General features: G+C 41.4%; 1 protein-coding gene and 2 pseudogenes across 1 annotated transcript; all 3 read right to left on the reverse strand.

The window, feature by feature from the left end:
• Nucleotides 1-6,760: 6,760 nt before the first annotated feature.
• Nucleotides 6,761-11,231, reverse strand: LOC144459373 (uncharacterized; annotated as a pseudogene).
• A 5,374-nt stretch (nucleotides 11,232-16,605) lies between these two features.
• On the reverse strand, nucleotides 16,606-88,842 carry LOC117251154 (uncharacterized). Its single transcript, XM_078163362.1, has 2 exons — nucleotides 88,701-88,842; nucleotides 16,606-17,522 (listed from the first exon to the last, which is right to left on the reverse strand). Exon 2 carries the CDS (start codon nucleotides 17,486-17,488, stop codon nucleotides 17,030-17,032), a length of 459 nt encoding a protein of 152 aa, XP_078019488.1. The 5' UTR covers nucleotides 17,489-17,522; nucleotides 88,701-88,842; the 3' UTR covers nucleotides 16,606-17,029.
• Nucleotides 88,843-135,192: 46,350 nt separating this feature from the next.
• Nucleotides 135,193-142,739, reverse strand: LOC144459375 (uncharacterized; annotated as a pseudogene).
• Nucleotides 142,740-144,179: the final 1,440 nt, after the last annotated feature.

Genomic DNA, 144,179 nt, shown 5'->3' on the forward strand with positions numbered 1-144,179 from the left:
ACGCCGTCTTGTCCTTAAGTATACATAACTCTGTGCCTTAATAAAATGTAAACAACTGAGTTATATAAAAACCAACCCCGCTGAAATGAGCTGTAGAGACTGCTGTAAAGTAGAGCATTTTAACATGGGGGTCTATAGGAACTGACTTGCTTGTGCAGCCAGCCTCAAGTGGCCATTAGACGAACTGCAGGTTTTGGCACTTCCGTGTGGGCTTCATTTTTCAGCCCCAGAAGTTGCTGCTTGATCTCAGCAAACAAACTGATGATTAAAATGTTATCATGACCCATTGAAATAATAGCTAAAACTATAAAGATAAGACCCAAGCTGTTAAAACATAAAAATTTATGTTTATATTTATGTTAATTTTGGATCCACTGGATCTGAAGGCTTGGCAGGAGAGCCACGGCTGTTCATCAGTACTGCCTCAGTCATGTCATCAACTTGATGACTTGGTAAATGGAGGCAGGCCAAAAGGATAAAAAAAAGACAGCACTGACATCCCTCGCTGTACACAAAATGCCTGTTTGTGTGTTCGAACATGAGTCAAAGGAGAGAGTCAGAAACATGCAGGTGTGTGTGTCTACGTGGACATGTAAGTGCTGCCATGAGTGAGCAAAGGGATGTAGGCAAGCGCATTTATGTGTGTTGCCTAAGAGGATCAGGTAAGTACGTTTTTTCAAGCACATTAGCCAGTCAGTAATTTAGGTTGATTTCAAGTATGAGCTATTTAGTGTCAATCAATTCAACTAAGAGCTTTTCACCTCTTCCTGCAAGAGTAGTGTATGTGTGTGCGTGCGTGCATGTGTGAGAGAGAGAGAGAGAGAGAAAGAGAGAGGAAGGGATATTTATACTTGAATTTAAATTATGTTATTGCTTTTGCTATAAATCAAAATTCTCTAATAGAAATCCTACCTAATGTGATTTCTGGATACCTGCACATTCAGTATTTACATTTGTGGACATGAAATCCCCTGAAAATGGAGGCTCAGAAGAATCTAGTCCCCTCTAATATAAAATGATTGAGGCAACTGACTGTTGAATTATAAAAGTGCAATTTTACCAGCTCGCTCAGCTTCCTCCTCTCCAATCATGACTTCATTTAATGAGCTCTCACTTTGCAACAAGATGCTCAGTGGACAAGAAGACCAGGAGCAGGCGGCCAGTCTGCGAAATCTGTGACATTTTGCAACAGCTCTGATTATTAACTGTGAAGGGCTGAAAGGCAGAAAATGAAAAAAACATTTCCAGTCATTTGGAAAGTTTTCTTCCACAGCCAACAGTAATCGTGTACATTAAGTGCATTTTATTTATAAACCTTTTTTGTGAGCATTAAAGCTGCAGTAAGTAGAAAGCCTGAAAACGGTTGATTTTTGAGTCTCATCTGAGTTAGGTTTCATTTGTCTCCGCCCTGAGCCCCTCCTACCAGACGAGCATGCGCACACAGCATTTTGACGACAGAGTCGCTATCGAGCCGCTATACCGGTCCACTAAGCACAATTTTGAGTAATGTCCGAGTCACAGGTAAGAAAAAGTTATTTCACAATCCACAAAAAGCTAATGTGAATAACTCTGAGCATATGAACGACCAGCAAATTCTATTTATGCTCGTGTAAAATACTGATTGACTGAGGAATACAAAAGCTAAAGTAGCGTTAGCGACAGCAGTCGCTCAATATAAATAAGAAATAGCCTGCTAATTTTAGTGTCTCGTTTAGTGTGTGATTGGCATAGACACACATTTGAAATTCTGTAAGGCTGCGCCGATGTTTATCGTAATCTGAAAATGTTTTACCTCACACTTGTTACATTTATTACTAACAGAGCAGCGTGGATTCTGGGGATGTTTATGTCCCAGAGCAGCAGTCAGAGTCCAGTGGATGGGGCAGAGGGAGGGGGCGAGCCAGGGGCTGTGGACGGGGACGTGGTCGTGGCAGGGGGTCTGGCCGGGGCAGAGGACAGCCTCAGACTGAGGCCCCTCTGGGAGATGATGACATGAGAAGAGTCTAGGACATTAGAGCTCGCCAGCTGGTGACTGAACAGGTATCTGAATATGTAACATGACTTTATATCACAAAGTTATCATTATGTAGGTCTAACAATAAATAATCATTTCCCTTGTCTACTGTCTTTCCAGGCCAGAATTCAATCACTGACCATGCAGCAATGTCAGGACCTTCTCCGCAGGTGTCTCTTGAGGGACCCCAGCCTCATTTTTGACATACAGGCCAGCATTCCTCCTCCAGGTTCTCCGGGCCAGGGCCCCACCCAACTTGAGTGGTGTGTCTGTATGAGGTGCAGGGAAATGCCCAGTAACGTTGAAAAGAAGTGCTACGGTCAGTTACCACAACACTGCATTTCCCTGTTACCTCATATGGACCTTTACATTCTCGATGAGGGTGTCCTTCGCCTGGCCCGGAGAATCTGGAATGATGTCCGGGCTCGGGAAGACCCTCAAGTCCCAGGAGAGGACAATAAGCAATTCCGTTATGCTGCTTACCGACAGTTTGTTGTGTGGCAGTATGGCGCCCTGGGACGAGGGAATAGAATAGTTATTCCAAGCTGTTGTGTCTGGCGGATACGTGACACCTACCCTGACCCCCATCACCAATATGTGGGCTTCATCCCATGAAGGCTTTGACCCACCCCCTCGCCCCCTTGGCCATTACATAGTCAGAAACAGAACTGTAAATAGTTTACATGTGTAAATGTTTAAAATTTAGTTACGTGTGGTTCTTTACTAATTTATTATTATTATTTATTACATTTTATTTTGTTGTTTACTGGTCGATGCCATTGTTTTTTTAAATGAATCCACTGAAGGATGAACAATTGCTTCTTTTGTTCACATAGCAGAGTATCACTACAATGCTGTAAAGAAATCCACAGCTGACTTGGGTCACACTTTCATTGCATTCAAAAATAACATTATTACACAAACATATTTACAAGTATGAGAACAATATTTACAATAAAAACAAAAACACAATCATTGTTAGGGTCAGAGCCTGCTGAATATGTCCAACCTCTGGTCAGTATTTTTCCAGCATTGTTGGTTGTCCTTGACCTTGCAAATGAAAAAAGAACAGCATGTTAGAGTTTTGCATTTAATTGTGAACTCAAAACTACTACATGATTCCTAACACAAATCCCCTAAGCTACAATGTTTTGCACTTTTTCATTTTTTTTTAAAGTTGCCATCATGTAATGTATGAATTAGTAAGGATGAATTTTACTTCACACGAAGCCCGATCATTCTAAGTAAAACAGTAGTGCCCTGAATGGACTGTCATGGGCTGACAGCAATTTCTTTAAATACAACTCTGCTGGTCTTTTTTGGTTGATAGAAATTACGTAACTTCTTCTCTTGTATAGTACCACGATCAGTCCATGCAGTGTCTATATCATTTCTAGGAGCAAGTGTCAATATGGTTGTTATTACTGTTGGGATTCACAGGACCACAGATGTTTTGTCATTTGGTAAAATATCTAAACTGGAGATTTAAAGGCTTTTTCCTCTGCATGCTCTTTGTTCTCCAAACAAAGAGAGCTAGGTGACACCCATCTCCAGGAGGTCTCACCTCACACCTCAGTGAGACACAAGTTTCACAACTTGGATTGGACAGTGATGTTACAGTGACATGCCCCTCTGTGATGTCACCAAACTCTAAGCTAAGTCCTGCTCCTTTCAACCCTTCTCCTCTTTTGCCCTGGAGCTTCAACAGCTCACACCCTATCCGGCTGGACCTGGAACAGCACAGAGGCCCAGACCCTTGCTCCATAGACCAAACCACTAAAAGGAGGGCAATTGATCACAGACTCTCTTGCAAACACAAGGTTTGCAACTAGCTTTCCAGCAACAAGGAACTAAGTGAGTTAGCACCCAGCGTCTAACTCCACTAAACCCTGAGCGACCAGCTTCCTCGGAGTTTCACCTTTGGCACAAAGGACCCAAAAAAGACTGCACCTGGAACCATCTTCCCAGCCTTCTTCTGCCGGCTAACAAAGCAGCACACCACCAAGTGACTCTTTCTCCCATCCTCTCAAGGATCGGTAATGTAACAACTGGGCATAGCTTATCACAGCTTTACAGGCTAAGCAAGACTGTTTAACTTGTTGTATGGCTTCTTCTCCGGAGCCTTTGTGCTCCACTGTCTCTCAGAATAACTCATATCACAGCGGTGCCTGGACAGCGTGACGTGTGTGGTTGTGCTGCTGCCGTGGTCCTGCCAGATGCCTCCTGCTGCTGCTGCCATCATTAGTCATTAGTCATACTTCTACTGTTATTATACACATATGACTATTGTCACACAAGTATACTGCCAGATATTAATACATACTTTCAACATATTGTACCACAGTAGCCAGAACTATAACTATAATATTATTACTTTCATTAATGTTGTTGTAAGCTACTGTCATTACCTGCATCTCTCTCTCTCTCTCTCTCTCTCTGTCTCATTGTGTCATATGGATTACTGTTAATTTATTATGCTGATCTGTTCTGTACGACATCTATTGCACGTCTGTCCGTCCTGGAAGAGGGATCCCTCCTCAGTTGCTCTTCCTGAGGTTTCTACCGTTTTTTTCCCCGTTAAAGGGGTTTTTTTTGGGGGGGAGTTTTTCCTTATCCGCTGTGAGGGTCCAAAGGACAGAGGGATGTCGTATGCTGTAAAGCCCTGTGAGGCAAATTGTGATTTGTGATATTGGGCTTTATAAATAAAATTGAATTGAATTGAATGTGATTTAATGCTGACATTCAATTATTGTTGTGATAGTTTGCAGTTACTGTAGGTCATTGATTAGTTGGCTTCGCCAAAGCTGAGTGTTTAGTTTGCTAATACTGTTTACAAACAGATTCTTGCATACAACTAAACTGCCAGCCTTGATTCGGCCATTTTAGTAGTTCTCTGTTGTCAGCCATTTTGTTTTGTAGGCCAAACGGCTCTTTGATCACCACACCCACCTTTGTCTTTCTTTCTCTTCTTTCTCTCTCACACACACACACAACACACACACACCAAGCTTGTATATAGTTAGTTAGAATTTGTGTGTTTTGGTTCGCTTTGCTAGTTTGTGAAAAAATATAATTCTTTGGAATCATACCTGCTGTCTGTTTAATGTTGCACAAGAGTGAATGAATAGTCAACCTCTGCTGCGTCAAGAACTCCGAAATCCTTCAGATATTACTGTTAATTTTGGTTGTTGTCATTTATTTAATTATTAATCAAACTTCAAATTAATAGTTTAGCATATTTTATGAGACTGATATCTTTAACTATCATTTTTCCCTTTACGGGAATGGTGCCCCATGAGGTGATTTAATGTTAATTAAGTCACATTATTTGACATAATTATTAATTATTAATAATAATTATTAATTATTTCTGACAGCCAATTAAATCCAACATATTTGGTGCTGCCGTGTGAAGCCCGAATTTATGTTCCCAACATTTTTGGTGCCTCCGTGTGATGCCAAATGTGTTGACCCCAACATTTATGGTGCCCCGTGGTGAGGCCTAAAATGTGTTGACCCCAACATGACTTTAATATATGAATCATAATATCAATCAATCAATCAATTTTATTTATAAAGCCCAATATCACAAATCACAGTTTGCCTCACAGGGCTTTACAGCATACGACATCCCTCTGTCCTTATGACCCTCACAGCGGATAAGGAAAAACTCCCCAAAAAAACCCCTTTAACGGGGGAAAAAAAAGGTAGAAACCTCAGGAAGAGCAACTGAGGAGGGATCCCTCTTCCAGGACAGACAGACGTGCAATAGATGTCGTACAGAAGAGATCAACATAATAAATTAACAGTAATCCGTATGACACAATGAGACAGAAAGAGAGACAGAGACAGAGAGAGATGCAGGACAGACGGTAATGACAGTAGCTTACAACAACATTAATGAAAGTAATAATATTATAATTAATAATAATATATTATTATCTGATAGTATACATGTGTGACAATAATCATATGTGTATGATAACAGTAGAAGTATGACTAATGATAACAGCAGCAGCAGGAGGCATCTGGCAGGACCACGGCAGCAGCACAACCACACACATCACACTATCCAGGCACCGCTGCAATACGAGTTAACCTGAGAGACAGTGGAGCACAAAGGATAATAGATCTCTATAGGTGTTGAAAAAATTTTTGTAATCAATAAAATCTACAGGCAACCTCTGTCAATTATTTTATGGAGGCTACAACCTTTATCCCACCACTCCTTGACCTAGTCAAGCATTTTTCAAAGTTTGCATCATAACAAAAAGTAAATATGAATTTTAAATGTATTTTGGTAAAAATTTAATATAATCTTTATGGTCAAGGAATGTGATTTCAAATAAGTGCAAACAAAGTGGTAGGTGAGTCATATTCAGGATTTATGAAGTAGACAAAAACAATAGCTCAATATCTATGACCAAAATATCTCAGTCTTGGTATTTTAATGATAACCTCTGTTATTTTTGATGATTCATTTTACTGTAACACAGCGAATGAAATCTGGACAAGTCAAATGAGCAGTACAAATTCAAAGCCAGTATTTAGTTTCATAAGAATGAATCAATACATGTATATCACCCTGTCCCAAATTTAAATATGTGACTTCTGCAAGAGTGCTCTGGCATGTCTACATTTTGTCCCAAGATGAAAATGAATGACAGGTGGTGTATGTCAGATTTGGGATGAAAATGTTTGGACTGGGTTTCAGAAAAAGCATATAAGGAGGTCAACTCAAAGAACTTATATATCTGCTCCTCGGCTGACTTGTGTCCGGAGCAGTTCCTCTGTGGTTGGAGGTGAGATACCACATAGCCCACCATACTGTCGGGGGTCATCAGGCCTCTGGCTTCTCACACGTGGCATGCCTCTGCCTGCTGTAGTACGGCTTTGGAGGATGGCCCTCTGGAGTTCAGGAATGTAGCTGTAGTCCTTCTCAACCTTCATGGCATACAGGCTCCACTTCCGTGACTTCTTGTTGAACAGCTTCCTGTATCTGACATGATGAAAGTAAGAATTTGACCAAAACAGGGAAAAGATGGTTACCGCAAAAATCAATTCAGAAAACTGCTAAAATGTAAGAGTGACATTTATTATAATTATTCAACACATGTGCTTCATACTTTCAGCTTCTATAAAGCTCACACACCAATGTCTTAGCAGGTGTATTGTTTTTTTAAAGTTTAGTTTAGTTTATTAGGATCCCCATTATCTGCAGCAAATGCTGCCGATATTCTTCCTGGGGTCCAATACATAACCAAAGTGACTGTTCACTTCAAAATGTTTAGAAAAATTATCTGGCCTATAGTGTTATTTCTCCATCTTGACTGTTTTGGTGTGAGCTGCCAAGTTTTCGAGATATTGACCGTCGAGATTTCTGCCTCCTCTCAAATATACTGGGACTAAATGGCACCAGTCCTGTGTTGCTCTAAACACCATAACAATACATGTGAGAAAAAATCAAATCAGTGTCTTTTTTCAGAAGTCATGACCTTGCTCCTCAAAATAATCCATAGACCTTGTTGTGAGCAATGTAGGAAGTACTTTATTTCTGCAGTAGAGTCTACCAGAATTACTTTTAAATCTACCTGAACTACTTTCTTTTTACTAGACAGAGAATATTTCTTACATCAAACTGCTCACAACGTCCGTGGATTATCTTCAGTAACCAGGTTGTGATTTTTGTGAAGAGACACTGGTTTTGAATTTTTCAAATGTATTTTTTCGGTGCTTTGAGGACCACAAGATTTGTGCCATTTAGCTCTAACCCTAACCCACTGTATTTGAGAGAAGACTGACATCTCTATGTATTGTAATATGTGATTTTGATTTTTGGGTGAACTGTCTTTTAAGCACTTACTCAACGGAGCCATCTGCTTTTCTCTGCACTGGTTGATGGACATGATGGTTGTAATCCAAACCGACAAGTAGGGTGCGAGCTGAATACACAGGTGGGGTGAAGCTGAATCTCTTGCTGGCATACATCAGTATGTGATTGTGAAAGGACTCCAGTTCTGCTGTAGACCTAAACAGTGAAAACGCACGATTAGCTCTTTCATATTGTCATGAACCTATAAGGGATAAAAACATTTTGATTGAAAAATACTGTCACAATCAGTTGTGAACAGCAAAAAAATAAATAAAAAAGGCACGTGATCAAGTACTGTATGATTTACAATTATCTGCATTTTAGAGACTTGTCAGGAGGGGGTGTCGTGCTCTAAATGATTGATTTGTTTAACACTTGTGAACATAAAGATAAATATGTACAATCCACGCCAATTTACCTAAAACTCAGGTACTTCTCAACTTCCCCCAGCCAGCGTTCATTTAGCACTATCTCGGCGAGTGCATCGTGTGCCACAGATCCCTTCTGTATCTACTCCTTGTCCCTGTTGTCTGACAAGGGACCATGGTGACAGGCGTCAAGAGCCCACTCGTGTTCTCCTGCGACGTGGTGGAGTACACCTGTCCACATACCCTATGAAAACAATGACACATCAGCAATATTTCTACACATTAACAGCTAAAATGACAGAGGTTTTATCAGGCATTTCTGGCTATCATGTGTAGCATCATAAATTACTTTTCATGTAGTACTTACAAAGAAACCGTCATAGTTGTCTGCCATTTTGGCACTAAACCAAAAGTGGTTATACACATCCTTGGTCCAATGGAGGAAAATGGAGCACCCCTTCTTCTGGCCGGCCTGAACACATAATGAAATTAAAAAACCAAATGAGATAAAATTATTAGTGAAAACAGGCTATTACTGCGGAGCAATGACAACAACATCAAACAAAGTACATTACATAATATTACCTGGTGGATCTTCTTCCCAAGGTTTTTCGATCCATGCCACATGTCAAGGGTATGATGAACTTCCCATGATTTATATATGACTTTGGCTGTATGAAAATTGAACAAAATAAATGTATGAGTATAGACATCTGTAGCACTCCTACATGAGTTAACACATGAATGAGAAATGAACAAAACAAATAAACTATATACTTACTAAGTGCAGCTATCTGGTTATGAGCGTCAGTACATATTTCACTCAGATTTGCCAGGTCCTGACAAAGTACGTCAAAAGTCCGGATGAATCCTTCCTTCTCCATTATGACACTGTTCCGTACTGTTTTTTGCTTGTCCACTGTCACCATAGAGATGATTTCTTTGGAGTCATTCTCCATTACGTTGTATGTGCAGTATTGTGCACAGAATCCGGGCTGTCCATCCGACCATCTCCTTTAAAACAAAATACAAATAAAATATTCAGAAATTGCACCACACTTTTTTATGCTTCACTGTAAACAATATGACACTGACTAATAGCCTTCATTAAAACTAATCGGACGACAACACTGGGTTTTGGCTGTAGCCGGGAAATAATGGCACTTCGCTTCTCTTCCCAGAACTGCTTGATGGTGTCTACACAGCAGGTGTCTTGGATTTTGAAAAAGGTCGACCTTCCCACCATCCCCATGTTCATGAATTTGAAGAGCAGTGCCACCTTTGCATGGTTATTTCCAGAGAGGAGGATATTCACAGCCAACATGAAGTCCCCCCCTGCATCCCATACTTGAGATTGGGCTGTGAACTCCAATGCCACACAGTGTGACCAAAGGGACACACCTGAGGAAAAAAAGGAAAGAAAGCAAAATGTTTTAGTGGGCAAATCAAAGCTTAATGTAAAGGTAGTGTAGTAGCAAATGAACCAAGGTATTGTATGGTTCCTAATAAAGACAGAGACTGCAGCTACTTGTGCTGCATATATTTAGTGCCATACAACTATACATAACATTGACAAAAAGTGAAAACATTACAAAAAAACATAATATCAATACTGAAAAATAAGTACCCACCCACTGTGGCTGCTGTGGCCCTGGATGTGACCTTCACCTGAAATGGTCCAGGGGTCTGGCACTCCGCAAAGGTCACAGGGTCCTTGGCAGTACACATGGGAATGGGCAGCTGAAGGTACTCAGCTTCAAGTTCAGATGATAGGCAATAGAAGCTCGCTGGCGAATGTCTTTTTCACTCTGAGGCTGGAGCTTCTCAGGCATCTCAGGCGCATCTGTACAAGTTAGATCCACGTCTGAGGAATCATGCACTGTGTCCTCCATACTGATGGCTAGAAATGCATCCAAGTGAATGCTTGTTTTGAGAGCACCACCAGTTCTGTTGGAACGGTATAAGGCACTACTAACACTGAACTATCAAAAAGCCATATCATTGCAGATATATAGGACATAGTTATTTTATTACATGAGAGATGCATCAATTGGCATTTTCTTGGGCTGTTATGATTTCCATTTTTAAGGAAATAAAAAAAGATTTTTGTAACTTTTGTAACACAAACATTTTAGAAACTATTGTTTAAGGTAAAATTAAATTGATGTTTAGAATAACACACTGACTATAATAACTCTTACATTTTCTACGAAAGTGCTCCAGGTTACAGCCAGGCCTTACCAGATTATTATCAAAGGGAGCACAATTAAATCCTAAACTGTACATAACTGGATATGTGATGCTGACTGGCTGTTCTCTGGTCAGGGCCATTCACGCTAAAAAATATCTGGTTGTCAGTCAATTGGTGCATCCCTGAATTACATTCCTTACACTCAGACAACGTGATGACAGGCTCTAACACCACAAATGAAAAAAATACAAATTAAACAAAGAAAATACATCATAGATTGTAACATATACCACAGAAAAGGTATGTGTGACTTACCGAACACAAAACGGGGGGACAAAATCGCTGTCACTGTCATCATTGTCATCACTGTCAATTTCCTTAGTCTCCTCCTCCTCCAAATACAAGACAGAGTCTTTACCAGGGTACCAGGTGTCATCTGCCCAGTCAATTCTAGAGGTAGAATAAAAAAATATATACTGACGTTATATTGAGCCAATATACTGAGCCACCCATGGCCAAAACATAAAAGAAATTCACAAATACATTAACTTACGTGTCGGCATTTAGATCCAGCGATATACTAGGCACAGTAAAATAATATGAGAATAACTTCACACAACTACATTACTACTGTTGATACCAGAATATTTGTTTGAATAAATGGAAAATATACCTTGCATCAAGTTGCTTCAGTGATGCGTCCTCATTGTTGCTGGAGTCCAGCTCTGCTACTCCAACAACAGAGAAGTCATCATCTCTGAAATTAAAATGAACCCGAGATGGCATTTGTCTTGATAAATTCAGCTGATGATTCACCCCTTCACCCGATTTAAGGTGAAGACACCAATGGAAATGGCTATTTGGGCCAATTCTGCTTTCACAATAGCAAACAAAAACAAGTTGTACTCACCGGTCAGGTAGAGAATACTTGACTCTGCTGGGTCAGGCAGTCTGGCACTATAGCTACCCTTCCATGGAGTAGAGGTTAACCTTATTTTGTCATAACTGCAAGAAACATACACACAATACCATTATAGTTTTTGATAATGCGTGTTGTTGCAAGGAAATATATAACAAACAACACAGATTGAAATTCTGACAGATAAAATTAGCTTTATTGGTCACATCTTACATATTTACTAGATTCTAATAGCTGTCAGGCCTGTTCAGATTGTGACTGTAAACTTGTCAACATAAACAACTATCCACCATGTCAACTTTGCTGAGTTGGGGGATGGGTTCTGTTTTATGGTCTGTATGTTTTGGAAGTATGAAAGCAAATTAAACAGAAGAAACTCTATTATATCAAAACGGAGACTAGAACATCTCAGGGAAAATGCATTTCTTCCATGGGACAAGAAACAATATTGACTGACTGATGACAAACACAAAATGAGAACAACTACAGGCTTACTTATCCAAGAAGATAAAAAATAACATGATGCACTATTTGATCTGACTTCCTTGACATTGCCCCAAAGAACATTTATTCATCTGCTATAGTATCACGTTAGCTTATATGGCAATCGGGATGACTGATTAGGGTTATATGGCAACATATAACTTAGAAGTATGCGTAACTGTCATTCATTTTGATTATCACGTTCTCAGTTGAGGTCCCATAACCGCCATATAACGCTAGAATTACCTTCAAGCTGTTTTGGCGAACTTATAGGCGTACAAGCCCTTGGATATGGTATATTGTGATTCGCAGCTCTCACTAGCCACGTAAACACGGACGCCAAATAGATTCAAACGTTAGCTTTAGCTACAGTTAGCAGAACTTAAACACAGACTTCTAACAGTTTCAACCGTAATCTTTACTTACGGTTAGCAGACGGCTAAACTGTTAGCAGCATTCAGCATACCAGTAGCCGTTTGTCATCTGCTTTCATGAAATCTAACTACACAAAATAACTGTCACCGCAACACATTACAACAAATATTACAAGGTTATTCATTTAGCAACTTACCTGTCCAAGAGAAGAGTGGCCAGCTCCGAATCCAACTTAAGACCTAGGCTATCCCGCAGTTCTCTCCATTTCTGTAATGCACTGCCGATACTGACACGACTTTTGTTCCTTTTTTTGTCAGCCTCTCTTTTATATTCTTTCTTTTCTACTTCTGTCTTCCTTTTTTTGGGTTGTTTAGCCATGTAGGCAGTTGTAGCCAATGCTGGAATAGCTACTTTACCAGGTGCACTGGTCGCCATTGCCGCTTGCTCTCCCCTTCTGCCGGTGGCACGGGAACGCGCATATGCAGTAGAACAGCCAATAGGAATGCAGTGGTCTGAACTGACCTTTGATTGGTTGGTGCACATCGGCACGATACTGATTCTTTAGAGGCTGAACACAGAGCCATGGTGAGGTGCAGAAACCTATTGTTTGCTCAGACCACTTGATTTACATTATGCTTAGAGGATATTATGAAATTTTCACTCAATTATACCAAAACAGTGTTGCCTACTGGAGCTTTAAAGCAGGTAGTTTGTTGATAAAATGACATAAACAAGTGTATAATGTGTAAAGCTACACCTCACACACAGTGTAATTATTTGGGGATGTTGTGTCATTACACTCAATCTGAGCATGAAGTTGATTGATTTTTAATGGAGGAATAGCAGCAGCACTGGGCTTGTTGGCTCCCAGCATTTCAAAACACCACCAAAACACCATATCCCACCATATTTGCTGTGTACTCTCTGTGTCTGACTAATGTGTCATTGCCTTTTCTCATAAAGAGTTTCATTACACAGAGAGACACAGCTATGTATGTGAACCTTTTCAATCCAGTCACCATGTTTGCATAAGAGTTGCTTGGGAACTGTGCTGATGATACTCTGAGTGCTCATTTCACTCCTGCTCCAGTTATATGAACAAACAGTTAAAGCCTTACCAGAAAAAGGAAAGTTCTCTCAGTGTTAAGGTATTTTCTCCCAGACATATGACAACAAAGATTCTTTTAACGTTGGAAGGAGATTTTGAGTTTTCTTGTAAATCTTAAATTCAGCTCCTGAAAAATAATCCACTCTTGTCTCGTGTAAGTTTGATTTTTTCCACACCTGTAGTGTCGTTTTTCCCTGCTCACAAGGTACCATTAAGATTGATAAATAAACTAAACTGACTTACAATTGGGATTTCATATCATCATATTACAACTTTGCCTTTGTTATTGACAGTGCATTTAGCAAATGTGTTTCCACCACTGAAGGACAATCTTTCTGATTGCTGGTAAACTAATTCTTGGTCTGTAGATACGACAGTATTTGACCTTGTAGACAGCTGTTAGTAAAACAGTCTCACCAATCTAGTCATATCACATGATCTTCCTCAACAGATGCAAGGAAAAATTAAAGCTGCAACCAGCGTTGGGTGGGACCTCGGACTCACACCGTTTTGGACTCCAGCTCACGTAGACAGTTAAAGACAAAAGTTTTTAACGATTTTAGACCCCTCTCCACTCTAGCTCACAGCTGACAATTTCTCAACATTTGCTCATGTTACTTTCAGAGGCACTAGCTCACTTCCTGTTGGATTTAGGTCAGGGGTGTCAGCGTGTGATTTGTAGTTCTTGATGAGACGAACAAGCCAGTTTTGGTTTGATCTTTCTACGACATTCCTACGGGCGGCAGTGGCCATTTTCGCACCAATGGGGCCCCATATCATGCAGTAGGTGTCCATTTTTCCTTTTCGCCCCTGCCCTTCAAACATCGGCCTTCAGCCAAGGTCCCTAATAATAATGATAATAATAATGAACGTACCAGAAACAATAGGGACCTCTGACTCTCACCGTCTCGGCCTCCGGCTATCCTGTAGTCTATGTGAGGGACATGACAAAAGTTCAAACAGTAATCCCATCTTAATTGTTGTTTGAAAGCAGGGACAGGGAGAGAATGTAGGACTGTTAATTGGTATTTTTTTCCACTTGAACAATAAAGTGAAACAATTAGTTATGTAAATGAATGTCCTGACATTTGTCTTTCGCCACATTTTCAACCACTGTATCAACAAAAATGTAACTGTGATATGTCAGCTATGAAAACAAAATGTCTTCTTCAAAACATCCACATTAAAATGAAATACACTCTAATGTAATAAAGAAATTATATAATGTTAACAACAAAATGGTGTCTGTTATACTGTTAAGAATTGAGGTGTTCCCCATGTACTGTAAAAGACAAAGGTCTGTGGTGACAGTACTCCTGGTTTGTTGTGTAACACATTGTGATGTAAGTACAGAAATATATAAATACATAATATACAGTACATTTTAACAGGATAACAAATATTAACATGGATAAAACATGAATTATAAAGGAGAGTAAATCATAAAAGAAAACAATTTTTACAAAAACTAAAGTGGTGATCAAACAACGGAGCTTGTAATTTTGGAGTGTAACATTTCCTCAAAGATGTGCGTACTTCCCTGATGTTTGTAACACTCTGTTATGGACTCGTTCCTGAAATTAGGTAATTTGCTGTAACCCTCCAGGTCATTCAGTTGGGTTCAGAGAAATGATATTGATGAAAATAAATGGAAATACTTTTAAGGTCATTTTCAGGTTCATTTTTAAAAAAGTAACGGGTTCTTATGAAGGTGGTGTGAGCTTATATTTTGAAAGTTGTAGACATAACCCATGTGACCTACTGAAACTTTGACATGTGTGATGATCAAACGTCACATCCATATTCATTTGAAATCATGTGACCTAGTGAAAGCTTGATTGATGTGTACCGGCTGCTGTGAGGATATAAGTAACAACAGGCAGACACAAATATATACTAGTTAATTTCAGTGGAAAAAGCTGCAGGTTTGATTCAAATTCTAAATGAGGCAAAAGATTTTGACCTAGAAATCTTGTATTTACATGTTTTTGCTATCAGGCATTTATTTAGGAAGTTGTAGGAATGAGCCACATGAGCTGGTCTGTTTGGTCAATGTGTGTAATGTCAGGTGTGTGTGATGATGAGAAATACCCACAAAAATTCAGTGTTGTTCCTTATAAATTTACTTACATAGGGAAAGGCAGACAACATGATTTGGAACTTCGATAGCTTCTGAAAACCTGCAGAAGACAGGCTTGTGTCTGTCAGAGTGAAGCCATTGTTATGCTGATTAATGAGCTGCATGCAGTTGAGAGAGAGACAAGGTGACAGCCCAAGCACTTTAACGTGGGATTAAAATCTCTCGAACTCCTCCCTTGAATTCCCAAACTGTGGGTCCAATTGTCAATCTGATCATACCAGCAGAGAGATACACTTGTCCCGAATGCAGGCATATAGTTTTTATGTTTGTGGAGTCAAAAATGCGATCTTAGTGGCAGGTTAAAGATGTGTTGGCCCTCATCTTTTCTTCCGAAGATCATCATGAGGTTTTGTGTCACGTCACCTTTGAGCGCTCATAAAATCCAAACCGTTCGAATAATGACAAAGTTATTCAGACGTTTTGTTTAGCAGGGGTAGAGCTGTCATGTGTGTGAGTTTGAAGCCGATACGATAAACGGTGTAGGAGAAAATATTTTTTGAGAAAGAGAATTTTTGAAAAATGACATTTTACTTTGAAAGGGCAAATAGCTCACTTCCTGTTGGATTTAGGTCAGGGGTGTGATTTGTAGGTCTTGATGAGACGAACAAGCCAGTTTTGGTTTGATCTTTCTACAACATTCCTACGGGCCGCAGCGGCCATTTTAGTGTGTCTAGGTGGCGCGAAAATCGTCAGGAGGTTTTGTGGCACGTCACCTTTAGGAGCCCATAAAATCCGAATCGTTCGGGTAATGACAAAGTTGTTCAGAGGATTTGTTCAGCAGGGGTTCATCTGTCATGTGTACGAGTTTGAAGCTGATACGATAAACGGTATAGAAGAAGATATTTTTTGAAAAAGAGCATTTTTGAGGCAAAATCTTACTTTGAAAGGGCAAATAGCTCACTTTTGACACTTTAGGGGTTATTTTTTTCATTTTATCAAATTTTCGCTAGTCCTGACATGCGTGCCAATTTTGGTGAGGATGTGGGCATGTTTAGGGGGTCAAATTCAACCTCAAGGAGGCAGCGGGAGAGAGAAAGAAAGAAAGAAAGAAAGAAAGAACAATAATGAACACACCAAAAACAAGGTAATTCTTCAGCCGAGGCCCCTAATAATAAACGTTCCAAAAACAATAGAATCAGAATCAGAATCAGAATATCTTTATTGTCATTGTAACAGGTACAACAAAATTTCAGTGCAGTCCTTGACAGTGCAAAACAAGCTAATAAACAGTATAAAAAGTAGTAAAAAAGAGAAGATAAGTAACACAAAAACAATATAAGAAGACATAGTGACGGTATCATAAAGTGCATATAAAGTGCATGACCGGTTATGGGGAAGTGCATGTGTTTTGTAAGTCACTCAATGTCCATCAGTATTTAATGTAACAATGGCTGTGGGGTAAAAACTGTTTTTAAGTCTATTTGTACGTGTTTTGATGACCCTGTGACGTCTGCCTGATGGAAGCAGTTCAAACAGATTGTTTCCGGGATGTGACGAGTCCTGTGATATGGTGAGGGCCTTCCTGAGGCAGAGGGAGCTGTGTAGCTCCTTCAGTGGTGTCAGAGGGCAGCCGATGATCTTTTGGGCCACCCCTGCAGCACATTCTTCTGTGCCACTGTGCAGCTGGCAAACCAAACACAGAGGCAGTATGTCAGGCTGCTCTCAATCGAGCAGTGATAGAAGGACACTGGCAGCTTCTGAGGGATGTTGTGCCTGTTGAGAATCCTCAGGAAATACAGTCGCTGCTGGGCCTTCTTTACCAGCTCTGCTGTGTTTGTGCACCATGTCAAGTTGTCTGTGATGTGGACTCCCAGGAAACGGAAGACTGAGACCCTCTTCACACACTCTCCCCTGATGTGGAGAGGCTGGATGTCCATTTTTTTCCTCCTGAAGTCCACAATTAGCTCCTTGGTTTTAGATGTGTTCAGGAGCAGGTTGTTATCCCGACACCACGCCGTCAAGTGCTCCACCTGGGCCCGGTGGGCAGACTCGTCTCCTCCCGAGATGAGCCCCACCATGGTGGTGTCATCCGTGAGCCTTTGGCTGAGGTCCCTAATAAAAGAAGGAAAGGTTATAACATCAGTGACAGCGTTCAAGGAGTGATACTTTGGTGTCAGTTAAATTGAAGTGAATGTGGCGGACGCAGCATGTTAGGCTGTAGCTCACCATAACTTTGTTGTTTCAACTTTGGTTGCAAAAAGCACACGTTATGTAATGCTTACTGATGTTTTTTTTAAAGCCTCTGTGCCAGTGATACTCATGGCCAGAGGCATTATGTTTTCAGGTTGTCCATCTGTACATCCATATCTCCATACGTTTGTGCATCCGTCCCATCGTTGTGAACATGAAATTTCAAGGACGCCTCAAAGGAATTTCTTCACGTTTGGCACAAAGGTTCACCCGGACCCAGTGGTCAAAAGCCAAGGTCAATGTGTCCTTGCATCTGTTTCATTCTCGTGAACACAATATCTCAAGAACACTTTAAGGGAATTTCTTTAAATTTGACACAAATGTCCACTTGGACTGAGGAAGAAATGGATTAGAATTATGTGGTAGAAGGTCAAAGGTCAAGGTTAATATGACCTCATAAAATATGTTTTTGACTGTAACTAAATAACTGATATTCTAATTGTGAGGATAATCGTACACAAATGTCTAATAGGATAAAACAATTAAGTGATGACATTTTATATCCAAAAGGTCAAAGGTCAGTCTCACTGTGACATCATAATTTCTGCATAAAACCTTATTAAGTGTCATATCTCAGGAACAGAAGGGGAGACATTTGGTCAGATACTGAACTGGTGACTCTACTTTTGAGTGTCTACCTTGAAACTGTGCTGGTGCTGGAGGCATAAAACTGCAGGGCAGTAATTCTATGTTGTTTTTCTTTTCTTTAGTTTTTTTTTTTTTTAATCTCAATATGCATGTTTGTTTTCCTTGTTTTTGTTTCCTTGTTTGTCTCCAAACAGATCATGGCACTGTCCAGCAGCTGCATCTCAGCCCCTGTGGGGTCCAAGACAGCTAACGCTACCTTCTATTAGCAGGTACATCTATTCTGTTATCAACAGCTAACCAAAATTTAAACTGTTAATTATATTTGATGTGATTCAGGAGGGCTAACATTAGATAATTCAAGGATTAAAGAATCTTTTATTGTCATTCACATCACATTTACATGCAGTGGAACAAAATTCCGATTCTCAGGTCCCGGTATAGCCCATGTAAACGTTGTAAACAACAAATATATACAATAAATATAAAAATATGAAGACAAATATAAAAGATAAGTAAGAAACTATAAAAGATGAGTAAGAAGACAAACATAAAAGGTAATAAAGGTAATAAGGGCACATAAAGTGACAGAGTTATAGAAGGTAATAAGGGCACATAAAGTGACAGAGTTACAAATAAATAGACAAACAACAGCAACAGCAGCAGCAGCAGCATGGCTAAGGTAACCTTTCATGGTGTGCAATGGTGAAAATAGTCCAGTGCAAAAAAGTCAGGAGGTAGCTGTTGTAACTCCATAGCTGCAGAGCTACAGAGGAACAGAGCTAAAGAGCCCCACCAGAGTTCAACAATCTAACAGCTTCAGGGAAGAAGCTGCTCCTCAGTCTGGTGGTCCTGCTCTTAATGCTCCGCAGCCTCCTGCCTGAGGGGAGGGGGACAAAGAGTTTGTGTGCCGAGTGAGTGGGGTCTTTTGTGATGCAGGAGGCCCTCTTCCTGCATCTGGAGGTGGAAATGTCCGTGGTGGTGGGGAAGCTTACTTCTACAGTCCTTTGTGTGGCTTTCACCACCCTCTGCAGAGCCTTCTTCTCTGCCGCAGAGCAGCTACCATGCCACATGGTGATGCAAGAGCAAATGACGTTTTCCACCGTGCCCCTGTAGAAGGAGGATAGGACTGAGCTCCCCTGGTGGTGGTGTGCCTTCCTGACCAGACTGGAGGTGTTGGTACGCCATTTCAGGTCGTTATTTAAGGTGCACACTCAAGTACCTGTAACTGGAGACCACTTCCTTTTGATGTCCACAACCATCTCCTTTGTTTTTTTAACGTTGATGCAGAGATTGTTTCCGCACCAACCCTCCAGGTGCTCCACCTCCTGCCTGTAGCCGGACTCATCATTATTCATGATGGACCTGACCACAGCTGTGTCATCCGCAAACTTCACAATATGACAGCCTGGGTGTTGTGCCGAGCAGTCATACATTAGCAGGGTGAACAGGAGGGGACTCAGCGTGGAGCCCTGGGGGGAGCCCGTGCTCAGGATGATGGGGGAGGAGGAGACGTTGTGGATCCTCACAGACTGCAGCCTGTTCGTCAGGAAGTCCAGGACCCAGTTGCAAAGGGAGGGGCTCAGTCCAAGTGTAAATAGGTTGTACATCAGGTTCTGTGGGATGATGGTGTTGAAGGCTGATGTGAAATCCACAAAGAGCATACAAACATAGGAGTCCTTACACTCCAGATGGGTGAGGGCAGTGTGAAGCACAGAGGCAATGGTGTTCTCCGTGGACCAGTTCTTCCACTACGCACATTGGTGTGGGTCCACAGTGACATCGATGGTGTCCTTGATGCTTCACTGTAATTGACAAATTATTATAAATCTGGACTTCTGTCACTTACTTGTGCCGTATGGTGGTTAGCATTTGCACTTTGTTTAGCTAACGTTATCCAGCATTACTTTGTTTGAGTCACCCTACATTAATCTGGACAGTAAATGTCAGTAAGCAATGATCCTGTTAAGGTGTCAAAGAAACAGACAGGAAGCCGTGATGTCGGTGAGTAATAGCAAGTGTTACAGCCTCTCAAGCAGCCTCTTATATGTGTGCTAACTAACTCATGTTAGATGACTAATGTTAGTTCAAATGTACTGTAAGTCTCTGAGGCAAACTGGGAGGCATTACAGCATACAGTCAAGTCCTACTTTGGCAGATATTTATCTAACTGACATGCCATATCATGAAGTCCATCCAGAATTAAATCTTTTCCCGTAATTTTCCGTCATGACACAATGCTTCCCCACCATTGACAAGATTTTTTGGCAATCTGTGTTTCCACTGTTATATGATAGGAGGCGCTGTTTCACATCTTGTAAAACAGAACAGCACTGCCGTGTCTAAAAACAAACAAAAAAGATCTGCTGGAAACTGGAAGATGATGTTGCAATTTGTAAACTGCATGAAAATGCTGGCGCCAGTGGAAGAGTTTATGGCTGCACAAGCCTTGGAGATGTTGATGGACTTAGACTCTGACAATTCCTGTTTTAATCATAATTTTGAATCTGATTTGGACAGAGAAGCAAATGTGTTTGGTGGGACAAAATGGGATCTCGATGACTGTGACAGTGACACATGGACAAAATGACCACAGAGGAGAGGGAGACAACAGAACACTTAACGAACACTGAACATGGCAACGTGCTTTACTTTACCTCAAAGAGAATATTATTTTTTATCATTATCATTTTGATGATTATTGTATTATTATTATTAGTATTAGTAGTAGTAGTAGCAGCAGTATAATTATTTTCATTTATACAATTCAAACTGACAAGGAAATGAGAAGAAACAAAAAAATTAGTCAACAAAAAAAGTGTTGATAAAAAAAGGAAAGGAATGGAATAAGATAGAATAAAATGGTTTTTCGTGTTTAAAAACAGAAGGTCTCGTCTATCGTTTCGTGTTTACACAGTTTACATATTCATAGAACAACTTGTGGGTCTCTGGCTGGCAACTTAAAAAATAATCCTCTGGTGGGAAAAGTGTAAAGCACTGCTGGGGTTATAACTGTATTCTGCTCAGCGATAACAAGTCAGACCTGGGGTCCGTTTCAGAAAGGAGGTTCAACAAACTCTGAGCCTAACCCTGGACTCTGAGTTGAGTAACTCTGAGATGGGAAACTCTGGGTTACGGGTTCCAATACAGGTGATTTCAATCGGCTCAATCAACACAGTTTGTTCACTCTGAGTTAAGCACGTGCACCACAACTTTAAAAAGCCGTCATCAATGGAGCCCCGATACCACGATTCACCATGGCAACAAGTGACAAGAAAAGTTCTGCATTTTTTACTCCTCTGGAGTTGGATATTTTAATGCGCTCATACAGCGAATTTGAAGCTGTTTTCAGGAAGAAGAGTAACACGGCTGCAGCAGCGAAGGAACGGGAGTCAGCATAGGAGAAAATTACTGCTCAAGTCAATGCGTAGCCTAAGTTTAAATTTATTTTATACATTTATGCAATCACAATAATATTAGGCTACAGATGCAAACAGGTGGAATGGTGTTAAAGCTAAAATTTATTTCACTTAGATGCAATCCCACCTAATTATTTTTCAAGTGAAAATGTAGGCTACTTGAAACAAGTGAAAATGGTCTAAAAACAAGTTACTTTTAGGTGTGATTTGTTTTGACTAGAAATGAGACATTTTGACTAGAAATAAGACAAATATTCCTGGTATGATTTTGAGTTTTTGCAGTGTGATGCAGTCTGACATTTTGAGACAATCTACCTGCACATTAATGCTGTGAATGAACTTCCTATTCACATAGTCTCCTTCATTTTGTGAGGGAGCAATGATGGGAATGTGGGTTCCATCAATGCACTCTATCACACCGGGAAATCCTAACAGAAAAGAAAATTACTAATCCCAGTCTGAGGTTGCAGCACCATGTCATTAACTGAATATGATTTAGGCTATAATCATAAATTTTAACTGATTTCTACATCATTCACCTGCAATCCTGTGGAACTCCTCCTTGATGAGCCTCACAGGTTCATGTCCAGGGAACACAACAAAAGAGTTTAATAAACTTTTCAGAGGTAGGGACACTTTTCTCATGGCTCTGCAAACAGTGGCCTTACTGATATTTTCTGCATCTCCGATATTATACAGAAAAGTGCCGTTTGCAAAAAAAAACGAAGAGCAACACAAAGAATCTGGGTGAATGAATGAAAGTGCACGTCCTCGGTTGACGTTGGTTATGTCACGATGGATGAGGTTATGGATATAAATGATGGACTGTGATGTGAAACTGCACCGTTCAAAAAGAAAATGTTCTGGAAATGATAATACGTCAATTCTGGGACTGTGAATAATCTCCAGACAAATGCGTAACTCCCTCCTCAGTAACACTGCCTCTTCGTCCACAGGGTCCTCCAAGAACGGACATGCCATGGTCGAAAAAAGTAGATTTAGAACTAGAACACACTTTAGGAACCAACTTTACCTTGAGGACAGATGATGAAACTCGCCGAAAGGCGCGTGACACTAAACAAATGAATGAATGAATCACTGCGTGTGTGGCGTAAGAGGGAGGAGACCGCTAGAAACTCGAGGTTCTTTGAAGAAAACCTGCTCCCGACCAGGTTAGGTTCACAGAGTCAGTTGCCATAGTAACTGACACCGAGCTTCAGTTACCTCTCTTTCTGAAATGGGCTGGAGTTACTCCGCTTTCTCTGGTTTAAGTTACCTCCCTTTCTGAAATGGAAAACCCAGAGTTTCCCTCATTTCAGGGTTAACAGACTCAGAGTTTTCACTAAACCTGCTTTGTGAAACGGATTGCTGCCCCGTTTGTTTATGCATCATGATGAAATGTGAGCTATCTTGGAGCAAACAGGAGGTGAGGTGCAGCTGATGGACAAAGCCATGATCTGTTTGGAGACCAAACAAAGAAAAACAAACATGCACAGTCAGATAAAAAACATCAGTCAATATCACGTAATGTGTGTTTTTTAATTTGTTGTAAAGATTTTTCAGTTAAAGCTGGAAAAAACAAAGATATGATGCATTACAGTGTGATGTGCAGTGCCAGCCCCATTGACACCAGTAGATCTAACACCAAGTCTGGCTCCTCAAACTCTGTCACTGAAATCATGACCTTTCCTTCTTTTATATTTTCCCTGAACAGATGGAATTTGCCCAGTTGTCATGGAATTGTAGATGTTTCTGATTTCTTGAAACACTTTAAGGACTTGTCATTTATTTTGTAATAAACAAATAACATTAGTGCATGTGACCGCCACTGCAACTGGCAGCAAATCCTGTACATCCCAGTTTGCAATGGATTTTTTTTTTTTGCCTCTCTGCCTCTCTCTTCTCTTTTCCCCAGAGTTATTTGTCTTTAATGGAAGTGTGCATTTTTTCCTCATTTCTCCTGGGGTAGTGGGGCTATTGAGTAACAGCCCCGAAATCAGTAATCTTAGTATCTCATTTTCTTTCCCATAAGATAAAGAGGCTCTTGTGTAGTTGTTAGCTGCAGATTTTCCCTCTGGGCACTCCTCTAGTAAATAAACACTGTCCATATAATGGTAGCACTGGTTGATTATAAACACTGATATCTGATCTGATCTACTTATTTTTTCAGACAATGATGATCAAACACTTTCTCATACCAAGTTGTCACATATCGAAGATGTACAAGTCTGTAAGATATATATGCTCCCGGGTTTGTTGGACCCATCCACCACTCTTCCCATCCGCTCTATAGGGACGTTCCAGCTCTTTATATGACATTGTTACCATCAGCGTCTTAATCTGACACCGTCCAGCAGCATTTTATACCGCTGCGACAGGTGCCATCTGGTTGTGTTATGAACTGACTCTGCCCGTCTGCATATCATACTGCCGTGTCAGGTGCCATCCTGCTGATGAAGGTGGCTTTTGGCGTCAGGTGTCTGACACCAGAGTCACTGACAAAAGGGGCAGTATTTGACGACTTCAGAATGAGAATGGGCTGGCTTATCTGTTCATGGCCATCCAGATCGACAGTGTCTGAAAAACATAAAGTAAGAATGTGACCACATGCTACAATTCCTGATAAATAAAACAACACTTTTATAGATTTCCACCTCATTAGAATTATATGAAATTGGCTTTATTACTATCAACACAGTTTCCCACTGATAATTCAGCAGAGTCAGAGAAGCACTTGAGCATTCAGCTAGGGTGGTTGCTGCAAATGATGGCTGATAGCTTAAGACTTGAGACGGTGACTAATTAGTTGGAAGTTGAAAAGTTCTGTGCAAACTGCATGTAAAGGGACTTTTAGAGAGAGCTAAGGGAATGGATATGGAGTCTTTTATACCATCGCAACTCCCTTTACCTGAGTTCAAGACTTTCTGCATTCTCTGAATAACTCTGAACAGTCCGTAGAGAAGAGTGAAGTGAACTAAATCCTCACAAAGTGATGTGCAAAGAGGTTGGAGTACACTCTGAAGTGAACCACGAAACTGTCTTTTCAGGCTGTCCTGGTGGTGCAATTGCACAAGGTTTAATTTCAATGAAACTAAACAGGCTGAGAGCATAACCCAAAACTGCTTTGTGAGGTCCACTACCCTAAAATAGCAAATGTTTCTTGATGGGCTCCCAAAAGAATGTACTGCATTCCACAGAGGTAACATAAAACCTGCAGTAAGCCAGTCTTCTGGTATTCTTATCAGTACACCAGAGGACTTCTGTGATAATTTGTCTATTGGCCTGGTCCTGTCTAATTAAACTTTAAAAGCTGTGAACTTGTACAGAGCCTTTTAAATAGGCCTCAGGTGATGTTAGACAAGGAGGATGTCAATCACTACGTTCCAGAAGAGCAAAGTTCAGGATGCGGTCACTGCATCAGGGGTAGGGAAATTCTCAGCTGTTTGTGTGTGTGTGTGTGTGTGTGTGTGTGTGTCTGTGTGTGTGGTAAATACATTTGTGTTTATGGGTGTCTCCAACTGTACTTCTGTCTGACTGTGTGCTTGGCTGGTAGGAAGAACTAATTTCTTTCCGGTCCAGTTTGTGTGTGCCTGTGTGTGTTTCTGTGGTGTGTGTGCTGGAAGAAAACTTTGCTGCTGATGATGATTTATCAGATACAGTGCAGCTTCTAAATAAAAAACTGCATCCTATTATACAAGTTTGACTTGTGGCTTTGACAACATCAATGTCCAGGTCATTCTGAATATTAACATCTCAATAAGAATAGAAGAAATCACCGCTCACTGGTAAAAGACACTGACAGTTTAGCATGAAAATTTGTGCAGATTTACAGGGTCCCCACCGTCATGGAAAACCTGGAAAAGTCCTAGAATTCCATAGTCTCATTTTTCAGACCTGGAAATGTCATGGAATCAGTAAAATCCCTGACTTTCATGTATTGTAACAGAACTGCAAATTTATTTTCTGTAACTGTTTTACAGTGTAGCTCTAATGTGTGTTGGTGTGTGAGGTTTTGCTATGTTTATTACATGTGTTTATTCATTTCTTCCCCACATTCCGCCTCTCCCTTTATATATGCCAGTTAGATGGATTTATGCTTGAATAATTCTGGGCATGTGGGGCAAGAAAAATATTGTTGTGACAGTGTGATTTAACACATAGGGTGCCAAAATTTCCATACTCATGCCTCACTAATACTTTTGAATTGTACCACATTTTCAAGATTGAGCAAATGACAAAGGTACCCTAGGGTGTTTAGTTGTTACTCAGAGCGCCAATGTACACCTTGGTTTTCATTTGAACTGTTCTCAAAGTAGAATGTGGTAGTTTTAAGGAGCAGAGCATCAGAGTTCTCAGGGGGTTGAAAAATTACAACCCAAACCGAACCGTGCAGTGCGAACCGGCCCATCCAAGATCTCGTCTCATCGTCCTCCGCTTATCCGGGTCTGGGTCGCGGGGGCAGCAGCCTCAGCAAAGAAGCCCAGACAGTCCTCTCCCCAGCCACTTCCGTCAGCTCTTCCGCAGGAACCCCGAGGCGTTCCCAGGCCAGCCGGGTGATGTAATCCCTCCAGCGTGTCCTGGGGCGGCCCCGAGGTCTCCTCCCGGTTGGACATGCCCGAAACACCTCCCAAGGGAGGCATCCGGAAGGCATCCTTACCAGATGCCCGAACCACCTCAACTGGCTCCTCTCGATGTGGAGGAGCAGCGGCTCCCGGATGTCCGAGCTCCTTACCCTATCCCTAAGGCTGAGCCCAGCCACCCTGCGGAGAAAACTCATTTCGGCCGCTTGTACTCGCGATCTCGTTCTTTTGGTCACTACCCAGAGCTTGTGAGCATAGGTGAGGGTTGGAACGTAGATCGACTGGTAAATCGAGAGCTTCGCTTTTTGGCTAAGCTCCCTTTTCACCACAACGGACCGGTTAAGCGCCTGCATCACTGCTGACGCTGCCCCAATCCGCTTGTCAATCTCCCGCTCCATCCTACCCTCACTCGTGAACAAGATCCCGAGATACTTAAACTCCTCCACCTGAGGAAGGACCTCCCCCCCAACCTGGAGTGGGCAATCCACCCTTTTCTGGCTGAAGACCATGGCCTCCAACTTGAAGGTGCTGATTCTCATCCCAGCTGCTTCACACTCGGCTGCGAACCGTCCCAGCAAGAGCTGGAGGTCACTGTTCGATGGAGCTAGGAGGACCCCTTCAGGTCCTGCTGTCATTGCCAACGTGAGCGTTGAAGTCCCCCAGCAGAACAATGGAGTCCCCGGTCGGGGCACTGTCCAGCACCCGTCCCAAGGACTCCAAAAAGGGCTGGTACTCTGAACTGTTGTTCGGTGCATAAGCGCAGACAACAGTCAGGACCCGTTCCTCAACCCGAAGGTGCAGGGAAGCAACCCTTTCATCTACCGGGGTGAACCCCAACGTATAGGCAAAGAGTCTGGGGGCTATCAGAAAGCCCACCCCAGCCCTCCGCCTCTCACCCGGAGCAACTCCAGCAAAGGAGAGAGTCCAACCCCTCTCAAGGACTTGGGTTCCAGAGCCGGAACTATGTGCCGAGGTGAGGCCGACTGTATCTAGCCAGTAGCGCTCAACCTCTTCCACAAGCTCCGGCTCCTTCCCTGCCAGAGAGGAGACATTCCATGTCCCAAGACCCAACTTCTGTAGCCGAGGATCGGACTGCCAAGGCCCTCGCCTTGGTCTGCTTTCCAGTCCACACTGGATCCCTTCTGGATCCCTCTGTGGGTGGTGGGCCTGCAGGGGGACGAGCCCATGTAGCCGGTTAGGGCTGGGCCTGGCCGGACCCCATGGGCGAAGGCCCGGCCATCAGGTGCTCGCCCACGGGCCCCAACCCCAGGCCTGGCTCCAGGGCGGGGCCCCAGTAACCCTCCGGGCTGGGTACACGTGTCCTTGCTTTTGTCCATCATGAAGGGTCTTTTGAACCGTTCTTCGTCTGACCCTTCGCCCCGAACCAATCTGCCATGGGAAACCCTACCAGGGGCAAAATGCCCCTGACAGCATAGCTCCTAGGGTCATTAGGGCACTCAAACTCCTCCACCACGTTAAGGTGACAGTTCTCGGAGGATCCGAGATCATTACATAAAATACTGACCCCAAGCCTGCACTACTTGAATTCTAATGCCTGGGACACACTGGCTGTGTGGCGATGCAAACCATGTGCATTTCCAGTGGAAAATGGACCAGCTCTCCACACCGGCGCTCCCTGGTTTGGCTGAGAGGAAGGACAGAGAGCTTGGCACAGAGCCTGGCTGCACCCTCTCCTTCTCTCCCAGCCTTCTGGGGTGAGGAGGAGCTCCCTAACCCCACCCTCTCAGTTGTTTCACTAGGCTGGTCATTGGTCAAAAGTCCAATGCTGATGTTACTATGCATTTTATCTGTCTTTCAAATTACCTATTTTAAATCCTGGTTGTAGACAGAGGCGCCTCTTATTATAGTTCGTAGTTTATGATGGCTCTAGCTTGATCCCACCTTACTCTACTATAAAGGAGGTCCAGATGTTGTAAATTTGTAAAATATGCTATGTAATTTAAATTGTGTCCACATATTGTCTGCAGGTAGATTTATATTGTTTTGATATTTAGGTACCTTCTATGTACTTCACAAATGTACCTTGCAATATTTTTCAAATGTATTTTTGAAATGTATTTGCACAATATTTTTCTATATATTTTTCTAAGTATTTTTCCAAACTGATTGATACCAATTGACACCAGGTGTGTTAAATCACATGTCATATATGAGCGGGTATCTTCTTAAGCTACCAACTCTCTGTCTATCCATGTAACAGCAGTTTGAGAAAGAGCCTTGTGCTTGAAACGTCACAGCGCAAATTAAAAAGCCTTCAATGGGAGCTGAGACTTGGTGTGCGGTACATTTTTTCCTTTTTTTCATTGGTCAAAAGCCACCAGACCTCATAATAATATAATAAATATATGTATGTGTGTGTGTGTGTTTTAATCGTTTTGTTTTTCCCACAGCCCAAGCCGATCAGCGAACATATTTGGCTCAGCTAATATTCTCAGACTGAGAATATTAGCTGAACATTCTTTTTTTTTTTTTAAGATATTTTTTGGGGCATTTTTAGCCTTTATTTGATAGGACAGACAAGCATGGTGGGGCAGGGAGGGAGTGACATGCAGCAAAGGGCCACAGACTAGAGTCAAACCAGGGCTGCTGCGGCAACGCCTTGTACATGGGGCGCCTGCTCTACCACTAAGCCACCGACACCCCTGAACATTGTTTTTTAAAAAACAAATCAGCCAACAGGCTGAACAAACTGTCAACTGTCACTCCCCGACTCCGGGAGCCATTGTGAATGGTTTTGGAAAATTTATTATGGCTCCTTAAAAAATCATGAAAAAGTTTTGAAATTTTGTCCATGAAAATGTGTGAGAACTCTGGATATAAATAGGAAAAGGTTCCCGTTTCAGTGTCAAGTACAAAGCAATGCCAAAGATAAGCTGGAATTAACAGGCAACATGTTGCTTTAGCAAAGCTGTTCCTTAACCTTTACATTAGAAATAGAAGGTTAGTCTAGGGTTAGCACTGTTGGAACATCAACTGAACCAACTATGGACTAAGAAATCAGTTTAAACCTGTTCAGTCTAAGGACTGAGTAAAATACAGTGGGTCAAACAAAAAATGGACTAACATATTTAGAGCCCAGTTGCACCGTTATGGTTAAATAAGGATCAAGGGTCACTAATGATTTTCTGAACTGGGAAACAAATTTAAAGTCCGGGTTCACACAGTATTCTCCCATCAGGCAACAATGTGGGGACATCAACTAAAAGGAAATTTCAATCATTTCATTCTTCCTGTGGGGCCAAAGCAAACAATAGAAAAGATAAACCTCAATATTACAGCTGATTCCAAACTCATATGAACGACCTCATATTATTACTTCATATTGTAAAGCAGCCAGTCAGTTACTAACTGGTAATTGTTGCTGTCAAATTAATGTAATAACGTAAAATATTTGCATATGTACATTTAGGTACAATACTTGAGTGCTTAGTTGCTTTCCACCACTGGATTAGTGTAGATGCAGATTCAATCCCAAAAGCCTTATAATTATGTTACTGTATACAGTTCTCATCAATACAATAAAAAAGCCCCACATAACTAATTAAAGTCCCAACATATTAGGTTTTTGATTTTCTGACATATGCAATGTCACAGCATGCGGTGCCAACAACTGTTGAAACCCTTGAGGCAGCAATGCCCAAACTGTGCTGCCTAAATCACAACTGTTTAAAACTAAATACATGATCTCAGTTCACCGTTGCAGTACAAGTGAACAGCCTGTGTCAGCTGGAATTATCACCCCAGTTTACCTCTTTCTCCATGGCCATTGGCTGTTTCTAAAAAAGTTTGTTTTAATCCTGTCACTCAAAATATCAGTGTGCCCCATAAACCTCAATAATGTTATTGTCGGAAGACATGATTTTGGCAAATTCTTTTAAAATGATCTGTGTGGAAGTTTTAGACTGATGATAAGAGCCCTTTGTCAGTAAAATACAGAAGTACATCTGTTGTGACAGTGACCCAAAAGTGGTTGAATGTTATTACATTTCATGTTTCAAAACATTTCAAAATAGCTTTATTTACAAAGACAATACCAGCCATAGCCAACAACTGCTGTGATGAATAACCTGTAGGCATGCTATTTTCCAACCATGACCTTATTAAAATGTTCTTCACCATCATTTCCTATCATGCGCAGCACAAACTCTGATAGTTTTATTACAGAAAAATCTGTTGCAGCTTCTCACTGGGATTAAACACAGTCCAGTCTGGTAATTCACATTTGCTTATTCCATTTTAGTCTCATTTTCCAAAATAAAAAGATCACACGAATGACTTATTATGTTCAGAAAAGAGCAACAAGACATGCTTCCATTCAGCTGTGTACATCTTTGCCAGAAGGAGGAAATTGTGCAACAAAAAGTTTAACTGTTGACTAAATTTTCAGATAATTTATTGGTAGAAACAAAAGGCCTGATTGGTTATATGGCAAGCTTCCCATTGCTGGTAATGAGATCTTTGGCACTTGAAACACTATGACTGTAGATTAGTTCTACAGTCATAATTATCATTACATATCAGTGAACAAGAACATAGTGTTTCGTAAGATGGGTTAAAGGATGTTAAACGATAGGTTCATCCGAAACAAAACTCGGGTGTCTATTTGAACATTTCCTCACTGTAATCATTTAGGCTGTTTGCATAAACGGTACATTTTCCTACAAAAAGAGACACCAGGTGAGGAAAGAACCACCTATGGGGAGCCATCCACACCGAGAGGTGCCACAGCCGACGGCCACAGGGAGTGCAGCCACAGAGACCACCCCAACCCAGATAGACCGGGGTGGAATCCACACATGGTGCAGAGCCCCCCAGTCCTCTGGGCCTGAGGGATCTCCAGGACAATGTCCCCGCGGGCAGACCGAACACACCTCCCAGTGTGGAGGCCCCCCATGAGGAAACACTGGAGCTAAAAACTAAAAGACTAACAGATAATAAGGTAGGATACAAAGAGCTAAAAACTATAAGACTAAAAGACAATAGGGTAGGATAAAAACAGGCATGAAATAGAATAATGATAAAATAAATAATAAAAACATTTAAAGATTTAAAAATTAATAATAACATGCATAAAGATTTAAAAGTAGATCATTAGACATTTGAAAAAAATAAATAAATAACATAAAATATAATACAGGAAGAGTAGAAGAAATCAGTTAAATCCAAATTAAAAAGGTGAGTCTTGAGCCTCCTTTTAAAAACATCAACAGTCTCTGCACTCCTGATGCTCTCTGGCAGGCTTTTCCATAAGTGTGGGCCATAATGGCTGAATGCAGCCTCCCCATGGGTTTTTGTTCTGACTTTTGGAACAATTAAAAGGCCGGTGCCGGAGGACCTCAGGGTCCGCGAGGGTTGATATGATAAAAGCACGTCAGATAAATACGATGGCCCAAAACCGTTAAGACATTTAAAAACTAATAAAAGAACCTTAAAATTGATCCTGAAACACACGGGGAGCCAATGCAGCAATTTTAAAATCGGCGTAATGTGCGCCCGCCCGTCCTCTGGTCTTCGTCAACACATGAGCGGCTGAGTTTTGAAGTAATTGCAGATTAGAGATGGTGTTTTTGGGAAGACCATAGAGTAGGGCATTACAATAGTCTTAACAACGAGATAAAAGCATGCATTAGCACCTCCGTGTTAACCTGAGAAAGAAACGGGCGGACTCTGGCTATATTCTTAAGATGATAAAAAACTATCTTTGTTACATTTTTGATGTGTGAAATCAAATGAAGCTCAGAGTCAAAAATGACGCCCAGGGTCTTTACACATTGAGAAGGTTTAAAATCATGTAGTTCTGGTAAAAGTTTCTTTCTCTTGCCTTCAGGACCAATAACTAAGACCTCTGTTTTGTCCTGGTTGAGCTGTAGGAAATTCACTGCCATCCATGACTTGATATCTAAAATTCAGTTAAAAAGGGTATCAGTTGGCTTTGTGTCATCAGGAGACACGGCGATGTACAGCTGTGTATCATCTGCGTAACTTTGGAAGCTGATGCCGTGCGTCCTGATGACGTCCCCAAGCGGAAGCATATATAGATTAGATTTTCTCCGGAAGGAAAAAATTATAACGTTACACTTGTTGTGAACATAAATTCGGGCTTCACACGGAGGCACCAAATATGTTGGGATCAACATATATATTTTGGGAACATAATTTTAGGTCTCACACCAAATATGTTGGGATCAATGTATTAGGTCTCACCAAGGGGCACCAAATATGTAGGGATTTAATTGGCTATTGGAAATAATTAACAATTATTTATAATAATTAATAATTATGTTAAATAATGTGACTTAATTAACATTAAATCACCTCGTGGGGCACCATTCCCGTAAAGGGAAAGATGATGGCCAGTTAAAGATATCAGTCTCATAAAATATGCTAAACTATTAATTTGGAGTTTTGATTAATAATTAAATTAATAACAACAACCAAAATTAACAGTAACGCCTGAAGGATTTCGGAGTTCTTGACGCAGCAGAGGTTGACTATTCATTCACTCTTGTGCAACATTAAACAGACAGCAGGCATGATTCCAAAGAATTATATTTATTCACAAACTAGCAAAGCAAACCAAAACACACAAATTCTAACTAACTATATACAAGCTTGGTGTGTATATGTGTGTGTGTGTGTGTGAGAGAGAGAGCGAAAGAAGAGAAAGACAAAGGCGGGTGTGGTGATCAAAGAGCTGTTTGGCCTACAAAACAAAATGGCTGACAACAGAGGACTACAAATGGCGGAATCAAAGCTGGCTTCAGGTCGGGGGAGGTGTTTGTCTGACCGTGTGGTCAGGACAAAGACAAAGGAAAAGAAGCGGGAACTTTGAGATGCCTGTTTGGATGTAGCTCTGTTGAAAGCCTATTTGTTAATGAGTCTATGTCAATGTGATTTGTGTTGCAGACAGTCTGGATTAGTGCAGAGATTGTTTAATTGTGCGCAAGAATCTGTTTCTGAACAGTATTAGCAAACTAAACACTTAAGCCCAGCATACACTGTACGATTTTTTAAATCTTGTTGTTAATACCAGCTCACACTGTTCGAGTGAATCGTCTGTGACGTGCGGCCAAAGCTCATGATTTATGTGCTCACACTGTACGTTCCGATCATCAAGCATGATCAGAAAGCTCACACTGTACAGGTGAAAACGGCTCGTCGGCCCCTGCTGACTGTTCTGCCCGTTGACAGCTGTCAATAAAGATACATTTGAAAGCTCCGTTCCGGAAGCGATGTTGCCAATGAAGCAGGACAAGCGGTTTGCTTTAATGATTTGCGCTATACTGTGTGCCGAAACGTCCAAAAAGAAGAGGCGTCGATGCATATGGACTCCCAGATGGCTTGAGGGACGTGGACAGTATGGTTTGTCAATTTTACAACGAGAGTTGGAGGTAAGCCGGCCGTTACTTTACTGTTAGCTTGATCAGAATCAGAATCAGAATCAGAATCAGAAATACTTTATTGATCCCCGAGGGGAAATTATTTATGTTACAGGTGCTCCTTGCAAGAGAGGAAAGATACGTGAAAATATAAGAAATTTATTTATTAACAAATATATAGTTAAAAAAACAGGAATTATTAACAAACATAAACGTAAATAAATATATATATATATATATATATATATACATATACATATATATATTGTAAACTGAACAAGATTATTTACACAAACAGAATATATACAGTCAGGGTGAATGGGGTTATTGCACAAGTTAAATTAAATTATTGCAGTGTGGGAAAAAGTCTCAGGGCCACTCAGAGGGAGGAGTTGTACAGTTTGATGGCCACAGGCAGGAATGATTTCCTGTGGCGCTCAGTGGTACATCTTGGTGGTATGAGTCTCCCACTGAAAGTACTCTTGTGCCTGACCAGCACATGGTGGAGTGGGTGTGAGACATTGTCCAAGATAGTTCATAGCTTAGACAGCATCCTCCTCTCTGACACCACCATCAGAGAGTCACACTCCGTTCCCACAACGTCACTGGCCTTGCGGATCAGTTTGTTGAGTCTGTTGGTGTCCGCCACCCTCAGCACACACATAAGCCGTGAGCCTGCTTCGCCTCAAGCCTTTCCCAGCTGACCCAGAGCCGGTCGCGGCGCACCATCAAGGCAGAAATATGCCCGCTGGGAGCCGTTCAGCACCGCGGAAAGCTCCCCACACAACCCAGACCCCAGAGTTAATAACAGGAGGTTATGGTGTTTCATTCTCTCTTCTCTATGGCACTTGTATCTCGACCAGTAGCCTACTTTTGTTGCGTTGCTGATCCTCTAAGGTACACAAATACAGTAATAATCACATATCGGAACAACGGGACGTCGGACTAATGGGCTGTCGGTCCAATGACATGGACCCCACACACACAGAGGGTGCGCACCCTCTGTGTGTGTGTGTCTGTGTATAACTGTAACCATTGTAACTGCCGTTGTAACGTTACTTCGTCTAGCGCGCTAGCTTGTAGCCTATGTTTGTTGCGCTTGCTTGAATATGAAAGTAGAAAAAACTTACCAGGCAGCTAAAGAATATTTGCTATCTCCTGCCAGTGTTTCTCCTGTTGATAGCGGTCGTGGTAGGTGGAAGAAGAAACGTCAAAGAGGCACTCATACTGTTGCGACAGCTCAACCAACCTGGCCTCCATATTTTCAGTCCACCGACGCGTCGCCATGGTGATCTATGTCTTCGCGCAGGCGCAGTGAGGGATAAATAGACAGACGTTGGCGAATTGGTTCGTGGCTCTGCTTCAACTGTGCGAATGTCTGTGCTGGCCGACCAAAATTTCTGACATGTCAGAAATTCATCCGACCGTCCAACCGTGGTTCTGGAACAGATGATTGGCCCTCGCCCCCCCCCCCCCCCCCATACACTGCACGGCAAAAGACGCACGACGAAGCGGAAATCTGGCCCGAGCGTCGGCAGGTCGTGCGTCTCAAAAATTGGGTCAAATCCGGTCAAAAATCGTACAGTGTATGCTGGGCTTTAGCTTTGGTGAAGCCAACTAATCAATGACCTGCAAACAATCACAACAATAACTCAATGACAGCATTAAATCACATATCACAAGTTAAACAGTCTTGCTTAGCCTGTAAAGCTGTGATGAAGCTATGCCGAGTTGTTACTTTACCGATCCTTGAGTGGATGGGAGAGAGAGTCACTTGGTGGTGTACTGCTTTGTTAGCCGGCAGAAGAAGGCTGGGAAGAGCTGTGGTTCCAGCTGCAGTCTTTGTTGTGTCCTTGTTCCAAAGGTTCTGATCCGAGGAAGCCAGTTGCTCGGGGTCCTTGCAGAGTTAGACGCTGGGTGCTAACTCACTTAGTTCCTTGTTTCTGGAAAGCTAGTTGCAAACCTTGTGCTTGCACTTCTAACTTTCTGGTTCAGGTTAGAGAGTCTGTCATCAATTGCCCCACCTTTGATGGTTCAGGGCAAGGAGCAAGGGTTTGAGCATCTGGGCTGGTCCAGGCCCAGCCGGAAGAGGTGTGGGCTGCTCAGCAGCTGGAGCAAGAGAGGGATCTGTTGGAAGGGAGCAGACCTTCTACGGCCTGTGACATCACAGAGTCACATGTCACGGTAGACGTCCTGTCCAATCAAGTTGTGAGACTTGTCTCTCACTGAGGTGTGAGGTGAGACCTCCTGGAGATGGGTGTCAAATAGCTGTCTTTGTTTGAAGACAAACAGCATGCAGAGAAGGAAGCCTTTAAATGTCCAGTTTAGATTTTACCAAATGACAAATAATCATATGTGGTCCTGTGACTCCAACACACTAAAATCATGTATAATGAAGCTTTCATACAGCTTTGCACACACATTACTCTTGGAGGGTTACTCGCGAATGCCACACATATCACATGAAAGCACAGAACCGGAGCTTTCCGATGATACCACACACATCATTGTGGTGACATCCCATCACGCCATAAATACAGATTGTCTACAAAATAAAAACCTGAAATTTTGTTTTTTCAATCCATTTTACAGATCTTGTTATCAGTCACTTCATATAGTGAGGAATAATATTATTACTATTTTTCTATTATCTTAGATGTACATACTGCATGTTTCTTTCAAATAAAACACATTTTTTACTTGTGAATGAGTCAATTTCTTGTGTAGGAGAAATACCTAGAATATTTGCACTCGTAGTAAAGTTTGGGGCACCACCCATTTAAACTTTTAAATTTTGCTCATCCATCTTCTCTTTAATCTCCAGTGCCTTCAGTAACATTATACCTGAAGTGACGAAGCCAGCTGATTTCAACATTTTTATGTGCGTTAATAATAACTTTGATAACAAGATCTAACGGCCAACGAGATTGTTTTCAACTTTGTTATAAGCGAGTAATCATCATAACAAAGTAGACAAGCGCCTGTTCCAGCCAGGCACTTGTCACAGTGGTTCTGTTGCCAAACCCAGAGACTTTCTGCAGCTTAAGGCCCCGTTTAGACGACAACGATTTCAACTGAAAATGGTAAACTTTAGTTGCGTTTTGGCCGATCGTTTACACGACAGCAGCATTTTGGGTGCCTGAAAACACAACGATTTGAAAACGGGTTCCAGAGTGCAACGTTTTGGAAACGGCAGCGTCTCCGTTGTCATGTAAACTTGCAATATGCAGTTCCTCTGAAAATGGAGACTTTTCGCACATGCGCATTACGGTTCCAGTCACTAGGCATGCCGACCGTCACAACAACAATGCTGAGCTCTGTTTGTGCTGCTCACCCTGTTGATTTGAAGTTAAGTGTAGATCTGTTACTGTAGCAACTCCACCTCATCCATCCAGACAAAGTTATCTGTGCATGCTTTCGCCAGTATGTCTTCTTCGTATTGGTTTGTAATCACGGCGTTGGAGAGGAAGGCGCTTCAGCACAGGCGCGTGGCGTCATGCCGTGGTGTTGCTTTGCAAATTTACACTGCCACCCATTGACCTGGCCTGCATACTACAGCGTTTCCAGTAGATTTTGCGGCTCCGTGTGAACGGGGATCGTTTCAATAACGTTGTCATATAAAGGCAGAAGTTTTTTAAAACGCAAAGGACAGACTTTTCCGTTTTTACTGAAATCGTTGTCGTATAAACGGCCCCTATGAGAACCACCGTTTGAGGACCACCCGAGGGATGTCGCCGTCAGGCTCAACTGCTGCCCCACCACTGTGTTCCGGCAGATTTCATTCTGCTGGGAAGTCTATATATATATATATATATATATATATATATACACTGTTGATTTTGTGTCATTTCATATCATTATCATTTGCTATTTATTTACTTGTTACACATTTAGCTTATATAAATCTTCATTTATAGCCAAGTTGTTGTCTGTGTATATCTCTTTTGAACAGGAACTAAGATCACTGTATAGAGAATTCATAACCCAGATATTGAGATTAATTAATTATTGATAAGTGTGCTGACAAATTAATAATTGGTTTACGGAGTTATTAATCTGATTAATCGCTTCCCTCATTAGGAGGGCAGTGCCCCAAACTTTATTACGAGTGCAAATACTCTAGGTATTTCTCCTGCACTTGCAAAAATGAAAAAATACTGGCAAATATGTCCGCCTGGCACAAACAGCATGTTTCGGACAACTGTTAAGTGACAGAATGTCCCACCATCATGGTTCTTATATTATATAACACATATTTTTTTTTTGTTGATATAAAAATTAAGACACACAAAAGGACATGTAATATCTAAAATAATAAAAAATCTGGATAGCCCAGATTGTCCCAAAACATATAAAATACAGGATATAGCATGTGTATGCAGCCTTTATAATGACTGTGATATGAGCTTAAAAGTTAAGGCAGTAAAAATACCCCAAAAAAGGCCTAGGGCCCATAGGGTTAAAAATAATTGGACCTTAAATTGACCCTTGGGGCAATTTCATGTGTTCTGGAGGAACATGTATCCATACTTACAAAGAAACAACGATCTGTGAGATAAGAGCTGAACCAGTTAAAAACAGTAGCAGAGAGGCCGACCAGGTTTCTGAGTCTGTTTAATAAAATGTGGTGATCTACTGTATCAAAAGCAGCACTTAGATCCAGTAGTACCAAGACTGAGTTTTTGTGAATCGTCATTATACCTGATGTCATTTAAAATCTTTAAAAGGGCTGTCTCGGTACTGTGGTTCATCCTAAAACCAGATTGATATTTCTCTAAAATATTGTTTCTATTTAAAAAATCATTTACTTGGTTAAAAAACAGTTTTTCTAAAATCTTACTTTAAAATGGTAAGCTGGATACAGGCAGATAATTATTAAAAATGTTGGGATCTAAATTACTCTTCTTCAGAAGGGGCTTCACCACCGCCGTTTTGAAGGCAGCGGGGAAGACACACGTCTGGAGAGAGTAATTTACTATATTTAAAATCTGTTCCTCAAAGAATCCATAAGATGTTTTTAAAAGTGATGTGGGAATCAGATCTAAAAGGCAGGTTGTTGGGTTTTCCTGGGAAAAAACTCGTATGTCGCGTGTCCTCGCATCAACCAGGGCAAAACTCTCCAGTGTTTCCTCAGATAAAAGCAACTGTTCAGGTGTGTAAAAATTACATTCTGTTGAGATAAAAGACTGGATCTGATATCACTGATTTTACTTCTGAAGTGGTCTGCAAAGTCCTCGCAGAGAGCGTCTGTTGTCAACTTGGATGATTTATTAAAATCAGTGTTGGTTAAAAGATCCAAGGTGGAGAAAAGGATTTTATTATCTGTGATGAGTTTTGAAAAGTGGGTTATTCGTGCCTGTTTGACTGTATTATTATAGGTTTTGAGTTGTTGACGTAATATTTCATAATGAACTGACAGTTTAGTTTTTCTCCACCTCCTCTCTGCACTCCTGCATTTTCTTTTCAATTTTTTGATATCATCATTTCTCCACAGGGGTGTAGGTTTTGTTTTTATGGTTTTGGTTAAAAGTGGAGCCACTGAGTCAAGTGTTGACTTCAATTTACTGTTAAAATTGTCCACAATAAAATCACAGGGTGCAGGTAAAATTTCATCAGGAGTGCTCTGTAAAAAGTCACTTAAGAAGTTAGGTAGCGTTTCCTCACCGTTCTCACCGGGGCCTCCTGATGGCTAAAACTGTTAAACTGATGTTAAAATACACACAATGGTGGTCAGACACAGCCAGGTCAACAACAGAAGACAGGGGTCATCCCTGTGTTTCCCAGGTTCTATGTTCCCCATTTACCACCCAAAAAGGTTCTAAGTTTCCCGGGTTCTATGTTTCCCACTTACTAAAAAAAAAAGGTGGAAACATAGAACCTTTTTTGTGTAATCGGGGAACATAGAACCTTTTTTGCAGGGTTAATTGGGGAACATAGAACCCGGGAAACATAGACACGCTCCCCAGGAGACACACCAGTGGACAGGCCATAGGTTATGACCAGGTCCAGGCTGTTGTTGTGAGTTGGCTGTGTGACATGTTTTTTAAAATCCATGCAGGTTATGAGGTTTAAAAATTCTCTGGACAGAAATATTATCCACATGCAAATTAAAATCACCATTTATCAAAATTCTGTTATAGCTGGTGTGTATGATTGTTAATAGTTCTGAGAATTCACTGATAAAAGAGGTGGAATGTTGGGGTGGTCTGTAAACTGTGATGCAAAGAATAGGAGGACTGCTAAAAACAAAGACATGATACTCAAATGATGTGTAGCTGTTAAAAGAAACTTTATTTGAGTTCTGCGTATTTTTAGTGATAGAATCAGTTCCGCCTCCTTTTTTTTCCCCCTGGCAGAGAATAAAGAGTTAAAATTTGATGGGCAAGCCTCAGTGAGAACAACTGGTGCCATGGACCGTGGTACGCATCTGAACAGGGGGGGGGGGGGGGGGGGGCATAATTTCAAGTCAAGCAGAGGGGGTGGGGGGGCATATGCATTGAAACAAACAATATTAGCCTACTGATGTATTAAATAACGTTGCGGAGCACTTTTTTTTATTCCGACGCCACACAGTCACATCTACAGTACACGCATGAATACGAACACATGCTTGCTCAGATTAACCCCTCTGATCCCACTCTAACATTCACACACAACAGGCCAAGCCTATATACACATAAACGCACAGATGAAACTATAGCAAACAAAGTACATCCAGTCCACAACCAAAACTCATCTTGCTGCCTTGAATCTAAATCAACATCATATTCATTATCATCACAAGTCAGCACTCATATCAGACTGATGTGCAGAGCCGCACACACACATAACGGGATGAATAATGTTAATTTTAGTTTAGATTAGTTTATTTGCACATAATGTTAAAAACAGACAGTATAAAATTTACAAGATTAAAAAAAGAAAAGTGCCGGAGAGGTTAGAAGCCACTAAAAGCTTATCAAAGAAATTCCCCTGTCAAAACATCAATGAAATCACATAATAGAGAAGAAAAAAAATGGGTGAAGAAAGAAGAAATAGAGGAGGAGAGAGGGAAAAATCAAGACAAAACAAGGTAGCAAATAAAATTATGTGTAAGTTAAATTACCATCACTGGTTCAAGTAGCTACAGTACCTGTACCTGTACATCTGACACTGATCACACCCTTGAATCCCATGAAATCAATGCTGCACAGATGAATTGCGTGTATTACAATTATCATCTAACATCATTGCATCTGATAAATTGGTCTTCTTTGTCATAACGTTATATATGCTACAATAAAGCTTGAAGCTGACGCCACAATTAAATCATATCAACACCAAACTGATAGTCTGAATAAAATCATCCTGATATTGAGCTGTGTTAGAAATTAACAGCTGCGCAGAAATATACCTAGTGTCCCTCTTTAAAAAACAAAAAGGAAAATCCCTCAAACACCATGAAGTGTAGACATGATAGGCTACTTTCCACATTTCCAGCAGCAAAGCTGTCAATTAGGCCCATTATCTTTAACAGGGATCATTTCCTCCAACAACAAAAAAAATGTTGGCACTAATTAATGGTGCTATTAAGTGTCCACAAATGATCAGTTTCTTTCTTATGAAGGGGTGGGATGAAATTTCGACTTCTCTACACTCCTTTTTGAACAATCTTTTCATTGTCTGTTGCTAATACTTTCTTTTCTTTTTTAATGTTCAAAATAAACTTTCAAATCAAAATCAATCAAATTAATTAAACTTCCCGTCATGACTGGGCTGCATTTCTGTCAGCGGAGTCATTTTTTTCCGACAAGTTGATTGGCCAGTGGGTGGTGCTTTTTATAGGATCAGATTCAACCCTGAACTTACCCTGCTCCGGAGCAGGATAGCCGTTCAGAGTAAGTTACCATAGTGATCTACCCCGATAAGAACTGAACCGGCTTTGTGAGACCGAAAACCCAGGGTTAACCCTGAAGTTACCTCGCTAAGACATTAATCCTGCTTCGTGATACAGGGCCCCGGTTCCGCGGCCTATGACTGGTGCATCAGTGCCAAGCCATGTCTCTGTTAGGAGAAGACTGTCAATCTTGTTGTCTAAAATCAGGTCATTTATGACAAAAGTTTTATTTAAAAGAGAGCACGCTTTCAGCACGGCCAAGTTGAAGGGAAATTTCAGTTTATTTCAACCCGTCTCCTAACGTCCTAAATTTGTTTCAAGTCACTAGTGACATAGAAATAATAGTTAGCATGTTAGCCGTTAGCCTAGATACAGCCGTAGCGTCAGACCTGTTAAAACTTAATTGAACGGGCATCCTTTCAAGTGCAAAGTTAGTCCACTAAACAAGCTTTTTTTCCCACAAAGACCGCCTCATATCGTTAGGATAAATGTCAGAGAACATATAGAAAACGACATGTAAACGTGTTGTTTTACGTTACCGGTGTGGTGCCATGTTTGTTGTTTACCATTTAGCTAAGGCTGCAACTGGTCCCATTCCTTGCAACAGAGGTATTCCTCTTCTGTGGGCACTGGGGTACAGCATTCACAGGTAACGTTATACCACCAATCTCCAGAGCTAAAGCCTTCCAGCAGCCATTCCTCCCCTCTCATCCTCTAACGCTACCTGTTGTGCCTCACTCTCTCTCCTCCTCTGTTCTTCAATTTCACGAAGCTCTTCGTCAGTGTATTCTGGCTCAAATAAATAAGGGCCGCCATCAAACTCTGCAAAATCAAATTCCTCCTCCACAAAGTCGAAGTCTGGCAAAAAGTCAGCCATTATTCTATAAATCTTTCATAAAATAAATGAATGAACCTTTCAGGCTACTGTCCGGTTCTGCCTTGCAGCTGCTGCGGCTTGTTCTCGCGATATTTCGGCCGCGCTTTGGGAAGCAGAGGTAAACGGTAAACACACTGTAAGGTAAGACAACAACTCTTAAGACCACCTAAATGTGGAATGTTAGTATATAGGCTTTCCACATCGAGAGGCGATGGCCGCCCTTATTTATTTGAGCCAGAATACACTGACGAAGAGCTTCGTGAAACTGAAGAACAGAGGAGGAGAGAGAGAGAGAGAGAGGCGCAACAGGTAGAGGACGAGAGAGGAAGAATGGCTGCTGGAAGGATTTAGCTCTGGAGATCGGTGGTATAACGTTACCTGTGAATGCTGTACCCCAGTGCCCACAGAAGAGGAATACCTCTGTTGCAAGGAATGGGACCAGTTGCAGCCTTAGCTAAATGGTAAACAACAAACATGGCACCACACCGGTAAGGTAAGACAACACATTTACATGTCGTTTTCTATATGTTCTCTGACATTTATCCTAACAATATGAGGCGGTCTTTGTGGAGAAAAAGCTTGTTTAGTGGACTAACTTTGCACTTGAAAGGATGCCGGTTCAATTATGTTTTAACAGGTCTGACGCTACGGCTGTATCTAGGCTAACGGCTAACATGCTAACTATTATTTCTATGTCACTAGTGACTTGAAACAAATTTAGGACGTTAGGAGACGGGCTGAAATAAACTGAAATTTCCCTTCAACTTGGCCGTGCTGAACACTCGGCCATGATAGTCCAGAGTAATAAAACAGCACGATCGTTAAAAGGAAAACTTAAAACAGCCAGATAAAAGTGATCCCACGATTTAGCTAATGTTAGAGCTAACTGTTGTTGTGTTAGCTAGCATTAGCTAGCTACTGTCTCAGTGTGTGTGTTACTCTTACATATGCTGTATTTTCAACTCTGAGTCATTTTAAGGTATGTCCTCACCATGTTTCCTCACCTAAACCTAACCTCTGTAACTTCACTTGCCTAAACCTAAAGACATTCAACCATGTTGGGACTACAGATGAAAATTAGCTTATAGCCATCTCTGGTGCAGCTAAGTAGCTGTGCACTGTCCCTGTTAAATAAATATATAAATGTTTCTTTTCTTAAATCTAACCTCCATAACTTTATTACATAACCATACGTTAAGGATGTAATCATTCTTCAGGTGCTAATTTGTGGGATATCATATGAACTGTTGGGTCTGTATTTTGGTACAAACCATTCTAAGAGGATACACTGAATCATTCTTCCTTTCCATACTGGGTTGTAAAGAGATCCCCTCCTAAAGTAATTCTAATATAAATGATGGGGGATAAAATCCACAGTCCTCATTCTGTGTAGAAATATATTTTTCAAATTTATCTGAAGCTTATATGAGGCTTTAGCAGTCAGTCAGTCAATTCAGTGGTTAGTTCAGGTGGTGGTTCAATGGTTATCTTCCTTTTTTTCCATTCCTGGGCAGTTTTGCTGAGCTGCAGTGGAGGGAGAGTAACCAAGAGTGTGAATTTCATAGGAAAAATAATTTAGTTGGTTGGTATGGAGGTATTTTTGTGTCTTTTTGTTACAATCATATAAAACTGTTTTGAGAGCATATTTCTTGAACTGCAATCAAAAATCAAGTTTGTAAGTAAAAACGTATGATCATTTTGCTTATAAATCAGTACTCTTTGCTTGCAAGTTAAAAAGTTTTGCTTGCAGATCAGTCATCTTTGCTTGCCAGTTAAAAACGTTTGCCTTCAGATCAGTCCTCTTTGCTTGCGAGTTAAAGTTTTGCTTGCAAGTTCAACTGCACTTAATGGGCGGGGCCTACGCTGATGGATGAGAGAAGAGTTTCTATTGGTGGGTTTGACGTGGCTCCATACAGAGTGGGCTACACTCACGATTCCCTCTCTCCCACTGGAAACACATTTCCTTGAAACTGGAGTCCAGGGTGAAGTTTTTGGAAGACTCCGGTGCCAGCGGTTGTGTGTAGATAGGATAACCACAGTATTTTATTACCTGTGTAGGGATTTGCTGAAGGCAAGTTGGTTATTGATTATTAATTACCAGTGGTAATTAGTTAAGAAATTAAATTATTAATGTGTATTAACAATTCTGGGGCACCACCCTGGATACAGGGATCAATGACCAACCGGTTTTTAGACAAATAGGGAAAAATCCTCGTCTCAGTTTGCTAATATGGGTGAATATTAACAATCAAATAATTTAGAAGGCGTGAACCCGAGCACTGACCATCACAACCAGCTATTGATACAAAAAACAATGCACAAATCACCACAGAGGACTGCTCTAGTAAAGTCACAAATGATTATTAAACAATTATGATTCAACAATCACAAGCTGTTCACTTAATAAACATACTACACTAAATTGACTAACTAGAAGCAACAAATCAAAGCATGCAAGTGGGTCGCTGATTACGAATCAGCACGAGTTAAAAGCGGCCGTGGATGAACATAATGGTCACTTTCCTATCCCTCAGAGGGTAGACTAACTGGGTCAGCCTACCGTCCACTAGTCCTTGTTACAGATAGGAATGCGGCGCATTGTGAGTGCACAACCGGCACAACTAATGGCACAATCAATTTGCTCTGGCAAGCACAACAACAAGCAGCAATCAATGAATAGACTATCAAAGAAAGGGACGCGGCAGTCCTCAAAGTTCACAAGATCACAGTTAAAAGTCACTCTTAAGTCACACACTAAATATAAAGTCTCTGTCCAGACTGTAGCTCTCTTACTTGAGTCGCACGGCGCGACGACGTGTGTCCCGTCTGTTGCTGCGGGATGAGTGCGCGGCTACAGCGGGATGAAAGATGCTGTCCTTGGTGTGGCAGAAGAGGGATCAGCTGAGTTGACTCGGTTGAAGAAACGGGGCCTCGGTGGCTCCGTCTTCCACGGGAGAAAAAGGGGATTTCTCCAAACCTTGCAGATGCTGAGGAACGGCGGGGGTGCGCGGCGTTCCTCTGGTGCTCCATGGAGTGTTACAAAACAAAAAGAAAAAGTGTTTTTCCTCATCCAGCGAGTCAAGAAACAAAAAGGGCGGCCTAGGTCGGTTAAATTCAAACGTTTGAGGTGCTCCCTCGCAGTAACTTGTGCACAGAAAACTTTGGCTTCCTTCCAGCAACTTGTCACTCGGGTCTTGCAAGGGGCGTCAGCGCGCAGCGGCAATTAAAGTCTCAGTGACGTCATAGGGGGTTCCTTCTGACTCCATCTGAACCTGGCTGCTGTCGCCCAATAGGGAGCAAAAGTTTGAATTTCCAAAGTGATTTACACTTTTATAGTTACCGGACCGATGGAAGCTTGGCGCGTTTCCTTTGTTCTTAGACTGGCTGGTTTTTTCAAGGCCTCTCTATTGTTTAAAACATGTGGCTGAGGTCCCAACACCTGTCTCCATTGTTTGACGTCAGAGCGACAGTAAATAGCTCTTTTCTAAAAATTTACTAACTACTAAAACCCCACAATAACCACAACCACAAAAACCACACAATATTTACAATGAAGCTTGATTCTGCACTCTGCACTTAGCCCGTATGTGAATGTTTACCGTTGCTATGGCAACAAGTGACAGCTGACGTTAGCGTTAGTTAGCTTAGCTCAATCATCCGACAAACAATAACCCATAAAATTATGATTCAACATATTTAAACAAAATCAACAACAGCTACCAACAGTTACAGTCCTTACAACCTTAGCTAATGTGTTGTCACAGGTTAGATTGTCAAAATTAAAGTAATAACAGCTTAAATCCCTGAGGAACTACGCTAGCATTAGTGACGGTTTCATCCACTCGTATGCAGTTACCTTACGTTACAGTTCCCTCAAACAACACCACGAAGCACAATACAAACTATATAAACAAGTTATTTGTTATTGGTACACTACTGATAAAATCTGAAGGTGCTTAGGTGACATTTACCCACCTGAAAGATTAAATGAAAACAAACGGTGATTTTGCTGGTCTTCAGTAGCTTTACTCTAGGTGTAACTGCCAACTGAAGAACGCAGCGCAAACCAGCTGTTTATATACCCAGATTTTCTCTCGTGCAAAGGCATGGGGGGTATATGTATGGTATCTGTAAAGATACAAAATCGATATCATATGCATAACACAATGTCACAATTGAGTAGGCAGATACATATACAGTACAGGCCAAAAGTTTGGACACACCTTCTCATTCAATGCGTTTTCTTTATTTTCATGACTATTTACATTGTAGATTCTCACTCAAGGCATCAAAACTATGAATGAACACATGTGGAGTTATGTACTTAACAAAAAAAGGTGAAATAACTGAAAACATGTTTTATATTCTAGTTTCTTCAAAATAGCCACCCTTTGCTCTGATTACTGCTTTGCACATTCTTGGCATTCTCTCGATGAGCTTCAAGAGGTAGTCACCTGAAATGGTTTTCCAACAGTCTTGAAGGAGTTCCCAGAGGTGTTTAGCACTTGTTGGCCCCTTTGCCTTCACTCTGCGGTCCAGCTCACCCCAAACCATCTCGATTGGGTTCAGGTCCGGTGACTGTGGAGGCCAGGTCATCTGCCGCAGCACTCCATCACTCTCCTTCTTGGTCAAATAGCCCTTACACAGCCTGGAGGTGTGTTTGGGGTCATTGTCCTGTTGAAAAATAAATGATCGTCCAACTAAACGCAAACCGGATGGGATGGCATGTCGCTGCAGGATGCTGTGGTAGCCATGCTGGTTCAGTGTGCCTTCAATTTTGAATAAATCCCCAACAGTGTCACCAGCAAAACACCCCCACACCATCACACCTCCTCCTCCATGCTTCACAGTGGGAACCAGGCATGTGGAATCCATCCGTTCACCTTTTCTGCGTCTCACAAAGACACGGCGGTTGGAACCAAAGATCTCAAATTTGGACTCATCAGACCAAAGCACAGATTTCCACTGGTCTAATGTCCATTCCTTGTGTTTCTTGGCCCAAACAAATCTCTTCTGCTTGTTGCCTCTCCTTAGCAGTGGTTTCCTAGCAGCTATTTGACCATGAAGGCCTGATTCGCGCAGTCTCCTCTTAACAGTTGTTCTAGAGATGGGTCTGCTGCTAGAACTCTGTGTGGCATTCATCTGGTCTCTGATCTGAGCTGCTGTTAACTTGCGATTTCTGAGGCTGGTGACTCGGATGAACTTATCCTCAGAAGCAGAGGTGACTCTTGGTCTTCCTTTCCTGGGTCTGTCCTCATGTGTGCCAGTTTCGTTGTAGTGCTTGATGGTTTTTGCGACTCCACTTGGGGACACATTTAAAGTATTTGCAATTTTCCGGACTGACTGACCTTCATTTCTTAAAGTAATGATGGCCACTCGTTTTTCTTTAGTTAGCTGATTGGTTCTTGCCATAATATGAATTTTAACAGTTGTCCAATAGGGCTGTCGGCTGTGTATTAACCTGACTTCTGCACAACACAACTGATGGTCCCAACCCCATTGATAAAGCAAGAAATTCCACTAATTAACCCTGATAAGGCACACCTGTGAAGTGGAAACCATTTCAGGTGACTACCTCTTGAAGCTCATCGAGAGAATGCCAAGAGCGTGCAAAGCAGTAATCAGAGCAAAGGGTGGCTATTTTGAAGAAACTAGAATATAAAACATGTTTTCAGTTATTTCACCTTTTTTTGTTAAGTACATAACTCCACATGTGTTCATTCATAGTTTTGATGCCTTGAGTGAGAATCTACAATGTAAATAGTCATGAAAATAAAGAAAACGCATTGAATGAGAAGGTGTGTCCAAACTTTTGGCCTGTACTGTAAATACCCTATATGTCACACTAACTTTATTTGTGAGCGTGCTATCTGCTCTCTTTGGATGGCATATCCAGCTGCTCGGCCTAATGAGCAAAGAAGGAGGCTGCTCCTGTTGCTAGCTAGCCCAACTACACTACCATGAAAGCAGCGATGGGCCTGCCAATGGAGGTTCTGGATCCGGCCGGGTCGGCCCTCCGTTGGCAGGCCCGTCACTACTTTTGTGGTACTGTAGTTGGTCGGTCAGACACCTCTGCTGTTGAATTAGGTTGCGCTATTTTTGTGAATCGGGTTGTGTTTATTTTCCGCACTTCCCTATTCCAGTATTGACTCTGACTTCTGATTGGTTACAAGGGCCTTTCTGTTAGAAGTTACATCGCCACTTACTGCTTTGACATGTGTATTACATCACTTGGTTGCGGGTTTTGCGGTTTTGTGTGGATATCATATTTTTTATCACACCACTCGTGTGGACGAATTTTTTTGGAAACTGGAGCCCGAAAAACTTCAGTCTCAGAATTGATTTTCGCCACAGCTCCCGCACTGAATTCCCTGTGAACTACAGAACTCCCATGTTGCTTTGCAAGCGTACTAGGCTGATGAGTAGAATTTAAGAAACAGGCGAAATGACATGTTGTTGCACACTCTTGTACAGTAGGTGGCAGTGTGCACCTTTAAATTGTTTGCAATCCGCCAATAAACCGAGAGAAGAAGAAAAAAAAATTGCTTTGCAAGCTGTCATTCCGATTGAGACTGGCCAATAGAGACGTGTCTTACAGCTTTCAGTTTAGGCCCCGCCCACCAGGTTCAAGTTTTTACCCCCAAAACTTTTTGACTTGCAAATGAAAAAAAATGACTCGCAAACAAAACTTTAGGATTTGCATTTTTTAATCAATCATTTTTTTACTTGCAATAAAACATTTTTTGATTGCAATATTGATACTTTTGCTCTCAAATCTTTTTTTTGATTGCAAAACCTACTCTGTTTGATTGAATAATAAAGAAACAAATGTAGCTCCATAGGTTAGTTTTGATTCCTTAACTCACAATGCTGAAGCATCGCATTAACTAACACAGGAAGAATTATGACAGCAAGCAAAACCTAGCCTGGTAAGACCATCCTGATGATGTGAGCTCAACAATTTGTTTTACTCTCTGTATTGGTCTGGACTTGGCGCCACCCAAACCGGAAAATTAAAAGAACTTAAATTCCAATCGGAGCCAATAAATAGATTATAGTCGACAATGTAAGCCGCCATTCGGGGACTGCATTGTAGCTGATAATGTAAAATGCAGGCTACAGCATGCAGAACAGTAATGGTGGCTCCATAAGCAACAAGTGCTAACTCTAACATTAACAGACTAAACAAGCAATAAGTGAATTTATTACAGAAAATAGAGTCAATACCAACAATTAAACAAGAACAAGAGTATGCACTCGCAGAGTTTCTCAGAGGAAAATATGATTTTTCCATTCTTCCGACTGGATTTGGCAAAAGTTTGATTTATCAACAACCGAGTATTGTTTAAAGACAGACTTGAAAATTTGTGAACCTATCCTTCAAAGGTTAGTTATAATGGAGTAACAAATATCATTTCCTGATAGTAAATTGTTAGGTATGTTTATTTTTATATTTATATTATTTTGCCTTTTATTGTTTTAAAAATTGCATGCTTGATAGCTAGCTGAGTTTTTAACAGATAAGACATAAGACATAAGAGACTTTATTGTCATTGTAAGAAATACAATGAAACGTTGTTGGTGACTGTCAGTCCAGCAGCAATAAGGAAGATAAAAGTATGGCTTCTGGTTCGGGAACACCTTGATGGTTTTCATGGTTAAGTCTCAGTGCAGAAGTGAACGTAGGCCAGGACAGCTGAGGTGTATTCCTCTAGATCTGCTCTCTTTCCAGTGTGTGCTTTCAAAAGATGAGTGAGATGGTGCGGCTTTGTAGGCTCCAGGAATATTTGTGTAGACTTGGTCAAGGATGTTGTTGTCTCTGGTAGACGTTTTTATGGAACTTGGGTAGCACTGTCTTCAGATCTTTGTGGTTGAAGTCTCCTGCTACTATCACAGCACCATCTGGATGTGCTGGTTGTTGATGGCGCTGTGCAGCTCTTTCATGGCTATGTTAGCATTAGCCTGTGGTGGTGTGTAAACAACTGTGATATAGATAGCAGAAAACTCTCTTGGCACGTAAAATGGCCTGCATTTCACAGCCAGGTATTCCAGGTCTGGACAACAGTATGTCCAAACAATGTCCATAGCTGTACACCAGTTGTTATCGATGTAGACGCAAACATCTCCCCCTTTGTTCTTACCGAACGCAGCTGTTCTGTCTGCTTGGTAGACGGAGTAGCCCGCTAGCTTGATAGCTGCGTCGGGAATGGTGCAGTCCAGCCAAGTCTCTGTAATCAGCATCGCACAACTGTTCACGTTTTGAGAGGAGATCCGCAGTCTGGGGCTGGTCTGTGCAGGTTAGCTCTTAGCCTAGCCTGCAGGCCACTCCTCTTACCCCGCTTTTGTTTCCTTCCCCTGTGCCGCCTCTGATGTCTCTTCAGCTGTGTGGTGATAACTCCGCTAGGGTCTCTTCGCGACTGGATTTCCGGTGGGATAAAGTCCAGGTTTTCTGGAGCGAAGCACTGATATCTCCCTCCAATATCGAGGAGTTCGGCTCGCCCATACTTTATGCTCGAAAAAGTAAACAAAAGACGCACAATAACATAGAAAAACTGCTGCCATTCTGAGAGCACCGAGCCGCTGCTTCTATGCGTGCCGCCATATTATGTAGAAAGAGTGATAGAGAGATGGAGAGTGCTTCTGCTATTTTACTATGATTATCAGATAAAGTCAAGAATTATACATAAAATAATATTGAAAAACAAAACAAAAAAAACAGCAATTATCTTGATTAAGACATGCACTCCAATATATTTATAAACGTGATAAGATATGCATTACTGGTATCAAACAAATGGGAGGAAAGCTCTTAGTCATTCGGGTTGTGTACAGTATGAGTGTATAGTCCTGTATCACCTGCCAGAGCAACCCAGTCTCACTCCAAAGTCCTCGAATACCAACATTTAGGCAGACTTCAGACACCAACGATAAAGCCGTCCTTTCACATCGGCATGACATGCGGCCAAGTGCCGTTATTGTTTCATGGCGCCTAGCGGCATTAGGGAGAAATGTGGCAGGATAACAATGTAAATTAAGGGGTTGAAAGTCCAAGTATGGCAGGGGTAGTGGATGGGTCCAGCAACCACCGACTTCAGCCCAGGGCACTGGTGTTCGCTTCCAGTATGATTGTAAGCCCAACCAGTGTTATGTTTTTTCTAAACCCAACCATGTGAGGTTGTTGTTGAAGGAAAAAAACATCAATCTCTGGTGTGGTGTTTATGTGAAAGACACTGTATGCAAAAGAAGTGTATTTTGAAAACAGGCTGAGGTTGACACGGCATCCCAAAACATCAACAACCAACGCACCCAGGGTACCTTGCATGTCATATCTCGATGTGGAAAGTCCAAGACCAAGAATCGATATGTGACAAGGTCGGAGTGAGAATATGTTGGCCAGAGATGAACAGATCAAAGAGTCATTGAGAAACCTTCCCAAAGAGTGACACTTTTTTTACAGTTACATCTGTAAAACAAAGGCTTCATAAACATGCCCTATTGTTGACAAAAGATTTCCTCTTGCTTCATTACTATTCCAATATAGTATACCTCTTATCGATTGCAAGTCCACTCCCCTTTTTGAGGACTGTCAGTCATTAGTTGACATACAGATAGTCTGAGGATAAATAGGCACACCAAAATGTTAATTGGAACACACCTTGACAAAACTGCTTCTGCAGTGCACTAAATGTTTCAAAAGTATCCAAAGATGCAAGTTTTTTTATCGACAGCACGTAGCAGTGGAGGACTTTGATACACTGAAAACAACTGCAGTACATTGTAGATCAGAAAGAGACATTTCCCTCCATTAACACATTTCTAATAGTGATGTGATAAATGCAAAGAGCAGCAGGGGATCATTAAAAACAAACTACGCTGTTTGGTAATACAGCCAACCACAAAATATACCTAAATGTGTCAGCATCTTGGCCACTTATCGTCACATGCATAATGAGCACTGTAGCTCATATTACAACTACATTGATAACATTTTTACAACATCATTGTTCCAGTCTCTGGGACAGACACTGGCCCATTTAATAAGGTTTAAAATAATGTATGCCTTCCTACGCCCTTTCATCAGTCTTGGCAATAAAGGGTTGACCTATTTATTCATTGTACTTCTGATCTGGTTAATACAGTGACATTGTGGTGGCACACAACCATACACCCACAAACATGCACCCACATGTCAGGATTTGATGGCATCTATTGTCTGTATGGTATGGAGGCCAAGAATGAGGTGGTTTGAGATAGAGGAGAATGTTTCTTCAAAGCTGTGATATTCAAATACACACATTCAGAACACATAAACCACAGCATTGCTTTAGATACGGGAAGAAAAAGCAAAAATGAGAACATAAAGAACAATATATGTGTGTGTGTGTGTGTGTGTGTGTGTGCATCTCTGTGTGTGGCCTGGGAGTGTATCTGTGTCATCAGGGTCATGTGGTCAGATGTATGATCACGGTCTCCAGGTCTGGGTCTCAGTGTAAGACTGATGAGGAGGATATTTCATCTCTTACCCCCCCAGGCTTGTGTGTGTTTGTGTACATCAGTGTGCAGCTGTTTGTGTGTATGTGTGGGTGGATGTGTGGGTTTTGATCTCGACCAAGCAGGTGGTAAGATACCATCATAATACGGTGGCATGGCAGATGGCAGACCGTGCCACCTGCATCCCCTTCAGACCTCCAGGACAGACCCCCGTATCACCTCACTGACCAACCAGCGCACACACACACACACACACACACACACACACACACACACACACACACCTACAAACAGTCAGATTTGCTGAGCACCAGCACATATGGGGTATTAAATGGTGTCGCAATGGTGTGGAAAGACCAGGAAGAAGCAAATCAGGTGGTTATAATAGAGATAAATAAATTAATAAGATTTTTTTCATAAATTAGAGGGAAATTCCAGTACTTTTTCACCTGGGACACAGGCATAATCATAGCACACAGCATGACCCCACAGAAGCTTTTCAAATAAACTATAATTTTTGCATGAACCATTTCAGACACTTATCCCTGAGTCTGACCAACAGTATTCATTTTCTCTCTTTTTTTTAAACTTATTTTAACTTTGTTTTTTTTTTTAACAAACAACAACAGCCCCTCCCAACCCCCTCCAACAGGATAAGGAGCATAAAAATAAATAATAAATAATAATGACAACAAATAAATATGTATGAAATAATATATAAATCATAGAAGTCACATTGTGAGCAGTATCTGCAGGTAGAGGTAGTGGGAAAGTGAACTTTTAGAAGAGCGAGAGGCCATGCACAAAATTCAACATATTACAAAACCATCACTTATACCATGATACATGAACCCACAACTAATTTCCAGTGTAATGTAACATATGAGTAGGAAGTCACAAACTGAATGGGAAGTTATGGGGTAGGTCAACTATCATCATACAACGTTTCACATTATATCCTATAAATTAGCACCCTACAAATGATGTTACGTTTTCAATGTAAAGTCATGTAATTGAGGAAAAGTGACAAACGTTGGACAAGTAAAGTTATTGTGGTTAGGTTTTGGAAAAGAAACATGGTGAGAAAGCACCTAAAATGACCTAAAATTCATTCAAAGTTTACATGGTTCCAGACACCAGACTCCTGGGGTAAGTTCTGGGGGAAAGTCCTGTTTTCTAACCCATCCATTGCTGCTCGTCTGTGCTCTTTCTGAACCGTAACTGTTAACTGTTTTATTTTAAGTTTTAAGCGACTTTTAAGCCATATTATTGGACCTGAGTTGTTTTTAACTATTTCCTTTACTGGATTTTATTTTTTAATCACGGATTGTCTAAACACCAGCGTTTTTAATTTGTTTAACACCACGCGACCAGCGTTGACAGCATTGAAAATCTCCGCCAGCTGACAAAACAACATAACATCTGACATCTGAAACTTACCAGTGCTGATTCATCCATAGCGGGCCCGATTTGGGCCCTCGGTGGTAAGTTTCTCTGCTATTCCCTGGGTTGGACAGCTGTCATTTCACCGCTGCGGGCTCCTCTCGGAGCCCGAGCGAGTAAGTCTTTTCGCCGCTGCTTTGATATCCATACTGCTGCAAATAGTCCCACACATCTCGCCGTTTGCCCGTCCTGGCATTTTGCTGGCTGTGGTTTTATTTCTTCTACAACTTTACCGATGGCCGCGTCGGCGGCTGAGGTCACTGGGATGAGGACTAAGCTCCAGTCCATCGAGCGGCTCATCGAGGACCTCCTCCATTGGCAGTCGGAGCTGTGTTCCCGGCTGTCATATCTCGAGCCTGTGGGTAACCAGCGGACCTTGGTTGCGGATGTGGCGGCTGGTGCTGCCGAAGTCCCTGGCTTGCTGTTTTCTCTCCCCTCCTGGTGTCCTCTGTAGTGAAGGGCAATAGAAGGCTCTCTCTTCCTCTCTATGACCCGTCTGGTACTGGTGGTGGTGATGACATCCCCCTCACAAACTTCTTCTCCCCTCTGGCTGAGCTCTCCTCTGAGTCGGTCCTCTCCCCTATTCCCCCACTTGAACGCAGAGTACACCGTGTCGGACCGGCCAAGAGAAAGCGCTCCATAGCCAAAAATCCAACCTCACCCACGGACTCGCTGTCCCTGCCATTGGCCTCCAAACGGCCCTGTTTGTCACTCCAGCGGTTGGAGCCAGACAACCTGCCTCCCCCAGCACAACCACCTGCTGCTGGCCTGGTGCCTCCCCCCGTACGAGCATCTAACCATCCACACTCTGCTGAGCCTGGCCCGGCGGCTCCTCGGTCCTCGCCTTCACAGTCAACGCAGAGGTATCTCACTCACACACACAACCAGCGACATGCTAGCACTGCTAATAGGGTGCTAGCTGCCTACCGGGCAGCTCAACCCAAACTCGCTGTCTACGGACACGATGTGGACTCCCCAGACGCTCAACATGGAGTTCTGTTGCTTGGCGATTCAATGGTCAGATTTGTTGAACTTCCTCACACCATTACATATTGTTTCTCCGGTTTTAAAGTTGCTGATATGATTGAACAAGCCCCTGCTATTATCGATCTGCATCCCTCTGTCCACACTGTAATTGTTCACCTGGGAATGAATGAATGACGTCATGGTGAGGCAATCAGCTAAACTCCACTATGAGTTTGAGTCTTTAGCGACCACTATTGAAAGCCTTGGTAAAACATGCATCCTATCTGGTCCTGTTCCTACACTGAGAAAGGGATCTGAACGTTTTAGCCGCCTGTTTAGTTTGAATTCTTGGCTACATACTTTCTGTACTGCTACTGGTTCTGGTTTTATTGACCTCTTTGATTCATTTTGGAGGAAAGATTATTTACTCAAATGGGATGGTATTCATCTGTCCAGACATGGTGTGAAACAATTTTCAGCAAACATAAGGAATTATCTACCTCATCTATCTGACTGACATACTTCTCTGCAGGCCCCTATTCCTGATAGGCCTTCTGTGATTCCTGTGCTCATCATTAACCAACCCAGATTGCCAAAGGCTAAGTCAGATTTTAAGAATAAAAACAAATCAAATGTCAATAGTAACCTCACTCCACCCCCATTTTGTAGCGAAAACGCCTAAAATAACATACCCAAATTAAAATGAATGTAGCCTCTGAACTGCTCTGACTACATGCATGCATGAGGTCTTGCCAGAAAGCAAACTCTCTGAAGTTCCTTGTGAAAGTATCAGAAACACTCTAGGTGATACAGAGACAGAGTAATGGGCCTCTGAAGTCAGTAAAAAGTTGAAGATTTTGCCTAAAATAAAATAAAAAATAATTTTCAGGATGAATAACTGTCTGTGGCTTCGTCTGAGCAGATAAATGACACTGTGGGGCTGTAGGCACACTATCAATGAACATTTGTTTCAAGTTTGAAGAAAATTGCTCCAAGTACGACCATTCTACAGTGTTTTTTCCATGAAAATATCCAGGCGGAGCTCCAGATGACAGAGCGCTCACTCCGCTTCAAAACAGTACTATCAGTGATCAAACAACACTCAGCCAGATTCAAACATTGTACCTTATTGAAATCAGGCGTGAGTATGATAGCTGATGTTGTTTATGACAGAAACACCATAAAATATCACAAAAAAGCCATATGAAACATGAAAGTTGTGATCCTACTTTCTAGGCGGTATATCTCAGCCAAAAATAGTGGGAGGAGTGAGACGCTTACCTTTTATAAACCAGCTACGCGCCCACTAACAGATCCGCATGAGATCGCGAGTAATCCTTTAACTTTTCCCCTTGAAAAACGGCATGACATGGCTTGTCACCACTCATCGCGATTTTGGACTTCGTGTGTTTAGGCTGCTCTGGTGCGAAATCTATAAGGAATAAAAGAAAAATGATGCCGGATTCAGGAAGCCGAGAGCTTCCTGAATCCGGTGATACCAAACATCACATGGTTTGATGACGTAGTGCGCCTGTGAGATCCCATTTAACAGAGGAGGGAGGGAGCGCGGACGCCGGCGTCCGAACGGAGTTAAAGAGATTGTACACCAACTCCAGAAAGCGTACATCCCACTGCTTTTAACAGTAAACTTGGTCTTCTTAATGTAAGATCCCTTTCTATTAAATCATTTTTATGTAACGATTTTATTTTCAGCCATGATCTTGATTTTTTTCTAATCACTGAATCATGGCTGACCCAGGATAACATAGCTCCTTTAATAGAAACGAGTCCCCCTGGCTACTCTTACCTGAACCAACCCAGATTAACTGGCCGAGGAGGTGGTCTAGCTGTTTTCTATAAAAACTGTTTTACCACTTTTGGGTCTTTAACTACCTTTGAATCCCTCTCTTTCACTGTTTCGGGTAGCGCACGGACACTCTGTATTCTTATTTATAGACCACCAAAATCTACAACTGGTTTTATCACAGAATTCTCAGAATTATTGTCAATTGCTATCCCCAAATTCGATAATATTTTAATTTTAGGTGATTTTAATGTGCATATTTGTTGCCCTGAGAATTTCTCAGCTAATGAGTTTTTAAATCTGGTAGAATCTTTTAGTTTGTCTCTCGCTCTTACTGGTCCTACTCACACCAAAGGCCACACATTGGATCTCGTTTTATATACTGGAATTACTGTAAACAACACACTCTGTATTGATACTGGGGTCACTGATCATAATTGTATTTTATTTAACACCACCTTGCCCATTATCTCAAACCAACCTGAAAGTCCGACACGCTCCCGCATTTTTAATTCAACCTCTGCCTCCATATTCTGTCAAGTTCCAAATTTGCTCTTTAATGAACACTAACAATATTTTAAATGGTTTTAACAGCACCTGCTCAGACATTCTAGACAGAGTTGCACCTTTTATAACCAAAAAGCCTAAAAATACCTCTCAACCCTGGATAAATGAGGAAATTCGCTCATTAAAGAGAATCTGCCGTCAAGCAGAACGGAAATGGAAGGCCACACAATTAACTGTCCACTTTGACAGTCTAAAAATTTTAATGAAAGATTTTAATTTGAAAATTAAAAATGCTCGAGCAAACTATTTTACCGATATTATTGAGAAAAACCAGCATAACACCAGAGTGCTTTTTAATACTCTCAGCCGCACTACAGATGCCCCTCCCACTGTGATTGAGTCGTCTACGGAGACATGTGAGGAGTTTTTATCTTTCTTTACAATAAGAAATCAAATCACCCCACTGCCTCTTGTAACACTCGATCCACCCATTAATCTGTCGTGCTCTTTAAATTTATTTCACACTGTCTCAATAGAACATCTTGGTAAAACCATCTCCAACATGAAGCCCACATCCTGTTCTCTTGATATCCTCCCCACCCGTTTCCTTAAAGAAGTCTTGCATTTAGTTTGTCCTTTTAGTTTAACTATATTTAACTCTTCCCTCTCATCATGCATAGTTCCCGACCACTTCAAGACATTAGTACAACCACTTTTCAAAAAACCCTCATCAGACCCCACCACCCTGAACAACTTTTGTCCCATTTCCAAACTTCCATTTCTGGCCAAGGTTTTAGAAAAAATTGTTGCAGAACAGGTAATTTCATTTATAACCGGAAATGGCCTATTTGAAAAATTCCAGTCTGGCTTTAGAGCAGGCCATAGCACAGAGACTGCGCTCCTCAAAGTGCTAAATGATCTTCTTTTAGCAGCTGAATCTGGCCATTCATCTATTTTATTCTATCCTTTTAGATTTCACTGCAGCTTTTGATACCGTGGATCACCTGATTTTATTGGAAAGTCTCAAGAAGTGGGTTGGCATCTCTGGCACTGTTTTAGACTGGTTTTACTCATATCTCCAAAATAGGTGACTGCAGATCTTCCACAGCATCTTTGTCTTGTGGAGTACCTCAGGGGTCAGTCCTTGGCCCGTTGCTCTTCTCACTCGACATGTTACCACTAGGACACATAATCCGCAGACACAATATTAGTTTCCATTTTTATGCAGATGACACACAGTTTTATTTCTCTGTCAACCCTACCATCAACCAGCAACTAAACACTCTCCAGGTATGCCTAAATGAAGTTCAAATCTGGCTGTCTAATAATTTCCTTCAATTGAACCCAGACAAATCCGAAGTCATAATCATAGGCCCAGGCACCACACACAATCACATCTCACCACAACTTGGCTTATTCTCCACCAGCATCACCCCCAGCTGCAGAAATCTTGGTGTCATTTTTGATAGTAATCTCAACTTTAATCAGCATGTTAAAACAACTGTCCAGTCTTGTTTCATCCAACTACGCAGAATCTTCAAAATCCGGTCCTTTCTGTCTCCCAAGAACCTGGAAATTGTCATTCATGCATTGATCACATCCCGTCTAGATTACTGTAACTCACTCTACTCCTGCCTAAGTAAACATAATCTTTCCAGCCTTCAGCTTATTCAAAATTCTGCCGCCACACTCCTCACAAATTCAAACAAAAGAGTACACATAACCCCGATTTTAGCTTCATTACACTGGCTACCTGTGCGTTTTAGAATTGATTTTAAGATTTTAATGATCACTTTTAAGGCCCGGATGGGACTGGCCCCTGAGTACATCAAAGACTGCTTAGTCCTTTATGAGTCAAGGCGTAGCCTGAGATCTTCCGGTGGGTCCCTATTAGAGATTCCAAGATCTAGATTGAAAACCAAGGGCGGCCGGGCCTTTGCTATCAGGGCCCCGTCGCTCTGGAACGACCTGCCAGAGGAGATCAGGCGAGCCACATCTCTGTCCTCTTTTAAATCTCTTTTAAAAACACACTTTTTTAAATGTGCTTTCACTTAATTGCTGTTATCATCTAATAATGTTCTCTAATAATGTGTAATGTTTTCTATTTTCTAATGTTTTATTGTTTTTTATGTTCTTATAATGTTTTTATATTATCATCATTTTATTGGATTCTGCCTTTTTATTCTGCTGTTGTAAAGCACCTTGTAGCTTTGTTTGGAAAGGTGCTATACAAATAAAGCTTATTATTATCCAGTGCCCCAACCTGCCTCCTAACTGGACCACTCAGGACCACTTCTTTCTTTATTACCATCAGCACATTGCTCACGTGATCCCAGCCTTCCAAAATAGATAGGTTTCTGGACAAATTACTTGCTAAACGTGTGATATTTATAAATTTTGGTGCATTACTATTTGTGGGAAAATGTACAAACAGTGTATGAGAACAGCTGGGGTAGGGACATGAAGTAGATATATAAAATAAATAAGTGAGCGAATGAGTAGAATAAGATAGCAAATTACTTATACTGTGTATTGACAACATAGAGTCAGTAGCAGTAATGTAACTCAGTACTTGCATACATGTTAGTACTTATAGACCCTCATCCATAGGACTTCTCTGAAGGGCATTGAAAAATGATATAAACTGTTGCCACTTTGTAACAAATTTATCATTTGAATCCCTTAGTGATACTTAATTTTCTCAAGCTTGAGAAAGAACATCACATCTTTAAGCTAAGTATAAGTGGAGAATGGCTGCGCAGACTTCGAATTGGGAAGAATTCTGTGGCTAAAAAAGATGTGAAAACGATAGTGTCTGCTTGTTTAGAAATTAATAAGGATAAATCTGTAGTGACACTCATGATAGCAATTTAAGGGCATTGATTGCTGGTTAGTCTTGGGAACATCAGAGGGGCTTTTGAATACTGAATCCCAATAGTTTTGCAGTTTAGGGCAGTTAATAATTATGTTACTGAGGTCATGGGGAGGCATGACATCAGTCACACTTGTCATTCACATTTGGATATAAACTAAGCACAATAGGTAAGGAAATTTGTGTTTGGTAGATTATTTCTTTGTTGTAACAATGCTTCTTGTACCGTAAATCTTATACCATTGGAAAGCCTGTTTAATTCCCTTTAAATGATGCCACATTTGTAACGAACATGCATTTGTGGGATGAGCAGTAAAGCTGAGTATATGGGTTGCACCTGAATAATTTGTCAAATCTTCTCTGCCAATGCCAAGCAGCTTTTTTTTGCTGTTAACTCTTGTTTGGTGTTGTTTGGTGGATTGGATCATTGAAGTCTGAAGAAACAAGACATACTGGCAATTTAACATTGTTTTCATTTAACAGAGAGGGGTCAGAAAACAGTCTTGGATGTTTCTAGCCACATGAATGAATTTAGCATCTTTATAATGTTATTGTTGATGTTTTTGTTTTGTTTTTTTCAATTATGGCTGGTATGTGGATTAGTGCCTGGGACAGTTTCTCCCTTGTTTCTTTCAGAGGTTGAAGAAAATCTACTGTCTATTCAGATAATCACTATTTTGACTGGAATTTGATTATAGTATTTTAATCAGGGGTAGAAGACACAAACAGTATAAAGCGTGTGGTTCCTTGTAGTTCACCTCTTTTTCTTTGTTATTAATTCAGGAACACTCACTGAGACATCCGCAATCTTCATTGTTGGTGCCCACATATATTTTATGAGCCCACTGTGTAAAGCAGGGTATTTATTTTTAACAAAGGCAACCCCTCATTTTTCAATTTCTGCCCATTCTGGTCCCTTTCCGTACATTGCCGTGTGCAGAATATTCATCAGAAAAATCAAAGTAGCTTACCATAATGAATGGCCAGTACTGTTTATTTACATCCAGTATCATCCAGTTGAAAGCCTCCCCTCAGATCAGCCTGACCTTTGAAACCACTTGGCACAGCTCTTAGGCTTTTTGGATGCAATATGCTCTGTAATTATGCTCATAGGCCTCTATATTAATTGACTAGCTTCTGTGATGATTTTTCCTTTCCATTTCCATGTGTGTTACTTTATGAAGGAAACATTTGTGCCTCTGAGGAAGCTTCTGATGAAAATGACATTTTTAGCCATGCTAGCAGCTGTATAATCTACCTGATCTCACATAAATACGTGAAATGACCACGACCTCTTAACACCGCATTCCGTGGTGGCAGCACGTAACGGGTTGAAATTACGTGCCGGTACCACGGAAACAATGCCAATGTAAAGTCGATTAGGATCCATTGTCGTGGTGGACACACGGATTCCCTGATTCAACAATGTCCTGTATACACACAAAAACACGAAAGTGTTCTTGATATTAAAACGGCAAATATATTCCTCTGTTACAATTTCCCACCAATAATAATAATAATAACATGATAGTTCAGCTGTACTAGATATTTGATATATTCAGTAGATTTACTTTTTTACAACACTATTTGACAACTCTACAACCGGAACAATCACAATCCCAAAGAGAGAGAACTTGTTAAAATATCTTAAATGAACCATCATCCTTACTTTTTCTTAACATATTTCATCTAGGTGCAGTGTCATTACTAGTTTGGCTTAACTAGACACTTGATATATTCAGTAGATGTATCTTTTACGACTCTATTTTACAACAAGCCGCAAAAAAACTACCGTCCCAAAAACGCCGTTTCTAGAGTACTATCTAAAATATCTGAAATTAGCCAACATCCTTGCTTTTTCTTAACATAGTTCATCTAGGAGCAGTGTAATAACTAGTTCGGCTTTACTAAATATTAGATATATTGGGTAGATATATCTTTTTTCAACCCTATTTAGAACCCTACTTTGCAAATCAGAAGAACTACAACTATGTTGCTGATATGTATCAAGCTGCCTGGCGCGGTCCTAGGGAATTGTAGTTTTTAAAAAATATAAGTGTTTTTCCTAGATTTGGAAGTTGTAAATACGGAATTGAGAGTATACTGTGGACTTTAAGGGGATGGTAAACACACTTGTGTAATCAGATTTTAAATATCTAATTTCTAAATGGGTGAAAATTAATTTTATCCATATTTTATCCATATCTGACAGCACCCCCGGTTGTTGACTACACTCACATGATAGCTGAGGTCAAGAGCTCTCTATAACAGTTGGTCCCATGTCTGTACCCCCTTTAGTTGCTGAGTTATAAGCCTTCAAACATGCACTGAGGTCAAGGTTCAAATGGTCAGTGGCTCAAAGCAGGAGCCATGTAGAATCTTCATACTAACATATGTTACTCTCCAGGTTGAGACCTTTCCAATGATGTATTTGGTTTAGCTGTACAACAAAGTTTAGATTTTTTCATTTTTTGAACACAAGCCATGCCAAGTGTAGTTTCAGAGAGCACTTTGAAGGCCCAGTGTATAAAATGATTTTTGTTTGTTTCTTTGCTTGTTTTTTTTTCTTTTTTACTGTAGATAGATACTAAAATGAGTCATTCTCAGACAATATAATACTACTAAAAAAATAAACCAGTATTAACATTAATGAAATAAGCTAAAATAATATTAAAATTATGTTGAAATTTTAAAATCTATTTACAGAGTGGAATGGTAGCTTAATAGATAACTTAGATACTATTGATTATTGTTTAGACACTTCATTATTGCTTAGATACTATTTAGCCTATTAGTGTATTTACTTTTAGCATGTTCTACTTTTATATACTGTAGGCTACATGTTTTAATTTATTTAATAACGAATTTATTTTATGTTCGGCCTACATCTTAATATTTTATGTAATTTATCATAGTTTATTTCTTAACTCCAGTGTTTCCTCAGTGGGAGCTGTCTGCACCGGGGGGCGGCCGCTGGTTCTGTTGCGCTGGCTTGGGGTCCACCCTCCTCTGGTGGAGTGGAGGGTGGCTGAATTGCCGGGGGCGGCCGCCTCCCTCCATGTGATGGTATTTCTTCTCTGGTTCTTCCGTGCTCAGCATTTTTTTTTTTTTTTAATATTATTTATTTATTTATTAGTGGCGTTTGGATTCGGTTATGGCAGACAGACGACAATTTGAAATTGAATGAAGCCCACAGACAGCAGACAGTAGCTACAAAACAATAGTGGAACGCGTCCCATCCGCCCACAGCACAATGCTCTTAAAGCCCTACGCTATCAAAAGCTGGCAAAATACATTTAATTTATTTTATGGCCTTGACATTAACCTGTCATATTGTTGAGTTATCAAGGACACTTCCATGTTTTTGTGTGTATACAGGAATGTTAAAGATATCATTGAGGAAAACAAGTTTGATGTGACGTTGAATCAGGGAATCCGTGTGTCCACCACAACAAAGGATCCTAATTGATTTTACATTGGCATTGTTTCCGTGGTACCGGCACGTAATTTCAACCCATTATGTGCTGCCACCATGGAATGCGGTGTTAAGAGGTCGTGGTCATTTCACGTATTTCTGTGAGATCAGGTTGTGTATAATTCTGGTCTGTCAATTTACCGTTTTGGTCCAGAGTGATATATCTCACTAAGTACTGGACGGGTTTCCCTGAAATTTCATACAGACTTCCATGGTCCCAAAATGACGAATTCTAATGACTGTGGTGATGCACTGACCTTTCTGCCAGCACCACCATGAGGTTGACATTTGTGGATTTCAGGGAAATGCCTATTTAATGGATCATGGACCTGAAACATGAGCAGACATGGAATTTTGTACTGACATGACTGACGACACGTCCACCTGTAATGTTTTTGTTGTTCCTTTGACTTTTCATCTAGCACCAACATAGCGTCAAGAGCTTTACACGACAATGAAATTTGTGCATAACTACTGACATTCCTAAATGGTAAACCTGCCTGCATGCATGTTAGCACTGTCATTATGAGTATGTGAGCATGCTGAAGTTGAAGGTAGGAAACATTGTTATTATGAAGCCATCATCAAATACCGCTGCTTTGTCACTGATTTTGGTGTCAGATACTGATGCCAAAAGCCACCTCTCACAATGGTATAATACACTGTCAGATGGAACCTTTTGCGGTGTTATGATATGCTGCCTGTAATGATGTCATATAAGGAGATGGAATATCTGGTGGGTGGGAGGGGGTGGTAGATGGGTCCAAAACCCCAGACTTCACCCAGGAGCCTGGGGTTTGCCTCTTGTGTGAATGTAGAGCCAAACCATGATGTTTTTGTTTTTTTTACATTAACCACTTGCTTTCATTGCCATCCTGGCATTGCCTGCAGCATCCCAGAACATCAACAACAGACGCAAGAGTATACCTAGCGCATAATATGTAGACTGCACGTCCACTGGCAAAGTGGCCATATGTAACAACTTTGGATAAAACTGTGTCTGCCTTTCACACACTGCTTCATATGTGGTCCTCTTTTATTCTCATTTCAGCCCTTAGGTCTTCTTCAAGATCCACAATCATAGTCAGACACAGGCACAGATCTGTTATAAGGCAATACCCTAATCACACACCAGATGGTAATTAGATAATCATGTTCCATCACTAGGTTGAGAAAAAACAATCAAGAGGCCTTCAGCACATCAAAACTTTAAACAAAACAGTGGCAGGAACCACAGCCATTCAAATTACTTCAAACAAAATGACAATAGTCACTACATGTCATATCACCAAAAGAGATTTAAATTTAACATACTTTTTTTCATTCAGTATATTAAAAAATGTTAAAATATATAAATATCGAGTAGATTAAAATTGTGGTAAATATTCATCACTGTTTTACTTTTTATTTTATAGTTTGATGTTGTTTTTATAAGCTGTTTTTTACTTTATTTGCACTGGGGAGGTTGGACAATACCATTGTACAATGACAATAAAGACATTCTATTCTATTCTATTCTAAATTTCAAATAGATACCGTATATAATTAAAGTTAAAACATCAGCTCTGAATGAACATCATGGACAATTTTATCTAAATATCCAGTAAGTAGAGGTACATTACAGAAAACATTTCAAGTCATAATCTGTATTAAACACATGGAGTGATAGGGTTCTCAGCATGTTGAGAGGAGCAGTAAGCACAAAGCACTGCCATTCCTAAGCACAACCTCACAGTGCTGTAGCATAGCAAAGGAGTCTTAACCCACTTCTCCACCAAAAAAACTAGAACTGTTCGTAACCTGTGCTGCCATGTATCTTTACCTATACAATTTTCACATACCACAAAAGAGCAGGTACAGCATCCAGTTAAAATGCAATAAAAAACAGTTGAATTCATAAACATGTAAATTTACTTAACTTCTTTGGAGATAATTTGAGTAGCAGTCACATTGGCCAAGTGTGCTATTTTCTCGATCCTTTATAATTGACTTGTCTTTCTGTAAATTATTCTAAGAAGAAGGGGCAGCATTTGTTTTTTTGTTTTTTTTTTTTGCTTTTCCGCTGCAGGCAAATCTCTTAGGGGGCGATCACACAGAAATGAGACGCTAGAGACGTGGACGCTTCAAAGACGCTAGAAACGCTGGAAGCACTTATTCAATGCGTGCTAGACAAAAAAACCCATCAAGGAGCGCCTGTGGAGCGGGGGTGCATGCACAACACACACACACACACACACACACACCTGCTGTCATCTCCCTATGTCTCCCCTTGAATACAGTGTTTCCCTCAAAGACAGTAGAGACAGTACTAGCTTACATGAAACTATCATGAGCTATCAAATCAAATCCAACTTTGTTTATAAAGCACTTTTCATACATAAAAATGCAGCACAAAAACTGTGAACTATGAAATATGGTCACCAGCCCTCACATATCCCACTGTCTGAAAGTTAACTAGCTACTACGACGATATCGTCGTTGTCAATTACATTGTACTCACCAGACAAATTTGTTGCGCTGGTCACACAGCTCCAAGCGTGTCCCCTCCTGTGAGTTTTCTAAGATGACAGATGCTGAATATATACTCCCTATCTGATGGTGTGGCTGTTTGTGGTTGGCTGAGAGGGATATGAACTCATTAGTTTGCAGCTATGTTAATCAAATCAGGTTGGGTTTCCATTACGCGTGCCAAACGTGCCAAACAGTGCCAGTCCCCTTTGATCTGACATCAGATGTGACGGGACAGTTGATACAGAGATACATTTATGTGCTGATTGCAGATAGCTGCTTTGAATAGTGTTTTTTGTGGCTATTTATTGCATTTTTAATGTGCCTGACATTCTGGAAACCTGCCTGTGAGGTTTTGGTGATGTGTGTGCACTGTCCGCTGGTCAGCCAAACTTTGGCTTACACTGGCTACGCTCCGCCTGCGCTGACAGTAGACCTGGTTTCAGCTGGCGAGCTTTTAGCGCACCTTTGGTGAAGCCTTTTGGCACGAAACTATCGCTGCGCCAAGCTGGATCTGTTGACACCTCCCCCTGCTGCGCCGCCACACCCATCTCAGCGCACCTCGGGTCGGGCAGCTTGAAACTAGCTCTGCGTGGGGTTCGCCACCCTGCGCCGGAAACTAGAGGCCAGTGAGTTTATATAGTGACTCTGCTCTTTTAGTATTACTGTTGCTGCGCTAGAAACAACATTTAGTTATAAAATATTTAGTTTTCTTATGATTCTGAATGTATTCCTTTAAAAAAAAAAAATCCTTGTAAAATTTACAGTATTAGTTCTCAGCATCTCTTTCACATACTAGCAAAAGTTTTTATTGTAACTGAAATATCCCCAATCAAATTGGTATTGAATTGAATTGAATCAAATTAAATTGATATTGAACCGAAATGGGATCTAGTGAATCGAAATCGAATCGATTCAGGAACTTAGTGGCGATACCTAGCCCTACCACCTACTCCTGAATAACACCAAGACTAAGAAACTCCTTAAACCTGCAATAAGCCCAGCACCCTCGGCTGTCACATCTCCATCAACAGTGAATCAGTTGGTGAGGTTCTATTTATCTATTGTATTTGTGGGGCATAATTCCTTTCTCTTCACCAGGAGGGCCTTTATTTTAAAGGGGCAATAAGTGAAATTCATCATTTCTAGATTGAAGATATTAAAAAATCGCTATGTGAAGAACTAGAGGTGTAATTTCATCTGGAGTATAGCATGACCTCACACACCCTCTTTCTGTGTTGATCTCCAGCCCCTTGTTTACAAGCCGGTCCGGCTGTGTGTTCATGTATGTTCATGTGAATCGCCGCCTCCTCCCTCCTCTCTGAGCCCTTGGCCCTCCCTCCCTATAAAAGGCTACAGCCAGTGAGCAATGGCAGATGGCATGATGGTACCTGTAATGAATGTAATATACTTGCTTAGATGGAGGCGAGGCTCAGTGACTAGAAGAGCTGGTAGAAGCGCTCCATAGCTGTAAGTTATTCCAGTAGCCGGTGGCAGCCGACTAGTGCTAACTCCGGGAGCTAACGCTAACTCTTCTCCGTGAGCCTGTGAGCACGCAGAAGAGTAGGAACGTTAGCGTGGCAGCCGACTAGTGCTAACTGCTAATGCTCCCGGGAGCTAACACTAATGTCCCTACCCTTCTCCGGCTCATGGGCCTGGCGGGCTCACGTAGAAGCCAGCTCACAAGCCTGTGAGCCCGTGCCTGGCGGGCTCACAGAGAAGAGTAGGAACGTTAGCGTTAGCTCCCGGGAGCGTTAGCAGTTAGCACTAGTCGGCTGCCACCGGCTACTGGAGTAACGTTAACTTACAGCTATGGAGTGCTTCTACCAGCTCTTCTAGTCACTGAGCCTTGCCTCCATCTAAGCAAATATATTACATTTATTACAGGTACCATATCATCATTGAAGTAGGCAGGGGAATAGCTAAACACAGCAGAGACCGAGAGTGAGTGAAAGACATTGCTAACTGCTAAACTATTCAGGTTAAAGTGGGAAGAAGCAGCGGGTATATCGGGCAGCTGAGTGAAGTGGAGCCTGCAGTGGAAACACCGGGACCGTCTGGATGTAATAGTCCATGGAGGTGCTGCGGTGCTCGGCTACGCAGATAGGTAACGAGGCGAGGGGTGGGGGGGTGGGTGGAGAGCAGAGGTAGAGGGAGGTGTGCCTCATGACACACTTTGTTTTGGTCTACAGGCAGTGCACAACAGCAAACCTAGCGGTGAAACGATTTTGCTTTTTGCCCCTTTAACAGTATGCAGTAAGTGTTGTTTGAAGCGTAGCATCCTAAAAGCCCAGTGCAACTGATCAGAATAAATAAACCATGTCACATTCTCATGTTTCTTGTCTTGCGTTTCCTGTTTTATTTTGAAACTCGCATCTTGTCTTGTTTCAGGTCTCTTCACTTCCTGCTCCCCTGTTTCCCGTCTGTTTGATTACCTGCACCTGTCCTAATGTGTCACACCTCTGTCTCATTGTCTCCCCTATTTAGCCTCTGTGTTTCCCTTTGTCTGTGCCAGTTCATCTTGTGCTTTGAGTCAGCGTTCCAGCCGTTTCTTTGTTAGTTTGTTTGCCTTGTGATACTGACCCCTTTTTAATTTCTCCTAGCTATTTACTGCATTACTATTGTTAAGCATCATCTCTGAACAGTAAGTAGTTTTTTTTTAAAAAGTAATGTTCTCATAAGGGGACACTGGGTTTGATTTTAATAGTCACAAGTGTGCAGTGAAGTATAAAACTGTTTATTTCAGTGCCTGAACGTTGTTGTGCAAAAACAAAATTACAAACAATACATCATATTAAAAAGCCTCGTGATTTTTTTTTTTCATTTTGCAATGCTGTATGAATTTTTCCTTGCTCCACACTCCAAGCCAGGAATGTCCTTTTTGTCAGTAGGAATGGTCTTGTCACACCTAAAATGCTGCAGTAACACAAAAATACATTCCCAATGTCCTCAAATGAGTACCTCTAATTAACATTGTCTTAACTTGTTACTGTTGCTAAAATTGGTCAACTTTGTGTGTCATATAAAACTACAAATGTTGTTAAGCATTAATAAACAAATTTCAACCATAAAACTTGGTTGATCAGGTTTTGTACCTCGTCCACTTATGTGTCAGGATCAGCTGTAGATTCACTTGGCAGACATGGCCGGCCTCTTGTTTTTACATGGATTGTATTGTGGTTTTGCTACCACAAGATGGCACCAAAAAGTGTTCATGAATGAGTACAACTGGTCTAAGTTAAACAAATTTAAGGAAATGGTAAATGGACCTGTGCCTTTCCAGTCATGCGACCACTCAAAGCACATTTTACACTATGAGTCACATTCACCAAGTCACACATTCACACACACATTTACACACATGTGGCTGAGACTACCAAGTGAGGTGCCACCTGTTTTTATCACACTTGCACACTGATGAAAGTATCATTGGGAGCAATTTGGGGTTCAGTATCTTACTCAGGGATACTTCAACATGTAGACTGAAGGAGCCGGGAATCAACTGCTAATCTTCTGATTAGTGGATGACCTGCTCTACTTCTGAGCCCCAGTCGCCATAAGTACACCAATCAGCCAAAACATTAAAACCACTGACAGGTGAAGTGAATAAGTTTGATTATTTTTTTCTGATGCATTGCTCTGCTGGGAAATCTTTGGTTCTGGCATTCATGTGGACACCACCTGACATGTTCCACCCACTCAAACACTGTTGCAGACCAACCTTCCTCCTTACAGACCGCTCGGGACTGCTTCCTAGTTTACTCCACGTCAGTGCATTGGTCATGTGATTGTAGCCTATCAAAAGTCGTGGGTTATGTATGGATTTGGGTGCATTACTCTTTGTGGGAAAATGCACAAACAGTCAATGCGAACAGCATGGATGATGCAGAGCTGCAGGAGGTTAACAGTGAAACAGAAAAGGTCAAAAAGAACATAAGGATAAGTAGTGAGTAAGGCTCAGTAAAGAGCTAAGATCTGTTGTATTGTTTTTATTGCATGGTGTACTGTTGTTGGAGGCAGGGACAGGGAACACTAACAATGATGAAGACTAATCAACTGCTTATTACTCCCTTTACACTATCATCTGCCTACATCTGGAGACCTGTTTGACTAATGTCTGCATGGAAAAATTGGCACCAGCTAACTGACTGTTTACCTTCATTGGTCACTTGAACATGTGCACCTTGTTTGCAGCTCAGCTATGATAGAGTGCATTCATATAGTACACATTGTATCAGTCAAATGCATGACCTGCCCACTTTAAAACAGTATGCTCAGAATGCATGAGGGACACCCAGGGGTGAAAGTAGTTTTAAATTCTTGCCGGTACTATTACCAAAATCTTGATTGCTTCATATTGTTCACCTATCCTCGCTTCATGCATTTTTAAAAAGTAAAGTCAAAAACCAAACAAACAAATAAAAACATTTCAATATTTTACTGTACCTGTATGGAGTAGAAAGAAATTAGAAACACTTCACAACATGTATAGTAAAATATTCGTTTTAATGTTTAGAGTGCTGGCATGTATGAAACCTTAATGAACACTTAAAACCATGCATGTCATTTTTTCTTTTTCTCTTTACCTTTTTACCTATTTTTTGTTGTAAAAAACATTGATCAACAGCCGCAATAAACTCAATAAACTATTTAAATATTTACTATTTAAATCATGCTGACAGCGTTTGAGCCAACCACAAGAATGTGTGGAATTTCGTTGGTTTCATTTATTGTTTTTTTGACGTCAGTGGTCCAGTTGTGGAAAAATCAAATGTCCAAGTACAATAAATCAAACGCACCCCAACCGCTGTGTTTCGGAAGTAGACGCGCATGCGCAGTCACGTACTGCTGAGTGAAATCCCTGATCATTAGCTCACATGCAGCTTGTTCAAGCTGTTCTCTGTGTTGTTGAAATTAAACAGCACAACATGGAACATATCTACTTACTATGCTACTGATTTTAATTGGGATATTTTTTGATGAGTATTGCACGTCTTGAAGGCTGGGCTCATAGGAGTGGACCAGCGGACTCTCTCCCAGGGGAGGGGCTGGGGGAGAGAGGGAGATGTCTGGACAAGGCTCCATCCAGCATGGACCAAAACACAGCACAGACGGTTCAGAAGCAATTCGGAACAAGTTAAAAGCAATTAATAAACAAACAAAGTGGTGTTTAAAACTGCATATATTGCTATCAGATCTTTTTTCTGGCCTAAAGTGCGGCCGTGACTGGTTCTGAATGTGGGCTTTAGCAGGCAGCCGCTCTCCTGGTACTGCGTACCGCCACTGAATCTTTTAGTGGTACGCAGTACCGGACTGTACCACCTTACTTTCACCCCTGGGGACACCATCAACCCATCCAGATGAAGATTCATTCCTTGTCCTTCGCAGGTATTCTTCCACAGCTAAAATCAACACACTCATGGAATTTTTATAATCATATGCTTATACATTAACTCTAATGAATGACGGTCTCCTTCATATTGGAGCACATCATGAAAATCATACCTCTCTGGTTTGTCGCTGCAGGACCTCAAGGACCCACAGGTGTGACAGGATTGGATCCAGCTGGGCTTTACTTGCATATCTAATGCAATCAGATACCAAATAGATAATTTTTTCCTGAGATCACTCTTCAAACACTCACACGCCAGTCAAATTGTTTTACCTGTCAGGTCCATGGGTGAAATATGCCATCATGTGTTTTTCCCTCAAATGGTACACTAGGTTTGTCTTTTGTAAGTGAGCGCATATGTGATTATATGTGTGTTTGTATGTGTAAATATAGGTGTGTGTGTGTGTGTGTGTGTGTGTGTGTGTGAGGGATGAACAAGCCAAGCCACTTGAATATTCTCTCTGCTGTGTATGGTCCCTATGTGACTACATTTATGCAAATAGAGCCTTTTTATATAAATTCTGACTGTAATGTATGGAGATTCGACACAGCACCATTTGAAAGCACTTTGAAAGTGGGGCTCCCCAAGGGTGTGAAAATGTCTTCGTGTGTAAATGTGTGTTTATTCGCGCTTGCATTTCTGTGTGTGTGTGTGTGTGTGTCCTGTGTTTGTGGCACACTGAGCCCAGGGACATCAGCGATGCCACCACTGTCCCAGTTTCTCACATCCCTCTTAAAAAACATGTTGATTCAGACAAACCTCCTCTTCCTCCTCTGCTACTCTCATCCCCCTACTCCTCTTGGGATGGACTGGAGGAGACATACAGATACAGCCAGGGTGTTTGATTTTCCACTTTCTTTTTTTCACTTTATTTTACTATTCCAAATCATCTCTCCCCCCAACTGACTTCAACGAGAAATGACGAGGAAGCTCCTCAATAGGAAACAGCTGGAGAATGCCTGTTTCTTGTGTGTTATTTTAACTAGTCAACTGCACCGTGAATGTAGACTCCCGAGAGATGTCGTGGATGCATCAATACACTGTGGTAGCTATCAAAAAGTCCCCCATCTTGCTTCTATCAGTCAGTAGCTCTGCAGTGGCTGCTGCAGCAGATTCTTTCTCAAATGTTGTAAAAGTAAGTAGGTGTGGGATAGTGTAATAATGTGTCTCATGTGATTTGTTGCCAGACCTTCCCCAGCTTGGGACTGCTTCAAGGGGTACTTTTTATGCAGTCAGAAAGTCATCCACGGTGGGAAATGGTGGGACCAACAGCAGTGTACTGTTGCAATGGAAACCAAAAGTGTTGAATATTAGATACATTTAAAAACCTCTATGCGAGGGGCCTAGGGCCCAGGGCCCAGCACAGTACAGAAACAGCTCTAGTCAAAGTTATTAATGACCTCAGAATGAACACTGATGAGAAAAAGCTCTCTGTACTTATTCTCCTAGATCTTAGCGATGCATTTGATACAGTGGATCATGATATTTTATTGGACAGACTTAAATATTGGGTTGGCTTCTCTGGAACAGTTCTTGAATGGTTCAGATCTTATTTAACTGATTGGCAGATCTATGTCGCCTTGGATGACTATTCCTCCCATAGAACTAATTTGACATGCGGTGTCCAGCAGGGCTCCATCTTAGGACCAGTTCTCTTCAGTTTGTATATTCTACCACTCGGCAATATTATTAGAAATCACAACATCAATATCCACAGCTATGCAGATGATACTCAGCTATGTATCTCTGTGAATTCAAAAGACTACAATTCCATCAATAACCTGATCGCATGTATGTCTGACATAGGATTGTAGTTAAAAATTGATCCTGATCTTAACTTTGACCATCACATTAAAAATGTAATTAAAGTGTCATTTTATCACCTAGGGAACATTGCCAAAGTCAGACCGTTTCTCTCCCAGGCAGATACAGAAAAGCTGATTCATGCTTTTATCTCCAGCCGCTTGGACTTTTGCAATGCTCTTCTGTCTGGTGTGTCCAAGAAAGCTATTTCTAAGTTACAGCTTGTGCAAAATGCTTCAGCACAAGTTCTGACAAAAAACAGGCAGAGACACATCACTCCAGTTTTAAAATCACTACATTGGTTACCTGTCAGTGAAAGAATACATTTTAGAATTATTTTATTGGTTTTTAAAGCAATAAATGGCCTTGCCCCATCTTATCTGTCTGACATGCTCAAAATATATGTGCCTTCAAGGTCCCTAAGATCCTCAGATTCAAATCTCTTGATTGTTCCGAAGGTTACAACAAAAAGGCATGGAGAGGCAGCCTTTGCTTTTTATGGCCCTAAACTCTGGAACAGTCTACCTGAGGGTCTTAGGAGCTCTAAATCTGTTGAAACTTTCAAACAAAATCTTAAGACACACCTTTTCACCATTGCTTTCTCTTGTGTTTTTATGTATTTATGCCTTAACTAGGCATTTTTTATTCATGCTTGTATTTTGTTTTTATTTCTAACAAATGTCTTGATTGTCTTTTCTGTTCAGCACTTTGTGTTGCATTTTATGCATTAATTGTAAATATATAAATAAAGTTATTATTATATTAAATAACGATGTGAATAAATTGTGAACGGTTAAAACTGGTAGATTTGAAATAATGTGGAAAATAATTGAAACTTAACTAATTTTTATAACATTTTTCCCAGTGACAGTGCCATATTTCAATTTCACTTTCCAGGACAGAGGTGTTGTCACCCTTTATCTGTCAATCAATCACGTCCCCTGGCACTATGAACCTTACATACACCAAACATAACAAGTACACTTCCTGTTTAAAATCCAGTTCAGACCAAAGATTCGCGACACGAGGACTTGAAACAACAACTACTACAGCAACTACTTCTATGAAAAACCTGCTGGTTCACACCAGTGCAACTAGATGAGATGGTGTATCATCTCTATGAAACAACTCTCTGTACTTCTGTTCTGATTTCCAGCTTTTAAGGCTTATTTTGTGGCTGAATATAATTTGTAGCTTCTTAAAATATGAACGAGGATAGTGGTAGTGAGATACTGGCTACAGTTGCATTAGTAGCAGTGATGAAACAGCGAAAAAAATGAACAAAACCAGCATCAGATCCACTGTATTCATAATAAATATGCTTCAATAAAATTAAAAAATCAGCGCCAATGACTCAGTCAGCGAGAATGTGTGTGTGTGTGTGTGTGTGTGTGTGTGTGTGTGTGTGTGGGAGAGGGCACAAGCACATACAGCAAGCAGCAGCAGTGACCCACCTCCCGACACCTGCACACTGTGAGGATGTAAACAGAGTGCTTGAGCAAGCGAACATGGCGTCTGTGGTCATTCTGACTTGACCAGCAGACTTCACTACATGCTGATTGGCGGTTGAAACAGGTGATGTACATTATGTTCTAAAACCGGCCAACAATGCTTTGACCAGCTGAGTTACAGATGTCACCATCAGTCTGCTTGAGTCAAGGTCAGATCGACCAGTTCACACCGCTGCAACTTTTCTCTGCAGTGTTCTAAAATCGTTTCAACTTGTTGCAAATCTTTGGTCTCACTGGGCATAAGGCAGGAATTCTGAGCCATAATTCTGCCTCACCATTCTGTATAAAAGGTACAATGGCAGAATGGGGGGTCTTGCCTTTTAGCAGGCATTGGAGGTAGTAACCACACTGAATCAAATTGTGTGTTAAAGGGATAGCTACAGTAGGAAGGGATCATTGATGGGACAGGTGTGATGTTTTGATATTTGTGTGACTAACTGTGGGAGATCTAAAAAGCATATGACAGTTGTCCAGGAGCTCCTTACCCTCTGAGCAGAGGGAAAATGTACATTATGAAATAAAAAGTGACATTAATAAGTAAAATGTGACATAGGCTTTATAATGGACAATAGCAGACACCCTCTCCAAAGCCTCCTGGAGTGACAGGAGCATCTGCAGTGGCTCATCTCACTGTGTTGCAGACTGGAGCATTTCAGGAATCCAGTCACACACACACTCACACATATCACATTAGCCACAACTGGACTAGATTGTGAAATGGGCAATTTAATTTTTTTAATCTATGCACTTGCTTTATCTTATTTTATTTTATGTCTATTATTTCTAATACTATTATTACTGATGAGGGGAAGTGTGTTGTTTTTTTTTGTCTTTTATAAGCTGCTGGACAACTGAATTTCCCTACGGCGATTTATTCTATTATTATATTCTATTCTAGTCCATATAAATGAAAGAAATGCGATTATGAAATACTCTTAAAAGGCCAAATTTCTATGTACTCTATAAACAATATATTAAATAATTACCATCATTCCTATGGTGTGTGGTATAAAATGAAACTTCTCAATTTGAAATTAATTTATAATCACTGGTTCAAATCAAGGACTGGCATTTCTTATCAGTAAGTGATCTCCATCAAAAGATATTTGCTGATGGACAAAAGAAGTTCTGCTTTTCCAAAATGAAATTGGATTTTCGCCATCCCTTGTTTCATCGAGGATTTCCCCTTCCATAAAACGCAGACTACGCACATTCTTTCTCATCTTTTCTATCTTTGCGGAAGGATGTTTGAGTGTTTTAGTTCAAAACATTTATAGCTGTGATGGTATTTGATGGGCCTTTTACCTCCTTTGTCAGCAGCTAGAGAAACCTTTTTTTCAGATGCTGGTTTGGAACAAGATTTCAGAGATAGGACCTTCTGTGTCTGAGCTCACTGCCAGCACCACTCTATCAATCTATATCCTGTGTGTGTGTGTGGGGGGGGGGGGCTTTTCTGTGTGCTCATGCGTGGGGTGTGTGAGTGTGTGTATGTGTGTGTCATCATGTCACAACTCAGAGATAGCCAACAACAAAAGTAGGTTTCCTCAGGCATTAGTTATGATGAGTTCCTCTTGGACATACAGTACAGGCCAAAAGTTTGGACACACCTTCTCATTCAATGCGTTTTCTTTATTTTCATGACTATTTACATTGTAGATTCTCACTGAAGGCATCAAAACTATGAATGAACACATGTGGAGTTATGTACTTAACAAAAAAAGGTGAAATAACTGAAAACATGTTTTATATTCTAGTTTCTTCAAAATAGCCACCCTTTGCTCTGATTACTGCTTTGCACACTCTTGGCATTCTCTCCATGAGCTTCAAGAGGTAGTCACTTGAAATGGTTTCCACTTCACAGGTGTGCCTTATCAGGGTTAATTAGTGGAATTTCTTGCTTTATCAATGGGGTTGGGACCATCAGTTGTGTTGTGCAGAAGTCAGGTTAATACACAGCCGACAGCCCTATTGGACAACTGTTAAAATTCATATTATGGCAAGAACCAATCAGCTAACTAAAGAAAAACGAGTGGCCATCATTACTTTAAGAAATGAAGGTCAGTCAGTCCGGAAAATTGCAAAAACTTTAAATGTGTCCCCAAGTGGAGTCGCAAAAACCATCAAGCGCTACAACGAAACTGGCACACATGAGGACCGACCCAGGAAAGGAAGACCAAGAGTCACCTCTGCTTCTGAGGATAAGTTCATCCGAGTCACCAGCCTCAGAAATCGCAAGTTAACAGCAGCTCAGATCAGAGACCAGATGAATGCCACACAGAGTTCTAGCAGCAGACCCATCTCTAGAACAACTGTTAAGAGGAGACTGCGCGAATCAGGCCTTCATGGTCAAATAGCTGCTAGGAAACCACTGCTAAGGAGAGGCAACAAGCAGAAGAGATTTGTTTGGGCCAAGAAACACAAGGAATGGACATTAGACCAGTGGAAATCTGTGCTTTGGTCTGATGAGTCCAAATTTGAGATCTTTGGTTCCAACCGCCGTGTCTTTGTGAGACGCAGAAAAGGTGAACGGATGGATTCCACATGCCTGGTTCCCACTGTGAAGCATGGAGGAGGAGGTGTGATGGTGTGGGGGTGTTTTGCTGGTGACACTGTTGGGGATTTATTCAAAATTGAAGGCACACTGAACCAGCATGGCTACCACAGCATCCTGCAGCGACATGCCATCCCATCCGGTTTGCGTTTAGTTGGACAATCATTTATTTTTCAACAGGACAATGACCCCAAACTCACCTCCAGGCTGTGTAAGGGCTATTTGACCAAGAAGGAGAGTGATGGAGTGCTGCGGCAGATGACCTGGCCTCCACAGTCACCGGACCTGAACCCAATCGAGATGGTTTGGGGTGAGCTGGACCGCAGAGTGAAGGCAAAGGGGCCAACAAGTGCTAAACACCTCTGGGAACTCCTTCAAGACTGTTGGAAAACCATTTCAGGTGACTACCTCTTGAAGCTCATGGAGAGAATGCCAAGAGTGTGCAAAGCAGTAATCAGAGCAAAGGGTGGCTATTTTGAAGAAACTAGAATATAAAACATGTTTTCAGTTATTTCACCATTTTTGTTAAGTACATAACTCCACATGTGTTCATTCATAGTTTTGATGCCTTCAGTGAGAATCTACAATGTAAATAGTCATGAAAATAAAGAAAACACATTGAATGAGAAGGTGTGTCCAAACTTTTGGCCTGTACTGTAGGTGTAGATTGACAGATTGTGTGTGTGTGTGTGTCTGTGTGTGTGTGTGTGTCTTTGCAAGTGTGTGTCTACATGCTTGTGTGTGCAACCATGGATTGGAGTATGTCTGTGCTTCTTCTGGCAGAGCAGCAGATTGCTGAGTAGACAAATGTGTCCATCAGCCAGAGACTCCAGGCCTTCAACTCTTACTAATCAACACAACAGAGAGAAGTGTGTGTGTGTGTGTGTGTGTGTGTGTGTGTGTGTGTGTGTGTGTGTGTGTGTGTAGGGGGGTGGGGCTAGAATTGAGTGAAGAAACAAATTAGGATTGTGGGCACTAGGAAGGGGGTAGGTGACGGAGTTCAGCATGACAGAGGCAGAAATGAAGAGAATATCCCGATAGTCACGATAGCTAGGTGACCTGAGAACCATGTGTAATTATGAAGACATGAGGATATGACAAGACAAGACAAGATCTGACAAGGAAAGGAAGTAAAGAAGGAAATGACCAAGTGCAGACAGATTTTAAAAAAAGGGGGGATGACAGGTGGGGGCAAGCAAGAGAGCAGGAAATAAAGAATGGAAGAACAGGCAGACCAAACTGACCCGAGGCCCTAGACTGACTAATAAACAAGAGGAGGGGGAAGAATGAGGGCAAGGAGAGGACAAAATAATGGAGAATAAAGGAGAGGAAAATGTAGAGCACAAAAAGAAGAACAAAAAGAGGGTTGTTTTTTTCCTGCTACTATTTATGAATGATTAACAGCACAAGGAATTATGGTCTTCACCTGTGTGCACTTGTTCAGTGAGTCTCATCAAAAGGTCCAGTTGAGCAAAGTGTTTCAAGAAATTGCTATCTGTAGTTTATCTCTGGAAGCTGCACTTATCAATATATCTTTATACAGATTACTCTGTGTAATATGAAAGGGACCATTTGCGGTGACAAACCCACAGAGAATTATCACACATTGCTGCTTTATGGAGGTTTTCAAACAGTTTTGGCTAATTTTGTTTTGTCTTCATTTTCAGACACAGCAGGAAGCTGCTTTCGTAGAAAAAGCTCTGATCAAATCAGTGTACACTACTTGCTCAGCACAGATGGGCAGGCAGCACATTTATGACCCTTTATCGGTGGGCTAGTAGTTCTACCACAACAGGCTATGGGGGGCTGCAAGTACAGAGCCTCAGCCCTACTGTTTATGTCAGTTAACCTTACTGTTAGCCAGCCCAAACGATGAAATTCAGTTATAATAAAATTCAAGTAAGTCTACTGTACTGTTTTGTTTTTCTTTTAATAGGTGCCTCCAAGGCCATAATATCATCAAATAGCCTAATCATCTTTGACTTGTCATTCCTTGTGGGTTAGCTGAAAGGATGACCTTGACTATGACCATGACCATACAAAGGTCCATATGCTGTTACTGTTGATTTTTTATTTTTTATTTTTTTAAAGAAAGGCAAAGTCGCCTTAAGTTACATTATAACAAATTCTTTTTTCTTTATATTAAAAAATACTTTAAAAACCCTTAATAGGTTATATGAAAATCTCACAGGATTCCTGTTCAGGATCACCCTGACTATGTTCATGTCAAATTTATGACAGCTTATGACAACAATAAACAAGGAAGCAGTACCAAGCACTTGTAAGGAGGCGGGTTGGGGTGGTGGTGCGTCACGAAAAAATGGACTGTCAATCGGGTCTTTCTCCTGGAGTCTCATTTTTGGATCTGTGTGAATTTTGAGTCATTTTAAGGTACATCCTCACCATGTTTTTTGTTTTTTTCCTAAACCTAACCTCAGTAACTTTTATTGCCTAAACCTAACCTCCATAACTTTACGTTAATTACGTAACAGTATGTAAAGGATGAAGCGTCATTCATGAGGCACAGTTTCTTGGGATATCATACGAACGATTCTGTAAGGATACGTTGGTTGTGTAATGTGTTGACAATGAGGACACTGTTCATGTTGCACACTCTGATTCTCCATTAATGACTGGCCAATCAACATGGCAAGCATAAACCTTTACTGGCCCCTGGCCACTGGTTAGGTCAAACCCTGGTTTATAGGTCTGTGGACAGATTTGATCACATGATTATTAGCCCATTAAATGGCAATTATCTGGGGTTTTTAGCCTCATACTGTAGGTATAGGTTAGAATGGGCCTGCCATACTTTTAGGTTCAAAGGCCTTCATCAGACCATTTAATGTCCCTTTGCATATCCAGCATTGTGTAACAGTTGCAGTTTAATCCACCCATCCACCACAGCTCCTTCCCCACCAGCCCATTCTCATTCCAAAGTCTTCAAAAACCACCGCTTTGTCAGTGATTTCAGTGTCAGACATCTGACTCCAAAACCCATCTTTCACTGCAGTATAATATGCTGGCAGGCAGTGTCAATTTGTAACGCAGCCAGACTTAACCTTCTGTAGCAATATGATATACCACCATTCCACCAGACAAAGTGGAGATATGGGACGAACTTAGGATGAGTGCGTGTTGTCCCCTCCCACCCAACATGGACTTTCTAACACTTTCTACTATGTCACCTGAGTTTCTCTCTTGTTACCATCATAATGATTAAGGCCACAAGAGGTTGTCACCTAACATTCAACAAAAAAGGCCACTACATGGCCTGACGATCGCCTTTTGAGTCTAACAGTAGGAGTGGCAGGCCCCTTGTACCATATGATGCTTATAACCACTGATAATGATCTTTTAATGGTTTGGTAACAGCCAAATCGGCTGATTTTGTCATTGTGATACAATTACAACCCTGAAGTTATAAACATTACAGGTGTATGGTTGGGATCACAGTAAAGGCTAACTTTGAAGATGGGTGTGGTCAGAGTAAAGTGTAAGTGAAGAGGCCATTTGCCCCTCCCACTTTACACCCCTGGTCCACATTCATATTAAGTCATGGGTTGGAGCCCAGCTGGTTTGATCCCATCACAAGATGATCTCTAGTTTTTCTTGTCCTTTATTTCTTGCCATATTTGTTGCTTTAGACTAGGCATTACTTTGTGATTTTATTTGCTATGCTATGTGTTTTTTCCTTTGGCAGATTTATTTTCTCAGCTCAGTATGACTTCCTTTTCTGCTGATTTTTTAAGACAATTTTAATAACTGCCAAGTAAAGAAAAAAACAAAGATAATGGTTTGGGTTTCCATCAAGATTTGAATAACCTGAGCAGGAAAGGCATTACCATGCCATCTTTTCTGTATTTCTGCTGGACTGAGACAAAGCATCAATTGCCTTAGGAATATTCTCAACATATTTTTGCAGCATCGTTAAATTCAAAGCCAGAGTACAGACAGTTTCAGAAATACAGAAAACTTAAAGTCTTGAAGTTTTGTGGAAACACACATACATTCATAATATGAATTTACAGCTAGCGTAAGAATGTAGCCACAAAGGACTAAGAGCAGATAGTGCAGACAGAGGGGAGACATGAGAGAAGGTGCAGTGGGTGTCAGAAGAGAGGAGTAGACGGCCTTTCTGAGAGGAAAATATTGAACACGGGTGAGAGGCAGGAACATATCACTTAAAGTGGTTCGCACATTGGACAGACACGGATTTGGCAACTCTCTGAGAAAATGAGGAACGAGAGAGAATGAGGACAGAGAGCGTTGGCTCTGTAATGTGTAGTGGAGTGTAAAGATATCTGTTGCTTGGAGCACAGCTTCAGACAGTGGCATGCGGAATGAAAACACTCATTAAAAAGCTGGAAGCAAGGACAAAAAATAATGGACCATGTGGAAAGGAATCAAATCAGAGCCCAGATTTAAATGAAGTCTTGGTGCATTCATCTCTCTCATCCTGTATGACTGTGTAACTTCTCGTCTGCCTGCTTGTCTATCTGCAGAAGCTGACTGCACGGTAGAATTAACTGCTTGTCCTTTTTTTCATGCTGAGACCACTTTAGTTTTCAGTAGTGCCCAGGGTCACAATTGTGTAATAATGTTATGAGTATATCCTATAATATGGTCATCAGTATGTGGTCTGTATATAGAAGATCCTCATGGTTACATGATATAAAATCATAATGACTGACCTTAGAGAACAAACAATTATACTGTAAAATAATGCAGTTATCACAGCTGCATGTTATTTAAATATATGGTGAAGAAAATTCAATTGTGAGTGATTATGAATATGAATGGAGCATTTGGGAAATAATGGCAGAACGAGGAAAAAATGGAGTGAGACAATGAGAGAGATGGGACTTGGGATGGATTTTTTGGTAACACTTTATATTAAGGTACTGTAATAAGCGTTAATTAATGCTTAATAAGCACCAATTAACACTTAATGAGCACTTATATACAGAATAAGATGTTTACTACCATTAATAAGACTATATAAGTGTTAATTATATCATAATTAACACAGTTATTATTGCATATAGGAGCATTATAAGCACTTAATAGAAAGTTGATAGCAGTTTATAAAGCTATCCTAAATATTAATCAATAAACCACATTTATTACTTGTGTATAAGACACTATAAGACCCTATGAGATTAAATTAATAAGGTGTTGTTAATAGTTAATAATGATCCTTTGCAGCTACTGGATCTAAAGTGGGAACAGTGTCGTATAAAGGTTAATCAATTATTAATATGCTCTCAGGGCTCGAAACTAACGGTGTCCCAATGTCCCAGGGACTATAAAAATTGCTACTGGGACACAATGATGATGTGTCTGGGACAATTCCAGGACAGCAAAAAAAAAAAAAAAAAAAAAAGTCAAAGCAATATTGAAATGGGTGTTATTTACAACGTCATTACGTATGGGTATCTGAACGTCGCTTTTATCGCTTGAATAATTTCAATAAAAACTTACAAACAGCAAAAATACAGTGGCTTTTGCTGCACCTGATCTGGGTCCACATGCGTGTGCATGCACACATACGGAACTCAACTCACTGCATGATGGTCACGCTGGATGCCACTCGCCACCAATGCTCACCACTCCACATCAGAGCACAGAACCTAGCAATGCTGAGATGGTTGAAACAACTGATGCAAGCCCCTCACGTGCTGCTCCAGTTGGAGTAGGATGCGACACTTCACTTTGGGACTCTGAAGACGATGTTTCATCTGTTTCTGCCCCTGTGGTAAGTTAGTTTGTTAAAGTAGGCTATAGGCTAACGTTAGCTTGTTGATTTTTAGCTAGTTCTAGTTATTTGCGATAGCTAACACTAGCAGCTATCATGTACATGATGGCCCAGATAGCAAAAGATGTTAAATCAACATTGAGTTATGGTCAAAAAGGTTGATTTTTAGTTAAGGTTGAAAAATCAATGGTTGATCAACCTTCTAAAATTTTTATGTTGAAAATATATCATTGAATCCACATTATATGATGGTTGAGATTGTAGATTGAAATGTCAACACTGAATCAATATTGTTTGACTAATGCTGTTTCAATGTACTGAACTGGGTGAGACCATATAATGAGAGGGTGGGGGGGTCTCATACATTTTAATTTAAGCACCTTTTGCTGTGGACATAACTTTTTACTATGTTAAAGTCTTCTGAAGGTTTGTGTGTAATTTATAATGACAAAGACATCTAAAAGGTGCTTTTGAACAGTGACAGCAAGGAGTGGAACAGCCCAACACTCCAAACTTTAAACCTAATGAAATGGTACATCCCAGGTAACGTTAAACAGCCGCCAAGAAGGAGCTGGGTTTGCCGTTCCGTTTGCCAAGAAGAAGAAGCAGCCATTTTCCTCCTCCTCCCCTATGCCCACGCTCGGCTACTGCTCAAGTAAGTTGGGAATATTACTGATTTTATTGATTCTATGAATGATAACTGCTGCTTTTGTGCTTAACGGAGTTTATTAAATTTTTTAACGTTTTGTTTTAACGTTAACTGGCACATTTCGAGCATACAGCATCAGTTTAGCCACATCAGTTTTAGCCTAACAGTGCATTTCGGCTAACGATAACTTAGTGTGCATGGTAAAATCCTTTGTTAATTTAACCTTGAGAGTAACGTTAATGATACACGAAGAGTCCAAAGTAGCACTCAGCACCTGCTAAAGGCTTTTAGCGTGTAGACCAACTGAAAAAAGCGGCTGGTCTTCTGTGTTGTGATCAGTGGCGTTTTCTCCTGGAGGCCAAGGGAAGCCAAGCTTCCTCTGTTTTTTCAGACTGTAATTGTCATTTTAATAAAAACACTTTGTTTAACAGTTTCGGTAATTCTTCCGTGCTGTTGCTGTCATTTCTTCTCTGAGTATTTTACAATGAGTGAAACAGCGCCCCTCTAAATGAATGTGTGGGGAAACACAGTATTGCACTTTATATTGCACTCCGGTAGACTGTCTTGTCTGCGGGGAAGCCAGGCCAAGTTGGCATCCCTTGGTGAAAAAAAAATGAAATATTAACCAATCAGATGAGGTTATTGTCATGCCAATGTCAAACTGTGATTAGTCAGGACTATGCCAAGGGAAGCCAGCCGCCCTTTGGCTTCACACCAATCAAATAGCACGTTATCAATGTCACTGAAATCAAATAACGCCGGGAGGTAACCAAGGTAACCGTTAGCAACTTTACTGCAGTCATGGAGGGTGGCGATTTGGAGTTTTTGGTAAAAAACAATTTTGCGAAACTTCCTTTACAGCAGCAACTTAAAATTAAATTAGATGGCAGACCAACACCAAAACTAGAGCTGCAGATGGAGAGAAAAAAAGGGACTTGGACTTTCAATGAGGAAAATTATGTCCAGGCTAGCTGGTAGCGCTAACCTTCAGCAGCTATTTTGCTGGCCCTGTCTTCTTTTTGACAAGGATACATGCTCGCTGAACAATCCTTGGGTCAGTACAGGAGACAGGAGAATGGCCTTCCTCTTCAAATAGGGTGAGTTAAATGCACTCCCTCTCTCTGTGACTTTACTGTTGATTGAACAGCCTATGTAGCTATGTGTGCATTTTTTGATGTGGTTATTTGCTTATTGTGCCTTGCTTGCCTGGATTTAGCTGTATGTGTTGTCAGTCCACTGAAGTAGTTGTTTTATTGCGGTTGTTTACATACATAAAATTTACTGTAAGCACCCCGGACAGTGCCCACAGGGCCAGGTTACCTGAATAGATGAGGTTGTTTATAGCCTCTTTTGACATTATAAACATTATCAAGCACATACATCGGGGTTTGTAAGTCATGTATTTGATAGATGCAGCTTATTGATACTTCATAATGTGAACATAAAACTTGAAACATCTCCCTGATTGAGTTTATGAATGAATGATTTTTTTATTCATTATCAAATTTGTACTGTGTATTAAGCGGCCGGCCACGCATTTGGGTAGCGGAGTTGCATGGATTTTAACGTTAAGTTGTTTTGGAGGACCGTGTGTGTGTGAGTGAGAGAGACAGAGAGAGAGAGAGAGAGAGAGAGAGAGAGAGAGAGCTTGTGTATCAGTAAACGCAAGTGATGTTTGTGCGCGCGAGCGCGCGTGTGTTGAAGTGTCTGTTAGATTAAAATTTTCCCCACGCCACACCACTGGTTGTGATTTGAGCAGGCTAAAGTTAACGCGGGCTCCGCCATTAAATTCGTTTGAATGTAATGGCGGCGGAGAACAAGCCTCTACACTGAAACACACTTATGCTTTCTAAACTAGCAGTGAGGACCGGTGAGGACGCCCTGCGCTAACGTTACTGTAGGACAGTGTGTTTCAACCTTGGGGTCAGGACCCCACGTGGGGTCGCCTGGAATTCAAATAGGGTCCTCTGAAATTTGTAACAAGTGATATGAATAAATAAATGGAATAAATAGAATAAAAATAAAATAAAATTATAATAAAAACCACACATAATTTAAAACAACTGTATACTGCATTTTCATACATGAAATAGCCTAAGTGTGGTATAAATCTAACGGTTATTTTCAACGTAATATAAAAAAAACTATTACATGATTGAAAACAAATCATTCAAAACACAGTTTTATGCGAAACATGAAATTGTCTGTGTTTTGAATGTCTTAAGTCTTTCTGTCACTCAGTATTTTGATGTCAGCAGTGTGATTTAATTTATGGAGGAAAGTGAAAAAACAGCAGATGTTTTTGCTTTATCTTACGTTTATTGTATTTTCAGTTTATATTTGTTTTGTTTGTTCATTACTACTGTGATTACATGCTACTAAAATGCTGATGAAAAATCACATGAGGCCATAATGACGTGTATAGCAAATTACAACAGTAAAAAGCAATTCACTGGCACTGGACACTGATTTACATTGATTACATTACATTGATTTTGTTAGATAAATATCTTTATTCCAACAATTATTTTCTGTGGTATTGCAACATAAAAAATTAACCCATTCTGTTTTTCTTTCAGCCTCCAATACAAGCCAGGAGGAGGAGTTACAGCCAAGTAAACAATTTGGATGTTAATAATATAAGATGTAAGGAGATAAGATAATAATAATTATATATATGTATATATACACATATATATATATATATATATATATATATATATATATATATATATATATATATCCCAACAGATATAGCAGGGTCCAGTTCGAGGCAATACACCCCCCACAGTTGCCCTCAACTTCCACAAAATGGTATGTGATTGCACTCCTCACTAATAACCACAATTTATTAATTTAAAGTAAAATAAAATTATTTGAACAAATTAAATCAGTCTTGTTTTTGTGTATCTGTTGGAACCTTTGTTTTTCCTACCTCCAGACATCTTAAGAGGGAACTAAAATATGTATAGAAATGTTTTTTGTGATCAAAACTAAAGTGGGCTGAGGTGGGGATTATATGTGGGTGGCCATGGCAGACTTGAAGTTAAATAATGCCTTTCAATGTGTGCAGAGATTAAGGTGTGTGGATGCTTGTTTTATACTAGGTGTAAGCACACACATGCAAGGTCAAGGTCAAAGTCAATACACCAGGTAGCTTTTGAAAGGCAAGTCTATTTCAAATTGTGTAATTCCCTAATAATTTGCAAGTTTTAATTTCTCTCTTACAATTTTCTTCTTTTTTTTTCTTTTTTTTAAGACCTTTCCATCGAGAAGATGACCACAATGCTCGCTTAAGTAGTAGTGGTAGTAAAGGAAATGTCAAGAGATGTGCAGTTCATCAAAAGTGAACTGGCAGATGCCAGATTTACTCCAGTTGGTCACAGGGGACCAGCGCCAGGCACAACCCTTGAGATGACTCCCATTGACCTGCCAATCATGAATGAAGACAACTTCAGTGAGGTAGAATCATCACTGAAGAATGAATCAGTTTGTCAGAGCATGGTAATTTATTTGACAAACTGAACTGCCTGTACAGTATCATAGAAAAAAAAACATATACATAGGAAACAACTTTTCATATATCACAGCACAGTATAAGTTAAGGGTGGGAATCTCTGGGTACCTCACGATTCAATTCCTTCCTTACCTGCCTAGGGACTATGGGTGGAAATTTGCAAAGCATGCTAACACCTGGCTCAAGACATCTTTTCTTGTTCCTATAAGATTAATGTTTATTTGTGCATTGTCCCTGTTTTAAATAAATACATTTCTATTCTAATTCTATTCTATTCTGATTGAGAGGGCCACGATTCAATGATAAAATGATTCTTGATTAGGGTTGCCACCTTGGATTTGTGAAAAAAAGGGACACTCGACCAAATGTTTGAGGCGGAGGGCTCGGCCATTATTAACAGTTCAGACTGACCAATGAACATGAAATTCGGACATAGGAGACCAGATTTGCCATCATTCCATGTCCTTCTATGTGCCTGTATTTTATATTAATTTTTATATCAATGAAAAAACAAATCTGTGTTACTAAATTCTTACATTTTTACATGTATCTCACCATAGCAAGTTGGAAGTTGACATATTCTGCCATATATGAAAAGGGGAGACTCTCTGGAATCTGGTAATATACAGGGTACCCACGGATCCTTGAAAAGTCTTAAAGGGCCAGTGTGTAATATTTGGCATGGTTTATTGTCAATCTGAATCTGAATCTGAATATTCTACCCATTAATATGTTTATACAAGTGTATGATCGCTATAAAATAAAATTTGTTTGGTTTTCGTAGCCTTATAATTATGCTTTTACATATATATATATATATATATGGTAAGGGCCTTGCTTTAGAGAGATCGCCATCTTGCGCCGCCATGTGTGTACACCAGACCGAGTGGACAATCCAGCCAGCCAAAGAACACGTTTTGCGTGTATAAGTGAACCAACGAAGACAGCGGAAGGAAGGAAGAAGGAGGAGGAAACAGCAGAGTGTTAGTAGTTCGTCGATAGAGGGTGGTGAAAAGTTTTTTTAGTTATAAAGTTTGCGAATGGACCACACTTACCACGCAACAGGAGAGAATGAACCCGAACTGTCATCTGCGAGGAAAAGAAGACGCAACTTCACTGCTTGTGATGCACTCTCTGCGGCGCTTTTCCTCCTGGTGATATCTCCCCAACAATGGCAGCAGTAGCACCGAATCCCATTCTGTGCATTCAGCCTCTCTTCTCACCCGCTCAGCATCAAACGCATGGAGTTCCTCATCTGTGTGCTCCGACTCAAACAGGTATGGCTCTGGGTCTGTGTCCGCTACAAGAAACTCTTCAAAATCGCGGTCAAAGTCGTCCATTGCAGCTACTATAGTCCGGAGATATTGCTAGGCTAAATAAACAGCTGAGCACTGTTTACCGGCTACGCTGTCAGTCAGTGTGCGGGCTGGAGACTGGTGGAGCAGAGAGGGGAGGGGGGTCCTCACTTAGTATCGTAAACGAGTATGTGTGTAAAGTTAGAAGTGTGTCTGTTACGCCAGAAGAGTCAGAGTTTGGGACGGAGTGGTGTGTTACCGGAGTTTCTGGAGTGCTCAAATAAACGGGCCTTTTTCCCGAACGCTCCTCTGGTCTCCTGCTCATGAGGGATTCATTACAATATCATAACATGGTTTAGATTTCTAAATAAACATTCACCTCGTGGCTAGATAGACCTACTCCTGAAAAACTCATGCGCAAGGCTTTTTGTCCCTACGAGGCCACTGTCATTTACCCGACGGGAGGGGTGAGCGAGTGAGCCCCGCAATCTAGAATTTGACCACTGATGTCACTGTTTCCAACGGTTTTCAACCCATTTTACACACTGGCCCTTTAAAAAGTCTTAAATTCATGTATCTAAAAGTAAGGCCTGAAAATGTCTTAAATTCATTAGAAATGTCTTAAATTGGTCTTAAATTCATTACTCAAAGGTCTTAAAATTGTTGCGGAAGGAATATTTAATCTGACTTTCTTTCTTTTCTTTTTTTTATTCTCACGGCACTTTTCTGTGAGTATCCGTGCGCCGTCCAATAACGGTGCGTGCTGGCGGTAGCACATACACAATGGCGGAGGTCTGCGCTTTGCGCGCTCTGTGTGAAAAGGGCTTAACGGCGCACACTGGCCACCTGGCACTCAATATGCTGCTGTAGTGGTTTGTTTTCCGGACATGTGAGTATCTTTGAGTAGTAAAAAGTTATTATTTATGACTTTTTACTTGTCAGCAGTGATTTGTTTTCCACAGAGCTCTAGGTGCGAGCATTTTACTCGCATTTGCGACTAAAAATAGTTTTGTGCCTGCAAAATAAATCATTCAGCAAGTGCTGTGCAAGTACAGATTTCAACCAGCAGCAGAAACGAAAGGCGAATCCTGCTGGTTGTGGGTTGAACGGGGGTAACAGACAGGAATACGGTGGTCAAATAGCCTACGGCGGCTCTGCGGCGCAAAATAACAGCTTACTGGCGGTGACAGAGAAATCCGACCCCAGGTCCAGTAGCCTAATTTCCTCTTTTGTTGGCGTCATGACTGCCGTTCACATTTCTCTCTGTGGCAGGTAACGGCCCACAAACCTCACTGCACTTTAGGGACTGTTCTTATGAAGGGACTGTTCTTTACTTGTCAGGGGAGGAGGGTGGCTGGTTGATTTTTTATTTTATTTATTTATTTTATTTTGATCCCCCCTATGTTAATCACTTATTGATGCTGTTTTTGAAGTATGAATAAGTCAATAAGTAATTTATTCCACTGAAATATCATTGATGTATTATAGAAAAGTGATCTTTTTATAAATGACAAAAGGCACATCTGCCTCATTTTTGCTGTGGTATCATGATACTACTCAGAACTCAGATACTTTCACTGGTATCGTACTGTGGGTCCTAATTTTGGTACCATGACAACACTAGATGTCAGAACCATTCCATTTGGAGTTGCGCAGTGAAGCGGCTCGGGTGCCGCTTAAAAAAGTGTTCCCCCACTTCTAATTTTACAAATTAAGCACTGGTTATAGTACAGCGGGATCCCCCAACCATCGCTTATATTTATAGTTTTTTCGGTCTTAAATTCCATTCGAGGTGGCATTAAAAAGGTCTTAAAAAGTCTTAAATTTAACTTACTGAAACCTGCAGATACCCTGAATATAAGAACCATGATGGTGGGACATTCTTTCAGTTCACAGCTGTCCAAAACATGTGGTTTGTGCCAGGCGGACATGATTGACAGTATTTTTTCATTATTGCAAGAAATTCCATTGACTCATTCACAAGTCAAAAATGTGTTTTATCTGAAAGAAACATACATCTAAGATCATAGAAAAATAGTCACCCAAGTGCAGTGATGTCCTCCAAGATAATATCTGCCACTTTGATTGCAGTAAAAAAAAAAATGGGCATGGGGGGGGGGGGGGGCACATGTCCCCCTCAATGTATATGGTGAGTACGGCCCTGTCAACATGCATAATTAGGCTGCAGTTGTTTGGGTGCGCAAAGGTGAAGTGGCTGGTCTTACTGGTCATACAAAGTTTGATGGAGTGTCAACTGGACAATATGGAGATATTTGCATATTGAAAGCCGGACTACAAGTGTGGATAGACAGGGAGAAACACACACAAGCCTAAGACGTGGTAAGATACGATATTCCTCACTATATGAAGTGACTGATAACAAGATCTGTATCATGGGTTGTAAAGAAATTCATCAGGATTTTATTTGGTAGACAATTGATCTATATTTATAGCGTGATGGGATGACAGCACAATGATGTGTGTGGTATCATTGGAAAGCTCTGCTCCTGCGCTTTCATGTGATATGCGTGGCATTTCTGTGCAACCCTGCATTCGCGAGTAATCCATCCAAGAGTAATGTGTGTGCAAAGCTGTATGAAAGCTCTGTTATACATAATTTTAGTGTAACTTTATCATTTTTTTTCGCTGTGAAAACATTCGGAAAGCTACGATTCCGCTGTTTCACGTGATATGCTTGGCTTCTCACTATGACGCACGGTCGCGGATAAAAACCATAGAGAACAGGTGTGAATTTGGACGCACTATGCGTCATTCTGGATGGACTGCTTGGCCTGCTACTGCAGCATTTTCCCCAAAAAACAGGACAAATTGTGTCCCGGGAGAGATTTTTTTTTCCCCGGGACAGCTGATGAAAAAAGAGAACAATTCTGGGAAAAACAGGACGGGTGGCAACTCTATTCTTGATGCAAAAATAAAATGATTTCTGTGTAGGCAGCATCATGAAGACAACCATTTCTCTCTCTCATCTCTAGATTGCTTGCTTGGCTTTGGTTGGGGGCACCTCATCAGACTCTATGATTAGACGGATGCTGTCAACTGCCTTGACCAACTCCCTGGCCTGTCATTTCAACTGGGCTGGCAAAGGAAACAAGCAGCCATTCAGTCGAACAGTGATGCAAGGCTGCATGTTTGATATGTTTGCTCACCTGAAAATGGTTTACTGGCAGGGTGTCCACTAGGGCTGTCAAAATTGCTCAAAAATGACGTTCGAATATTCCTTCTAAAAATAACTCATAGGCTCGAACCATTCGAAAAAAATTTTTTTCGCATTATGTCCACAAGAGGGCAAACTAATACAAGGAAACATACTCATATGTATTAATACAAGGAAACATAACTACTTGTAGGTATTTTTATTTCAACATGAACATTTACATATCTACACATTAAAACACATAAAAAAATTATCTATAACATTACGTTATAGACGACCGCGGACCTCTTACTCGCCCCCCCTCTCTAACCCGTCAGGCCACACCGCCCGCGGAAGCGCTGCGAATAGCCTCGAAGCGAAGCCAGTTTCCTTTCGGCGCCCATGTTAACCGATTGTGTCATCCACACTGGCTGCACCGCGCCGCGCAGCTCCGTGGCTGGCTCACGCCCTGCAGTGATCGTTTCGGCGTCTGGTCTATTTTCTGCGCGAGCCGCGAGCGAATGTGTCAAGCCGGGTGACGGAGACAACAGCTGGGAGCAGAACCACTTGTCGACCAGCGTGGAGAAATGCGCGTCTGATGTGAACGGAAGTGCTCCGGCTCGCGTGAGAATTTCAGTGCGCTGCGCTTCGCAGCACTTCCACGAATTCGAATTTAAATTCAAATTTAGAATATTCGTTGACAGCCCTAGTGTCCGCGGGGTCTTGAAAAGTATTAAAAGTTGATCAATCAATTTTGGGGAAATTAAGACCCTTAAAGTATTAAAAAGTCTTATCACGACTTAAAGAGGTCTTAAATTTTGAAGGTATTTTTTGAAGGTATTTTTCTGAATTAGCTGTCTAAAGAGTTTGAGTCCTCAAAAACATTGTGAAAGTGCATGAATTTATTTGTTTTATTAAAAAACAAAGATGATCTGGTAACATAAAAAAACTAGGCTATTATGTGTGCCAGAGCGCACTCAGGCAAAAATTCAGAGGCACAAACGACTTTTCAAAAGACCAGAGAGCACACAGAGTACTGGCGCTCTCAGGGCATATTACGAATAAAAAAAAAAAAAAGTAAAATAAACTTTGCCTTTGATTTATTCTCCCAGCCTATTTGAATTCTGTTGTATAATAGTGGTCTATAGTCTTTATCACAAACTAAAACTGTTAAGTTAAAGGTGTCACTGATGTAAATGGTTACAGCTCAAAGTGGCGGTGAGGTATTAAAAAATATTGAGAAGGTCTTGAAAAAGTCTTAAAAAGGTATTGAAATTAACTTCAAGATTCCTGTATATACCCTGACTGGGTTAAGTTTAGGGAGGTGGTGTTTATAGTTAATGACTATTCGCGGATTATGGATTTGTACAGCAGAGAGGAAATTATAATATTAGACAAATACCAAGAAACACAAAATCCAACCTAAAGACACTACATTAATTATTACAGCTGCCAAAATTCTCAGACACTAAATGTGTCAATCATTTATTTTAATTTTATTTTTTTTATTTTATTCATTTATTTGACAGGGACAGTGCATGTTAATAAACAAAACTGTAAACATGCCAGAATTAGCCAAAAGGCTAGTTTTCATCTGTAGGCAAGGCAAGGCAAGGCAAGGCAATTTTATTTCTATAGCACCATTCATACACAAGGCAATTCAATGTTCTTTACAAGAGAAATACATTAAAATAAAACATTAAAGGAACCATTAAATTGTGTTTGAGATCATTAAAAACAAAAGCTAAAAGCAAGACAAATAGTTAAAAACAGTGCAGAAAATGCATTTAAAAAGCAAACATAAAGCAAAAGCAACAGCAGACAAATATAAAAACAATAGCTACAGATTATCCTAACAATAAGTTAGATATTTAGTTCACTGGTAAGCTGCAGTAAACAGTAATGTTTTAAGATCCGTTTTTAAATGAACTGACAGTTTCAGCCGACCTCAGATATTCTGGAAGTTTGTTCCACAGGCGGGGAGCATAGAAACTAAAGGCTGCTTCACCTTGTTTGGTTTTGATCCTGGGAACACTGAGTAAACCTGTTCCAGATGATCTGAGGGGTCTGGGTGCTTCATAACGTACAAGTAAATCAGAGATGTATTTAGGCCCGAGACCATTTAGTGCTTTATAGACAAGTAACAAGATTTTAAAGTCTATCCTTTGACACACAGGAAGCCAGTGCAGTGACTTAAGCACTGGTATAATGTGCTCCACTCTCTTGGTGTTGGTGAGGACTCTGGCAGCAGCGTTCTGGACGAGCTGCAGTTGTCTGATTGATTTTTTACTCAGGCCTGTGAAGACACCGTTATAATAGTCCAGCCTGCTGAAAATGAAAGCATGAACAAGTTTTTCTGTATCTTGTTTAGACAGAAATTCTTTTATTCTTGCTATGTTTTTAAGGTGGTAGTAGGCTGATTTAGTAATTGTCTTAATATGGCTATTGAAATTTAGGTCTGAGTCCAGAACTACACCAAGATTTCTGGCTTGATTTGTAGGTTTTAGTGTCATGGCGTCAAGATGAGCACTGACTATTGATCTTTGTTTTTTGGGGCCAAAAACAACTATCTCAGTTTTGTCTGTGTTTAGTTGTAGAAAATTCTGGCACATCCACGTATTGATTTCGTCAATGCACTTATTTAGCAGATGTAGGGGACTGTAGTCATCTGGTGACTCTGTTATGTAAAGTTGTGTGTCATCTGCATAAGTATGGTAGGAGATGTTATGATATTCCATAATCTGAGCAAGAGGGAGCATATAGATGTTGAACAGAAGAGGCCCAAAAATGGACCCTTGAGGAACTCCACCTGTAATTTTTGTTTCATAATTGCCAAGTGACACAAAGAAATCCCTGTCTTGTAATTAAGATTTAAACCAATTTAGCACAGTGCCAGAAAGTGCCACAAACTTTTCTAGTCTGTCGAGCAGTATCTTATGGTCGACTGTGTCGAATGCAGCACTGAGGTCCAGTAATACCAGAACCGAAATCTTTGATGCATCACTGCTCAGATAAATGTCATTTAAAACTTTTACAAGTGCAGTCTCAGTGCTGTGATATGCTCGAAATCCAGACTGAAAGTCATCAAAGGTAGTACCTGACCAGATGTAAAGTTGGCATCCTAAAAATGAAAATAAAGGCACAGTTCATCACAATCATGTTCAGTAAATATGTTTGTTCAGCACACTGATATAAATGTATTCATTTCTTTATTTATATCTCATCTCTTTCAGCTGCTGCTCGACAGTTTGACCGCAAACTATCCTACCTAGACTTCAGCAATACCATTAAAAAGTGGCTGTGTTATGCTCCAGAGCGGGAGGGAGGTATCGAAAGGACACAAAAAGAAAAATAGGGTAGTTTAAAGCTATAACAGACCTGGGGCCTCATGTACAAAGGGTGCGTACACACAAAAACGTGGCGTACGTCCTTTTCCACGGCAAAGTTCAGATGTCTCAAGAGTGAAATGACCGTGGAAATGTGCGGTGCCTCACGCCAACTTCATGGCTGGTGTGCGCACGTTTCTACAGCTGTTGATTCTTCGGCGACACTTAGAGGTGATGCTGGGAAACTGTTATAATAAATAAATGTGAAAACAATTAGTCCTCAAGAGTGATGTGCACATCAGAGACACATGAACAATTAACACTGATGAACAATTAACACACCCACGTGTTTGCAATTAGATGAGTGGATATAAAAGCATGCGCAAAGTAGTGCAGCGAGAGCCGGTTTTCCTAATGTAATTGGACTGCACACACATTATAAAAGCGCCATCTGCTCAAACTGCCATTTGTTTTTGTCAACAGGAAGCATTTTCATTCGATCAATGTACAGATCATATGTGATGGGCAAATGCAATTAACCAACATTGTGGCGAGGTGGCCTGGTTCATCGCACGATTCATACATTCTGAGTAACAGCATGGTTGGGAACAGACTACAAGCTGGCATTGTGCGCGATGGGTGGCTTCTTGGTGAGTAAATAATTTATTTGTTTAATTGTCCTAATATCAATCCCCATGATGTGCACTGAACATGTGCGCCCCCAAATATTATCCTGCCTTCACAGCATCAGTACTAGTCAGTGGTTAAAGTTAGTGACTTGTTGTTTTTTGCTGGTTAAACTACAGCTTCAGAGCTTTCTAACAGCCCCTGATTGTCTCTGTGTGTAAAGTACTCATGTCAATAAACCTGTGCGTGAAGTGCGACAATTCCTAATCAGCCTCATCTTTTCCCCGGCGCACTTCTGCATTCATTTACAACAATAGTGTGTGATCCGTGTAAGTGGTGTATAAAATTAACAAATATAAACTGTAAATCCAGTTCACATAATTAATTGTATGCTTTCAATTGACCCCAGGCTACTCTCTGTTCAAACGGGTGAGCTCCTCCTCTCCTGTCCCCCCGCCTGTTTTGGCCACACTTTGGCGGTGGGCAGCCCTCCTCTGCTTCACATCCACCTTAATGTCGGACCACTTTTTTAATTCTGCATGTGTACGCTTTTCTGACCCCACAGCATTGACAGCCTCACACACACTCTCCCACTCACTCCTCTTGCGTTTTGTATTGATGCCGGAGGACTGTGTGCCAAAAAGTACATCTTTGCGCGCCTCCACTTAAGTGAGTAGCGTTTCCAATTCACATTCTGTGAAGATTTTCTTTTTTTCCCGTCTTATTCATTCTTTTGTTTTAGTTTTCTGATCGTGCAGAGAGGGGAATCTCAGGTGCAGGGCCATTTAAATATGATTTGCATATTTAAATGGGGGCCTGGATGGTGAGGGGCTGGGTTCTCCAACATGTGCGCTCAATTCCACGTTGATTGGGATGTACAAAGAAAATGTGCTTGGATTCATGTGTACGCACAGATTCATACATCTGGATATTTTTGTGCGTACGACGTTTTCTGGATTTAAGCGTACGCCATGTTTCAGTAGGAAATCCACGCAAGTCTTTGTACATGAGGCCCCTGGTACTTTAAAGCGGTCATTCTGTGAAATATTCACATAATGTTTGTGGGGATGACAGACCTAGTAGTTTAACATGTTGACAAAGATACTGGTAGCTTCAAGCTTTTGTGAAATGTTTCCAGAATGTGTTTTAGAATAAACGGGAACATTGAAAACCTGTTTTCTATCATTCTTTGCTTCTGCAAAGCATGCAGAAGTAATTTTGAACCAAAATAGCTTATCTGTCTCAAATTTACATGTAGACTTCCATTTAGATGATGGTTGTCTCATTATTGATTCATTAACATTGTTTCAATATAAAATCAACTAAAATATAGCAGCAGACTGATTTTTAGGTGAGTGTTGAATCAATATTGATTCAGTGTCAGTTGTGGTTGAAAATCTGACATTTATTCAACACCAATCATAATGAGTGCTTTCAATTTGGTTTCAATGTCAGGTATCAGCGTAGATTCAATATTTCTGCATGACCATATCATAACATTGATTCAATATTATTTTGTTATCTGGGGGCCTTACAAAGTTATAAAATGTGACTGTGTTTGAAATTTTGATGTTTATGATAATGACTGCAACGTTACAGTTAATCAGAAGAGGTGTACTCGGTTCATTCAGTCAGTAATAATTAGGCTAGCAACTCTAGCTACTGAGATGAAGATCATACTTGAACTAGTAGCCAGTCATGTTTCTAAATTTCCTACAGGTAAGCTGAGTTTAATGAACACCCAGATAACAGTAGTATGTGTTAGCAAAACCTTAGTGTGTAACTGTAAGTTACACACTAAGTTGACCTTTAAAGATACATGTTGAAGCAATGTACTCTGTGCACTGACAAGACACACACTAGTTTATTATTTCATGTATTCCTATGACACACACATACACTTGTTTAGCACTTAAGCATTGTGGTGGAGAAGTACCTGGGATTCACTGTGCATCATGTGACAAAAATAGCATGAGGATGGGCTCAGAAACATTGGTGGAAAGTTAGGGGAAATTCCAGCTTGTCCTGATATGACTCTAGAGGAGGCGGGCTTAGACTGCCCAGAAAAGCATTACACGGTGAAATTGGCTCCAAGGGAGAAAAGGAGAGCGGGGATACTATTATGTATGAGTGCAAGTAAAGAGGCAGCCTTCAGGGGGAGAATGGAGAAATGTGACACCGTTATGGTGGGTAGGGCTAAAGAAAAAGTGGAAACTCAGCAGAAATGTGACACCGTTACGATCAGCGCCAACTGGGAAGGGTTAAGAAAAAGACGACTCAGCGGAAATCTTCACAATAAAATCGAGTGCATAGACAAAGAAATTCCAGTCCTGCTCCGGAGCTTGACTCATTGAGTTGATGTGTTTTGTTGCCTGCAAGCACATTAAACTCAGTTGCATCTGATTCTACGTGTCTCCAGTGATTTTTTTTGATCTCTGAGTATTTGAGTTTTTTGATACATAATAGAAAACAAAGAAAGTCCGTTGGAGAAGAAAGGAACGAGGTCACGAATGTCATAGATGAATGAAACACCATAACCTCCAGTTATTAACTCTGGGGTCCGGGTTGTGTGGGGAGCTCTCCGCGGTGCTGAACGGCTGCCAGCGGGTGTATTTCTGCCTTGATGGTGCGCCGCGACCTGCTCTGAGTCAGCTGGGAAAGGCTTGAAGCAAAGCAGGCTCACGGCTTATGTGTTTGCCACTTTCTTTTTCATTTTAACCCACACCATGATTTTTTCCTGTTCCTAACCAAGTGGTTTTTGTGCCTAAACCTAACCAGACCTTAACCACAGGGCATCATGAACAATGGGTTTCATATGGTCGGACCAATGGGCTGTCGGAAAAATGGGCAGACCCCGTTTAATTTGTGAGTAGAAGATTACAGGTTAGGGTAGTACAACGCAGTTGTTTTGAGTGGAGTGGTGAGCGAGTGGAGTGGGATAAAATTTATGATGGAGTGGAGCGGTGCGAAGAATGCGCAGAACCAAGCGGAGCGGACGAGCGGCGCAAAGTGACAGGTCTGCGAGCGAGGAGCGGAAATTTTCACCCGCTCCGCTCACATGCTCTGCTCACTGGTAAATCACAACCGTGCAGACCTGGGTCTGTGGGTGCGGGAGCTGAACGCCACTCCATGCTGGAAGTCTACAACTGATCCTCATATTGATTTTAATGAGGAAATGAGGATGTACAGAAAGAAACTAAATTGTGCCATTGAGACTTCCCGTTCAGTCGTGTTTGCAGACAAGACTAGTTTTGATACTGACGTGTGCATGGTTAAATCTGTTGCAGAGCTACAGCAGGTTCCCGCTTATCTCTGGGCCAAAAGTAAACATGATGTTGGTCTGATCAAAAACTGCGAACCTGTGATAATAACACCTAAATCAGACTACAGACCCTGTCGTAATCAATATCCTCTCAGACGTGAAGCAGTTGAAGGCATTAAACCTGTGTTTGATGATCTGTTGAAAGTGGGCATGATTGTTCCATGTGTAGACTCTCCTGTGAGAATGCCCATATTTCCTGTGCGTAAAATACGACCTGATGGCGAACCTGCAGCATGTGCACAGATGGCACTGGGGACGGGGGTCCGCCCCAGATTTATAGTGACCCCAATCCACGCCCCCCCCCCCCCCCCCCACAAAAAGGGGATCAATGTTCTGTTAGTTAGGCTAACTTACATTGCAGCACAAAGTTGAAATGGCAGCGGTAGTAGCCTTGTCAGTGATCAGTCCACATTACACCGATTCAAGAAGGGGAAAGGCTGGAGCAGATCCTTTCTGAGTTGGGAAAGCAAGGTGTTCAATTTTCCACATAATTCTCGGTTAATAACACTGCACAGCTGATCCATTGATAGCCTGGTGTTTGTGCTACGACTGATGGTGCGTTCAGTTGTACTCGTAAGTCGGAGTTTTGAAGTCGGAAAAGCATTGAAATCTAGCATCTACAAGCATAAACGTTGGGTTTTTCGTTTCATTTCATTAACTGTCCATTTTTTTCAAATTCCATGTTCCATGTCCCAGTTTTAAAACTGAGAAGCACTCAGTTCGGAGGTTACGTTGTTCGGAGCTCCGAGTTCTGACTTCCAATGTAAATGTAACGCACCATAAGACATGGGGGTCCTAAGAGGAGCTGGTAGCTGTGCCTGTGCCTGTAGCGGTAACCATAGTGATCATATACAACTGTCTAATGACTGACTTGGCGATTTTTCTGCCACATGAAGCCAGAGAAGAAAGAAAAATAATCATAGCATTTTTTTCAAGAACCAAAAGATGTAAATATCCTGTGCCTGTTGTCTGTTGACTTTCCCAGATGTGGCAAATATTTGTTTTGTAATGTTGAGTAGCTAGTCTGACAATAATAGGAAGGCATTTGGACTTACCTGAAGTAGGCTAAATGTAAAATGACTGCATTTTAGGCTGTAGGTGAATATATTTATTGTTGTTATTTTTATGTAAAATGTTATTTTAGTAAGCACCAACAGTTTGGTAAACAAAGGCCTACCTGATCAACACTAGCCATACATCATCAATGTTCATTCAGTCAGAAAACTCACGATTCTAATGTTTATTGCAGCTTCAGTATATATATATATATATATATATATATATATATATATATATATATATATATATATATATATATATATATATGTATATGTATGTATGTATGTATGTATGTATTAGCACAAAATAACTAATTGAGTTGGAATCATTTGCTGACAGCTTGGCCCCCCCCCAGTTCAAAAATCCCATCTGCGCCCCTGACCTGCAGAGTGGAGATTTGTGCAAGACCTGCAAGCTGTAAATGCTGCTGTGCAGGCCAGGGCGCCTACGGTCCCAAATCCACATACAATTCTGCCCCAAGTTCCAGCTGATAGCAAATGGTTTTCAGTTGTTGATCTATCAAATGTTTTTTTTTCAGTGTTCCAGTACACACAGACAGACAATTCTGGTTTGCATTTTGATTTGAAATTCTGCTTTGAGAGACAGTTTGGAAACTCTTGTACTGCCTAAAAGAAGTGCTTTGTTGCAGTATGTTGATGACATTTTGGTTGTGAGTGAAACCAGAGAGGGCTGTGTTAAAGACACCCTCACCTTGCTGACTCATTTGGTTGAACAGGGCCATGAAGCCAGCCTGTCAAAACTACAATTTGTTGCAAAAGAGGTCACATTCCTGGGTCATGTGATCTCTCCTAAGGGAAAGACCCTCTTGACCAAGTGCATTGAGACCATTCAAAAGATCCCAAAACCTGAGGACTAAAAAACAAGTCATGTTATTTTTAGGGATGACTGCAGGCAATGGGTTCCTAATTATGCTGAAATTGAGGCACCATTAGCAGCAATTGCTCATGGGAAAGGCCTGAAAGCATCTGATCATGTCATTTGGACTCCTGAAGCAGAGAAATCTTTTGTTGATTTGAAACTTTCTTTGCAAACGCTTCCTACTCTTGGACTGCCTGACTGTACACGACCATTTACCCAGACTGTTGACGAAAAGGGTGGGTACTTGACTTCTGTACTGTTACAAGAACACAGGGGGAAACAGCAACCTGTAGCTTATATTTCATCTAAACTTGATAGTGTTGCTGCAGTTGACACACATGACTGTGTGGCTGTGATAACTTCTGCTTGCTCCCCCAGGCCAGATCTGAGAGACACACTGATTGCTAACGCTGATTTTGAATTCTTTGTTGATGGATCAGCTTCAAGAGACCCCAGCACTGGTAAAAATGTTGCAGGTTTTGCCGTCACAACGCTGCAGGAGACAGTGATCGCACGTCCTTTGTCATCCTCACATTCAGCTCAAGCAGCTGAATTGGTGGCTCTGACAGAGGCATGTAAACTGGCTGAGGGCAAATCTGTTAACATTTACACAGCCAGCAGATATGCAAATTTGGAAGAATAGGGATTTCTTAACTTCAACAGGAAAATCTATTGCTCATCATGTGTTGGTGTCTGCTCTTTTGGATGCTGTTTTGCTGCCAAAACAAAAAGCTGTGTGTAAATGTGAAGCTCACACTAACAACACTGACCCCATCTCTCTGGGTAATGCCAGAGCTGAAGAGCTGATGCAGCTGCAAAAGCAGCCTCAAAGCTGCTATTGTCTTCAGCCTTGCATGCCACCTCACTAACTCCTGCTTCTACTCCTACAGTCGTGGCTACGGCTGAGATAACAGACCTGCACATAAGGGCCTCTCTGGCGGAGAGGGCCGTTTGGAAAAAAGCTGGATGTACTGTGGTTGATAAAGTGTGGATGGGCCCTGATGGCCTGCCCTGTCTCCCTCACTACCTTCTTCATTTCTTTGCTAAATTAATAATAATTAATAATAAAGATGTGTGATCTGTGCTACAAAATGTGGGGAGGGGTATCAAAATACCACAGGCTGCACATCCACCTCCAGAAAGACCTTTTGATCACTTGCAAATGGATTTCATTGAACTAACACCAAGTGAAAGGAAAAAGTTTGTTTTGGTGATTGTGTGCATGTTTTCAAAATGGGTTGAAGCTTTTCCCACAACTAAACAGGATGCAGCAGCAGTGGCGAAGGCTTTGATGACTCTGATAATTCCCAGGTGGGGAATTCCAATTTGTGAGTTCACTACTTCACATTGATTACACTTAGCATTAGATAAGTAGACACCATATTTACACACTTAGCATTAGTTTAGTAGACACCATATTTACTCAATTTATTCTTTTGATTTTCACTTTCACTTTTATCTTTCATTTTTCATTATTATTTCATCATTCATCTTCATTTGCTTTTATATAAACATTTGCATGACAGTCAGTGTTCCCTTTATTGATTGTGTATTCTCATTAAAGATTTTTCATTTATGCTTATCTTGCTTTAGCTTAGAGTTTAGTTTAAGGGATTTAAGGGATTTAAGGGATTTTTTTTGTCCTCATCATATAGAGGTTTTTTCCCTTATTAGGTAATGTAGTTAGACGGACAAGTCTTTTACCCTCTCCTTCGCCATATAGGGAGGGGGATGTTTGGCTTGCCTGTGCTTGTGGCCTGTGACTTCTGCCTGACTTCTCCCATGTTGGAGGCTGGCAGTACTGGCGTTTGGCTGGTACGGGTGGAACTCGTAGGACATAAGGGTGTAAGATAATTTTCCATGCTTATGGTTTAGCATTTGAATGCTAAAAAGGGTGGAATGTGATGGACAATTCTGGTATTTAAACATATTTAACCTATAATGTGTTGTATAAGTTTACTTGTTTTGATGAAACTGAACTTTTAACCTAATGATATGTGCTGCTCACTTAACCCCTACTGTGATAGCAGTGTTAGATACAGCAGAGGCCTAATGGAAGTAGGTTAAAGGTTACGAGCCAGAGAGGCTCCAACAACAAAGTGTCCTTGTTAGTTTCAAGAGATGTTGTGTCTTAGGAATGTCGAACCAACCTATCTACTTCAGGCGCCACATATTTTGACTGTTGATGTACATGTGTTATGGGAACTATAAAGATAGCAGGGCTAGAGGACTTGCTAGGCACTCACTCACTGACTGACTGTTCATGCGGTTGTATATGTGTGACTCCATTCATGAATGCTTATTAAAACTCAAGAAAGACAGCTGACGTGTGAAGACTTTTTTCTTTAAACTGCTCATTAAACAGTTGTTTTACCACCACAAACCATTGTGAGAGTAATTCAGTACTAGGCTGTGGATTAAAAACAAGGGAAGTTAGATTAAATGTGTTTATGGGTTTAATTCTGAGCCTTCTCTTTCAGAGGGATGGGCTGACATTGCAGATGGTGCTAGATGGACTGCAGAAGACGACCCTGGTTCTTATAGCCATGCAGGTAAACAAAATAAACTCCCTATAGAGGAATTAATATGCTACGGTGTATGTCTAGCAATCGTGACAGTGAAAGATCTTTTCTTCTGTATTTCAGACAGTCCCAGGTTAGCATCTGAAGCAGTTCCTGGATGAAGTGGGACCTTTTCCCGGAAACACCTTCTCTGGTGTAAAACTCAACAGGAAACAAGTGGATGGTGATGACTTCCACAAAGTGAAAGATAAACAAATCAATGGCTTCTGTGACAACCTCACCATGCGGTTTGGCAACCTTGATGAGGGTGTCTTGAAGGCTGCTGCCACCATGTTTGACCTAAGCAACTGGCCTGAAGACATCACTGACCTGGCCTGAGCTTTGTGGAACACTATATTCACGAACAGTCAATCTAAGTAACAAAACTTTTGAAAAAGCCAAATTAACTCAGATTTGGTTTTTTTTTAGAACTCAACTATAAGGGTTTCCAATCCTTTTTTCCTGTTTTTGACGATAGTGGTTGCATTAAAAATCAAGGAAATAAGAATAAGAATAACTTTATTCATCCCCAAGGGGAAATTCAATTATCTGTCAGCACAAGAGTTGAGTAGGGCACAAGAGTGAGAAATAACATCTAAGGATGAAATTTGGACATACAGTGGGATCCATACGTGGTTATTTCTCTGGCCCAGTAAAGCACACTTTGGCTGTGGTGTGGTGTGCTGCCATTGTACAACATGGCTAAAAAAATGAGAATGATGGCACCGACTGTCATGGCACGCCGTCTCTCTGTCTCTATGTTTGTCCCGTCCTCACTGTTTCTGGCGCTTGTTGCGCTTTTTGTGGCATCTTTATTTGTTACAAACACTCAATCGGTGCTGGTTTATGAACGCCAGGCACTTTTGGATATTTGGGACACAGCTGGGAAGTTGTCTCACTTTGACTGTGGAGAACATGCCTCAAGACTTCCACCTTTCCTGGCTTCGGTACCGGAGGAGCTGCTTCGCCGTGAGCCAGCCTTACTGCCTCAGAGGAGGATCTGTAGGTAACGCCGGCATGCTCGTGGTTCACGCGCTGGCAGGCGTGTGAAGAAAAATAGGTGGCTGAGGAGTTTAAATGGGGACCCGATCGCAAGTGTTTGTCATGATCGTCTGGTTTCGACGTGTCGGCTGCGGTGCATCCTGCCTGTTTACCCGTTGTCTGTGGAGCTTGATCAGCTGTCACAGCTCTGTGTGTGGAGGAGGCGGGGCAGGAGTGGTGGTGTGTGTGTGGAAAACCTACATCTGCTGGATTGCACTACCCGATCAGCTGATGAGGAGATAAAAGTCAAGATGGCTCTTCTGAATGCCCGGTCCCTATCTAATAAGACTTGTCCTTCATGACTTTTGTAACTCCCATGCTCTGGATTTAATATTTATCACAGAGACTTGGATGCGTGATGGGGAAGTAGCACCCCTAATGGAACTTTGTCCTCCTGACACCAGCTTTTTTAGCTACCCTAGACTGACTGGAAGAGGAGGGGGAGTTGCCTCACTTTTTAATGACAGTTTTAAATGCAAACTGATTTCTTATTGTGATCCCTACACCAGCTTTGAATTACAGCTTTTCACGATAAACAAACCTTCGGTTGTTTTGATTGCTGTGATCTATCGTCCACCAAAATACAATGATAACTTCATCTCAGAGTTTGCAGACTTCTTTTCCAGATTTATTTTGCAATATGAGAGGATATTGATTGTTGGTGACTTTAATATTCACATCTGTTGTGATGACAAGCCACTGGTCAAAGACTTTTTAAATGTCATTGAGTCTTTTAATCTCACACAGTTTGTATCTGGACCAACACATCAGCGTGGGCATACATTAGATCTGGTGTTAGGTTATGGCTTGTCTGTGTCAATTAATGAAATTTGTGTTCTGCCAATCTTGGATCACTTGTTGATATTATTTGATATTTTTATCCCTCACCTTCTTGTCCCTGGGAGAACATCCTCAATTCTGAGATCATCCTGTTACATTGGCCCCAGAGCATTAAATGATTTTAACTTGGGACTGCCGGATGTGGTCGACTTAGTTTTTAGTCAATCTTTTTCAGTCAAATGTCTTACTGAAAATTTTAATAATGCTCTCCGGGTACTTACCAAAGACGAAAAACAAACTTCAGGCACTCTTGCATGGAGCAGGGAAAGAAAAAAGGTAGCTTGATTACTTCATTAAAAAGCCTTTATTTTATTATGGCTTGTACAAAGACACTTAAAAAAACTGGCTGGTTTTGACCTCTTGGGTCTTTATCAGGGTTACAAATGGAGACATGATGTTCTCTCCGGGTACTATTGGATTCAGTTGCTCCAGCAAAGACTCGGAGGGGTCCCCAGAAAATCCTATGTCCTGGCTAGATGACGACTTATTACTTCTCAGAAAGAGCTGTAGAAAACATTGAACGCCAGTGGCGTCACTCTAAACTGGAAGTTCATTATCAAGCATGGCAGGAATTTCACGAGGGCCACTAAGGCCATGGCCCTCGTGCCCTCCTAATTTGGCCCTGTGCCCTTGAAAATAATATCTGCCCTAAGGCCACAGTGGCCATGATGCCCCGCCCACACTGCCCAGGTGATTTTGCAGTTATTATCTGCGTTACTTTTGAAAGTTTCATTTTCATCATCATTCTGCAGCCTCTCTCCTGCTCTCTGCATGTCAGGGCTGACCTCCTCACAGCGTGCGCGCGCACACGCATGCACACACACACACACAACAGAGTGAAGTCAGACAACAGCAGAGAGGCCGCGGTGCAGATGAAGGGAATATAACTTCAAGATTACGACAACTACACTTGTTACTGTGAGTAAGTGCAGTAAAACCTCTGCCAGTAAAAAGCCAATACTTTATCAATATATGTGATCAGCATGTAGAAAGCCATATTTCAATCCGCTCTGTCCGCAGTCTCTCATTCACCGCTATTATGATTTACGATCGTGGTCGACACAAGCACATCGCGCACGCGGTGCTAACACCAAGTGTTAAAGACAAACTAAAATGAAAGCTGTCTGTATGTAGGCTAACACTTTGGCCTCTAGCTTCCCGGCGTGGCGCAGGGTGGTGAACCCTGCGCAGAGCTAGTTTCGAGCAGCGCAACCCGAGGCGCGCTCAGTTTGGTAGTTTGGCAGACGGAGGTGCGCTGAGATGGGTGTGGCGATGCAGCAGGGGGAGGTGTTGACAGATCCAGCTTGGCGCAGCGACAGTTTTGTGCCAAAAGGCTTTGCCAAAGGTGCGCTAAAAGTTCGCCAGCTGAAACCAGGTCTACTGTCAGCGCAGGCGGAGCGCAGCCGGTGTAAGTGGAAGTTTGGCTGACCGGAGGACAATGCGCACACGTCACCAAAACCTCACAGGCAGGTTTCCAGAATGTCAGGCACATTAACAATGCAAGAAGAAGAAGATGGCAGTGCTGTTTGGGCTGAGAAAGCCATGTGTAAGTAAGGAGGAAATCCAGGAAGAGGAAGGTTATTTAAGTGTGGGAGTGGCCTATTTGAATCCATTTTGTTTGAGACCATGCTTGTTTGGGCTGAGATCACTGTCTAGCCTCCTGGAGGTGTCATTGTTGTGAGGGCTCGTCTTGGGGAGGTAGACTGTACAGCCTAACCCGGCGGGGGAGTGTGATAGCCTAACAAGGCTTCCTTCCCTGGGTCTACCTCCTCTGTGGTAGTATAGGTAAGGTAAAGGAGGTTGTTCGGTTAGTGTGGGGAGCAGTGAGACCTGGCATTAGGGGAGTGTCTCTGGGACACCAGAGATCACTGTCTAGCCTCCTGGAGGTGTCGTGGGACCAACTAGACGAAACACCGGTGAAAGGAGGTTCCCACCCGATGACCCCAGAGACATGTTAGTTATCACTGCTCACTGGTCTGTATAGTTAAGCCTTGCCATAATAGCTTATCGTAGGGCTTAGGAGGTTATTCACTGAGTGCTGATCCTTTTTTTTTTTTTTTTTTAGAGCACAAACTTCTTGTGTTTATTTGAATTCAGAACTAGCCCAGCTAGTGACTGCTGTGAATAGGGCAGCTGACAACAAGGGAAAGACCATGTGACCGCTTGGAAAGACAGCTGACAGGAGGGAAAAGACCCCAACGGTGCTGGCATGGGTTAGCAACCCATGGTAGCAGTGGTGAGGCCTAGCAGCCTTACTACAACCAAAATTAGCTACAGCCAACATAGGAAAAATACCCCAAGAGTCAGCGAGAGCAGGGGTGGAAGATGACTCACAGGTGGATTACACGGTAACAGACATTGGAACGGACACGACTATGACTTGGATCTGTGACTCAGTGAAGGATAGGGGCACGGACCTATCCACCAGTGCTAGAATTAGCAGCACTCAGGGCAAGGTGAGCGCATCTGTAGAGGATAAAAGTAGCACAGTTGAGAACAAGATGCTTCAGGTTTGTCCTTGCGGCTGGCAGAAAGTAACATCAGTGAAAGGCCTCAGAACTCACCAGGGAAAGAAGAAGTGTGTGGCAAAGAAAGGGCAGAGTAGCCGCATTGATCAGTACTTCCTAAGAAGTCAGTCGAGTCAGTCGGATGAAGTCCAGCGGCAGGTAGAAAACCACAGTTCGCAGGATATCAGTAATGCTGCCACTGAGGAGGAGGGGGTAGTAAGAGAGGATGCAGGTGACACTGAGGCCAGTATGCTAGCCAGAGAGAGAACCATGGAGAAAAAGGTTAGAGTTAGATGGCCTAGAGCAAATGACAGTAAAGAATGGGAGATAGTTAATAGAGATTTGTCAGTAATCTTGAGTAGGCTTAGAGGAAATGCAATAGAAAGGTTAGAAAAGATGGGAGATATAATGTATTCATATGGTGTAGAGAGGTTTGGGGTGCATGAGAGAAAGAGGAGTGAGAGGGTACAGTCAGGTAAGTCTAGGCAGCAGAGAGAAATAGAGAAGTTAGTCAAGGAAAGGAGACAGTTAAGAAAGCAGTGGAAAAGGGCTACAGAAGAAGAAAGGGAGGGAATTAAGGTGTTGCAAGAGGAGTTGAGAAGCAGGCTAGCAGTTCTTAGAAGGGCAGAGCATCTCAGGAAAAAGAGGAGGAAGAAGGAATATGCTAGGACAGGTTTTTTCAGGGACCCTTTTAAGTTTGTTAAAGGATTGTTCAGCCAGGAAAAGGGAGGGCAGCTTAAAGCAGAAAGGTTAGAGGTTGAAGAATATTTGAGAAACACATATTCAGATTTGGAGAAGAATAGGATAGTAGGTTTCCCACCTGATATCCCTCCATTAGGAGGGATAGAGCATGAGATGGATGTCAGGCCACCTAGGTGGAAGGAAGTTCAGGAGGTGGTCAGGCGTGCAAAGGCTTCTTCGGCCCCAGGGCCTAATGGAGTCCCCTACCAGGTTTATAAAGGTGTGCCTGATACCCTTAAATTTTTGTGGAAACAGCTAAGAATAGTTTGGGAAAAACAAATTATACCAAGAGCATGTCGTAGGGCAGGGGGTGTCCTCATTCCTAAGGAGAAGGAGTCTGTGGACCTTAGCCAGTTCCGGATGATTTTTCTCTTGAATGTGAAGGGGAAGATTTTCTTTACTGTAGTAGCACAGAGACTAGCTAGCTACTTAGAAAGGAATAGCTTAATAGATACCATGGTGCAGAAGGCAGGAATACCAGGTTTTTCAGGGTGTTTAGAGCATACTAGCATGATCTGGCACCAGATTCAGGCAGCGAAGATTAACAAAAGGGACCTACATGTAATATTTTTAGATCTTGCAAATGCGTTTGGTTCAGTACCGCACAGCCTCATTTGGAGTGCGTTTGACTACTTCAGAGTGCCACAGGTAGTTGTTAACTTAGTGAAAGCATATTTTCAGGATATTAGATTGTGTCTAAGTACAGCAGGTTTCACAACAGGTTGGCAGAGGCTAGAAATAGGCATCATGGCAGGGTGTACAATTTCTCCATTAGCATTTACTATGGCAATGGAAGTAATCATCAGGGCTTCTAAGTGGGTGGTAGGTGGGGAGAGACGGCAGAATGGGTTGCATCTTCCACCAGTTAGGGCTTACATGGATGACATGACACTGGTGACCACAACAATGCCATGTACAAAGAGGCTACTAGAGAAGGTAAATAAGAACCTCAAGTGGGCCAGCATGAAAATCAAGCCTAGTAAATCTAGAAGCATCTCGATATGTAGAGGGAAGTTAAGTGATAGGAAGTTTGTCATAGATGATGAGGACATCCCAACACTTAGGGAAAAGTCAGTAAAGAGCTTAGGTAGGTTGTACAATGTAGAGTTGAATGATAAGGAACAGGTGGTGAAATTTAGAAAAGATGTGGCTGAAGGATTGGATAGAATAGATAAATCAGAACTTCCAGGAAAGTTGAAGTTGTGGTGTTTGCAATTTGGGCTATATCCTAGGTTAATGTGGCCACTGTCAATTCATGAAATTCCAATATCTGTTGTGGAGAGAATTGAAAGGTCGGTTAGCTCCTACATTAGGAAGTGGTTGGGCGCTCCTAGGTGCCTAAGTAGTGTTGCATTGTATGGAAAAGAGATACTTCAGCTGCCAGTATCTAGTTTAACAGAGGAATTTAAATTTACCAAGGTCAGGACAGAGCTCTTGTTATCTGGGAGTAAGGACGTGGTAGTTAGGAGTGTGGTTCCAAATCCAACCAAGGGGAGGAAGTGGAACCCAAGATCGGCAGTTCAGGAGGCAGAGGCAGCTCTTAGACATGCAGAGATTGTAGGTAATGTTCAGTTTGGCCGGGGAGGCCTGGGGCTTGGCTCAGGTAAACCGGTATGGAATACAGCAGGCCTCAAAGATAAAAGAAAGCTGGTTGTAGAACAGATACGCAGACAGGAAGAGATAGTAAGGGGTGCAAAGGTAGTGGTCCAGGCTAAACAGGGACAGTGGTTGAATTGGGAAAGTGTAGAGAAGAGGAAGCTTAGTTGGAGGGACCTGTGGAGTATGGAGGAGAATCGTATTAGATTCCTGGTAGGGGCTACATACGATGTCTTACCAACCCCCCAGAACCTAAAACTGTGGGTAAATGAGGACCCATCATGCCCATTGTGTTCACGTACCGCAACTTTAAAGCATATTTTGTCAGGCTGTAAAGTTAGCTTGTCACAAGGCCGATATACATGGCGACATAATCAGGTGTTGAAATGTTTAGCTGCAGGCATCGAAGGGAAACGAAGACAGGTGAATTCAGAAGGTGTTAAGGATAGGAGCTTAGTAATTCAGTTTGTCCGTGAGGGAGAGAAATACAGAAGGGATAAGTTAGTGAGGAGGCAAGGGTGTGGCTGCCTAGAAGGTGCTTGTGATTGGGAAATGCAAGTAGATTTAGGGGGAAAGTTTGTTGTTCCTCAGGAAATAGTCTGTACCAGGCAGAGGCCTGACTTAGTGTTGTGGTCAGTGAGTCAACAGATAGTTTATTTCATTGAGCTGACAGTTCCTTGGGAAGACTCAGTGGAAGAAGCCTATGAAAGAAAAAAGCTTAGATATGCAGACTTAGGAGCAGAAGCTGAGCAGCGAGGATGGAAGACTAGGATTTGTCCAGTGGAAGTGGGGTGTAGGGGATTCATAGCAAGATCAACTGTCTCACTCCTGGGGGAACTCGGAGTGCGGGGACAGAGTTTGAGGAAGACAGTGAGGGAAATGTCAGATGAAGCAATTAAATGCAGCCAGTTTATCTATTACAGAAGAAATAATGTCAGCTGGGGGCCAGCAGGGGGAACTACTAAGCAGGGCACATAACTCTTTGAGATCAGGTGGAGAGATCCACTTCCTGTCAGGAGAAATCCAGGAAGAGGAAGTATTTAAGTGTGGGAGTGGCCTATTGGAATCCATTTTGTTTGAGGCCATGCGGCAAGGTGAGTGTGCTTGCTGATCCTGTAAGTCCAGTTAGCTCCTTTAACTTTAGCTTATATTGTAGTTATGCTATGTAGTGTGTGAAATAGAGTATGGTGAATGTGACAGGAAAGCTAGTATCAGCATTGCTTCTGCCTGGAGCTCGCATGTATGGAGCCTGGGTTTGGTTGAAGATGGCAGTGCTGTTTGGGCTGAGAAAGCCATGTGTAAGTAAGGAGGAAATCCAGGAAGAGGAAGGTTATTTAAGTGTGGGAGTGGCCTATTTGAATCCATTTTGTTTGAGACCATGCTGCAAAGTGAGTGTGTTTGCTGATCCTGTGAGTTCATTTATCTCCTTTAACTTTAGCTTACATTGTAGTTATGCTATGTAGCGTGTGAAATAGAGTATGGTGAATGTGCTAGTAAAGGTAGTATCAGCATTGCTTCTGCCTGGAGCTCGCATAAACGGAGCCTGGGTTTGGTTGAAGGTGGCAGTGCTGTTTGGGCTGAGATCACTACCTAGCCTCCTGGAGGTGTCATTGTTGTGAGGGCTCGTCTTGGGGAGGTAGACTGTACAGCCTAACCCGGCGGGGGAGTGTGATAGCCTAACAAGGCTTCCTTCCCTGGGTCTACCTCCTCTGTGGTAGTATAGGTAAGGTAAAGGAGGTTGTTCGGTTAGTGTGGGGAGCAGTGAGACCTGGCATTAGGGGAGTGTCTCTGGGACACCAGAGATCACTGTCTAGCCTCCTGGAGGTGTCGTGGGACCAACTAGACGAAACACTGGTGAAAGGAGGTTCCCACCCGATGACCCCAAAGACATGTTAGTTATCACTGCTCACTGGTCTGTATAGTTAAGCCTTGCCATAATAGCTTATCGTAGGGCTTAGGAGGTTATTCACTGAGTGCTGATCCTTTTTTTTTTTTTTTTTTAGAGCACAAACTTCTTGTGTTTATTTGAATTCAATAAATACCCACAAAAACCACTATTCAATGCAACTATCTGCAATCAGCACATAAATGTATCTCTATATCGACTGTCCCATCACATCTGATGTCAGATCAAAGGGGATTGGCACCATTTGGCACGCGTAATGGAAACCCAACCTGATTTGATTAACACAGCTGCAAACTAATGAGTTCACATCCCTCTCAGCCAACCACAAACAGCCACAGCATCAGATAGGGAGTATATATTCAGCATCTGTCATCTTAGAAAAGTCAAAAGAAAAGAAACAGAGTGAGACTGCGAGAGAGAAAGAGAGAGCGCGCGCGCACGAGAGAAACGCAACATTGATTTACAATTGTGGTGACCTCCTCCCAGGCTACCTTTGCATCATCAATCAATCAATCAATCAATCAATCAATCAATCATCAATCAGTTTTATTTATAAAGTCCAATATCACAAATCACAATTTGCCTCACAGGGCTTTACAGCATACGACATCCCTCTGTCCTTTGGACCCTCACAGCGAATCAGCTGTGTAAAACCCACTTCACGCCTTCTCTCCTCCCTCTTTCCGACTTGCGCAGGTAGGAGGGACGGAGGTGGGAAAGAGGAGTAGCCGCGCCAGCATGCACGGTGTGCCAAACTTGCAAAATCCGCCTGGCCACACCCATTGACTCATGGATCAGTAACTATCTGGATAATAGATATCAATATGTACAACTAAATGATGAAAAGTCTGACTTACTGAGGGTTACATGTGGGGTTCCACAAGGCTTCATTCCCCAGTTCATCTGTGCTTGGTCCAAAGTTATTTATTCTGTATATTAATGATATTTGTAATGTGTCCAGACTGTTGCACTTTGTTTTGTTTGCCGATGACACAAATTTGCTTTACTCCAGTTCTGACCTGAGGCAACTTCTGGATACAATGGAAAAAGAACTTGAAACTTTGAAACGATGGTTTGATATTAATAAACTGTCATTAAATTTAAATAAAACTAAATATATGATATTTGGATATTGTAAAACTCAAAATCAAACACAAATTATGATAGATAACATTGAAATAGAAAGAGTCTGGGAAATAAGTTTTTAAGAGTTATTATAGATCACAAATTAAGCTGGAAACCACATACAAATCATATTAAGAACAAAATATCAAAATCTATTGCAATATTGAACAAAACAAAATACATTCCCAACAGAAATTCATTACATCTATTGTATCGCTCCTTCATAGATCCATACATCACTTACTGTGTGGAGGTCTGGGGACACACTTACAAAATAATCACAAACCTAATTTTTATATTACAGAAGAGAGCAATAGAAATAATTAACAGAGCTGATTATCATGAACATACAAACATATTATTCATGAATTCACGGATCCTCAAATTCACTGATTTGGTTGACTTTAAAACTGCACAAATTATGTATAAAGTAAATAACAATCTGCTTCCAGGAAGTATCCAGAGGATGTTTCAGGTCAGAGTGAGTCAATATCAACTAAGAGGGATTTGCATGTTCCAAAAAGCAAAGGCAAGAACTAATGTAAAGCAAAGATGTATAACAGTAAAAGGTGTAAACTTATGGAATTATTTAGAAATAGAAATGAAATTATGCAATATGCTTCATAGCTTTAAAAAGATATTTTAAAAAAATATTATTAGTAAATACAAAACAGAATTATGAACACTATTCATATTCACACCATTCACCAACTGCATTGGGACCTTTTGTGTACACAATATACACATTTTGTTTCGTTTCTTTCATTCTTTTTATCTTTTTTCCAAAGGGAGCTGACAAAACCTTATTAGAAGGGTAGGCAAAATAAGCTAAGGCTTCAGCCTATACCTTTTCGGTCAGTGCATTTGTAGATATTTATGTTTTGGTTTTCAGAACTGAAAGGAAATTAACTATTGTTTTATTCAATGTATAAATTATGTGTATGAGTTATTGTTTGTGTACTCAAACTCTACAAGTTGTAATAAATAAATAAATTCACTAAAAAAAAAATAAAAAAATGTTTGTCTTCATGCTGAGATAACGTGACTTTCTTCACTCAGTATTGTGATGTCAGGAGGAATATTTATATTCCAGTGAGATATTATTGGGTTTATATAGTGACTTTGTTGTTGTAAACATGACTGTTGCTGCCATGGACTGTATAAAACTATATCCTGTGTAACTGACCTATAAGGAAAGCATCAGGAGGTGAGGTCTGTGCATGTGTATGTGTGTGTGTGTGGAGGAGAGGGGAGAGGGAGATGCTGGTAGAGAGATAGTGTGTGTTATTAGATACTGTTAATGTCACTTATTATGCTTCTGTGCATTGGTAGCTCTTTTTTATTCTGTTTCTGCATTATGTTAAGGAGGGCCATGCCTATAAATATGTATGCAAAAAAAAAAAGTGGACCGGTTGCTCGCTGCTAAAAATGTGGCCCATCGACATTATCTGGTTTTTAAATGTGGCCCAGTTGAAATAGTAATTGAATAGCCCTGCTGTAGTTTGTTTGTTAGCTATCTAACAACACATCAAAAATAATTGTCAGCCAGTCTTGTTCAGTGAATCAGTTTATCATGTACACTCAAAAATATTTAGGCCTAATATTTAAGATTGTTTGCTTATAAATACATGAACCTGGTTGTTCTATATTTAAAACACATTGGATTTATTAGTACTATTAAATAAATCACATTATCACCTATTAACCTCATTACTGTTACTTGAGCTCGTTTTATTTATTCATTTCACAGATAGTTATACATCCTTAGTCCTTAAATTAAATTCATTATAGACGTGGACTTAAAATCATTGTTTTATTTTATGGCCTTGCTGCCCTGGCTTTTGGCCTTTGCGCCCTCAAAAATTGACAACATTAAAGGCCAAGTGGCCTTGCCCCTAAAATGACGAAATTCCAGGCCTGAAGCATGGCATGAAAGTCTGACCACTTACCAGTCTGAGATGATGAATAATAAGCACAATTCAAGGCGTTTATTTGACACTGTTTCTAGACTATCACAGGATTTGTGTTGCCACTTTGCCCACTTTTGCAGGACAAGGTTCCTCTGAGTTTGCTCTCTGGACCCGCTACCAGCATGGGTTATTAAGGAGCTTTGGTCAACATTAGGATCTTATGTTTTAGCTATCCTTAACCTCTCTCTGTCCACTGGAGTTTTTCCAGCTTGTTTTAAGTCCGCTGTGGTTAAACCCTTATTGAAGAAACCAAATCTGGATGTAAACTCTCTTGCCAATTATAGACCTGTCTCAAATTTAGCTTTTTTATCGAAAATCTTTGAGAAAGTGGTCTCCAACCAACTTTTAAAATTTCTGTCATTGAATGATTTATTTGAGCCACTGCAGTCTGCTTTCTGTGCTAACCATTCTACAGAAACAGCACTTACAAAAGTGGTGAATGACTTATTATTGGCGTTAGATTCAGACTCAACATCTGTTCTACTGTTGTTGGACCTTAGCGCTGCATTTGATACTGTGGACCACTGTACACTTTAGGACAGGCTCGAGAATTATTTTGGCATCTCGGGTCAGGTGCTTAATTGGTTGAGATCTTACCTGTCAGAGAGATCTCAACGTGTTCTTTATAACAACATGTTATCTGACTCTTGTTCTGTTAAGCACGGAGTCCCACAGGGTTCTGTCCTGGGTCCACTGTTGTTTTCAACGTACCTGGCACCACTAGGTCAGATCATGCGCTCTTTCGGGATTGTTTTTCATTGCTATGCTGATGATTTGCAATTATACATGCCAGTCATTGCAGGAAATGGGTCTGTTTCTGATAAACTTACAGCCTGTTTGGCTGCTGTGAGGTCCTGGCTATCAACAAACTTTCTGCTACTTAACTCAGCTAAGACTGAGATGATAGCTATTGGACCGTCAAAATTTAGTCACCAGTTTGATCATTTCACCCTATCTCTTGATGACTGTGTCATTCATTGCAAGGGCAAGGTAAAGAACCTTGGTGTACTTTTTGATCAGACCCTTTCATTTGACTTGCATGTAAAAGAGGTGACACAAGTGGCCTTCTTTCACCTCAAAAAAATATTGCAAAGATCAGATCAGTCCTTTCAGTAAAAGATGCTGGAACTCTTATTAATGCATTTGTGACATCCAGGTTGGATTATTATAACATTCTTTTATCAGGGTTGCCCAGGAAGAGTTTTCGAGGTCTGCAGTTGGTTCAGAATACAGCAACTCGTATTTTAACTGGATCATCTAGGTATGATCATATTACTCCGGTGCTGGCCTCTCTTCACTGGCTCCCTGTTCAGGTTAGAGCAGACTTTAAGGTGCTGTTACTAACAGCACCTTAAAGTCTGCTCTAAGGTGCTGTTACTAACATATAAAGCTGTAAACGTTCTGGCACCTGTATATTTAACAGAACTTGTGGATATTTAGGTGCCTACACGGTCTCTGCGCTCCGAGGGGAGCGGCCGTCTGCCTGTCCCTAAAGTCAAAAAGAAGACGGTCGGTGAACCTCCAGTGTGTCCAACCTGACTCTCTCTTTTGACTAGTTTGTCCAGCCGCCTTGCATCTTTGTGTCTGATGCTTCCTCCCCAGCAGACTGCAGCATAAAACAACACACTTGCCACCACAGACTGATAAAACATCTGCAGCATCTTACTACAGATGTCGAGAGAGCTGAGCTTCCTCAAGAAAAAGAGGTGGCTCTGCCCCTTTTAGTAGAGAGCGTTTGTGTTGAGGGACCAGTCCAACTTATTATCCAGGTGTACACCTAGATACTTATAGCTTGGCACCACCTTGATGTCCACCCCACAGGTATTCACTGACTGAATAGGGGGCTCGGACCTTTTCCTCATTTCCTTGGTCTTTGAGGTGTTCAGGAGGAGACAGTTCTTGTGACTTCAGTCACTGAAGGCTTTTGTCAGGTCCCTATATTCAGACTCCTGTCCATTCCTGATACACGCCACAATAGCAGTGTCGTCCGTGTATTTCTGGATGTGGCAGGACTCAGAATTGTATTTGAAGTCTGCCGTGTACAGTGTGAACAGGAATGGAGCCAGGACAGTCCCCTGTGGAGCCACCGTGCTGCTCATTAATGTCCCAGAAACACAGTTCCCCAACCTGACATACTGTGGCCTTCCGGTCAGGTAATCTGTGATCCAGGAGATAAAGGAAGGATCCACTGCCATCTCTGTGAGCTTGTCTTTGAGTATGTTGGGTTGGATGGTGTTGAATGCACTTGAAAAATCAAGGAACATGATTCTCACATAAGCGCCAGGTTCTTCCAGATGAGCTAGGGCACGGTGAAGCATGTAGAGGACAGCATTGTTCACTCCAATGTATTGTTTGTATGCAAACTGCAGGGGGTCAAGTTTGTCTTTGACCTCAAGTCTCAGTTGCTTCATGATGTGCAAAGTGAGGGCTACTGGTCTGAAGTCATTAAGTTCAGCTGGATTTATGTCAATGACAATATGTCCTTATGTTGTGTTTTCACCACCACTGGTAGGCTGAAATCTCATCACAAGTGAATAAAGCTAACTCTGAATCAATCTGCTCAAATTTTTAAGTTCAAATAACTCATGTTTGTCTTAGTATGCCATTTTGAGGAAATGAGATTCCCATGATCCTTTGCTAAAGAAAATAACAGTGAAAAGAACGCATCAGAATTCTTTAATGTTGAAATAATGATTGATATCTGGATGTTGCAATAGGTCCATAATTAATAGAATTATTAAAGGGATAGTGCACCCAAAAATGAAAATTCAGCCATTATCTACTCACCCATATGCCAAGGGAGGCTCTGGTGAAGTTTTAGAGTCCTCACAACACTTACGGAGATCCGAGGGAGAAGTGGGTAGCAGCACAACTGCACACATAATGGCTGACGGCGACCCACATTAAAACGTCCAAGAACACAGAACTGAAACCATAAAATATCTCCATACTGCTCGTCCGTAGTGAGCCAAGTGTCCTGAAGCCCCGACATAAAAAGTTGTTTGGAAAAACATCATTTGAACTCTGTTTTTAGCCTCACTGTAGCCTGTAGTTCTAACTGCCTCTGTGTACACTGTGCTGACGTGTGTGCGCTTGCACGAGGCTATGAGACATCTGCACTGCCTACATGTGTGCTCACGTGCTTGCTGGTCTTGCGCAAAGCTGCAAAGATGCATTATGAGCTGTTAATAAGTACATATTTATAATTTATTAACCTCTATATGACACTGTTCCCACTTTAGATCCAGTAGCTGCAAAGATGCATTATGAGCTGTTAATAAGAGCATGGTGTAACTCTGGGCACATCACTATTAAGGAACAGCATTGCTGCAGGGACACTGAGCTGCTGGCTGTTGGCATGAGACCATATTATCTACCCAGGGAGTTTTCTCATGTCATTATGGTAGCAGTGTATGTCCCCCCGTCTGCAAAGGCTGAGTCTGCTTGTGATATTCTCCACTCTGTTACAAGTAGGCTGCAAACACAGCACCCTCAGGCCCTCCTTCTGAACTCTGGGGACTTCAACCACGCCTGTCCATCCACCACCCTGCCCATCTTCACCCACTATGTTTCCTGCCACACCAGAGACAATAAAACACTGGATTTATTTTATGTCAACACCAAGGAGGCATACCACTCACCCCCCCTGCCCCCCCTGGGAAGAGCTGATCACAACCTGGTTCATCTTCTGCCTGTCTACAGACCTCTGGTGCAGAGAGAACCAGCAACCACCCGCACTGTGAAAAGATGGTCTGAGGAGGCCGAGGAGGCCCTGAAAGACTGCTTCAAGACCACTGTGTGGGAGGTACTCAGCGATTCCCATCGGGAGGACATTGACAGACTCACATCATGCATTATGGATTATATTAACTTCTGTGTGGAAAACACCGTACCCACCAGGACTGTACGCTTCTTCTCCAACAACAAACCCTGGATTACTCCGAAGGAGGAGCAGAAGGCCGTGCAGAAGGAGCTACGGAGAAACATCAGGCGGGGAAAGGAAGAATATAAAAAGAAGATGGAGGAACAGCTGCAGCAGAGCGACGTCAGCGGAGTCTGGAGAGGTCTGAAAACCATCTCAGGACACAAACAACCAGACTCCCAGGCCAGAGGTGACCAGAAGTGGGTGAATGATCTGAATCTATTCTTCAATAGATTTGATCAGCCTGCCCCCCCAATCCTGCGTGGTACCCGTGCCCAAGACTCCGCACCCCAAGGACTTCAGCAGCTTCAGACCGGTGGCATTAACATCACACCTCATGAAGACTCTGGAGCGACTGGTCCTGTCTCGTCCTTGCCCCACAGTAGGCCCTTCAATGGACCCGCTGCAGTTTACCTACCTGCCTGGCATTGGGGTGGATGATGCCGTTATCCTCCTCCTGCATAGAGCTCTTTCCCACCTGGAGAAGCCCGGAAACTCTGTGAGAATCATGTTCTTTGATTTCTCCAGCGCTGTCAACACCATACAGCCTGCGCTTCTGAGGGACAAACTGGAGCACATAGGGGTGGCTAATCACGTCACATCCTGGATCCTGGACTACCTCACGGACCGGCCGCAGTATGTCAGGACCCAGGATTGTGTATCAGACTTGGTTGTCTGCAGTACGGGGGCCCCGCAGGGGACAGTGCTGGCACCGTTCCTCTTCACCCTCTACACTGCAGACTTTTCATACAACACCCCCACCTGTCATCTGCAGAAGTTCTCTGACGACTCTGCCATCGTCGGCCTCATCACAGATGGGGACAACAGGGAGTACAGAGAAGTGAACCAGGACTTTGTTGACTGGTGCCTGAGGAACCACCTTCAGATCAATGCGGGGAAAACCAAAGAGCTGGTGGTGGATTTCTGCAGGCACAGACTCCTCCCCCCAACACCGGTGAACATCCAGGGAAAGGACATTGAGATGGTGACATCTTATAAGTACCTGGGTGTTCATCTTAACAATAAACTGGACTGGACTAATCACATAACTGCACTATACGAGAAAGGCCAAAGCAGACTCTACCTGCTGAGGCGGCTCAGGTCTTTTGGAGTGCAGAGGGCGCTCCTGAAGACTTTCTTTGACACTGTGGTGGCATCAGCCATCTTTTGTGGAGTGGTCTACTGGGGCAGCAGCATCTCGGCTGCAGATAGGAAGAGACTGGACAAGCTGATCAAGAATGCCAGCTCTGTCCTGGGATGCTCTCTGGACTCTGTGCAGGTGGTGGGAGAAAGGAGGATGACAGCCAAGCTGTCATCTCTGAGAACTAATGACTCCCAATTTCTGCAGGAGAAGATAAAAGCTCTGGAGAGCTCCTTCAGCAATAGACTGATTCACCCAAAGTGTGTGAAGGAACGCTATTGCAGGTCCTTCCTGCCTGCTGCTGTCAGGCTACATAACCAGCACTGCTTACAGTAAACTGCACCATGGACACTTTAGGGACACTATGGACACTTTATAAACACCACAATAAGCATTGTTGTTCCCCATGTTGTTGTTTATTTGCACATTCAATTTTCACTTGCACTAAATATGTTCACTTTAATCCATTGCTCACTTCTTATCCACTGCTCATTATTATTATTATTATTATTATTATTATTATTATTATTATTTATTGCTGTTTCTTGTATTTTTTGTACTTCTTTTCTGCATGCCTAGTTTTTAAAGTTTTTTAAATATTGAAATCTTTAATTTGACTCTTTACCCTTGACTGCTGTAAGACTGGAATTTCTCAATTCTGGGATCAATAAAGGTGTATCTTATCTTTATCTCTTATATTAATAATTTATTAACCTTTATACGACACAGTTCCCACTTTAAATCCAGTAGCTGCAAAGGATCATTATTTACTATTATTATTTACTAAGTGCATAATTAAGCATTTAATAACCATAATTTGGCATTTATATTAACTTCTTATAGTCTCATTAAAGGAGAACTATTATGCTTTTCCTCTTTTCTGACCTATAAATGTTGTTACAATGTTGCATACTCGTGTTAAACGATGCCAACGCGTCAAATAATGAGGTTCGTGCATTTGGAAGTGAGCCCTGCAAGCTGTTTTGGATGGCTCTGCACGCTGTGTTTTACAGTCTTTTTTTAAACAGTGTAGTCCATGTGATGTTAATGCGTGCCGGACTTACTTATATGGGCATGCCCAGGCATGCCCGGGCATGCCGGCAGTGCTCGGCAGCCCTTCGGAAGTCCTCGGGAGTGTGACCAATCACAGCGGAGTGGGCTCGGCGGGAGGCGAGGGCCGGGGGGTGGAGTAAATTACACAGACCGTTTTCGCGGGATGCAGGAAATACAAGGAGGCAGTGCAGTGAGAGGCACAGCGTCCTGAAGATCTACAAAGCTTTGTGTGCAGGTAATCGTGTGTAGCTGCTCTATAGGAGTCCAGAAATCAAATACAAAGGCCCGAAAATGAGTATAATAGGTGCTCTTTAATGTTAATAAACACATTAAATTTCATCTTATAGGGTCTTATAGTGTCTTAAAAACCAGTAAAAAAATGTGGTTATTATTCTATAATTAACCCTTATAAATTATAATTAATGTAAATAGACATCTTATTAATATTTAGTATGGGTTTATAAACTGTCACCGTTGTCAGTTTCTATTAAGTGCTTATAATTGTGACAGCCCTGGCCTGTATGTTCTTGATGTTGCCTCTCAGTCCCTCTCTCTCTGTTTCCTCTCTGAGGTGTGGCCTGATTATCTGATCTGGAGCACCTGGGCTAGGTGCTCCTGCAGAGGATGAAAGGCAGAAGCTTCAGTGCTTCTCCCTCTCTCTCCCTCCTGGCAACACCCTTGTTGGTTTTGTTGAGCCTTTTGCACACACAACACCATGCAGCACATTCTCACACACCCACACGCACACTACTGATCCTACTGACTTAACACATCTTATTCTTTATCTCATTAGTTAATATTTGTTTACTTTAATAAATTACTTAATTTACTCGTATTCTGAGTCCTTTCCCTTCTTTGCCATAACCTCTCGAGCCAGGGTTATGACAATAATGCTCCTATAAGCAATAATAACTCAGTCAGTTATGTTGTAATAAACACTTAGTCTAGACTTATTAATGTTAATAAGCATCTTATACATCTTATAAATGCTCATTAACTGTTTATTTGTGCTTATCAAGCATTAATTAGTGCTTATTACAGTACCTTAATATAAAGTGTTACCGATTAATTTTTTTTTTTTTGAACATTGTTGATTCAGCTAACTTACATTTTTCTATGTAATTTGGTAAATGCTCCATTGAAGCATAGACACACGTGTTTATGTGAGTCAAAGGAATACTCGCTGCTTTTAGTGCCCCCCATGTGTACACACACACACACACACACACACACACACACACACACACACACAAATGTAGGCATGCATGTCACAAAAGCAGCTTGAGTTACAGAGTTCAAAGACTGAGCTCTGCTCAGTGGAACACACACACACACACACACACACACACACACAGAGTCACAGTCACAGACAACAACATCTTTACACAGCGGTACTGAATCAGCAATAAGTTACTTACAGACATCCCCACTGAGGTTAAAATGTTCTGTTTACTGTTTTCTTTCTTCAGACACAGGCATGCACACCCATGCAGAGGAAAATAAACACAGACACACAGTGTTTTTCGTTACTTTTGGGAACACAGACCAGAACTCTTTGTTCCTTTTACTGTAAGGCTTAACCATTTCAACCACTAACCCTAAAATCAGCTAAGATGGGTCACTGTGAGGACTGGCCAAAACAAAGTCCTCACAATCCAAAATGCCATTGCAACAACAAAGGGATGTCAAGAGATGGCCCTCATGAGTATAGCCATCATGATTTTCTTTTTTCTTTTCTTTTCTTTTCTTTTCTTTTCTTTCTATTTCTTGTAAAATAGTGAGCAATGATAACAAATTATGCTTATTCTACAGTGTCCAAAAAAACCATGAATAAAACTACATATATATAAAAAAACTGTTGCATTAAATGAATAATTTATAATAATTTATTAATTTCTATCTTGCTTTGATATTTTTTTGTCATATACAGGTATGCAATGATGATTGCTGGGTAACATGTATGTTGATGTTGCCTAGTGCCAAGTCTCTATTTGATCATGTGACAAGACGATACCATACTGTAGCTACTTTAGGTGCAAAATCTTACAAGACTGACAAGCTGAGCACATCTGCAAGCCCAGTGAGCAGTCATGCCTTTTAAACAGAGAAGCAGCAGTAGAAAGGACAAGAGAGAAATCAATAGGAGGAAACAGTAGTAAAGCTCCCTAAATAAGATTCCTTTGGCTTTTTTATAAACAGTCGGCAGTAATTTGTATGTGTGTGTGTGTGTGTGTGTGCAGGGTCCAAAACTAACACTTGCCACTCGCCAATTACGGGTAGATTTTGTCTCTGGCTGGTAAATTTTTAAGACCACTTGTGAAAAATGCATTTTATGTTACTGGAGAACGATGCTGGTATCGGCTGGTTTCCTGGCAGAGTAATGCCAGGGCCACACCGGACGCGGAAGCGCTGCGAATAGCCTCGAAGTGCCGAGGAGCGAAGCCAGTTTCCTTTCGGCGCCCATGTTAACCCATTGTGTCATCCACCGTGGCCAGCACTGCAGCGATTGTTTCGGCGTCTGGTCTATTTTCTGCGCGAGCTGCGAGCGAATGTGTCAAGCCGGGCAGGAATATAGGCTACACATATTAATCAGTGGTATCTAAACAAAGCACGAGAGAGATGAACACACACACACATGCACACTCACACCCACTAACACACACACACACTAGAAAGAGAGAGAGAGAGAGAGAGAGAGAGAGAGAGAGAGAGAAAGAGAGAGAGAGAGTGAGTGTGGGGGTTGGGGCACACACACGCAAACAGAGAGAGATACCCATGATGGAAAAACAGTCCCAAATGTGACGGAAACAACAGCTGGGAGCAGAAGCACTTGTTGACTGGCATGGAGAAATGCACGTCTGGTGTGAACGGGCTTGCACGAGAATTTTGGTGCGCTGCGCTTCGCAGCACTTCGCTGGCAGTATGGCCCTGGCGTAATGTGTATTTCAGGCAGAGACAATCTTTGGTCACATAAGTGCGTCAGTCATGACGTTAACACAGCGTGCCGAGGTGGATAACTGTTGTTAGGCTCGTTGGCGAGGCGCAGCTGTGAGGCTAGCGGAACGTTAGCCGCAGCATGACCGGAGGGAAGCACAGCCAGTTAGCCTCCGCTAGCTTCCCAGCTAGCCCCAGCTCTCCGTTTGGATCCAACTAGATCACTGAGCCCCGGTTTGTTATTCAGGTTAATGTGGGAAGAAGCAGCGGGTTTGTCGGGCAGCTGAGTGAAGCTGACTGAAGTGGAGCCTGCGGAGGAAACACCGGGACCGTCTGGATGTAATAGTCTGTGGAGGTGCTGTTGTGCTCGGCTGCACAGATAAGAAACCCCTCGGCTGACAGGATGTACCACTCTTTCACTCCACTAATTTGTTAATAGGCTCGTTCGAGATGAACTGCGCCTCGCCTGGAAAGTAGACGAGAGCAGGCGGCCGCAGCGGGGGGCGGTGACAAAAAGCTGCGGTGAAATCGGACAGTTTCCCAGCAGTTTCCAGCAGCCTGCAGTCCGTACAGGAAGTCACAGACACACTTACATCCTGTCTGGAATAATGTCAGTTCATTAAAAAAGTGATCAGACCCATATATGTTTGTTTTCAGTCTCCAGTTGTTTTAATTATGATAGATTAATTTATTAAAATGCTTTACAGGTGATCTGTAGTTTATGTTCATAGTTTATCCTCCATTTGATATGAATTCTCCTGTAAATCAGCATCATATCAGTTTGACCTGTCCCCTCAACTACAGGGACTAAATAAACTATGTTTGACTAAAAGGTTCATATTTTCAGAGGGAAAAAAAATACAAGACAACAGCTTTCATTAAAGATCAGTTAGATACAGTCAGGGCTTCACATCTGTACACGTTAGTTTAAGAATCCTCACATCCCACTGACCACAAGTCTCTGTGTTGCTAGATACTTCAGTAATTAAAGAAACAAAAGAACCTGCTGAGGCTGAGATTTTACCAACCGACGACCAAGAGACGGAGGTTAATGTTGCTGCTGCTGCTGCTCCCGCTGCTGCCACCCCCCAGCCTCATCCAACGGCAGCATTAAGTGACTTGACTTTTTTTCCTTTAAATTATTAGTTTATTAGTTTAATTTAGTTGGCTGGTAAAATATCAGCCTGGCTGGTAAAAAAAGTTAGTTTTGGACCCTGTGTGTGTGTGTGTGTGTGTGTGTGTGTGCCTTAAAATTAGTAACTAGTGTGCACCAGGGCCCTTCACAATAGCATGTACTGGGGCCTGTGGTAACTACCTTACATCACTGCTGGTAGTTGTCGGTTTTTTAGCTCTTAAGCAAAAGTGAATGGCACATCCCTGTTCCTCTGTCTTTTATGGCCATGTAGCACCAAAAAACCCCTAAAAAACTACTGAAAGCTCAGTAGTTTTAAGGTATAACTGAAAAATAAAAATATTTCAACCATGAAATCATTCTTGTGTGGACCAAAATATAATATAGAATATAATACAAATGATTTTTCTTAACCAAAATGAGTGACATAAAAACACATTGATTGTAACACGGGTCATTTTTGACCCACTTATGGAAGAGTGTAGCGTCCAGTCACTCAAAGCCACATGAGATATTATTCTGTAGTGATGGTTGTTTGAGAGACACAAATATGTACGACATTTACCACAATATGGTTGGTTGTTAGCATGTAGTTGCCTATTAACATCCATCCAGGGCTGGGTCACTGTTGCAGCAGGTTAAGCCGGTTGACCATCCACTATGTCTCTTTGAAATTATGTCTGTAAATTACTAAATTACATTTAATAATGGTGTGATAAAGTAACCGCTGCCTGGACTGCAAACCATATTTAACAACATCCCTTAACAAACTCTCACACAACTCATACAATAGGCTATAATCCAATAGACATATTTATTATGTAGAATGGCCCATTTCAGAGTAATAAAAATTCTGATTAATAAAGTCTTATCTTAACCTATAATAATACCATTCATCCTTATTCATTTGTTGATAGTGTTTAGTATTGATAATCTGAATCTGCAAAGTGAATGAAGTGGAATACAAAGCACAATCTTTGTCGCTGCATTGTCATGGTGTAAAGTATTAAGTAGCAGAAAAATTAAAATTCCCAAATACAGTTCAAGTACCTTAAAATTGCCCTTAAGTACTGCACTTGATAGGGGTGTAACAATACACGTATTTGCAACTCTTCGGTACGAGGCTTTCAGTTTGGTAGGCCCCTATGCATTCAAATCGAACGATGCATTGTACTGTTATTTCATTTGAAAAATAAAATCTACAGCTTACACCTTGTTTAATATAATGTTCTCAGTGCCACTGCGCTCAACAAGGCAGCCCACAGGACTGAACAGGCAACATGCTGCAGAGCTGTCAACTTCTCACAAAACCTTGGAGTGAGATTTAAAGGAAGTTGGGTGGGGGCCCTTTTTAGGGTCGCTACTATACGTCAAAGACATTTTATTCAATTTGTAATTTAAGTGAAGAAACATGACTATGAAACATAGGAAATGGCTGTAAATAGCTTCTAATCCTTACCTAAAGTAGCAAGAACATAGAGACAGACAACATCTATCTTAAAAATCACCAACTTGTGGGTTGTTTATTTCCACAAACACAATCGTACAGCAGTAGCAGTGAGCCTGTACAGTATTAATGTAGACATCTTAAATAACCCTGTTTGTGTGCAGTGTTATACTGGCTTGTGGCCTTCTTTGAGGCCATGATAAGTGTTGCAGAGGGCTCCCACTTTACACAGGGCTCAAGGCCAGCCATCCTGATTGTCATTATTGACAAGAAGGTTCCAGGGCCAAGACTCACTCTGCATCAGCATTTGAGTGGGGCAGAACCAGAACCAGGACCAGCTTGGCAATGTTGGCCAACGTCTTGAACTGGCTAACCCCTGTCACCTTTGAAGAATAATATGCCTAATTACTGTACTAAGCAGTCTAAACAGTAGTTTGTGATAACTCCTTGGACCACTGTGTCCATGCAGTATAATTCAGATGGGGTGGGAATGATAGGATAAGGTGGAAATACACAGTGGGAGATAACCTTGTTTGTTTTGGTGTGCCAGTATCGATGATCATGTTATCATTTTGCCATCTAGACAGTGTTGAGTAAAAGGTTACTAGTAGGTACATGTATAAACTAATAAGGCAAGCCTAATATTTTTTTGGCCTATGCCTGATTACTTTTATTGTTCTTTTAAATTAACTTACATCTGAGCTAATATTTCCCTGTTCTTGATCTTTTGATTTTATCCCGAATTGTGCAGCAATTTGTAAAGTCTGTTTTAATATGAGAGCTATAAATTAATCATCAGTAATTTGTCTTAAGTGAAATAATGATAATTAAAATATCACTGCGATAATGGTTCACAAGTATATGTTATGAATTAGTGGCATGGGCGCTAGAAGGGGCTGGAACACATTGTGAGAATGTGCAGTAAAATAGCTGGCATTATTCTGGAAGATCTTTCACTCTTATACAGAGTCAAAGCCACAAGGAAGGCACAGGCTATCTTAGGCGACTGCACTCACCCTCTTTTTTCAGTATAAGCTGTTGCCATCTGGTCGCAGATATGCTCTGCTGAGGTGTAAGACAAACAGACTCAAGCATTCATTTGTCCCTGCCACCATTGGACCAGGCCAGGGTAGACGCAGCCTCTGACTCACAAGAGGAAGGTGCGCAAACACAACAGGATAAAGAGTCTTTGCACTCACTTATCCAGGCAGCCCGGCAAGAGTCATCAGATGGTGCTTCTGAGTATGAGTCAGAACCTCCTGCTGATGACATGGAGACCAGCCAGCTGCAATCAGAACTCGAAGCTTCTCACAAACGAGAAGCTGAACTACTTCACAGACTTGAAGCTGCCCAGTCAGTTGGGCATGACACAGCTGACCAACCAGCAGCTGTGTCTGGGAGCAGAACAACTCCTAGAAGTGCAGCAGCTGATCTTACCCCAACGGACAGCTATTCCGCACCCCATGCCTCTCACTCAATGAACCCAAGGCTCCCAGTTGTAGAGAGTGCACCTCAGTCCGTCTTTAGCCGCACCACCTTGCGCTTCGATGACACAGTAACTCCGTGCTAGGGTGATGAGATCTCTCCTCAAGCTCCACGCAGTGCAGGTAGCTATGGACAGACGTTCACAGGGGACCTTCAACCCTCACGTGCGTCAGGCCCTCAGCGCCACAGAAGCACCAGAGACATTTCCTCGGATGACTTGGATGGCCCATGCCCACCATGGGGCCACGGCCTGCGAACTCATCAACTTGAGTCCCTCGCTAGGGATATAGAACAACTCGACCCGAGCAACAGAGACACAAATGTTGACGACTATCTCCGAGAGGTTGAGCGCTGTCTCCTTGACCTGCCTCATCCCTCATCTCGTGAGAAACTCAAACTTCTGTGGAAAACCACTACCAGAAGTGTCAATGTGTTCATGGAGTCACTTCCTCCAGGGACCAGAGACCGCTATTCAGCTCTCTGTCAAGCTCTGAGGGATGAGTATTCCCTGTTCACAGACCCCGCCTCTGCCACCCTCTGCGCCTTTGCCATCACTCAAAGGAAGCAAGAGTCTCCAAAGGAGTACGACTGGCGCCATACTTTCAAGGCTGCAATGCACCAGGACTAGGGGAGGAACATGGCTTCAAGTCCCTGTTTCTGCACAACCTCCATGAGACAGTGCGATATGATGTCGCGGTGTATTGCAAGACCAGGCAAGCATGCAGGAGATCCGGAGGTATGCACAGACAGTATGGGAGATTCGCGTGCGCCCGGCTAAGAAGCCTGAGAATGACGCCAGAGTCCTTGGGATCCAAGCAGCGGAAGATGCAGACTTGGCGCTTGAAGGCAGCGAGATGCCTCGTGCCAAGACTGCTACCCGAGCAGGACCCCAGAGACGGCAAGCACCAAACCAACAGGGTGGATGGCAGAAACAAGGGGTTGAGAAGCAGGGGAGGCAGAAACAACAAACCCCTTCCAAACTAAAGCAGAAAGCTAACAGGAACCCAAAGCAAGGGGGTAAGTGTGACCAGAAGGCCCAAAACCATCCTAACAGGGGTGGCATGAGGTCAGAAATGAAGGAGCTGATTCGAGTTTGCCTGGCAGAAGCAGTTAGACAACTGGACCTGCCCACTCATTCTACCTCATGTCATGACCCTCCAAAAGGGTCAGACACCAAGCCCCCATCAGCGTGACTAGACCAGGCACCTTCCCCCTCCACAGCCAAAGTTTACTGTGTCGGTTGGGGAAGAAGACCAGGGGAGGTCAAGGGAGTCCTTAAAGTGGACACTCCCTGTTTCACTGACTCCCCTTTCTTGGCTGTCTTGGGCGATCTTGTCCGCAAGGGCAACGCCCGACGCATATATACCTCTGTGGTGATAGGGGGGTGCGTCAGCACCCTTGCCCTGCTTGATTCCAGATCTGAGATAAGCTTGATGAGTTCTGACATGTTTAAAGAGGTTGCTAGAGCAATGCTCTCCCTCTGCAAATCCCTCCAGATTGAGACCTGCAATATTAGCATCACCAGCCACACGCAGGACACGTCACCCATCACAAGACGTGCCTGGGTCGACGTAACCTTCCAAGAGATGACACTCGTTCATCCCATCTACATCTGCATCCTAGACACAGAACCATCGCTTATTGAACAGGACCTACTGGACAGATTGGCACCACTCATTGACTGCCACCGTGGCCACATTTGGGCTCAGGCTGACACACCTAAACCGCTCAACCCCGCAGCTAGTGTGCTAGCCTCTGACAGCAACGTTGCTGAGTCCAGAACACCCCTGCCGATGCTCATGCCTCTTGTGGATACCAGCTCTAGCTCCGGCCCCTCCACACCGCCGGTGTGCCCGCAGCCAACGCAGTCTGAAAGCCCAACTTCTTTTCAAGACCACAGGTCTTTCCTTTGCTCCATGAAAAATGTGAGCTCATCATTGTACAGCCCCTATGTCATTGGAGGTGTACATCTTAATGGCACCTTGGTCCCTGAAGCGATTCTAACGCTCTGGTCCGAGAAGTCCACCATTGACCAAGACCTGTTCAAGACCTTGTGCCAGCACAGCCCCTCCTTGGCTTACGTACAGCGGAGCCATCGCGTTCTTTCCACAGGGTCACCACAGACCCTTCTTAACGCAACTGGGGTGTGCTCCCTAACCGTACGAATCGGCAAGAAACAGGTCATGCACTACATCAGTGTAGTCCCTCATCTTCAGCCTCCTTTCACCATCGGGGCAGACCTACTGGTCAAGCTCAGTGTCCAACTAGACACAGTCAACCAAGTCTTGTGGTCCCTTGCAGGCACCTTCCAGGTCATCCCCCAGGCATGTCAGGTTGCCAGCGAAATAGGCATCACGGTTCCGGCAAGGACAGTGGGGTTCCCCATCCACCTTGCACTTTTGAAGGGACAGAAAATACCTGGCTTACAAGCATTTTTCCAACCCTTGCCTCGCTTTCAAGAACTAAACCTGACACTCTGTGGCACGCCCCTGCTGGAGTTGAACAATTGCTCAACCTACCTGCTGGTTCAGAATCTGACGCATGTCCCAATTCAAGTAACCGCATGGCAACTGTTAGGCATGCTGGTTGATAGCTCATTTCATGACTTTGAGTTGTCAGTACCTGTCATGGTGGTGAGCTACCCTTATCCCTAGCTAGAGGTGATGACCTTAGTGAAGTCCTTTTCACTTTCCCGACTAAAATGATCACCATCGCCCGCCACGTGACTCTTGAGCACGAGGCGATCTGTGGCGCAACTCTGGGCGTCGAAGGTGACATGGTCGTGTACGCCCTTGTGACTCAGCCGGGAGACCTAGACTCCAACAGTGGCGAAACCCAGCCCTCACCACAGGAAACAAACCCTGGCTTTGAGTCCGAACACTGGAATAAAAGTTTAAAAATTTTAAGGTATCCTTGTAAAAAAAAAAAAAGAATATACACACTGTCTTTGCTTGCTCAAAGAACATTGTTGTTCTTTCAAAAGTCACAAATAATAGTAGGCCTAAACAAGTTTTCAACAACACAATGTTTTTATTGCAACACATTTTCAGACAAAAAGTTTGAGACTCAATACAACAGGTGGCGCCAGCTACAATATGCTACGTTGTCATGTGTTTTTTCCGTCTTTGAACACCTTCCTGATGTAAAATGGGGGCAGCATTAAATCGTCGATCCTCTCTTTGATTTTGACGCTCGAGATCGTGACGTCATTTCGATCATCAAGCAGGCAGGCGCATCTTTCATGTAGATGTAATCCTCCTTGGACAGCAGTTTCTCTGCCACAGCCCTTCATGCATTAAGAAACTGAAACAGAAAACAATTATTGCACTTGCTTCTTTGTGATTGCTAGTGGTTGGCAAAAACTGTTAGAGGGAAGCGATAAACCACTAGGTGGCACCACAAATGCAAAAACTTTATCTCTTCATTGACCACAGGAATTAGTAGCTGATATCGACTATAGGGTGACCATATTTTGATTTCCAAAAAAGAGGACACTCGGCCCGGCCACGACATAGCCTACTTAAATGATACTCGCAGCTTACTCAAAGATGCCTTATCATTTTAATATATTTAAAATTTATATGTATGGATAGAAAATTCAGTTATATTACAAAATAATATCTCTCAAAGACAGAAATTCAGATAGGCCCCAGTAGGGACACACACACACTAGAGTGTGGCGATCCGAGCCCGACGGTACCCGACAGGTCGGGCCAGGTTTGGTCAAAAATGTAGCTATAAATTGTATTCGGGCTCGGGTCAGATTCGGTCAGCTTTCAGTGAAAATGTAGTGTAAAAATACATAACATCCTATTGTCTGTCCTGTTTATTGCTTGGGCACTGTTATTTACGTGACAACACCTGAACATAACACACACAGACACACACTGGCTGTTTGTTTCTACCTCTCTCCTCACTGGAAGTCTCGGACCTTCCGCCGCCCGCCTCCGCCTTGATTAAACACTGAAAATAAAATAAAAGAGGGAGACAGGTTTTTCATATCTTATCTTATTTTGTTATATTCCTCCCTTTCCTCTCGCTGGAAGCGTCGGACCTCCCGCCTCCCACTCCCGCCTCCCGCTCCCGTCTCAAACACGGAGGTCTCCCTCTCCGCTGAGCACGCCCGGCCTGTTAAATAGCCTGTAACCATAACAACTGTGTGACACAAACTCAGTGCTTTGGTCATTAAATAATGTCGGGCTCGGTTCGGGTTCGGACAGAAATATGCGGACCGTGCCGCACTCTAACACACACAAACACACGGAAAACTGGACATTATCATCAGTTTATAAAAAACCCCCAGATGCCCTGGACGGGACGTGAAAAGTGGATATGTCTGGGCAAAAGAGGACGTTTGGTCAGCCTAATCGACTATATATGGTTTAAAGGTGGAGTCAGTATGATTTTCCTAAAAATAAAATATAGACTTCCTGCTAAATCATCACCTAAGGGCTTATACTCATGTGTGGTGGTGACTCTGTCTGCAGCCGCCCTTCCTTCTGCCTATATTTTGATGTTTTGGTGTCTGTTTTGTTGTGCACGGGGGGCGCTTATGGGCGGGTTTCTTGTGCTTCCCCCAGCCAATGACAGAGCGCAGGACTGGACTGGAAGTATTGAAACCTGATGACTGCATTCAAACAATGCTGGCAATGCAGCCCCTTCCTGCATGGTTGTTTGGAGGTGTGGGTGTGTTTATTTGTGCTTATCAGCTTAACTACGGTGAAAAAATAACAAGGTGTTATTCCTCTGATTCCAATAGTGTGTCTGCACACCACAAGACTGCAGATACATGCTTCTCTCTGATTACCCAGCTTCACTTTTAGTTTTGTCTCGCCAGCGCTGCTCTCTCTCTTCAGTCTCTAGCTAGCTTGACCACAGCTGTGTTTACAAACAACAACTGGAAAATCCTACAGACTCCACCTTTAACTGGCTGCTAGGAAAGGGATCTGGAAGGCACATCCCTGACTGTTCTAGTTTTGACTGAGTGAGCAGCTACAGGTTGAAAAAGTAAGGAGAGCACAAAGAATTTTATTGATCAAATAATGTGTTTTCCATAATAAATGTGATGCAAATAGACATTTTCAAGCAAAATTATTTAATGAATTTGTATACAAAATGTACAGAAAGGTAAAATCGTCTCCTCCACACTTTGACTTATTTCCACGTTGCCGACAGTGGGACTTATATTCAGAGGAAGTCCTAGGCTAGTTTTACGCCCTGGGCGAACCATCCCCCTCGAGTTTTGGTTTTGTTTTTTGTTTTTTTGGAGGGCACTCGTGCGCCCTCACATAGATTGTGCCCTGGGCGGTCGCCCACATTGCCCATAGCAAAAACCGTCCCTGCTTATATTCATTGTGCCGACAGTGGCTTGAAAAACCGCCCATAACCGTGTCACACGGGGAAGAGGGAAGAGGGAAGGCGGCTGGAGTTCCCCCAACATTTGCAGTTAGATTATCATGTTCTTTTATTGACAAAAATATAGGCTGCTTCGGCTGTTTTTTTTATGCGCACATGTGCCCCTAAATATTTTTTACAGTTAGCACACACCTATTTTTAGTTGCAAATGCAAGTGAAACGCTCGCACTGTCGAGCCCTGCTGAAGTCACACAATAACACAAACACCTTCTGTGTTCTGCAAGGTAAAATCACTGATTTTGCCAATTGAGTCTGGTGATTTGCAGACAATGATATTTGGCTTACATAATGGTGGTTTCCTGTCGGTAACACTTAAAAGTGATATTGATTTTTTTTTTTTGGAGTCTAAAGTACGTTTGCTGCAGACTGTGTCCAAAGTAGTATATTGTTTAGCTTCCTACACCAATACTCCTGCTGATTCTCCAAACTAAGGTGTGCCAAACACCCTTTTCTGTAGCTAATATACTGGATATGGATACAACTGCACTTCAAATAATCCAAACAGTCCATTTAATATTTAGTTAGCTAGCAGGACTGGGTGAAACATAAACTACCATAATCGTGACCATCATTATTTTGGTATTGATATAACTATATTTACTAACATGAAGAATCACATGTAAATGACCAGTGATGTTCACATTTAACTGCATGATAATCATATAGTGCCAGTTTCCCAGACACAGATTAAGCCTAGTGCTTGACTAAACTGATTTTTCTATGAAGATTCTACTTTTAAAATACAGTTTAATCCAGAACTAAGCTAAATCTGTGTCAAGAAAACCATCACATAAAGTGTGATCAAATTAAATGGTGTGCATGCTTCAGCCAAGTCATGCTTGAAACTGTTTCAATCCAGCCATTGTATTTATAATACAATATAATACTACTACTTATGTTTCCAGTGGTTGCTATTTACATCTCAGTCATGTGAGCCTGAGCTTGCCAGTGCAAATATGACTTACAATATATTTCATCCTTGGGAAAGCAAGATTCAACAGTGTCCAATTTAATAAACAGCAACACAACAATATGTTCTATACACAGCATTTCAAACATTATGTGTTGCTTACCTTTGTATGAATTCCAGAGTAAGTGACACCTCCTTTGGGTATTTTATGTTTAAGACATAAAACAAGGAGAAAGTGTAGCTCAGGGCCACAACAGGGGAGTTGATGTGGTCATTAACAACTTCCTGATCGACAGCAATCTTGAATCGCCCATCACCACAAGATATTACAAAAAGAAAAATATTGCATGTCAACTTCAGAAAACCACTCCAAATATAGTCGTTCTTCCATACTCAAAATAATTTGGTTCTCTACTCAGTGTACTCTACTGAGTGTAAAATGCCCTCAACAGGTAATCCACAACAAACTATTTTTTTCTCTCAATATTTTGTTTTCTCACCAAACTACATAGGAGTATCATTTCAAATCAAACTAGACATTTTCAGCAATGCACTAAAATTTGGCTCCCACATTATTGTTATCTTTGCAGCATAACAAAAACAAGTGAACAACTATTACAAGTTAGCTGGGGCCAGAAAGCATGTTAATATGATACAAAAAACTACAAACCCATGATAAGGATGCAGGGGGTGCTACTATGAATGTCATGAACAATGTTTCAAGGCAAGAGAGACAGAGGGCACCAGCAGTGCAAAATGGGTCAAATATAGGGTTGGGATCCGGATCCGGTTCTTTTTTGGAACCGGGTCCAAAGTTCCGGTTCCATCACATTTGGAGTAACGGTTCCTGCAAACGGTTCCTAGATTGTAAAAAAAAAAAAGTCACGCGCATTTCCATTAGAGTGTGGCACGGGCCGCATATTTCTGTCCGAACCCGACCGAGCCCGACATTATTTAATTACTAAAGCACTGAGTTTGTGTCACACAGTTGTTATGGTTACAGGCTATTTAACAGGCCTGGCATGCACCGTGGGTGCTCAGCGGAGAGACCTCCGTGTTTGAGACGGGAGCGGGCGGTGGGAGGTTCGACGCTTCCAGCGAGGGGAGAGGGAGAAATATAACAAAATAAGATAAAATAGGAAAAACCTGTCTCCCTCTTTTATTTAATTTTCTGCGTTTAATCAAGGCAGAGGCTTCCAGCGAGGGGAGCGGTAGAAACAAACAGCCAATGTGTGTGTGTGTGTGTTCTGTTCAGGTGTTGTCACGTAAATAACAGTGCCCAAGCATGAATGCATATAAGTATTTTTTATTACATTGCTGTGGTTAATTTGAGGTAATAGTGTTACTGTAGAAATCAGAGAATCACTTTTTGTTGTTATATATTCTCAGGGAGATGACACAAGCTCTAAATCTGAAATACACACCACACACAAATGTGTATTTTCATCTAATTATACTGTGCAACAGTTAGAATAAAGTTTTTGTATTTGTATGATTGCATTTGTGTTTATTATATGGATCAATGACGTGACGCTACTTTTTTTGTGTTCATATGGTTTAGTCAAATTTAAAAGGGTTAAAATTTGAAAATAAATGTATGATTAACTTACAAATTTTAATTTTGTCTGGATCCAGTATAAAATTTCTGCTTTTAATTCATTTTGAGAGAATATATTAGAGGATAATGGCAAAAATGTCTAAGTGGTGTAACCATAAAAACTTACACCAAATTATTAAACTTGCTTAAAAACACTAAAATTCTCAATAAAGCACAATATCAACTAGTTTGGCATGATCTTTAAGTTATTACTTTTTTATATTCAATAAAGGTAATGGAATACAATTGTTCTAAATATGAAATTTAATTTGGGGAATTATGAAAGTCAAGTAAACTACATGAAGTGTCAAGTAGTGTAACCACCATTTAAGAGGCCGTTTTGTTAATATTGTAAAGAAGGCCATGTGACAGGAAAAGATATTACAGAGAAGGACCCCTGATGATCACAACTGCTGCATAAAGTATATAAAATTAAAAAATTAAATTAAATTAAAAATTAAAAAATTAAAAAATTAAAAATTAAAATTAAATTAAAATGACAAGGTTAGAATCTCTTAAAATTACTCATAAATAGACGTTTTTAGACTCTGGACAGGTTTGGTAAGTTTACATGTCAAATGGTATGACCCTAGAAAAACATTAATAATTCATAAAAAAAATTAAAATGAATTATGTTTAAAAATTACGTTTGAAATATTGAGACTAAGGCCATGTGCTTACACAGGTGTCCATGGTAATGCCTGTCAAATTTGATTTTAAAATGAAATGTCAAATGGTGTAACCGGTTACACCATTTGACTCCTATTAAGAGCCTTTCTGTTATAGGCAATTATGTCAAATATCAGCAGTTTATGATAGTAATTTGTTAGATATCAGTAGTTTATGATGCTAATTAAATATGTATTATATATAAAAAAAAACTCCTTTTGATCTTGTACAGTAGCTTTAAAACACCTAAAAATCCAATAATTCATTTAAAGTAGAAATGTTACTCAAACATTAAAATTTCTGTCTGTAAAATACAATTATTCTGCTATTTCATTACTAATGTATTTCACATTTATAGAAAACTAAAGTAATCAAACTAAATAAATAAAATCAATTTTCCCCATTAGATGCCAGTTTCTAGGATGCTAATGAATCTAATCTAGTCTAATCTAGGATTCTAATGAATGCTAATGATGCAGCAAGGGCCAAATACGTCCTTTTGAGTTGTTGTTTTTGTTGACTTTTTCCCTTATCAGAATTTAAAACACAAAACATGAAACATGAGTTAAATTTTAAAATTAAATGATTGTTGTTAGCAAAGAATTTACAGTAGAAGAAATTAGTTAATTGTTGTCAGCTGTTCCTTTTTCTGAACTTCCTCTCTCATTAAATTTTTATCAACCGTATTCACAATAGTAGACCAGTTCACCCATATGAGTTGTTGTCAGGTGACTTTTTTCTTATCAGAACTTAAGATACAAAACATGAGTTAAATTTTAAAATGAAACATGATTGTAAAATGTTTTTTTCAGCAAAGAATTTACAGTAGAAGAAATTAGCTCAGTTGTCAGATGTTCTTTTTTCTGTACTGAAATAACATGAAAAAAACAAGTTCACTTAACCTTGTTGACTGTCATATTTGTTGTTTGTTGTTTGTTGTAATTTCTGTGTCAATTCCTTCACCAAACAGTGGTGTTTGACTGTAGAAGGAACATGGTCAGGCAATGTATCATATTTTTATGAAAAATACCAGTTACACCAATTGACATAACCCAGTGTCATTTGGTGTAACTGGTATTTTTTCATAAAAATACGACTATATACAGGAAAATAAATGTGGAGTAAAATGTGGAATAAATGTAATCCACTTTTGCAGTGCAACACTGTGTTTTTTAACACAGTCACGCGTTATTTAGAAAAAAAAGGGGTGTTTTTAGGAAATGTCCTGCTCAGTATTGCCAAAATGCATTAAAATTTAAATATAGAAATACTTTTTTTTAAAAGTACACTTAAATCTACTATAGGTGGATAAAATATTTAATATTTATCATTCTTTCGTGGTTACACCATTTGACATTTTCAGGAGCATTCAGTCTTACTTTTCATAAAAAATGGCGCAAATGTCATTTCAAATGACATAAAACCAACAAAAATACAGAATGTACATTTTAACAAATCTGATGCATGCTTTGAAAACTATTTTTGAAGATATTTCTGAATTGCTCATCTTGCCAACCCTTATTTGTCACTGACCCATATACTTGTTTAAGTATAGCAAGTATAATGAATATAATGTAGGAATCGGTAAGAGGAATCGGTAAGGAATCAGAATCGTTAAAATCCTAATGAGTCCCAACCCTAATCAAATATGAAGAAAAACAAATACTTATACTGTTGTGCCATATGGACAAAACCTAGCCAACAGCCCACATATAAAGAGCATTAAAAAATCTTTTAGTGAATGGAAAATAGTCCATTTTTACTTACCTCATTTTGGTAGAAAAGGTGATCGCGGTTTTCCTTTAAGAATTTCGAGATGCCAGAGATCAGCTGCAGTGGATCGTCACCTAGTTGAAACATTATCCCTTTGGTGTCCAGGAAATCTTTGATGCTCTTTCCTTTTCCTTGACAATTCGTCTGCCATCTTTGTGTGAACCGGAAAGCCGAGTAGGGTACAAGTGTGATCAAACAGGTGAACAGCTTCAAAAAGGAAGGGCCACTCTTCCAGCACTGTGTTTACAGTGCTTCCTTTCAGTGTTGCCAAGTCCGCTTATTATAAGTGACTTTGGGCTTCTTTTTCTGTAAAGTCGCGGTTTTCTTGGGCTTGTTTCTAAAGTGTAGTTGCTTATTTGGGCTTGTTCCCAGCTCCATAATAAGTTGTCAAGCAGATATTTTCGATATGTTATTTAAACGTAGGATAGTTTGTCTTGCCTGTTCTCTCTGTCCCTCCCCTTTCTCCATACACACAAGAGACAGCAGAGTTTTTCCCCACCCGCATCCTGCTTCTAATTGGCTCTGACCCTGATGGCAACGAGTAGCCTACTAGCCAATCAGAGGCAGAGCAGGGCAATTTTTTTTTCTGGTTAGGAAAACGTCAGAAGATGAGTGCATAAAAAGCAATAATAAATAAAGAATTTGTGAATTCAGGATGATATTTATTTGTGTGTGCAAATTTTAATTATCAGAGGTTTACTGTGTGTGTGTATATAATGTACTTGGTATATCAGTCTATATTCGATATCCCATCTGTTTTCTAATGTTAAATAATGTTAAAAGGTGGTTAACTCCCTCTTGTGGTCATTGTCCTGAAGCTCAGGGGGGAGAAAAATAAATAAACTGTGTACCCTGGGTACAGTTTTGCAAAACTGTGCACAGTTTACCAATCTGTCCACATGGATGTATATTGACAATCTGTACCCACAGTTTAAAATCCGTCCCCACGGATTGTAAAACCTTGCGCACAGTTTATTTATTTTTCTCTCCCCGGAACCTAGGGGGGCTCCATAGAAAAAGTTGCTTGTTTTGGGCTTGTTTTCACAGGTCTGGTTACTTATTTGTCTCGCGAGATCTGGCAACACTGCTTCCTTTGTTGATAGTTGCACGTTGAATGCAGTACGTTTCAGCCATCAGTTTTCAAACGCGTGACTCCTGAAGATGATTGGTGTTGAAGGCACCTTTCAATTAATCTTGTTTAGATTCTAGTTCTAGCAGCACATGTATGGAAAAAAATAACATAAGAGGTGAAAATAGCGTGTCCACCCCGGTAGACTGGAGATTTGTGTTCCCTCTCACACACACACCTGAGCTGACTGGGCTAACAACTAAGCTAGACCAGCAGCTGTCAATACCAGCCTCACCTGGCTTAGCCGTTTCAAAAAGGAACACACGGATACTATCGTGTCAGCACCACCGCCATTGTTGAGGGCATTAAACTGATCTATAACGTTACACACCAGCAATGCATTTAGTATAGAGGCAACCACAGCTACTCAAAGTCAACAACACCACATCACTGAGGCTACAACTGACTGATTAGCACTGATAGCCTACCTCTGCTTGGCGTCCACGACACTGTAAAATAAGCACTGAAGTCCCTTAACAAGTCCACATTCGTCTCATACTTCGCTTAATTTAACTTAGTAGTAGCCGGCCATGTCGCTAAATTTATTTATTTATTTAAAAGGGACAATGCACATTAATGAACAACAGTAAAAACAGTGTAAATGTGCCGAAGTTAGCGCAACGCTAATTCACATTCGGAGTCCCTTGGCAGGTAACAAACATACACAATTAAGTAGGAAATAACAACAATAAAAAACAGGGGATTTCACATTCAAACATAGCAGCTAATGAGTCTATGAAGTGCAAAATGCCAATTTACAGTATCAGTTTATAAAGTGCATGGTTGCCTATTTAGAGTGCGTAATGTGAGGTAGTATACTATATAAATAAATCTGTTTGCCCAGTTGGGTCAGTCCATTCCTGCCGCCTGGAATAGGCCAAGCCACAGGGGTTCTGCTAATCAGTACCGTATAAGAAAACCAAACATACAATACAATCAAATTTGACAAGGCAGAAAACGTTCAGGACACAAAATACAAAAGGGATGAGTGTATGACAATTGAGAAGAAAATGTGGTGCAGGTCTGCACTCATACAGACACGCACCACATAACTGTACAGATTAGTGATGATTACAATGTTGATTGGTTTTAAGCCAGGTTTTGAGATGAGTTTTGAACGTACCAAGTGTGGGGTATTCTCTTATTGTGAGAGGTATATCATTCCATATGTTAGTGCCTCTAACTGATAAAACAGTTTGGCCAAAAGTTGTACGTCTGAAAGGCACCTCACAATCTCCTCTGATTGTGGCCCTAGTTGTAGTGCCATTAACAGGTTTTGGTTTAATAAATTCTTGTAGTGGTGGTGGTGCAAGTCCATGGAGTACTTTATAAATAGTGCAAGCATATTTGAAAATTTTGAAGTTTTCAAAGCTTAGGAAATTATGTTTCACCAGAATATGACAGTGATGATATGAAATGGCGGTAACGTTAGCTTATTGGCGAAAAATAAGCTAACGCTAGCTCCGCCGATTAGCTAACTCCGCCGATTAGCAACATGACGGGACCACATTCAAGCGGGTGTAAACTCTGCTGTGCTGAGCTGCAGCACCGAGTCAAATAGAGTCAAAGTAAGCAGCACATGTATGGAAAAAAATAATAAAAGAGGTGAAGATAGCGTGTCCATCCCGGTAGACTGGAGTGCTAATGGGTTAGCATGATTTGTGTTCCCTCTCACACACACACACCTGAGCTGACTGGGCTAACAACTGAGCTAGACCAGCAGCTGTCAATACCAGCCTCACCTGGCTTAGCCGTTTCAAATTCAAAATCAACACACGGATACTATCGTGTCAGCACCACCACCATTGTTGAGGGCATTAAACTGATCTATACACACCAGCAATGCGTTTAGCAACCACAGCTACTCAAAGTCAACAACACCACATCACTGAGGCTAAAACTGACTGATTAGCACTGATAGCCTAACGTTACCTCTGCCTGGTGTCCACGACACTGTAAAATAAGCACTGGAGTCCCTTAAAAAGTCCACATAAGTCTCATACTTCTCTTAATTTAGTAGTAGCCCGCCATGTTGCTAAACAGCGGTAACGTTAGCTTATTGTTGAAAAATCAGCTAACGCTAGCTCCGCCGATTAGCGACATGACAGGACCACTATCTGCTTCACCGGGGACTAGACAATGTAAAGTTAGATTTGTTTGTTTGTTTGTTTGTTTGTTTTTACCACAGACGTGTGACAATGCAGTCCAACCGAAGTGGGTAATGGCCGTTACCCTTATCACTTTCCGCGCCAAGCTGAAGTCCTTGTTCCCATAATGCAATGCGGGCTTCAAAATACGGAAGAAACATCTGTAAAAAATTGGAAAATTCCTTCATAGTTACATGGTACATTTTGCTGTATTTTTACGGACTTTTCTTACAGTGTAGCTTCGTAGCGTTCCGTTACGCTGGGCTATATCTCCACTCTCCAGGGTGGTGGGAGAAATGCACAGACTACTTCGTGTTGAAGTGCTGTGGTCGGAATAACGGGTGGTCGGACTACCGGGACTAAAACGATAAAACTTGCCATAGACCTGCATGGTCGGATTAGCGGGTAGTCGGAGTTATGGGTATTCGGACCTATGGGACGTCAGACTAATGCCTGGTCCCCCACTCTCCATTGGTCAATTCGGATGATTGACACCTCTATGGAACCGCCAGAGCCAATAGAATCAAGTTCTGATCAAGTTCTGACCGCTTTTATGTCAATCACACAACTAGAGACGAGAAATATGTGTGACACTACGCGACGGACAACCGCCTTCCTCCAATCAAAGCCCTTGAACCCTGGTCAAACCCGGGCCAAACCAACAGGAAAGTGTTCCCAAAGTATGCTGGGAGATGTAGTGCTTCGGTTTTAGCGGTTTTATCTCTGTGGATAATGTTTCTGCTCTGTATCAACAAAGGTAAGACAACATTTCTGGTTGTGTTTTTCAAAGGCGAGTGTTTTTTTGTCTTATTTGGCTGCTGGTTGTAGAGGGATAAAAATGGTACTGTTGGAATCTGTGGAGCCTCTGCTTCCGAGGACTTGTTGTATCTGTGCTTCCATGACATTGACTACGCTAGTCAATGTCTTTTTTGGGGGGGTCATCCCTGTATGCTGTTGCTGTGTTTTCGCCCCCCGTTGTTTGATTGCTTGGTGTTTTAACTGTGTTTGATGGTCGTACGAATGGTTTCTATGAGCTTGTAGTAGAGTTTCTGAGCTTTCTGTGGGTATGCCACGTGTATATTTATCCAAGGCACATGTGGCTGCTGACATGAATGTTGTTTCAATTCGTGGCTATCAACAGGTTGGGTTGATAACGGTCAAATCTGGTGCAAAGACATCACCGGATCTTTGATAGACATGTGACAGATTATCACCGGATCTTTGATAAATATGTGACAGATCAAGATAGTTATTATCACCGGATCTTTGATAGATATGTGACAGATCAAGACATTTGTATATCATTGGCTCTTTGATAGATATGTGACAGATCAAGACAATTGTATATCACCGGATGTGGTATGATATGTTTTACGTCACACAAGAAACACAAGAAAATTGTACACCACTGAATCTTGGGAAAGCCTGTAGCAACTCATAATGTTATAACCGCACAAAATGTAAACAAGCTGGTACACAGATTGAAGAGATCAGCTTGTAGTATATGCAATTGTTTGATAATCCATTGATGCCATTTTACCGGATCTGTGATCTTTGTGATATATGAATCTGGTATTCTCAGGGATATATTACAAATATAAAATCCGGACAATATCACTATGATTATCTGTGACGGATCAGATCTCCCCACATTCTCTCCGTAAACATTATGGATATGTGACAGATCCATAAACTTGTATACCATTGTATCTTTCCTGATCCAGGTCCTTTTTGTCCAGTGGAAATTGTCCAACATTTTGCAAAAGCTGATGCTCTTACAACACAAGAGCAAAGAGATGCACTCCGGAACCTGTTCCTTGATTTCTAATCG

Source organism: Epinephelus lanceolatus, chromosome 3, assembly GCF_041903045.1.
Source record: "Epinephelus lanceolatus isolate andai-2023 chromosome 3, ASM4190304v1, whole genome shotgun sequence".
Taxonomy (NCBI): Eukaryota; Metazoa; Chordata; class Actinopteri; order Perciformes; family Serranidae; genus Epinephelus; species Epinephelus lanceolatus.

Coding starts and splice junctions, on each gene's coding strand:
- LOC117251154 (XM_078163362.1), bottom strand. CDS start 17,488: ATGGTGGGGCTCATCTCGGGAGGAGACGAGTCTGCCCACCGGGCCCAG.